The sequence below is a fragment of the Pararge aegeria genome, chromosome 8, assembly GCF_905163445.1.
Source record: "Pararge aegeria chromosome 8, ilParAegt1.1, whole genome shotgun sequence".
NCBI lineage: Eukaryota > Metazoa > Arthropoda > Insecta > Lepidoptera > Nymphalidae > Pararge > Pararge aegeria.
The window spans coordinates 10,298,033-10,442,211 of NC_053187.1; the positions used below are offsets into that span (position 1 = coordinate 10,298,033).

At 34.9% G+C, this 144,179-nt stretch overlaps 8 protein-coding genes across 13 annotated transcripts in view; 7 read left to right on the forward strand and 1 right to left on the reverse strand.

The window, feature by feature from the left end:
• Nucleotides 1–5,099: 5,099 nt before the first annotated feature.
• Nucleotides 5,100–35,254, reverse strand: LOC120625639. 4 transcript variants are annotated; one of them, XM_039892728.1, is made up of 29 exons: nt 35,141–35,254; nt 34,395–34,540; nt 33,324–33,530; nt 33,006–33,104; nt 28,893–29,012; nt 27,561–27,788; nt 26,814–26,996; nt 25,447–25,674; nt 24,267–24,395; nt 20,667–21,418; nt 20,097–20,197; nt 19,527–19,678; nt 18,738–18,860; nt 17,742–17,844; nt 17,098–17,215; nt 16,369–16,473; nt 16,027–16,093; nt 15,414–15,539; nt 14,809–14,899; nt 10,979–11,082; nt 10,705–10,906; nt 10,283–10,520; nt 9,477–9,946; nt 9,231–9,349; nt 8,178–8,287; nt 7,977–8,073; nt 7,777–7,899; nt 7,526–7,697; nt 5,100–5,903 (listed from the first exon to the last, which is right to left on the reverse strand). In XM_039892728.1, the coding sequence occupies exons 2-29, from the start codon at nt 34,524–34,526 to the stop codon at nt 5,383–5,385; spliced, it is 5,220 nt and encodes a 1,739-aa protein (XP_039748662.1). In that variant the 5' UTR covers nt 34,527–34,540; nt 35,141–35,254; the 3' UTR covers nt 5,100–5,382. The 4 variants fall into 4 exon arrangements, with proteins under 4 accessions (XP_039748662.1, XP_039748660.1, XP_039748661.1 ...); XM_039892726.1 differs by having other exon boundaries at nt 24,267–24,398; XM_039892727.1 differs by lacking the exon at nt 35,141–35,254 and adding an exon at nt 34,623–34,640 and having other exon boundaries at nt 24,267–24,398.
• Nucleotides 35,255–37,038: 1,784 nt separating this feature from the next.
• Nucleotides 37,039–51,841, forward strand: LOC120625530 (coiled-coil domain-containing protein 6). 2 transcript variants are annotated; one of them, XM_039892570.1, is made up of 11 exons: nt 37,039–37,335; nt 37,417–37,546; nt 38,359–38,449; nt 38,839–38,988; nt 39,241–39,384; nt 40,012–40,151; nt 40,591–40,668; nt 40,748–40,862; nt 41,333–41,425; nt 43,330–43,452; nt 44,138–51,841. In XM_039892570.1, the coding sequence occupies exons 1-11, from the start codon at nt 37,311–37,313 to the stop codon at nt 44,315–44,317; spliced, it is 1,269 nt and encodes a 422-aa protein (XP_039748504.1). In that variant the 5' UTR covers nt 37,039–37,310; the 3' UTR covers nt 44,318–51,841. The 2 variants fall into 2 exon arrangements, with proteins under 2 accessions (XP_039748504.1, XP_039748505.1); XM_039892571.1 differs by having other exon boundaries at nt 40,600–40,668.
• A 13,783-nt stretch (nt 51,842–65,624) lies between these two features.
• LOC120625777 (T-related protein) lies at nt 65,625–89,237 on the forward strand. The gene is made up of 8 exons (XM_039892978.1): nt 65,625–65,833; nt 80,377–80,545; nt 83,307–83,427; nt 84,271–84,414; nt 85,417–85,693; nt 86,598–86,714; nt 87,352–87,688; nt 88,093–89,237. The coding sequence occupies exons 2-8, from the start codon at nt 80,385–80,387 to the stop codon at nt 88,337–88,339; spliced, it is 1,404 nt and encodes a 467-aa protein (XP_039748912.1). The 5' UTR covers nt 65,625–65,833; nt 80,377–80,384; the 3' UTR covers nt 88,340–89,237.
• A 3,043-nt stretch (nt 89,238–92,280) lies between these two features.
• LOC120625853 (origin recognition complex subunit 3) lies at nt 92,281–107,303 on the forward strand. Of its 2 annotated transcripts, XM_039893095.1 has the most exons (14): nt 92,281–92,392; nt 92,439–92,454; nt 92,542–92,627; nt 93,156–93,302; nt 94,328–94,506; nt 94,733–94,841; nt 95,319–95,536; nt 96,449–96,596; nt 97,486–97,611; nt 100,183–100,497; nt 102,184–102,573; nt 103,945–104,178; nt 105,742–105,926; nt 107,123–107,303. In XM_039893095.1, the coding sequence occupies exons 3-14, from the start codon at nt 92,574–92,576 to the stop codon at nt 107,217–107,219; spliced, it is 2,202 nt and encodes a 733-aa protein (XP_039749029.1). In that variant the 5' UTR covers nt 92,281–92,392; nt 92,439–92,454; nt 92,542–92,573; the 3' UTR covers nt 107,220–107,303. The 2 variants fall into 2 exon arrangements, with proteins under 2 accessions (XP_039749029.1, XP_039749028.1); XM_039893094.1 differs by lacking the exon at nt 92,439–92,454 and having other exon boundaries at nt 92,281–92,438.
• A 9,412-nt stretch (nt 107,304–116,715) lies between these two features.
• On the forward strand, nt 116,716–117,685 carry LOC120625931 (larval cuticle protein 1-like). The gene is made up of 3 exons (XM_039893203.1): nt 116,716–116,760; nt 116,845–116,960; nt 117,469–117,685. Exons 1-3 carry the CDS (start codon nt 116,752–116,754, stop codon nt 117,683–117,685), a joined length of 342 nt encoding a protein of 113 aa, XP_039749137.1. The 5' UTR covers nt 116,716–116,751.
• A 5,911-nt stretch (nt 117,686–123,596) lies between these two features.
• On the forward strand, nt 123,597–124,720 carry LOC120625997 (larval cuticle protein 1-like). Its single transcript, XM_039893278.1, has 3 exons — nt 123,597–123,642; nt 124,075–124,187; nt 124,507–124,720. Exons 1-3 carry the CDS (start codon nt 123,634–123,636, stop codon nt 124,718–124,720), a joined length of 336 nt encoding a protein of 111 aa, XP_039749212.1. The 5' UTR covers nt 123,597–123,633.
• Nucleotides 124,721–129,584: 4,864 nt separating this feature from the next.
• Nucleotides 129,585–130,713, forward strand: LOC120625998 (larval cuticle protein 1-like). The gene is made up of 3 exons (XM_039893279.1): nt 129,585–129,617; nt 130,065–130,180; nt 130,500–130,713. Exons 1-3 carry the CDS (start codon nt 129,609–129,611, stop codon nt 130,711–130,713), a joined length of 339 nt encoding a protein of 112 aa, XP_039749213.1. The 5' UTR covers nt 129,585–129,608.
• Nucleotides 130,714–133,017: 2,304 nt separating this feature from the next.
• Nucleotides 133,018–144,179, forward strand: part of LOC120625999 — a 17,231-nt gene continuing 6,069 nt past the window's right edge. Inside the window, exons 1-6 of the mRNA XM_039893280.1 lie at nt 133,018–133,038; nt 139,236–139,459; nt 139,919–140,009; nt 140,348–140,423; nt 140,659–140,906; nt 142,514–142,525. Coding sequence (XP_039749214.1) covers nt 133,018–133,038; nt 139,236–139,459; nt 139,919–140,009; nt 140,348–140,423; nt 140,659–140,906; nt 142,514–142,525 — 672 coding nt within the window. The remainder of the gene's footprint in view (nt 133,039–139,235; nt 139,460–139,918; nt 140,010–140,347; nt 140,424–140,658; nt 140,907–142,513; nt 142,526–144,179) is intronic.

A 144,179-nucleotide genomic window follows, 5' to 3' on the forward strand; every position in this document is an offset into this window, starting at 1 on the left:
GTAGAAATACAGCACTGCCTGCATACCCATCACTCCTGTCATCCCTCAAACAGGAGAAGCCCGGCACCCGTAATCGTGAACCAGGCCTCAACCATGTCTCCGAGATGGCAAGAATGGTGGGATTATGAAGGTTAATCAGAGAGATTAACTCATGTTTCTTGGGACGTAAACTTTTACAGTTCCACTGTAGCAGGGTTATTGGGCCCATTTTGGAGTAGTTTAAAAAGTTGGCTTAAGTTTTTGGCAACGTTGGGCGGTACCCATAGTTCATAATCAATCGCAATTTTATTTTTAATTCACATGACATTGACATGAATTACAATTTTTTTTTTCATTTACTTTGCCATAAGGAAAAGGCAAAGGTATATCAGCGTACAGCCATGTCTTCAGGTGTATCATGAGTCAATAAGTTTTTTTTTTTTTTTTACGGCCATGGATTTATGTCTTTTAAGGCCTTTCAAAAAAATATTAGTCCATAAGTGTTACAGACATGGTAACAGACTAAAAATAAATAAACATGAAGAATCGAGAATGATTACAGTGATTAAGTGATTTCTCGAATATCGAAAAAAAAAATCGTCAACATTATTAAAACTGAAACAAATTACTTATTAGCAATACCCTAGTAGAACAGTTTCTTCTTCTTACTGGGCCGTTCACCGCACGTAAGCTATCCGCTTGTTATAACTCTTCCCTGCTGAGCTTGCTACTCCAGCCATCCCAACTCGGTCCAGACGCCTAGCAGGCCGCCCAGGTTGCCGAGGACTTCCGGAATTGTGGCTAGGGGTGGGTGGTGGCTCCCACGTTTTGCGTTGGTCTGCCACGCCCGTACACTCCAGCATCACGTGCGTTGGTGTATCATCCGCCTCCATGCATGCGCGGCGCAGGGGGCTGTCGGTGACACCTATGATGTTTGTTTATTAGTTCCACCACTTTTCTTAGTTTACCTTTGTCCAGGCGTACTAGTAATTTGTTAGTCATACGTGGATTTAAGTTAGGAATTGCTAACTTAGTCTTTAGTTTTGGAACTATCAGTGTCAGTCAGACCTCAATTATTGTGTCGCGTGTTTTCTTAATATGTATTTTTAAATAGTCTTGTCGCATTTCCATTTCAGTTGGGGCAGCTTTTTGTACCCTTCCTCTAAAATGTTGATGAGTGGTGTGACGGTGTTTTTCCAAAATCCAGATTTTTTGAGTCTTAAGGCAGCGAGCATGGCCTCCTCTCTTACGTGTAGGTGTAGGGGCGGGTTGCCCAGTATAGTTTCGAGTGCTGATATCGCTGTCATGTCATGTCACCTGTGATGTCATGTCATGGCATGCTTCGCGTTGGAACTTCTACAGTTCTTGCAGACATGTAGCGAGTTCTGTTCTTGGCCACCGAATCATTGCGGCATAGGTAAACGAGTTTGAGTCCCCAGGATTTACCTAGCATGCGTTTACATTAATATAGGATAATTGTTGCTTTCTTAGTTTTGTCTTCCATATACCTTTTATAGTTGAGTTTGCTATCCAGAGTGACTCCTAGATTTTACTTCACTGTATAGGGTAAGGCTAGTCCTAAGCACCTAGTACTACACAACTTTTGTGCGTAAAAGTACCAACTCTGTTATCTTGTGTCTACTGTGAGGTCGTGAGGTTTTGTTTTTCAATGACCCGATTACGGTGGTTTGCTAGTATTTTTCGGATTCGTGCTGCAGCGTCGTTGGATTCTATACTGGTACAGGATTTCTTTTAGGACTTGTTTTTTTTATCTTTGACGCGTTTATTTCATTGGTACTCCCAGTCCCTAAAATTGTCCCAGTCTCAACTTGTCTGGTTTTCCTGGCCCGGTTGAATAGTTGCCTCTGGCGTTTCCTTGGTCTCTCCAAATCATAACTCATCAGCTGTGTTTTGGTACTTGTTTGGTGTGGTTTGATTTTAGTTGGCATGATTGCTCATAGCTTGTAATTATGTGGTACTGTTATGGTTTTGACGCTGATTTCTATAACATTGGTGCATTGCATATCCCCTGGGATTTATTTACCAATGTTGTTCTTTAGGAGTTCTTCGTATTTTAGTCTGTCTCCGATGTTTATGGACGCAGTGCTATATCTATTATAGTTTGGATGTTAGATTGGTTGTTAGTAGGTAGGAGATAAGTTGCTCACCGCTTTTCTTGTTTGTTGAGCTTTCCTATAGATTATGGTGCGCACTATTGTCAACTGAGATGATAAGGTCTCTGTCATGTTCCTTGCACTGTGATATTATTTTTGCTGGGATCTGGTCTTCTATTGGTGTATTCCGTTCTTATTAGAACATCTAAGAACAATAAATAATTATTATTTGTTCTTAGAGAATTAAGCATTGGAATAACAGATCCGAAAGTAAACAATAATAGCGTCCTCATCCCGGCACGAACTCGTTTCAAGAACGTTCATTGGCATGATTACAATCACAAAGAATTGCTAAAATACCTTATGATGAATGTATTATGAAAAAATTCGAATAACATTAAAAATATTATTTACATTCGAAGTGAGATTGGTATTTATTTTCAATAAATAAAACTGCTAAATCTAGCGATCCGCCATGACAGGTGAAACGCCAAAAATATGACGCCATGTCTATGTAAACATAATTTTGTACCGTTACAACTTAGCTATGCGTATATCAGTTCTTTACAATTCCATGTTTTTTTGTTATTTATACCAAAATCAATATTCTTTAGCTATGAAACAAGGATTTCCTAAAGCTCTAATTTGCCTATGACAGCTACAGCAAAACACAAGCTAGAAAATATCTTCTATCTTTATTTAACATACCGACTACACACTGACATTATCACACACTCGACATTTAAGGGACAAGGAATTTTAGAAGGTAGTATATCATACAGATTAAAGGGCAATTTCGCAGGAAAAAAGGATATGTGAGACTGATCCTTCGTCCAGGCCACACTCACACAGAGACTGATCTCGAACTCTTATTTTTGCCAAATGTACTGGGGTACAAGCATGTCCAATCCATAGGCGACTAATAGTTGACGTGACCCAGCGAACAGATTTTTTATGAATAACGAACCAAGGTTTTCGGGGTATATTAGGCTGGATTGAAGCATATTGTTTACCTTACCGATTTTGATTCGACCCACACTGAGTTCAAAGATTTCTCCAAGTCTGATTTTGCGAAGCAACGAAGGTCTTGGGTGGAAGGGTGGTCTTTAAAATAGGTCATAGAACCCGATTCGGTTGCAAGTTTAGCCCAGGCGTCAGCTGTCTCGAACAATATAACCCCAAGGCACTCTAACTTGACACTAGTTCAATCGTTTAGGGCGCAGAGCCAATAAACAGATAATAAATGGGTCCTTTAACTTTGAAGATCGTAATCACTCACGATCTTAGAACCAAGGAGAGCCATATAAGCATTAAAACGACTTTTTTGTACGCGATAGGAGTACGCGCGCCGTAGAATCAATGTCGATCACGATCAGAGTGATAGTTCACAGAGTGGATCGACGGAATGATGCATCTTATCACATAATATCTAAATATTTTGAAGTCAATTATAAATTTAAATCAACAGATCGCGATCGAGATTGATGTTCAATCTCGATCGCGATCTGTTGATGAGATAAAGGCCGATTCACATCAGACGAGCGAATGAGCATTTATTAATTCCCAACTGTATTATATTATTTAAGTGTATAAACAGAAGTAGAGCATTTTACGGAATATTCTAGAAACACTCCCGCGCTTGATGTAAATGGCACTAGAACGTGCGAACAGAATTGACTATGCTTTATTAGGATGATAATTTGGCACGTAAAGTTTTGCATTAATTTCCGGTAAAATAGTAACATATTAAATCTATGTAAAATACCTACAGATAATGTAGTTTTAATTTAAAATATTACCGCCCACTTAGTGAATGAAACTCATAACTAACAACTACAGACTATCAAAATCGTTTTAAACATAAAATAAATCCAATATCAATCACCAAAATTATATTACATATTGTGATATAATTTATTATATCACAATATAATAATGATCCCTTGTAAAAATTAAAGCTGTTTGCAATTAACACTACAGTTTGTCATAGACGTAAGTTATATGAAGTATATGACAACTATTTCAGCTTTAAATTAAGACATTAAATGAATATTGCCAGTCTTGTAGCATCTAAAATTCATAGATAGGACTGGTTTTTTTTTTTTTTTATTAACGATAGGCCAGCGTTTGACGACAATCATGCCCGTTAGAAAGCAATGATGAGGTCTAGGTTGGAGCACGCTTGCCTAGAAAAAGCCTATTCACTCTAGCCTTGAAGGTACTTAAATTATACGTGGCAGGAAACACAGTTACCGGGAGGGCGTTCCACATCTTAGCGGCACGTATCAGAAACGTGGATAAAAAATTATCTATAATAGAGCCTCATTAAAATTATACAATACCTCACCCTTCCTGTGTGCTGCCAAAATTACCATTCTAACATCTTAAATTATTAGACAAAGCATAGAGCGTTTTGCACCCACTAGGCATTTCATAGCTTCGTCATAAGGGCACAGCATCATCATCATCATCACATCAACCGACAGACCACTGCTGGGCATAGGTCTTTTGTAGGGAGTTCCAAGTTCCACGGTTCTGAGCCGCTTGGATCCAGCGGCTACCTGCGACGCGCTTAATGTCGTCTCTCCACCTCGTTGGGGGCCGACCAACGCTGCGCTTACCAGTTCGGGGCTGCCATTCCAGCACCTTGGGACCCCAACGTCCATCCTTTCTCCGAACTATGTGCCCGGCCCATTGCCACTTCAGCTTCGCGACACGTTGAGCTATGTCGGTTACTCTGGTTCTTCTACGAATCTAGGGCTAGGGCACAGAATACACATTACAACTTTTCTATGAGTTCAGCCATCAGCAAGCCAGCCCTGACGCTATAGTAGCTCCATTATTTATTTGTAGTCCTCTTTGGCTAGGCTATATTTTACTCTACTAAGGTGCGACTGGTTGAACCGCCACGAAGTCTTATTGATGGCCTCAGTAACAATCATTAATTAAGAATTTTTATAGTTTATATTAGGATAGGTCAAGCTGAGGGTACCACGTAAAAATAAATTGAATACTTCGATTTAATTTTATTTGTCTAGGATCTTATACCTAAAATAGAAAATGTCTAGTAATAAAACAAGAAAATCACATAGTTATTAACTTACTATCATTTTGTATTTATGGAAGCTATATAGTACATTATTTTTAAAATCTTTACATTATCCTTATAAAACAAGATACAGTATTAAATACATGTAAATAGCATTACCTAATATTTACAATTCCTCAAAACAACTATACAGTTTATTAAGTTATAATAATTTATTGGATAAATGGACAGGCAACAGTTTCAACATTCATTTCTTTTAAACTTTTTATTTGATTCCGTCACCACATCTTCTAGTTTATTTATCCTTCTTCCTTTGAGAAAGGAATTACTGTCATTTTCACTAACATTTTGTCGAACACAGTTCACACTGGATACATTTTGATTATGTACACCATACTTTTTGTCACTTAAAGTTTTACTCTTATTTACTATTAAAGTGTTTTGAATGTCTTTAACCAAATCACTAGGGTGCAGTTTATAAATAATTTGGTTTTCACTGTTCTTTATCATTTCTGGTTTTATTTGCACCAATGACCTATTTTCATTGTCGCTAGAAACTCTTATTGATTTTCTAAGGTGAATAGTATCAGCGGAGTCAACAAAATTTCGTTTCACTAATATTTCACCAGTAGAAGTTTGTTTCACAAATGTAATGGTTGGTCCTTCATTTTTGCCTTCACATTTTTGGACTTTGTTTAAACTTGAAGTGCCCTTGTCACCATCTGAGCCATCATCCTGTTCTTCTGTTTCAATTAAATTACCTGAAATAAAATAGGATAGCATAGTATATCTTATTTTTAATAACTTTTTCTTCTACAGGTTGTTTTCTTTATTAAAGAAAACAACTTATAAAAGAAAGAGTTCTTTTTTAGTAAAATTAAGCAAGATGTAGCAGAAAAGTTTAAGAATTTACATAGAATAATATATATATATATATACTACGACACTACACACATCGCCATCTAGCCCCAAAGTAAGCGTAGCTTGTGTTATAGGTACTAAGATGTCTGATGAATATTTCTATAAATAATATACAGCAATACTTATAATATACAGATAAACACCCAGACACTGCAAAACATTCATGTTCATCACATAAATATTTTCCAGTTGTGGGAATCGAACCCACTGCCTTGCACTCAGAAAGCAGGGTCGCTGCCAACTGCGCCAGTCGGCCGTCTCCAGACGGCAGTCGGTCAATAATAATGATGTCTTGAAGTGCATTGCCACTATGAGTGTGAGGCATGGATGGACGTTTTTCCATTAGCCAGCCCGGCACCAGCACGGCACCGGCAGGGCCGTTCACCGGCACCAGCGCCGGGGTTTCGTTTTTCCACTGCGCCGGTGTCGATGTCGGTTTACGCCTGGTGAGTGGTACAGTACTGACCCGAATAGCGAACCAAAATCTAAATACGAGTCCCTACGCTCCGCGCCGTCCTACCCGCCCCGCGCAGTTACACACTCACACGGCTACAATTCATATAAATATGCAATGCACATGCAATTTTGCCGGTCCGGCACCGGTGGGAAGCTTGCTACCCCGGCGACGGCGACGACGCCGGCAGGACTCAATGCCGAGCCGGCGCCGGCGCCGGTAAGTAAAAAAGCGAGCCATACATTTTTGCTTTCCCGGCAACGGGAAAACGCCCGATCTTTAAGGAATAGACACAAATAAGATTATTGCCAGTAGGGATAACATGCGCGCCATGAGATATTGGTATAACATTTTCTCGTCCTATGTCTATGACGTAAGATGAGAAAATGAGTAGTCTAGTCGACAAGTTGAAAATGGTACAAAATAGAGATACTGCTCTTAAAATTACGTGCGATAGCTCATTGGATCCGGAATGACGTCTAGAAAAATGTGCTAAAAGCGTGTATTACACATAAAAAATTGCAAAAGTTATAAACAATTAAAGATGAAAAAAAATGGCATTTCGTTTTTTGCCAATATTTCATAAACTATTAATATTTAAGAAATACACGCTTTTAGCACATTTTTCTAGACGTCATTCCGGATCCAATGAGCTATCGCACGTAATTTTAAGAGCAGTATCTCTATTTTGTACCATTTTCAACTTGTCGACTAGACTAGAGTAGCCATATAATAAAATCCAACCCACATCAAGGTAGATTTGGGACTTAGAAATAAATATGAAATAACTTTGCATTAGTTATGCAGTGTTTTATCACCCAAATTTGTTTGTTTGTTTAGCCCCAAATGTCTCAAAACTAACTCAATATGGGTTGGATCCTTTTCTATGGTTGGATCCAACAGTAGTAGCAATATCAAAATAAAACTGCTTTAAATGAACGTAGTAAAATTATGTACCTATTTATGCAATAAAGTATTCGAAATAAATAAACAAATTATTATAATTACCATTTAAGGTTGGGAATGTGATGTCAGGCAAAGCTAAATGCGAGTCTGGATTAAATTTGTGCATTAAAGTTTTCAGCAAATTCGATATTTCTTCTCGTTTTCTTGTTACAACTATTTCATCAAACCAATTTGACAATTGCTTTATAGGCAATGAATAATCCATTACTGGGTCCTAAAAATATAATTTCACACAATATTTTATCAATATACAGCTATAACAGTTTTCTAACTAATTATGAAGTAATCAATACCTTAAAAAACTGTTCTACATATTGTAAAAGATATAATCCACAATCAGTGAAATTATTTTGTTGAGGCACTTTTGGGCAGCACCCTTTGATGTTGTCTTTGTTGAATATTTTGCTTTTGGAGATCTGTAAAAAAAAAAATTTAATATAATGAAAAATAAATATGGAAGTTCAATTTAGATAGTTTTGCATGTCTACTTTACCTTCGTCTGATATTCACATGTCAAGTAGTCACGTAATGTTGCCACAACTCTAGATCGGGAAGCACCAGCTAATGAGTCAAATATTAGTATACAAGGTCTGAAACAAGTATAAAAAGGTATCAAATAATTTGCTGATAATACCAGGAATTTCTATTCTTATATAATTTGTGCTGTCTGTAAACACAAAGTTGTTTAACTTACTGTTTAATTGGTTCATTTTTTCTAACAACCGCCACCTCAGGCTTCTTTTCAGGTGGAGGTTTTTCTTGTTCCTCGTCATCCGTGTCACATTGCATATCTAAATCACTTTCCTAAAAACAATATTATCTTAAATTATATAAAAACAGATTGAGATACAGCTACAGCTTGTGAACTGAATTGAAATGTGTAAAGTATGTTCTTTATAAAAGTCAGTATAAATTTGGACCTAGCACTACAGAAATGAATTATTTTAATATTATAAGGGATAGAAGATAGAATATTTTTAGAGAGATAGAAGCGGCAATAGCTTAGTGATAAAGACTTTGGCTTCACTTTTGGGGAGCCGAGCTCAAATCCCATCATGCACCGGTATGCGAGTTTTAAGTAATTAAATATCATTACTAAAACATTGTAAGGAAAAACCTGCATATATGAGATTTATCATAATGTGCTCAAAGGCGCGAGAATTCCACCAAGCCGCACTTAGGTTTGGTGGACTATGGCCTAATCCGTTCTCGAAAGTGGGCTGGTAAGGGATTGGTGATGATTATTAGAGATATACATTCCCCAAGTAGTTTGCACCTGACCTATTTTTCCTAATAACCATAGCTACTTGCCTAAGATATCATGAGGACTGCTATACCAATACATTTTTTTATCAATACTAATATAAAAAGAAGCAAAGTTTGTGAGGTTGTAGGTAGTAATCTCTGGACCTATATTGAAAATTCTTTTACTAATAGAAAGCCACATTACTTGTGAATGTCACAGGCTATGTTGCACTAACCCATAATATGAAAAGTCTTTTTCATGGTAAAACAACTATCACAACAATAACAGTTAATTAGATAAAATAGTACTCAACTAAAGTTAAGTACTAATTACCTACAAAACCTTTCTTATTATATACTTTACTGGGAATGACTTAAGTGCACATTGTTATTGTAGGTACTTAATTTTGTTAAAACTTGTCATATAAAACATAAGTATGTCAGACTGACCAGTCTGACATACTTATGTTGTTATCTTACCAGTTAGATAATAACAATTTACCTCAGCTTCAGCTTCATCCCTTTCACTTAGATTGTCTGAATCACAATTCAATGTCAATTGCTCCTGTTTTGTTAATGGGGTGATTGTTGTGCTGCCTATCTGCATTGACGACCTGCGCTCTGCAAATATGAAGTCAGAGTTAACTTTAAGACACAAAATAATCATTGTCAATCACAAAACAATCATGTATGTCCACGATTGCTAATATGCTGCTTAGAAGAATAACTAAAATAAAAAAAGACTAACCTCTCTTTTTAATTTGTTGTGGGATAACTGTCCTGTTGTCAATCATACTTCTACATCCCTCCAAGCTGGGATAACATATAATTGCTACAAACCAGTGACAATTTTCATTAATAGGAACTACAATAAAGTCTTTCTCAAATATATTAACATTCTTTGTCCAAGTTTTCACTCTTGCATGTCTTTTTTGAGCTGGTGTTAAATTACTATCCCATTCATGAGGATTTGAACTTCTATTCACTTTGCTGGGTTTAGTTGTTAACCTTTTATAAAAAAATGTGCTAAAAATATGAGTCTTTTCTCTCTGACTGTGTGTTAAAATATCGTGAACTAAATGTTTTAAATAAAAATCTATAATAACATCGTTCAAGAACTGGTCTTGAGCTAGGCACATGTAATCTTCTGTATTAATTGGAATCCCGCCCTTTCCTGGGGGATATATTAAAATCTGGCGTATTTCAGCAGGATTAGAACTGAAATAGAAATGAAAATGTTATAAAATTGATATACTATTTTTGATGAATAAGCATTGGCCAGGTTGACAATGATTGGCTATAATGATTACTATCGAATGATAGTTATAATAACTGGGACTGGCTCGGCACGGCTCAGGGTTCAAAAAGTCCAATTTTACTAACTTTTAATAAAAAATGTTGACAGAAATTCAATACCTAACATTTTCCTGTCTAACAGATTCCTAACTTGAACCCAGGTCCTTGTAATCCATAGTTATCACTAGACGAATAACAAACAGATAAATACTCAATACAATACAATTTATATACCAAATATGTGAATAACAAATTTACCTTTTAGCTCCTGAAGCAATGGCAGCTGTCATGGATCTGGTGGTCAATTTTGAGACATTATTGCTCTCCTTAGGACAAGTCCTAACAAGGATTTCATTAGCCTCTCTATTACTCAGTTCATCCATTACTTTCCCAAACAATGCTTTAAAGGCAATTTTAGCTTCATCTGTCATTCCTTCAGGCAACAAAGTTATCCTTTTGTAAGGGTCTTCTTTTGACATAGGATTATAGTAAAAACCTAATAAAAACATTAATAAATTATCTCTAGCAAATAGTGCATCTTTGAAAGAGGTATCACATTTTTAAATATAAGAAAAAAATATTTTTTTATTAAATTTTATTTAGTTTAAGACCACCAAACAGTTATATAGGTGAACAAGATCCTGACAACCAGCTAATTTTACTTGACCAAGTCCTCTTACCTGATTCATCCACCATATCTAACGCTTTCCTTATATGTACACCACATTTATTCATAGTATATAAGAAAACAACTGGTAATCCTTTACCAAAATGCACTAATATTCTAACAATTTCTTTCAATGGTATTTGAAGTGCAACTTCCCTTGATTCATTTTTTAATGATGGTGCCACAATCTTTATGCCCCTTATTGATATGTGTACCTAAAAGATATAACCATATTTAGTGGATAAATAACAAATGACATGTAATCTGACTCATATTTGGTACATTACCTTTTCTTTTGGTGTGTATCTGTATGAACCTATTCTTATTGTTCGACAGTTGAGGAAAGCTTCAATACCTTGTAAATTCTGAGAAATCTCTTCTCTGCTTTCATCTATAATATACCATTAAATTCATTAACAATAATCTATATGCAGCAATTTTATCAGCCGTAACAAAAAATTATACATAAAAGTTTCATCATATACAACATGGGACAGGCGTTATGTCTTAGTATCGATAGTAAAATTGAATATACATATAATTGAATGTATATATGATAACACATATAATGTAAAAATACATCAATTGCAACAGTTCTGCTTTCAGTATTCTGTGTTCTTTTGTCCCGACAGGGAACTGAAACATCTCGGTTTTTCAAACAGACTAGACTAGACTTTAATGTTAATAAGGTACCAATTTTCTTTCCATTGTGGTTGCCAATGAGCACAGTGTTCATCTCAATTAATAAAATATGGAAAAGAAACAAAACTTAGTTAAGTCTAGCATTGAAAGTTATTTTGATAACCAAGACTACCAACAACAAATTATGGGTTATATTTCTACTTGAAACCTAATGTACTGAAAATGGAGATATAGTTTGTTATTATATATTTTAAGGTATAAATCAGCTGGAAAGATTATGGCTACTACTGCGGATTAAAGCTGAGTTGCACACTTAGAAAGTCATGTTGTAATGAATACTTATAAATTTGCACTTCATCTAAAAATTCAAATCAATCAATGGGTGGCGGTGAAAGTTATTGACCGGAATAAATGCTTTACCATTGATAACAACACAATATTACTAACCACTCTGTACTAAGAATCATAAATAAATCAGACTGTTACACAGTAACCTCGTAAATATTGACTATCAAATGATTAGATATTTGCCATGAAATTTAAAAAAAATAGCTAGAATTACTTCATCTTAATGTATATAAGTATAGTTTTTAACAGAGAATTTGGGTAGTGCGCAATTCTATGTTTGCCAACGCGCAACCGGTGTAATTTCATGCAGGTCCTTTAAGTCAATACGAGAAACATTACTGAGTTTTATTTTAACTAATGTGGGTTATTCTATGTATATAACACGTTCATCCAATAATAAAACACAAATGTTAAAAATTGATCGATACCAAGAGAACGTAAACGAATAATTGTCATATATATAGCGTTTATAAATGGTGAGATAAATACCTTTACGTCGTACGTTCATCGACATTTTATTTTCTACAATATCGCATAACAAGAAATAACAATTCACTAAATAACCACCATGAGTCCCGACTCGTCCATGACACTTAGGGATGTGACGATATGGTCATAGAGCAGCCGATTGTTTGTCAAAAAATCGATATCGTGGCGATTATGGAAGACAACACTACGAATACGCGCAATACTGTTTCAACGACCTGGTTGGCTAAGTATACATTTCAACTAGCTTGTGATTGTTTCACATCTACAGTCAATCCCGATGGAATTGATCTATAAAATCGACGTTATTATGTGTTTCACCAATGATGAAACACGTAAAAACATGCACAAATGGCTTATAGTTTATAAACAACTTTAAAAAAATATACAAGTGTACAATCCTTATTCAATTTATCCACGATTAAATTTTGGTGTCGCATTCTTAGCTTTTTATTTAAAAAAAAAATGTGTAAACATTGCTACCACAGACTAAAAATGAAATAAATTAAGTGATCGTCCACATTGATGATTCGTGCAGAACAGAAAAATAATAGTTATTTTAAATTATCAGTTTGTTAGTAGTCACAACGATAGTTATTTATTCTTTAGTTTTTTTTAAATTCAAATTTTGTACCGAATAAGCGTGGTCTCGTGTAGAAAATGCATCGAACACATCATAAAAGACGATAACATGATGCGGCTCGGTGGTAGTGATGCGGCTCATACACCTTTGACCAATAGTTATCAACATATCACCTAAGAGTTGGTGAAACGATTTTGTTATAGATATTGCCTAAATTATAAAGAATTCGATTTAGGCGATTCCTAGATTTAGTGAAAAAGGGCATGGGAGCTCTACCTAAATAATGTTATTTAAATAGCTTTTTCAGGTAGGAGGACATAAAACGAAATTATTATTCTAAGTTACTTCGTTCAATAGTGTATTCCTAATATAGTTCAGCAATAGCGCATCACTAGAGGCAATGTTAAAATCGAGTCACGTGATCAATACTGCCATATTTTAAATTTATGCTCAATAATGAAGCGGGCAGTGGAAGTACCAGGAGCACTCGCTCACATTTGCTCAATTTCACAAAGAATCTTATTAATAATGAATTTAAAGTTCATAGTAATTGCGGTGTGACAACGAACTGTAGGTAGGTGGTAGTGTAACAGAAATAGGCTGAGGCAAGGTGAGTTATCGAACATCACTAACTTGACTTAGATTTTCAGGATTAAGTTCATAAAGTTGTAGGTAAATAAATACCTAAAAACCTTACTAATTGATTCAGGAGAATAGCAATAAATCGAAACCCTTCTGGATCATTCCTTTCGTTTACAATTTCCGTGTAAAGAAGTTTCCAAGCCTCAGATAAATGTTAAAAAAGCGGGTCCAACGGGTCCGGGTCGCGGTTGAGTCAATCTGCTCTGATAGCGAAATGAAGCAACTTTGAAGCGAAACAAGACCTTGGATTCGACGGCGAATTGGCTCAGTGCGCAGCGACCCTGCTTTCTGGGTCCAAGGCCGTGGATTCGATTCCCACAATTGGAAAATGTTTGTGTGATGAACATGAATGTTCTTCAGTGTCTGGGTGTTTGTATATATATTTTATAAGTATTTATGTATATTTTTCATTCAAATATTCATCAGTCGTCTAAGTACCCATAACACAATCAACGCTTACTTTGGCGATGTGTCCATTGTCGTACCTAAAATATATTTTAAAAAGAAAAAGAGGAAAATTCTGGAACATTGGACTGCAGAGCTGAAAGAGTCATTAAGTGTTTTTAGTCCAAAGCCTCGAACGTAAAATTAATGTAACATAATAATTAAACTGACAAACTTTTGTTATTTTTTTAATTTAAATTTAATGATAATAAATAAATAATGCCGAGTGTCTTACGAGGCGACTAAGGGCATATAACGGAGAACGGGCAGCAGCGTCAGTTGTGCTACTACTACCATCTACTGTGATTATAGGAAAACTTCTGTAGAGGGAGGGACGGGACGGTACGGACTTTAGACCAGCAGAGGACTATTATAGGCTATTTATGATCTTAAAATACAATATACGCGGTGTTCGGTGCCTGCCCATGCGGTTGGAAGTTACTGATACATTACGAAAAAACAATGTAGGGATACAATAAATATTAGACTTAATTTTTACTCTGCGAAAAGCAGGAGAATATGTATGATGTAGTTTATAATTTTTTTCAATCTTTAAACTCTACACAAATAGATCTTCGGTAATGTAATCCCTACGCTAGTTTCGCTGTGACACCGACATCCTCACGATATGTTGACTTTACAACAAACAATTGTTAACAAAAGCAAAGTTTGGTGCGGAGTATAAAAATTATAAATTACACCATACAGATTCTCCTGCTTTTCGCAGAGTTTAGCAAATGAAGATTAATATTCCTTGTATACTATAGAACTCTGCAAAGTGACAAAATCAGTAAAAACTACAATGATTGTAATACAAGTAAGTTTTCCAACCTGACCAGTTGAAATAATATAATTGATTGAATTGACGAGGCGAATAATAGCAAGTGGAGCTGTGGCAATTGTTTGTAACTGACAAATGCCACGCTGCAATTTCAGATTGGATTGCTTACTTATTGTACAAGTACCACTTACCGTCCATATGGTCCATTCCGATGCCACTATCCGGGGTCCCACTTTCAATTTCACTGAGTGAAGGTTCCTTTATATTTATTGATTGTTCGTGCTAAAAAAAAATGTTGTAATGTTAGGTGTTCAAAAACGAACTATGAAAAATATTTAAAGTGAAAAAAGGTTATTCATGAAAAATATTTTTGCTTCACCATAGTTATAAATATGTAAGTGAATAAAGTTAAAATAAAACCTGCCTTTCTTATGGTCACCTAAACTACCACTATGCAAATATCATGTGATATGTTTCTCTGCGAAAGCGAGAGTGCAGTCAGTTTTTTTTAATAAACTTAAACTGGTGTAGATTCTATGGAAATCTATTCTTGGACCGGACTTTGACGAATGGAATCCTAAACATAGTCTTCTGAATAAATAAATAAATAGTAAACAATGGAGCATTAAAATTAGGGCTAATTCTTTTCACAGTGATTCCTGTAGAAAAGCTCTTGATTTTAGACCTACCAATTTAGTTTCTTTTCAGAGACTAGTGTACCACAGAATTGCCTTAAACTGCAATAAAAAATAATGGTATCTAAAAAAAATTTCTGTTTATATAAATGTATCCTTACCTGATTACTGACCATAGAACTATTCGAGTCTTCCTCATCTGAACTCAAGGTTAATATAACTGGTTCGGGATCAGGTTGCTTTCCTCTAGGCTTTCTAACTCTAGCAGGTTTTTTTTCTTGCACAACCTTAGCAAAAAAAGCCATAATTTAGCGTCAATTACAAAGTGTAGATGAAAACCGAAATAATACTTCACAGGCTTTAGTGGAACATTATGTACTGTCTCTGAGACTTATATGTGAAACGGAAAACCTAATAGATTTTGAAGAAACCACCGCCATAGTTTTTACTGTAAGAAATCAGATACAGGCCTTTTATCACATGTAAAATTAAAACCATGACTCCTGTCACTTTATTAAGTACGCGTCGCGTAGCGCAGGTACTGTACGTGCGTCGGTCTTTTATCATCAATAGGGTTGCCCAATATCCTACGCTGTATCTATTAAATGTATTCGTACAGTTTCTGTGATTTTATTATAGTAATAAGCTAGTCTATGCGTATTTAATATTTTTCTTATGAAATATACTCATGAATCTTTCAACTTTATTTCTTAATTCGGTTACACATTGTATATATAAATAATAAAACAAATAATTTATAATATTAATACTTACAGCTTTACTGGTTAGTGTTTTCACTGTAGACTTCAATAAATTTAACTTTATACCTTCGCCACAAGTGCTAAAAAATAATATTAATATAAATGGCTTGAAATTCACAAATATGTATAGTTAATTATCTATAACCTTATTACCGTATCTCTGAAACATTGACGTCTGATCTTATATGACTGGAAAACTTTGGTTTGATTTAATTTTTGGATTTTTAAAAGAAGGAATTAGGAAAACGCAACACAACAACAGGAACAGGAACAGCTCAAAAAATCGAAACATCCTTATCCGTTCTTTATATTGTATGAAGTTCATAAATGTTTATAAGAAAAATAATGTACTTACATCTGTTTTTCTAATAATGGTTTTTCTGGTTCTTTTTTCTTTTGTTCTACTTTCTTACTAGCTATTGGTATACTTTTAGGTTCTTCCGTGAATACTCGTTTACATCTTTAACAAACGTATATTAGGTGAGATGATGAACATTGAAAACTAAATTAAAACTAAGGAATGTTACAATATTGCTGATTGGGCAGATATAATATATTTCAGTGAGAACAATATCATAAGTTTGATCAAGATATAACTCTAAATACAGGACTAAAACATTTTCGAATTTGACCATATGTCCCAGTTATGAATTCGTACGATGACAAGTTTTTCGTCTGGTAAATAATTGCAAAATTATTAATATTATTGCCACACTACATCTACACAACCAAGATAATATTATTGCAACATTATAAAAACATTACTACTTTATAGTGTATTGATAGCTGTTCCAGCGCGACGTCTGCTCAATAAATTAATCCCATGCAAATTTTCAACCAATCAAACTTTCATCCAATACCATTATACCCCGACCCCTTCCGCGCTGTTTCCACGCCTGCTAAGAGTCTAAGCATGATATGTTAATAGCCTTTTTACTTCTACAAGAAACCAGGTATCAAACGCAAAAAGGATGCTTCACATCCTACGGGTAATTCCAGAGTTTAAAAATCAAACTCCTCGGTTTTAATATTAATAATACGATCATAATGTTAAACACAATTATTAAACAATAGCGTAACAGACCTTTGACAGCGGCTGAAGTCATAGCCGGTATAGCCACAAGACTTGCAGACTGCCAACATTCCATCAACGTAACGTGGTGGCGGTGATCTTTGTTCTGGAGATTCAGGACTATTATTTACTGCGAAAATAAAATCAACTTATTTATGTTTATAAAATTGTTAATGTTCATATAGTATGCAGGGAGGATGTTTTATAGTCAGTCACAAAATTTTACCATATTTAGCCATTAAAATTCTGTGCTGCATTAATACTAAATAAACAAAAAAGAATATTTCAATAAGTAATATAACAAAAAATTACTATATTCGGTGCATTCAGAAACACCTTACAGCTAGTGTAGACCAACGCTGTGAACTAGCGACATTTATCAGTCTATTAATTATTTATTAAAAATAAAAAATATTGAAATAGATAACAGTATTATTTTATCACATAACTAGTATGTAATTACCTGAGGAAATTTTAAATATTTCCTATAGACATTTTGGATGATTGAGTAAGAATATAAAATAATCAATATATATATATTTACAAGTGTAATGCAAGTCTTTACGCGGTACTTATTGATGAAATAAAACTAAAGAAAAGCACATGAAATAATATATAAGGATATATTTTGAGGATATAAAATAATATATAATCACCATTATCAGGACATGGTCCCTTTTCGGGAGTAGACATTTCACTACTCTGGGGTTGTGATAATACATTAGGGGAGCTTCTACTACTTATATCTCCAACTAACATCTGTAACAAATTGTTTAATTTTATCCGCCGTTATTCGGTATTATTTAAATTATGTTATTTATTCGACGACGGCAATAGTTGGGTGTCGATAAACGAAAAGGATACGACTTACATTTAGGTAGTTTTGAGACAATCGGGGGCCTTAGAAGGCCTTAGAAATTTTGGCATAATTGCGATGTCATGCGAATCTAATTTTTGCAGTGCGCTATGCAGTGTTTTGGCGCACTTCAACTGACAACATCTTTCAATGCCAGAGCGTGAAAACACACTGCATAACTATTGCAACGTTATGCCGAATTTATTTGTAAGGCCCAAATGTCTCAAGACTACCTCAATGTGGGTTGGATTCTTTTCGATTAACTACGTCCAATAGGCATGATGACTAATTTTGAAAAAATGACCTATGTTGTTTGGAATTATCCAAAAAATATTTTGTTTTGCAAATATTAAAGATTTTGTTTATAAAATTATAGATTTTGTAAAAATATTATTCCCCGCGAATACGCTCGCCGAGTGTCACAACAGCACTCGTGATTTTGGTATGGATAGCAAAAAAAAATTAGCAAATGCAGTTTGAAATCACAAAATATTCGACATACTCGATGTTTAAGCGGTCAAAATTATGTTGATATAGAGGTGACGTCATACATTTAAATTCGGTGTTTCATCTGTCATGGCGGATCGCTAGATTTTGCGGTTTTATTTATTGAAAAATCTCACTCCGAATATAAATAAAAGTACCTTTTTTTAAAATACATAAAACATATATAATGAGAATTATACAATATTTTAGCGATTCTTTGTAAATATCATCATGCCTTTTGACGATCCCAATGACTTACTTTACTTAACCTCAACCGAAATATCGAAAACAAAAATGTCGGGATACTTACTGGGTGATTTTCTAGCATCTCTTCTATTCTCGTAGTGGAACCTACTGATACAAAGTAATCTATTTCACTATTACTATTTTGCATACATTGTATGTGAGTATCTTCCGTAAAAGGTACATGACACTGAAACAAAAAATTTACGTTTTGATGTTACTACACACAAAAATAGCTTATATAATATTTTGATTCTTGTGATTTCCCGCTGCAACCGTGCATTCTCCATCCATAAGCCAAAGGTTTGGGAATTAGGGGAAGAAACCTACGTAATTCTAGAGATTCCACTTTCCCCTATTAAATTTACCCAAATACTGTTTTAATTGTGTGAGGCAAGATTAAGCTAATACCCACAATCTGATATGGCAATTATAGTAGCATTAATAGAATGTAAAGGTTCAGAAGAATTTCATTATTTTTATTTAAGCAATCTGGCGATCACCGGATGTTAAGATATTACCGCCGCCCGAGAATATCCACAAAACAAAGAGGCAATTCTAACGTCATTCCGACTTTTCAGGAATTAGTTTATGTGCCCATAATTTATATACTTTACGTATTTCAGCACGTTTTGATTTTTGCTTCCCTACTAATCAATATTTTCATTGCGATTAAAACCAGCAAAGGTTTGACAAAGCAGTCTTGAAAACTGGATGCGGTTTGAAGTAAATACTTAGGTTCCGTCTTACGTAAGACAAAAATTTGCTTGGCGAACTTTTTTATAAGATGGATTAAGAGTTACACTAAGTTGCAGCGGCAACTAGAATACATGTTTAACACACAAAGTAAACTAACCTGTTCAAGAACTTCCTGCAGTGTGCAACTTTCTTTAGGCAGTGTAAAAGTAATAAGTCTCTGCTCTCCATTTTGTAGGAAAATTAACATTTTCGCCGATTGCGGCTCTGATGTTTGTTCAGACGGTCCACTCATTGATTCACTGTTTACAGCTAAAACATTTGGAAATCAATTAAAAATCTTTTTTTATAGTGCATAAAACACATTTCATATTCATAAGAATGTGTAAGTTTGTAAACATAAACTTACGAACTCTGATAAAAACTACTAAACCTTTTTTTTAAAACTCTTCCATCTATTTAACGGTACATGGAGGTATAAAAGTACGTGCAGCACATCTGTTTTAATAGAACACTTCGTTCCAAGGTACAGATACTCGTAAAAGCAGATCATACACAAAAACAAACAAATTATTACTTAATATCATTATTACTTAATATAATTTATTTTATAGGTAAACTCGTATAAGTTTTTTTTGCAGAATATGAGTAGGTAAGTTAGTTACTGTAGGTACTAGTACAGACAAAATAATCTAAAATAAACAAGAAAATTATAAATTTTTTGTCTAACCTGCCAGATGATTCGATTGGGGCTGGGTTTGCATCGGAGGAACTCTTTGCACAGGTCTTTGTTGTTCTTTACTACGCACCAAAGTTTGCCGACCGCTCTCTCTGTAATGCAACATTAAAATTAAAGTTTTATATTATTTTAATAAAATAATCGCTTTAAACAGTTTATTTTAATCACAACAGCCGCCCTGAACAGCCCGTTAATTCCTAGAGCAAAAAACTTTTTACGAACTTTTATGACGAGGTATAACGACGTTAGGCGCCGTCTAAAATTACGAAACCGATTCGGCGGATTGTAAATTTTAGGGGACTCGTAAACTGACACTTGACCGATGACAAAAATATTAATTCGTTATCTTTTAATAATATTAAATCCATACAAACACAAAATACCACTTATGGCAAGAACCATAGACAAGTTAGGTTACATGAATTGCTTAGTGTAAGAATAAATGTGTGCCCAGGAATCTTCTTTTATTAGGCTTTAGGCATTGCCTTGACCGTCGTTAGTGAAAATGGGCACAGATATAACTTTTTTAGTCTAAATTAATATTAAAAATATACTCCTTACCTCACTTGCTGTAGTTGTTGCTGTTGCTGCTGTTGTGTCATACGTGAGTGGTGAATTCGCTTGTATTCCGCAACTGAAATCCGCTGCCCGCTTGCCAGTGATATAAACTGTCTTTCATCTTCTGGATTGTCTGGTTCCATTAATAATTGACTAATCATTGGTTGAGTCTGTTGAAGCTGCTGCTGTTGTGGTTGCTGCTGTATATGTTGTTGTGGTTGTTGCGGCTGGTGTTGAAGTTGTTGATGTTGCTGCTGCTGTTGGTGTTGTTGTTGCACATGTGCATGTTCAAATGTAATCTGTTGCTGTTGGAAGGGTTGAGGGCTGTAGTTTATTTGGTGTTGCTGTGGCGTGTTATGTGGGCCTGGAGTTATTCCTACAGGATGGCTTTGTCTTAGGGGGGTTGTTTGGAATTGCTGAGGTTGTGTTAAGGTTTCATTAACATTAGGAGCGTTTTTCTGCACGATCGCAGCCTTTATACTTTCTTCGAGATCATCCATATCGTTGGCGTTGTTTGGTTGGACAACCACCTTCTTAACTTGTTGCTGAATTTGCTGGAGGTGAGGAGAGGCTCGTTGTGGCGTTGCGTTTAGGACAGGTTGAGGTAGAGGACCGTTGTTTTGGTTTGCTTGTTGTACAGTATGGTGAGAGGATGCAGGGCTCATTGTTTGTGTCACAATGGTTCCTTGTGAGGTTATTATACGTGTGGATAGCTGAGTGTGCGGCTGGTTTTGTTGGTTCAGTAAAATTTGTTGCTGAAAAGGAAAATGGAAACTAATTTAATACAACGGGAAATATGATTAATACTGGTATATTTGAAATGCAAACAAATGATTTGTTTTTTTAATACAAAACGATTGATTTATATAGTTTGTTATTGTTTTTAACTGCAATCATATTTTTTTAATTGGGTCCTTAGAAATTTATAAAGACCAAAGCTTTATCGATTTTGTAGATTATAAATTAAAATAATTAAATCAATAGTTGCCGAATTATGAATGGTAAATTTAGTAACTTTTACTAGTTGCCATTGCCAACTGATGAATGAATTGTTTAAATAAAGGTTATCGTTTGGATAATAACAAAAAACATTTTTTTTTTGACTCTGAGAATATTCTTATTAACACTGCCAAGTCAATCACGGCCAATCTTCATTATTGTTTACCATTGGCCAATGTTTACTTGGACTTTTTCTACTATAAAATGGTCACTACATAAAAACAGTAGTAACATATTAGGTAATAAAAACGTTTGTGTAGCGTTGGTGTTTATTCATAGTTTCGATAACATAGTTAATAAATACGTAAAAGCAAAGCTGAGAAGTAAATTTGAGGTGTGATATTTGTTTGGAAAAAATGAGTTTAAATAAACAGCTTTAAGTCATTAGAGGTTATATTCGCATTTCGCGTAGGAAGGTTTGCAAGAGCTCAAAGATCTCATATTGCACAGGGGACAATTTAAAAAAAAAACTATTCCTTACTGTCGCCCAGCCTTTTTTAACTAAAATACCTACGTAAGTATAATGCTTTTTTATAGTATATAAATAATGTAGTCGGTGAAGTATAATGCTTTTTTATAGTATATAAATAATGTAGTGTGTTCACATACAGTTGAAGTAAAAACAGTTACTGCTCAGGTCGATCCTCAAAGGGTATTTTACGAATATAAAAAAAAATACGTCTTAATCTTCTTTTCATCAAATATCATGCACTTCACACGTGCATAAAAACATTTCTTATCTTAAAGATTATGTAAAACTTATGGGATTTTTTCGTATTGTTTTGTTGCTTGTTTAATGCAAACTCTGATCAAAAGCCAAGTGCAAGCCCTTGGTTGGCAGTGGCGTGCATCTCATAGATGCAAATAAGCAGTGCATACCCTGACCTCAGGGCCTCTCAGACCATAAAGACGACTTAAAATTTAAAGATTGAAAAAAAATTAAACAATTAATAGAAAACTATAAAAGCGCCATCTAGTTAAAACCGGCCGCACTTCTATGTAAATCAATGGACAAGTCCCGTGTCATGGTTTAGAACTAAAATAGACAAACTGCATAATATTTCGACTATATTTTAATTTTGAGTTGTAAACAGTATCCCTAAATAAAAAGTAACGCTTTAAATATAATTTAAATCTCATAAAATTAGCTGGCGTTTTCACGATTAAGTATCCATTGCCGGGCAAATCGTTTATTCGTCGCTCGAATTAATGCGCAGCGCCGCCGCGGTCTCCATAGAAGCACGGCGATTGAATGCATCTGTCGTTACTTGTGTGCACCAGCACACAAGGAAGTTCTGGTGTGTAGTGATATAATCGCGTGCGTGCTTACACAATATTTGGCTCTTTCTATGTGTGCGAGTTTTCCAGGTTTCCAGTATAGGGGTTTCGCTTGTGTGCAAATCTTAAAAGCACTGCTTACGGAAATTTGATGTAAATTTGATGATCCAAATGTATGCTTTGTTTTTTATAAGCACAAGTAATTTGCTTTGTTTGTTATTGTTTTAAACGGCAATAATTCTTTTTTTGTAGTTAAAAAATTTATCAATGAATTTTATTACATTCAAGGTCTTTAGAAATTTATAAGTACCTAATTTGTTCAAAAAGTATATTAAAATAACCAAATTAAAAGTTGCCGAATTATGTTAAATAAATTATTAACGTATACCAGGTGCCATTGGTAACTGATGAAGTAATATTCTTCAAATGACAACTTTTAATAGCATTTGTGTACTAAGAAAATATTACGGACATATTTTGACTATGATATTCTCATTATCGCTGGCGATCGCTCAGCGCCATTATTGTTTACCTTTTACCTTCTGTCATAACAACTTATATTCACCGAATTAGAATTAATTACTGTTTTTTTCGTTTGCTGTACGGTTGTTTGTAAATAGTTACAATTATTATTGTTAACATTAACCTTTGTGACAGTGTACTGTTTGTAAATGATTGTGAGGAATATTCTTAGTGTAAGAAAGTTCTTATATTCGGCGTGTGATCTGATGGTTCAGTGTGCTTGGAAAATGTAGGTAAGTTTAGAGCTAATTCTTAACCAACGTTTAATTGAGATTATTCGTAAAGGAAGGAATGCACCTACAAGGAGCGGCACGTAAAAAGAGCTCTGACTGACTTACAGAAACAGGCGAATAGCAGTGATCAATGTTTTGTTTCATTATTTATTTATAATAATACCTATGTTTGTTTATTGTTCACACTAAAAAACATTATTTAATGTAATTGCCGCAATGGCGGACAATTTTAAAAACTCGCTAGTCGGTCGTCTCAGAGCTTACTATACCTACTGGAAATATGAGATGATGAGAAGATCTACATGGGTATCATAAACAATGTTAGGTTAGGTACCTACTCACAAATAAAATTATATAGTAACATCAAAATAGCATGTTCAGTACCTATTTTTTTTATGCATACCCTGACCGAAAACCCTATGCACGCCACTGTTGGTTGGCCAACCTGAATCTGGCAATATCACAATTTAGTTGATAAAAGCTATATACGTTGAGGCACTAGAAACTTATTTCAGTCCGACCAACTAACGATACCTTGTACTGTACTTAGATATTAGTTTAGAACAGTAACCTGTTGTGTGGCGAGTTTTAGTTGATTGATTTGCTGTCCCTGGTGGTGGTTTAGAACATGCTGCGCGAGTTGATGCTGCTGTTGATGTTGTTGTTGTTGCTGCTGCTGCTGCTGCTGCTGTTGCTGCTGCTGCTGGTGTGGGGATGGAAGAAGATAAATCATTTGAATAAATATTTTTTCACCCAAACGAAAGCCTCTATACTTGATTGTTTGTTGAGCTTACGTCACCCGTGCCAGATATAAGTACTTTGTGGTGATGAAGACATTAAGATTTCGATGACACTTCAATGCGGTCGACAACGCTGGCTGGTTTTGCGTTTTTTTAATCTCCCTAAAAGTTATCCCTGGACTGCATTTAATTCTTAATACGACTTAAATACAGTATGATGGCCAGATATAAGTTTGCTGTGTTGCAACTATGCAACACAGCAAATAAATCGATGTCATTGGTTAAGCAGTAGTGATCTGAGATGGTAACTTGGTTTAGGGGGTTCGTATCTATATGACCTTATCAACTCATCTCTGCTTTGGAAGACACGTTAAGTCGTTGGCCTCGATGATTATCTATTAAGACATAAACGTAAGCTAACCTACACAGCATCGGAGCAGCGTGGTCTATGACCAGGAGTGGGATAATCAATGTGTTGGTTTTAATAATAATGATTTGCTCTTTTGGTTCAACAAAAATGTTTTCTTCTATATCTCTAATTCTTTCGCTATTCTCCACATAAGACAATAGGTAAATGGCTCTTCTTTGAGAGTTTTTAATTCAAATATATCAGTATACAGAGATATATTTCTGTAATATGTATGTCCGTGTGTAGGTACATAACTGAACTACTATAGCTTTACTGTACAGCGAAGAACAAAGACCAAACTCTCAGTGACCGTACATTCCAATGTAATCCATTTTTAGTGCCATTGGACATGGCTTGGCGTACCGGTTTCCAATAAAAGTATCACGTTGATTTCGAAAGTGCAATAATTATTAGTTAGGTTTGGATAGGCTTTAGGTTTGGATAGGCTTTATGTGTAGCTAGTCTTATTTTATCTTATTATTTTACTCATTTCTTTACCGATGCCACAGTGATTTCTACGCGGCGTCGTACGAGAATGCTAAATCGTCTTTCTTTGTTGGTAGGGTGGTAAGGGGGCAGGGAGCCGCAGTGTTATCGGATACCTGGGCGAGTAGCGGTGTGCGTGGTCTCGGGGTGCGGTGCTGCGCATGCGCAGCGTGCGGGTTGAGGACGCGCGGGGACCCGGGTCGCTGCGGACGGATGCCCCGCCCCGCGCTCCCCACCGCCGCAGGCGTCCCCAGCCCTCGCCCGCTGCCCCCGCTGGCTACACTTGCCACTGTGCTGCCTAGCCCGCGGCCGCTGCCCACGTTAACCGCGTTGCTTACAGCAGCCTGGCGGAAACATATATCTATTCAGTAAATCGACACAATTATTGCTATCCTTAATCACGCTTACTAGCTTACGTTTTCACTTCCAATGCTCTTAGAGTCTAGTATTATAGATCATATTCAGGCATACCTAACCTGTGACGATATCTTTTTTTGATGCAAAAAGTATAAAACGTATAAATGAAAACAGAAATAATTCTTCACAGGCTTCAGAGATTATGTACGGTCTCCGGGATTTTTCTGTGAAACTGAAAACCTAATAGATTTTGAAGAAACCACCGCCATAGTTTTTACTGATAGAAATCAGATACCGCCCTGTCATCACATGCAAAATTAAAATTAAAGTCATGTGAATCCTGTCAGTTTATTAAATACGCGTCGCGTAGCGAAGGTACTATGCGTGTCGGTCTTTTATCTTCAATAGGGTTGCCATAAGTAAACAAAAAGTGTTTGACTTTTTGGATGGCATAGTGCATTATAAACTTCCAGACTCCACGGTATTAGGATGCGATTTTTTGTAAGTAATAGAAGATTACTGACAATAGTGAGTACTTTATATACTTTACTAGCTGTTGCCCGCGACTTCGTCTGCGTTTGATTTTGTTTTTAAAGTATTCAGTATCGCTAAGCCTTACATGAGTATAGTTTTAGAATTAATTATAGACAAATAATTTGCAATAAAATAAAATTGCGACTATAATTAAAGATCTAAGCTATCCTATCTCTTAAGTTGGAACAGTCTGCTCACAGTGTGCTTATTTAATTTAAAATCGGTAAGTAGTTTAGGACTCCATCGCGGACAAACATCGTGACAGGAGATTTATATATATTAAGATTATAACTGCCTCTGTTTGTTTGCTGTATGGCGACGGCAAATCAGAATACAGTTGTCCCCACCTCTCGCTCTTCCCGCGGGTTCCACGGGGCGACTAAGGGAATGTAACGGAGAATGGGCAACAGCATTCTCTGTGCTATTACTACCATCTGTGCGTGGTGATTAAGGGCAAACCCTCCCGTTAGGAGAGGCCTTTAGTCCAGCAGTGAACTGTTATAGGCTATCGAGGAGGATGATGATGATGATATAATTAAAAACATGTATGCTTCCTGATCGGAAAGGTTCATTTTGAAGGATTTTGGTATACCTGTTGATGTTGAGGGTTCAGAAGACGTTGTGGCACTAAAGGCGGTGTAGTCATAGGAGATCGCATTGCGGGTCTGCGAGGACGCACTGGCCGCGCGGCCGCACGCACCAAAGCCACTCCTCCTCCGGTGCTGGTTAGTCCCGAGTTAAGCAACCTGGGTGGAGCTTGACGTGTAGGAGTTCCCTAAGTAATGAAAAATTACATTAACAAATTATTGTTATTTAAAAAAAAACACTGTATACATGCTTCAATAAAAAATACCAGAAAGCTCTCGGCCTGTAGTTGTTTACATTAAAAGTAACAACTTTTTTCTAAGACTTTTTTTTAAAACGATAGTTTGCGATGGGGGTCTCCTCTCAGAATTAGAAGGATTTAGGCCACAGTCCCCCACGCGTACTAGACACGCTTTTGAGAACATTATGGAGCACTTTCCGGCATGCAGGTTTCCTCACGAAGTTTTCCTTTACCTTTATATCAAGTGATATTTAATTACTTAAATTAAAACGCACATGTCATCATTTCAGCAGACATTTCCAAAACCATTGGAAAGAAGCATGCGTTGCGAAATGCGAAAAATTCTTCTATTAACTTTGATCTTTTACATCTGCCTGGCGTTATGTGACGGCTATTCTCTCAAAATAATAGTCTATATTTTTTTAATTATAGAAAAAAAACATTAGATCTATATCTTATAATAGTTAGTATGAACTATAAAAATTAAGTAAGAAATCCTACAAAAAAACTTACGGCTTGATTAACGTAAGTAGTGTGCATTACAATTTGTTGCGGCTGTATCTGCTGAGATTGCATGTGCTGCTGATGCTGTTGCTGCTGCTGCTGTTGTTGTAACTGATGTTGGAGTTGCTGTTGTTGCTGCTGTTGTAGTTGCAATTGGATTTGCTGATGATGTTGTTGCAAATGCTGCATGAGTTGAGGTGACGCACGAGACATCTGTTGCTGTTGTTGTTGAGGTGGCTATAAATAAGATTATAACTAAAACATTTCGCGCTTATTATCATATTAACTATTTATATTCTAATAATATAATCAAGGAAGTGGTGCCAATTATGTTTTTCACAAATCTCTGTACGAAGTTGACAGGAAGGATTAATATATTTTTACCATTTTGTTTAGATAAGAAATTTCTGTACAACAGAGTTGGTTGGTTGGACCAGTGTCCGACCTGAACGTCTTTGTACTGCTGAAATAACCTATTACGAACATAACAAAATCTTTCAGTAACTCGATTGGTTTTGTCAGTCCACCTCTTTGGAGGCCCACCAACGCTGCGTTTACCGGTTCTGGATTTCTATTACAGCACTTTTGGACCAAAACGTTCTTTGGTTCGAGCTATATGCCCACTTCTTTATTTATTCTTTTATGGATCTCAGTTCTGATTTATAGAGATAGTCCTAGTATACCTTTCTCCATAGCCTGCCGAGGGACTCTGAGCCTTCTTATGAAGCCCATAACAATGTTTGGACAGTTACAAACATAATAATTACATCAGAAATAATACCAAATCGTTTCAGACGTTGTAAAGTGATATGTAAGTTTGACGGCCGATTGGCGCAGTTTGCAGCGACCCTGCTTTCTGAGCCCAAGGCCGTGGGTTCGATTCCCACTACTGGAAAATGTTTATGTGATGAGCGTAAATATTTTTCAGTATCTGGGTGTTTATATGCATATTCTAAGTATTTATGTATATTACTTATAAAAATATTAATCAGTCATCTTAGTTCCCATAACACAAGCTAAGCTTACTTTGGGGCTAGGTGACGGTGTGTGTATTGTCGTAGTATATTTAATTTAATTTAATTTAATTAATGCATTTACGACGCTTACCAATGATAAGATTTTTTTTTTGTTTATATTTATATTAGCTACTGCCCGCGTTCTTTTTCCGCTTTTATTGTGGTTTTTACAACCGCGCGAGTTTTTCTAGGTTAAATGTATCCTACGTTACTCTTCGTATTATGCCAAAAATCAAGTTGATTGTTTGTCTAGTTAGGACGTTAGGTAAGGACAAACAAACAAACATTCATTTATAATGTTAGTATGGAAGTAAGGTTTACTAACGGTTGCTGGAGGTCCATGTTGAGCGGTCGTTTGTGAGGGTGGAGGTTGCGGCGGCGGTTGTTGCGCAGGATGTATCACAGTGGGCTGTGACAACACATGTGCTGGGGTAACCTGTTGAAGCTTAAAAAAAAAATAGATTAAGTTTGGCATAGAACCTGACTATACTTGGTGGTAGTCCATGATATAGATCAAGCATAATTTAAAACACAGCGACATTTTTTTTTATTCCTTATTATGGCCAAGCGCAAAACCTGTATTAATCGAATGCTGGCATAAATACAAATAAGTATTCATTAATATCAATATAATCTAAGTGACAAGTTTTCATAATAAAACTCAAGTATCAAAGTTTTATAGGTATTGAATAAATTTAAAATTTGTTTAATTTTAAGTTTATCCATAAGATACCTTGAATGAAGAATTGGCTTTGAAATATTTTTCAATTAATACATTTAATTTTATTATTCACTAATAGTACAATTATCATAGCTTATATTGCTTATATTTTATACGGATTGGTTAGTAATCATTATCATTATTATGAACCCATCACCAGTGCCCTGTAGTGGGCCACTAGAGCACGGGTCTCAGAATGAGAAGTGATGATGCTGTAGTCCACGGCGCTGATCAAGTTCAGACTGGTAGACTAAACACGCCTTTGAAAACTGTCACGCATGCAGGTTTCCTTACGATAATATAACCTGGTTTAACGGTTAAGAGAACCCTTAACCATTAAACCAGGTTTGAATTGTTTGAATTCAAAACTAACGTAACTCCGAAAAAAAATAAAGAGGTGATCGAACTCGATCTCCCAAAAAGGGCCGCCGAAACCCTAAACACTGATCTATCGTTTATAGCAATTATTAGTATTGCTGCCAGCTATCGTTTGCTTTAGGTAGTATGCGTTTTTGTGTGGAAAAAATAAATTAAAATGGCAGGCAAGTCAAAATATTCGACCCCCTTTGTATGCTAAGTATATTACGTTATTTCTTTACACGCAACATTACACAGAATCTCTAAAATACGATATAATTGCAAAAAAGAAGATTCCATAGTGAAATCTAGTATTAGAGTAAAGCGTTCTTAATAAGCTTACTATGGAGAATCTGTAAAGAATAATTTACTAAAAGCCACCCAATAATTTAAGTGAACTGTTAAATGTAACTTTTTTTATGCACCAACCACCTTTGTAATTCTAATAATCTAATTTTGTTACGCAAAGCGTTGCTTGGAAGAGAACACTTGCAGTCCTACAAACCCATACATTTTTGTTAGATTATACATTATTATTTTGTTTGTTTACTTTAATGTTTTTTTACTATATGCATTAGTTTATTATATTAAGAATAAAGAAATTATTACATGTGGATAACCCCACAAATTTAATTGGTTGTTATGTACTATAGCAAATTAATTACACTAGTTTTGTGTAAGATTTAATTTACACTAGTATTGTGTTTTAAAATTTGATTTATAAACAAAACAGTTACAATTTCAATTGAAAAAAAAAAAGTTCAACTCAAGAAATTAATTAGTATTTCAACCAGATAATAACTTTGATTGATTACTGACATTATAAAGGTTCATTTCTAACATTAAATGTTATATTGATCTGTTTTGCCTTTTTTATGAACAATGCTAGAGTGAAGGTTAGAATAAGTGACCTTGCTGTATTTTAGTCAAAACACTGATAGAAAGATACTTAAAACTTGTATAAAAACACAAAAAAATTATTAACATGAATTAAATTATCTACAACATTTTTAACTGCAAGTACAGTTACCTCACAAATACTGGTCACTCAGAGTCATCATGAAAACAGCCAGTATTCAATATGATCTAAAAGAAAACGCTTTAATCTTTGCATACTTCCTGTCCTAACTTAGGGATGCCAAACATGGACAAAGACACAGAATAAATCCTTTATAAAATTTAAACTTACCAAATAAGTATTGAACGCAGCATGTTGGGCTTTACTAAAAAGGCTAGGCAGAGATGCAAAATATTTAAAAGCTTAAAGATGCTGTCACCCTGATCAAAAAGTAACAATGAGATGGACAGGCCACATGCTTCGCGAGAAACCCAAGAAATGGATCAAAGCTTTGAATGGATAGGAAGTCAAGGATGGCTCAAAAAGAAAAACGGGTAGACAAAGAAGCAAGTAGCTGGCATACTGTGGTCCAACAAAGCTTTGAATCGGGACATCTGGAAGAGGCGTATTTACCCTAAACTAAGGTGCGAGATATTAATGATTAACATTTAAGCATATTTATGTATCAGCAATAAAAATTTTAACTATTTATTTTAAATCACCTTGCATTGTATATTAAAGAAGAGTAGATATCACACTCTTTATAGCCATTAAAACCAGTTTTTTAGAAAAGGTTTTGGTTGTATAATTTTTGGTTTTAAAAAACAGAGGGCATGTAGTACATTGATATATCAAAACGAAAATATTGATAAAGATATATGAAACTAAACTAATTCAGTAGCAAGACCTAAATATGTAACACATGGTTATATGAAAATAGCTAAATTATTATGCAAATGTTAAGCAATCTAGAATTATTATTTCAATTTTACAGTATGATCAATACTTTTTTCATATTGTTTTATTACTTTCAGGTAATCCTTATAATCCCATAAAAAAGATGTAATTAAACTTAATTCATATAATATATAATACTAGTTATTGCCTGCGACGCTTGTTTTAGGTTTTAAAAAATATTTTGGAATGCTAAATTGTAAAAAAAATATTTTTGGGTGGACCACCTGTCACTTAGGGCTTGATAAATAGATTATTACCAATTCTCATAGCTACCAAATATGCAAATTTTTCCATAAGAGGAATATCAGAGGAATGTTCCCCAAATGCTATGCCAACAGTATTTTAGATTAGATTTATATTAATATTTTAAATATTTTATAATTAAAAAGTATTGATGGGGATGGGGATGTGCCATTAGCTAATTGACTAAATTAGCTCATAATTGCAAAATAGGTATTTTTATAGAGCATATTGTACATTTTTATTAAATCAAAATTTTAGTTTTGTTTTTTCATCACATAACAATATTATATTTGTTTTATGGAAAAAGTAAATCTTTAAATTGTATGAATGATGACTCGGAAAATAGATTTTAATCATTTTTTTCTCTCTACAAATTATTCCCACGGTTTTAAAATTATATAGTAATCATTAAGAAAAAGATCTGTTTGAAAGCAGAAGGTTTCATACTATCAAAATTTTTTTCATTGGCCTCATATTAGCATCAAAATCAGAAAAGTAATATAGGTGGCCTGTCTAGTAAATTCAGACAAAATAGATTGCAAGATCCAATTCATAGAGGATTTTGACAACCATATTTTACTAAAAATGTAATTTTATTAAAGTAATAGATACCTTTGTATATTAATTTATTTGAATATCTCATCCTAATTGTTTAATTGTGAACTCCAGAATAGTAGCCCTCTTGAAAGGTAATAAGCAGAGTGAAAAGGGAAAGAAATTATCGAAGGGGTATAAAATTACTGTTACTCACCAATGACTTATTAGTTTAATGAGTATATGAGGTGTTATTTATATCAGTGCAGTGGACTATCTTTGATCAATATATAGTAGTATATTAGGAGTATCTCCCTTTACATGAATCATAAGACACAACCTTAAAGCATTAAAGAATATAACATGACAGAACAGAAGCTGCTAGGTCTACAAACAATGACATGAGGTGCACTGTGATGTAAACACAATGTTAAGCAGAAATTAAAACAATTTCTTTCTAACAAATAAAAAAAATAAGTGGGTGACAAAGCTTAACTAAAGTGTCTCTTTTTTTTTTTTTTTTAAACTTTATCTAAATGCAAAATTTATTTTTCTCTCTATCTTTCTAGTCTCCAGTCTACAACTTGAAATGCAAAAATACATGAATTGCTTGCTTGAAGTATTAAGATTTGACAATTCTCTGGATTGACAAAGTAAAACAATTGCTAACATTGTAGAACAATATGAGTAGGTAGCACATTTAGAAAGCTAGAAAGATGTTAATGATGCCTCACATGCATATGTTTGATTTATTTACAGTAAGACATTTATCTAATTAGCAGACATACATGTTGGGGACGCTGTGTAGATGACTGTTGCATCAAAGATGCATCAATGATCTGCTGAGCTTGTTGCAACACAACCTGTGCCTCAGATGTGTAGTAAACCTACAAATAAAGTACTTAATAAAAATAATGTATATATTATACTTGCTAGTGATAATGCTACAAACGTGATTTACACTGGTAATGTTGAAATCTATCATATGGCAGAGTTCTGAAAAGGTAAGTTAGCAATAAAATAAATTAATTAAATTTCATATTCATAAAACTCTTAGCTTAAGCAGAAGCCTTCACTTCACACACAAGTTCACTCCGGTCATTTACCTGTTGTCTATGGAGAGCTTGTTGTTGATGTTGCTGTTGCTGCTGTTGTTGTTGAAATTCAGAATGAAGAGGTGGTGGTGGCGCTGGTGGCTCATGGCGGATAATATATTGTTGCTGATATTGCAGTCCATCCCCAACAACTAATTGAGGTTGGACACTGTCATTTACTACTAGGTCGTTGGGCTGTTCTGTGCGTTGAACAACCACCTTTAACAAAAAAAATACAATAGTGGTCAAATATACTATCACAAACTAATAACTTATAACCTGTACAAATAAAACATCATACATAAAAGTTAAGTTACATTTAGCTGCTTGCTTGCTTGTAATATGTTTACACCAGATTTAGATATTTTACTAGTGATCACACTAATAAGACTCCTTGAGATGTTTTTTAGAGTTATCTCCATTTACAATGAGGTTGCCATCACACATTTGGTAAAGATAACATTGTGGCAAACAAAAAGAGGATATAAACAAGCAATTGACTTTTTTTATCGGAATTATCGGAAAAAATATAGAAATCCTTTGAACTCCAAAACTAACTCCTCATACCAATGACAAATCATCACAAACATTAAAAGCCTATAACATTCCACAACTGGACTAAAGCCGCTCTCCTTATACGAGTGTTTGCACATAATATAAACAATTAATTAAAATAAAATTAATACAATTGAGTTTACAAAGAATTCATGAATTCCTTAATTATGAGATAGCTTGGAAGCAGTCAACTCTCCTTTCATCTCACATAATAGAGAATAATTATACAATTCCAGAGATTATCTTCATTACAAACTGCCTGCTGCACCACTAGTAGTCAAACAGACAAGCTGGCTGTTTCTAACATGGTAATGAAATAGGTTTACTTGATTTTTTTTATTTCACTCCAAGTTAGCCCATGACTGCAATCTCATCTGATGGTAAGTGATGATGCAGTCAAAAATGGCAACAGGCTAACCTGTTAGGGGTATGGTGAATAAATGAATTTTGATCTAATTTGATATACATCTCTTAACAGTTAAATAAAATAAAAAAACATCAATTAAAGACTGATAATTGATAACAAACCTGCTGTTGTGTATACTGTTGTTGATCATCTTGATTAACTATAATGCCATCAGAACATATTAAATTATATCTTTGTAGATCCTCGAGAGTCACTGAATGCCCTTGCCCAACTATTTGATAGTATTGAGCCATTGCAAGGAATTAACCTAATAAAAAACAAAATTATGTGTTTTGATAAATTTGTTCCAAATGTAGAATGTTGATTTATAAAATTATGTGATGCTCAACTTTACTAAAGACAAGCCAAATCAAATTCAGCGCCTGTAAAAATGCAAGTACATATTTGAAACAATTTGTCGACAGTTCCTCAGAACAACCAGAACAGTCTTGTAAGTTACGAAATATTAGTACCAATAATTTTAAAGCGAACAAACGCTGTATCACTTAAATACTGTCTATAATATTTAATGGAAATGAAGTTTAAAGTTTTGACGATCAACTGCTCCGTTGACAGCTATATCATACACCCTGAACATTACGTACAACAACAGCAGCAATGACTCCGTGGATCAAGCGATCACTTCAACTATGGCGACCACAATTACCATCACCACGAAACACAACCTTTTTCACAATTTATTAAACTTTATTTAGTCATCTTAACGAGTTGATTCAGTATGAAAATTAGGTCTGAAAACGTTTGGACGAACGAAACGAAATGGCTTCGATTCTTTTGGTCAAACCTAAATCGTTTATATGGCAAGGTTTTATGCTTGATGGCACAAAATTATTGATTTAGTCCTTACCAATATTTATTGAAGACATTTTAAATGCCTTAATTGAAGAAGAAACGTATTTTTAAAGCATCAAAATGCAAAATTTTAACTCAAACGCCAAATCTAGAAGCAATTTACATTATGGCGTGTGTGTCACTTTTTTACAAATGTTTTTTTATACATCTGTATTCTGTGTTGCCATAGTGTTACCACACGGTTTTTTTTTCCCCCTAATAGGGCTTACTGAGCAGTGAGGATATAAACATCACATTATACTTGGTAGTGTTTAATCCAGATTTAAATACTATGGCTTTATGTAACGCAGTACTTTTATCTATAGTGTTTACGATGGTGCAAACGTAATGCTAAAAATCCGCGACAGCAACATATTCAAACAATCTAAGAAAAATAAATAATAAATAGTATAACAAAAATAAAACAAAGTTTACCCTCTCATTACGTCAGTGAATATATTATATTCAATTTATTAAGATAGTTTTACTATAGTCTAGTCTAGTCTAGTCCAAAATAGACTAAAAATTTAAATCTAGTCTTTTAAAATTAAGTATAGTCTAAACTACAAACATCGATAAGTATATTTTATTGTGAATAAAAATAAATTATAATTGTGAATAGAAAGTGAAGCGTTTAGCTAAAATATCTTGGTGCACTGAGGAAATGGCTGCTATTATATATTGATTTTCCGATAATTTTCATTCGCTCATAAGTTAATAGTGCTGTTAAATGTTAGTTTATCGATAATTTGTGTTTGAGGATCAATCATCATAGATAGATAGATAGATGGTAGACTTCAGATGCCTTTGAGGACATTATAGAAAACTCACAGGCATGCAGGTTATGTCAAGGTGTTTACCTACACCCATAAATAAAATGATATTGAATTGCATAGCTTCAATGGTTCGTGCCTTGGTTCAAACTTGGCCCCACCGAAAGTAAGCCGAAGTCCTTATCACGGCTAACACGGTTTTACTTGTAACATAAAAATTACCTATACGCAGATTTTGTTATTATTTCTTTACAGATGAGTTATTCACTACTATCTCAACTCATTAATTAAGTGATGAAGCAGTCTAAGCTGGTATTGGGCTAACCCGTTACGGGCGTGGCAGTTTTAAGCAATTTCCCTTTTTGGTTTATACGCGACATCGTAACGAAACGCTTTGCGTAAACTATTTGTCGACAGGATGATAGCTAGCAACAGCTTAAGGCAAGACCACGCCAGAACACAGTAAAATTCGCCAACTACCCAGGACCTGCCATTTATGCCAGCAATCATTTTTGTTTCACTCACACAATAATGATTTTACTTATAATAATGGAATGACATTTTGCAAAACTTCATTTTATTTTTTCTTATTCTATTTATTATTCATCGTCCTTAGGCATTAAACATTAACGTAATTAACCTCTTCGATTATCGATTTTCATAGACCTTCAAATGGATAATACGAAACATTAAATATCTATTTTTTTTTTTTTATAAAATCACTCCTAAATTTGACACGACATTAATATAGGTATATATCGGTAACAAAAAACCATTTATAATATTGGCCGATTCCTCAAACGTACCACATCGTCAGCGCGTCAACCGTCACCATCGTTTACACGAAACCACGTTTATCAGTGAAATGATAACTAGTTAATTAATCGTTCATGGCTTATAAACAGTCGAAAAAAGTGTTCGTTCATTAAAGACCCACCTCTACTTTCGATCATTTTAGTTTAAGTGCTTTGACTAATACACTACGTTTATATATTCTCGGTGTGCTATATCAAAGAGAATGAACGTTTGCTTTAATTGTTCAGCTGAAGCATGGAGTATAGAGGTACCTCTATACTCCATGAGCTGAAGTAAAACTATTGCAAAACTCAGACTATACATTGGTACTGCAAATTTTTTTGCATTGTCTGCGAGTTCTGTGACATGCTGTGACACCAAGTGATTCAGAAAAAAATCAAAAAACATTTCATTTCAGAATTCCTACTGAAATTTAGTACATGGTCCTATCTGACAATATTTAGAAATTATTTTCGCTGCAGGAAATTTAAACCTTTTATAACTAAGTAATAAGTTTTGAAGTGGTAGAAGAAAGATTTGAAGCTAAGCGCAAAATTTATTTGGTTTATCTTGTTTCATGACATTTTGTCGCTGCCTTCTGGCTTACGAACAGTGCAAATGGATGATACAGTGACTTCTCCAGGTATTTAGTAATAGTTATTTAAACACGTGCTTTAAAAAAAATGTGGTTTCATTTTAGTTACTGTAAGGTTTTTATTTTAAGGCAACAAAATGGGTGATTCCGCATCGGAAAGTGACTCGAGTTCCCTCGATGGCGGTGCAATGCTGCCACCGAGCACTGTCTCTCGTGATCAGTTGCAGAAAAGAATTGAATCATTACAGCAACAAAACAGGTATGATACTGTTCAGCTTTTTTGACGGGCCGACATTTACACATTTTCTTTGAATTATTCTCATCACGAATTCTTATTGGACTGTTAAACTTTAAATCGACTTTTAAGTGGATTGTAATGGAAGTTAAACAAAACTATAAAAAAATAAATTGTGTAATTTGAATATTGCCGAAAGTATATTTGTGCTGTATTCCAGTAGCTCTGGAATTAGGTAATTGTTCCTTTATGTACACAATTAATAGTTAAAAAGTGGAGTTTTAATATACAACTTCAGTAATCTTGATAACAGTCCATGAATGGCTGTAAAGTTCTTTTGATATATTAACAAAATATTTAGTAAGCATTTAACATAAGGCATTTATTTAATAAAAATAAATCACGCAAAATATAAAAATAAATTAATTAAAGTAAATGTAAGGTACTGATTTAATAACCTAAGAAACAATTGAAATATTTCTTGATTGGCTCTTAATGTTACTAAGGCTGCAAACTAACATGCAAAGCAAAAAGAATAGAAATTTAATGCTGCTTCAAAAAAAAAAGTTTGTATTTACCTAAAAGAATCACTTTAATGATCTAATATTCCTAATATTAAGTTGCAACTTCCATACAGTTATCCAACAATAAGAGGCTGTTTAGGTATTGAACTATACCTTTCCTTTGCTTTGCCTTCGATAATGAAGATACATATATCAATTTATTTACCAGTTATGTACCTTTATGAACAAGACCCCCATTTTGATACTCATGTCAATGAATACACAATTGATAAATCTATCTGCAAAATAGTCTTTATAATTATTTTTTTTCAGAGTTTTAAAAGTTGAGCTGGATACTTACAAATTGAGAGTGAAAGCATTACAGGAAGAAAATCGTGCACTGCGACAAGCTTCTGTTTCAATTGTAAGAAATTGCTTGGCAATTATATTTGTTAAGCATCAATTTTGTTTTTAATTTCTTAGCTACCGTTAACCTGTCTTGTGTGTTAATTGGTGTGTGTAAAAGAATTAATAATTGTAATTTAAATAATTTTATTTTTTTAAATGTAATACGAGAAATATGACAAAACACTAATGAGGAGTGTAAAATTAAATTTGTGTTTGAAATAGACTTTCATTTGATGTCACCAGTCTTTATTTTGCCAAATTTTGTGCATGCCCTGTGTGGACAGATATACAGCTTGATGATTTTTATTGTTGTTACTTTCTTTAATCTCATGTGTAATTTTGAAATGTCCAGGTATTACTTTTAATACACAGTTTTATTAAAACAAAATTTCTTTACACTCACAGCAAGCTAAAGCAGAGCAAGAAGAAGAATATATTTCAAATACACTTCTAAAAAAAATTCAAGCTTTGAAGAAAGAAAAAGAGACTCTTGCCCATCATTATGAAAGAGAAGAAGAATGCCTAACCAATGACCTATCCAGGAAATTGAATCAAGTAGGTATTTTTAAATTTCTTAATTTTCAAGTTTAAAATATGTGTTTTTTACATTGATGAGGCTTTTGAAGTTGTTATTTACCCCTTGCTTTACTATAAATAATAATTAATTTGTTTTTGAGCACAATTTTACCTGTTGGTAATATTATTTGTTTAATTTCTTAATAGTTAAATAATAACCGTACACTACCATCATTACTACAAAGTTTACAACTACAGTAAAGTATATGAATAATTTTGATTTTATTTTAGTTACGTCAAGAAAAATGCCGCCTGGAGCAGACACTAGAGCAAGAACAGGAATGTTTGGTGAATAAATTAATGCGCAAGATTGAAAAACTTGAAGCGGAGACTCTTGCAAAGCAAACAAATTTAGAAAGGCTTCGTAGAGAGAAGGTATATAATTAATGAAACCCCTTATTTAGATTTTGATAACCTTTTTTGCACCTATAGCTTTATAAGGTGTCCTAGGTTTGATCTTTGGCTGGTTCAAGTTAGTCATTTAACTCATAAATTTTCATTTAATTCATTCTTACTATCTACAGCCTATTAATTTCCATTACAGAGTAAAGTCCTTCTCTCGTAAGTGTTATAAACTATGGGATTGAGATTTACTTTGTTAGTGATAATAACTTTGACTTTGAGAGGCTCTTAACAGAAAAGTTTTTTGTTCTGCCTCAAATCAATCTTGGGATTTCAAGTCAGAAAGGTTAACCACTAGATCACAAGAGCATAATTAGTAATTTCATAATTGTTCCAGCCACTCATTACCATTGCAATTAAATATAGATATCCTGTTTAGGAATTATAATCCTTATTTTTTAGTATTTCAAGGTAATGTTTACTTTGTTAGCTTTTGAAAAAAGATCTATGATAATTGTTATTTGAAGAACAGTTTCTTTAAACCGACAATTGATGTTCTAATAAAGACTCATTAGACACATTGTCTGGCTAGACAATCTTCGTCTGATAGGTGGCTTACAAGATTAATTCTATGAAATAAAGAGTATTTTTCCTCTACAGGTAGAATTAGAAAACACTTTGGAACAAGAGCAGGAAGCACTAGTGAATAGATTGTGGAAACGTATGGATAAACTAGAAGCTGAAAAGCGTTCACTTCAAATAAGGCTTGATCAACCTGTTTCTGATCCAGCTAGCCCTAGGTGAATTTTTTTAGTCTTCGTAAATAATAAAACCACCATATGTTAGAGAGGCTTAATAATTCCAAATGACGTCATTATTTTCATCAATAGCACAAATAGCCTAGAACATTCCACTGCTGGACTAAAGGCCTTTTTCCAATTGAAGGGTTTGCCCATAATCACCAAGCTGGGCAGATTGATTGGTCGAACCAGTCGATGGCAGTAGTTGACTTGTAACTACACCAGTGGGAAGAGGAGGGTTGGTTACACCTGTATTCTGAACATCCATCAGTGGCACACGTATTACAAACTTATGATGTTACATAAATGTGTTAATAAAATGTTTTTTTTATTATAATTTATAATTTCATTTGAACCAGATTTTTCAAGATCATTTGGAGTCCATTCAATTCACAGTATAGGAGTTTCGATCAATATTAATTATGTTGTACCTTGCCAGGGACATCAGTAATGGTGATACAGCATCTAATTTAAGTAACCACATTCAGACTCTGCGCTCTGAAGTTGTTAAATTAAGGTAACTAGTAAATTTCAGTTCCATAAATAGAATAAATTATTTGTAAAAAAATTCAATGACACACTATTGTCTATTGCAGAAATCAATTAGCAGTTTCTCAAAATGAAAATAAAGAGAAAATGCAAAGATTTGCCTTAGAAGAAAAACATATCAGAGAAGAGAATCTGCGTTTGCACCGGAAATTACAACAAGAGGTATGTTTCAGAACATATCGAGCTTTCATCATAGAATTAGCGTTACCGACAAATAAAAATTAATTCCAAAAGAAGGTTTACTTCAATATGCAAAAAAACCTTCCTTTTAAATTTTTTCATTACTTACGTATACGTTAATTCGGCGGTTAATTCTCGATAGATGCCACAGATTAAACTAAGTTATCCACTGTCTAGTGTAGTGTCATATATTCTTTCTAAGTAATCGTTCTTTTTATTATTGAAACAAAAAGGTTCACTTGTTTTACTGTGACATCATCAACCCAGTGGCCGTCCCACAACTCTTGTTATTACTGAAAAATTAAATTAAAAAATGATAAATTAAATAAATCTATTTTGCATAGGATGTGCCATGTGGTGCTGTGTGGTAAAAAGTTTAACCCAAAGAAAGATGTTCTGTGCGAGGATCTAATGTTTACTACTGTAAGCTAAAGTAACTTGTATTCACACAGGTGGAACGTCGGGAAGCGTTGTGTCGTCATCTCTCTGAAAGTGAGTCATCCTTGGAGATGGAGGAAGAGAGGCAATTCAATGAGGCTTTAAGTGTAAGTATTCATTTGAGGTTCATTTGAGGTTTAATCAGTGAGGTTGGTGTAGCTTAGCTGTGTTTGTGCATATCATTTGTTGTTGACCTGAGTCTAAAAGAATGGGGCAGTAACTTTATACGCATTTATCTGAAAAGTGACTTGAATGTAAAAAAATAAAACAAGAAGGTAGAAAATAATGACACACAATTACACAATGTCACAAGATTAAGATTACTATTACTGCCCTAAGTTTTCTGATGCTATCTATCTATCGAATTTATTTACGCTTTTCGTCCGCAATTCTATATTTTAGGTATGTCACACAATTTAAAAGTTGAAAAGTACAACTGTATTAAATGTGCTTTAATAGATATTAAAATAGTCAGATACATAAGTTATAGTGAGCGATATTTGGCCTAAAATGACCATGCTCCACCTCAGTTTGACATATTATGTCCTATGCCCACAAAAAAGCACAGGTCTCCTCTCAGAATGAGTAGGCCGTAGTACACGCTGTCCAATCAATCAAAAATACTTTATTGGACACAAAACCAAAATAGAAAAAAAAAACTACAAAGGTACCAGTAATTTAAATTTGTTTAACAAAGGCGGCCGGAGATGGCGGCCAGTGCCATCTCTGGTCTTTCGACGCCATACAAATCATAGTTAACTTTTACGCGATCGAATAGTTAAAAAAATTCGCACTCAGCACACAGATCATAATCGTATCAACCATTCTATTGTCTGGCATAGGTTTTGAAGGGATTTTCAAACACTTGCTACTTTTTGTCGTAACAGATGTTTGATGCCTGCTCACCTTGTCCAATGTCCATCCACTTTTCTTAACCATCTGTTGAGGGGGCTGAGCTACGTATTTGGCCCGAAAATACCATGCCCCTCAATTTGAACGATTATTTCCTATGCCCACTACAAAGCACAGGTCTCTTCTCAGAATGAGTAGGGTTAAGGCCGTAGTACACGCTGTCCAATCAATCCAAAATACTTAAAACCAAAATGGAAAAAACTATAAAAGTCATTTAATTTTCTGTAACAAAGGCGGCCTTATCACTTACAGCGTTTTCTTCCAGGCAACAATTTTAGGAAATGGACTTATAAATTGAATTAGCGGCGCGTAAAGTACTCAGAATATACATGCATAAACAAAATCGGTACAAACAACATAAAACACATAAAATAAACTAATACATATTTCACTAATTTAAAATAAACGAATACATCATAAGTGCGTATGGTAGCCTTCACTTTAGGATCATTTTTTTATTGTTATAATTGACTGACCAAGCAGATGGCTCACCTGATGGTAACTGGACAACCATCGCCTATAAACAGCAACACTTAACAGGGCATGATAGGAGCACGTCCTGCTATATACCGTTCTGCGTCCATCAATTTAATCTGTAGGTGTTGAAACTATTGTGACTGCAATTACACCTGCAACCACACAGCATTCCAACCATGCTGCTTACCGGCAGAAATAAACATGGCGATAGTTCTTCCACGGACGAGATCAGTCACAAAAAGCTCTACTAATACTAAAATTATCATCATGGAGAACTCCTAGAGGTATGCAGGTTTCCTCACGAGGTTTTCCTTCACCAATACAGTAAGCAGTGGCGTGTATACACAGGGTATGCAGATGATATAAAATAAAAATAAAAAACTCCAGTATGAGTTATAAATACTTAAGGGTAGACTGTTTATAAAACTCACAATGCCTATCCTTAAGTTTTTTATAACTCTTACTGGAGGTTTTTATTTTATTTTATATCTGCATACATATAATCTGCCCGCTTAGTGCATAACTCGATCGAACTCGTGGATCGAACTCGCTACTCCGGAAAAAGAAGCTACAAGTCTAGTAGAATCGCATGTACGTCTTCAAATTGTAATATGTGTGGCAGGCGCGGTCACGTAGTGTTTCGTCGCCCGGAGGGTCAAGACCGCTGTCACCATACGCATCGCCACTGTTGCCTGCGCCCACCGGCCTGCAGCACTCGAGACCATCGCTACATTTCAACTCTCAGGTAAAGAAATTAACATGTACACCCATATAAGTTATGGATGGATGTGGATGGATGTGGATTGGTAAATAAAATTACGGTGATTCTATCCTAAGAATGATTTAATTAATCAATTATTTCCAAATCTAATGTATAACTAACTGTTCACTGAGTTTTTGGTTTTTTGACGACCTACGTGGAGCAACAGCTGTGGATTCAGGTGGAATGACCCAGGTCCGAAAAGCCCCACAGAGAAAGTTTGAAAATTAATAATTTCTGAATTTTTTTTGGTATGTTCTGGTAGGAGGCTTCTACAGTGGCTAGTTACCACCACCATACAGACAAAGACGTGCCGCGAATGAGCTTCAATCTATTATTTTATTATTCAAGCCTCAAGGGTCAGGCCAATGAAAAAATTATTTGGTTTTTCTATAAAGAAATACTTAATACCAAGCCGATGGAAATTTGCGTTGATTAACCTCCGCACCTCGGAGAGCACGGGGGTTAATCAACCGGGTCGTGGCGGAGTTTCCGTTCCATCGGAATATGAGAGTAAGGGAATAGAGATTGCACCTGTGTTTGCAATTCTTTCTGGAGATTGACGTGGTCGAAACCGGACAGGAACCTGTTGTTATTGATGGGGGACTGTTGGACCCTTTCCAAGTGACCTTGTGTATATTTATTCTCAAGGTTCCTTTGTATTAAACAGGGGAGAAGAACAAACGAACGGTTCGTGAAACCCGCGGTGCCAGGCGCCGGGGGTCTTCCACCACGAGCGCCACTCGACCCGCCCACAGTCCCAGCGCCCGTCGTACCCCTCGCACCACCCGCACCGCCTTCGCCCTCCATGCAGCCCGCCAGCCCCATGGACACCTCCTCCAGAGACTAAACAGACTTGCCTGTAAATCGCGTACCAGGTTCTAGCAAGCCGGCAAGCCAGCTAACGGCTTTCTGCGTCGAAATGATACACATTTAGAAAACTGTCGGTACTGCATAAACACGGTGCCTTTTCATCGTCTTACATCGGCTGGGCCTTTAAACTACCCGGTCTAGAATATCTCCAGGCAATAATCAAAATAAATTGATCAAATAAACCTATTCAAACATTTTTATCGCTTCAATTAATGGCCGGAACAGTCATATAAGCTCACACTTACTTTAAAGTGGTTCTAAATGCACCGAAATAATAGATATTTTATTTATTCAAAATGTTTTGTTGACAAATATACTCGGTAGCCGTTCCAAGAAGATAAGTCACCGTGTTTTATCGTAAAATATAGATGGTTTCAAAATAGAGCGTGCTTGACTATTTTGTTTTGTGGCTTAATCCATAACTGCGTACTGGTTTTATAATAGTAAGGTATATGTCGGCCGGTATTAATGATTAATGAATATATAGATTAGCTATCTGAAGTTTGTATGCCAGTTCCATAAACTCTCTATGTGACAGATGACGAGCACAAAACTCTCAGACTGACAAACTGCTTGCGATTTTATATCATATGCCTTTACTAAGCCACCAGTTTTTGGTAGAGTTTCGTAAAGTGCCAGATGGCGAGTGCATTTCTTACCATTTTCGTGTGAGGAGTTGAACACTCCAAAATCCTCAATCTAAATACGCGAACTCTTTGTATGCTAAATATTAGCAGAACTGCAACAGAGATGCCAGGCGCTCAAAGGACAACCGCAAAAATGTTAACAAGCCAAAAGCCTGTTAATTGTTGCTCAATAAATTTAACGTAATTTTATGAGACTTTTTCTAGAGTTTTGATTTCTGTACAATGCAATTTTTAAAAATAGGAATAGTATTTTTGTTTTTCTAAAAAAAAAAACGTTTTATAGATGATGGCATAAAACGAAACTTATGTTACGATGTTATTCCAGTGTGAATTGTCAGTCAATTGCTAACAGCTTGTTGTCAATTGTCAATGTGCTAACTGACAGTTTAAGAACGATATATAATGTTTTAAAACATGTTGTTTTCTTAATATTTAATGTCTCGCAATCTCTATATTAAGAAAATAAGGTTCCAATAGGTCAAATTTCTTAGCGCCCTTTTGTTTTCAGTACTACCTCTCTATAGAAAGCTGCGGTTGTCCTTTTTCGTCACGTCCCTCTATGCAAGCTAAAAACAAGTGTGTCCCTGTGACTTAAGATATTTCGTTAATAACGCCATAGTAATCTCAGAAGGCATGTTTTAAATATTGCAAATTACGATGATAGATTATCAAGTCAATATATACGTTGATGTATCTTGTATTGTTCCATTGCAATTGCACAGACAGTTGGCAATTCCGATGCATTTATTTTGTCTCTAAAAGAACTGCACATAAGCTGCAAAGTTGCAATCGAAATGCAGTTCAAACGCGGAATGCTGGTATGTATAGGCATTTACTGGGTGTCCTCGCTATGCTTCAGACGATAACATTATCTAAGTTTTATGGAGATTTCTGTTGACAGTTGTTTAATAAATCAATAGTTTAGACATTCTAAAGGACTAAAGTTCCTGTGTACTGTGCACTATTCCTAGTGCAATTTGCGACTAGTCTTCTTCATTTAGAACACATTAGACACACTCGTAATTAGTTTTTTGGAGACAGGTCGTCACTGGTTACAAAATGAAAAAAAAGTTACTAAATAGGGGGCATGTACATCCTTAAAATGAGATTTAAACTTTTTCGATAGTAAAGTCGTTTTGAAAATCGAAACCAAACCAAACCTAAGATTATTTTATACCTCAAATTAGTTAACACGTCTGGCTCGTGATTGAATTAGAATATACATATAGCTATATTCCAATATAATCGCTATTCCAAAGAAAATATTGTGCATAATGCGAGGGCTGCGAGTTGTGTACGGAGTGCACACATTTCATATTAATTGTACCTTTAGTTAAATAACTTAGAACACGCCACGGCACATAAAACAATCACAAGTTTTCGAATGCTTGAGCATTCGAAAAGCTAGTAATTGTCTGCGAGCTAGCTTGCAACTGGACTGAACACAGTTTAAACAGAATTATGTGTAATGATAAACTTATTTGTATACTCATTGAGAATACCGGCACGCAAGTAAAGCCGAGCAGACATACCGCAGGGGTTGCGGGCAAGAGGGGAAGGGCACCACACTCTGGATCGCACCCATTCGCTGCCTTATCGAGCGGCCAAATCACTACACACATATATTAGTATTCAGTGATAAGTGGCGTCTTCTCAATTTAAATATATTTTAATGTTCTCAAAACGATTTCATTATGCTCATTTTCTATGACGCTATAGTGTTTCGGCACTCAATAACGACTTTACGATTGGGAGCGTGCAAATCATATTTTATTAGGTTGGTATGGCATTCTGCCCGACTGTAAAGATTCGCGCATACCGAGGTTAGGCGCGGCTTAACGCATTGAAATGCAATTTCAATGCATTCTACTCCGGTCTGTCCAAAATTCTAATAATTTTAATATTATAAAAATATTTTCGGAATCACGTGATACTAGACCAATAAACCGAGACGAAACTTTATCGGTCTATGTTAAATCGAAAATCCTATGACCATTGCTTTATGACACATTTTATATTGTCACAAATGTAGTAGGTATTTGAGCTCAACGATGTTGAAAAATACACTCCAATTTTTCTCCGAAATGTGAAATATACCAAAAAATAAATTCCAATAGATGAAATGTGAACAAAAAGTAAAGCTAACTAAAAATATATACAAAAGCAAATTTCGCAACGAATTTAGAAATTACGATTATATAAATAAAATAGACATCTGAATGAGGGTAAAATATTACCGGAGGAGTGTAAATTGTTTTCTATTCTTTGTTATTAGTTTCTAGACCAAAAAGAAACTTACATTATTATATGTAAATCTTCCTCTCATTGGTGCCAATGACACACATCTCTTAAATTAATTTTATACGTCTAAAAGTATTGCCGTCCTTTTCATTCTTTGCGGAAAAGGATAGCACTGTTTAGATATGTACAGAGATTTGTCTACAACAGATTGGCACCATTGTCTTTCTAATAACCGAAAGACGGACAACTACGCATAACGCGTAACTTCGCGTTCTAAGGCGTGATAATGGACACTATTACCGAAACGGGACACTAAGTTTCTAATTGCTTACATCGAAAACTTTAAAAGTAAAGAAATTGAATGTAAATAATTTAAGCGAGGGTAAATAAAGAATACCATCTTATAAAAAACAAGAAATTTATTTAAACTTTTCAATACTAAATTTTTGTGTATTGTACGTTTGCACGCCCTAATTTTTCATCAGTTTCAAATAATTGTGTTTTTAAATCTAAACACGGCAGCTACACCATCTTTTGATTTAAAGTGTTGTTTAAAAAACATTAAAAAAGTAAATATTTTTTACACTTTTATTCTTTTTTTATAACGTACTTTGCACTATAAAACGTAATGAAAGTATTGTTAACATAGTGAGACAAGTTAAATTAAAACATCTTTTTGTTTTTTATTTTAAACTTAATTTTGAAAATAAAGTAAGTGTCTGATTGCGTAGCGCCAAAATTTATAGGTATCTTGAGAGACCTGCCCAGTAATCATGTTAATGTTTGACCACCTTATGGAATATGACCAAAACTTGTATTGAGACTTAAGTAATCATTGGATCACATAACTATATTGGATTAAGTCTCATGGCGAGTTCACAATATGTAACACACAAAAACGAGGTGTTGTATCAAATGTATGATAAATCTAAAACATAGCTTCAAGCATTTAATGGCACGGCCTAGAACGAACGTTGATTTTAAAAAATTGGTCGTTGCTTTATTAAGATAATTTGAATTATTTAACAATATTGTTACTATGTCCTCGCTGCTGGCCACTAATTATTTATATTGCCAGTTAAACGGCGAAAAGTTTAGTTATTATTTTATCATATGCGGCGGTAAGGTAGACATCTTTTGGTTGGTGTTAAAATGCAAACGACTTATTTAACAGTAAATATAACAAGTAAAGTCTATTTTTTATTAAATGTCTTTCAATGTAAACAATTTTTACATTATTTTTCAGTACATACATAGGTATGTGAAGAATATATTGTTCTGTTTTAATTTTTTTATTCATTTCTATACAGTTATTTTTTTTAAATATACCTTATACTAAAAAGTGATAAAAAAATTGTTTACAATACAAGTCGGTTGGATAAAATCGAGATAATCTGAACGCGAGGCAAATATAAATCCATCCATGTAGCAAACATATGCAACATGGATGGCACTCCGCAAAGCTATGCGCTCCTAAGCGGAACAGCATCCAGGTTGCGCAACTTCAGATTAAACAGTTTCGGTTGAACTGTACAATACTAGACGGTTAATGTGGCGTGCTTCGCAGAGGATTTAGAAGCGGCGCTGTGATGGTTATTCCCGTAATCCGATCCCTGCAACCAATTAAAGTCTTCTTTATTTATTACGCGCAGAAGACGCCTCGTTAACGCCCTTCACGAAGGTAACTCAGTTTCAGTTAGTACTTATAACCTCTGCGCACGTGCACAAAAAAAGTTTTGCGTTTGTATTTATATAAACCAGATTTGTCTATGTAGACACACTTCCCTGGGAACGCAAATGCCAATGCATTTGACAAAATACATACGTCGAAACCAAACGCGCTCCTTATCGTGTTGTAGGCGCGATTGAGTCGATACAAATCCGACAAGGGTGTGCACTAAGTACGTCGTCTGCGTCGCTTAGTAGAGTACTCGCAAAATAGGTACTGATTTTCGAAGTTGCAATAAAGCGGTATGGATCGCTCACGGTTCTGCCGAGATCATTTATTATACTAGTACATTGCGCAGCCATACGCCTAGTCTTCAGGGTCCTAAGTCTGCTATAACAAATGCTTCTCAGTAGTAAATCAATTACATCATAGTAGGTACTAATAAAAACAATAAAACGGGTTATTAACATTAAGCTTTTAACAATAAATAAAAATTCGTGGGTGACTATTTACCGTAAGTTTTTTTTTTTAACAAATAAGCATGCACTATTGATTGCACACCAACCAATTCTTGTTGCACATAATATTTTTATGTAGATAAAGGTTTTTTAATTAATATATTTTTTAATTAGTACTATTATGTAATGACATCAATGATCAATGGATCATAATGAACTATTGAGACAATAATTTTAATAGCAGATTTGGGGCTTTGATGACTACTAGTTCTGCGATCTCTGTACAAACTCTGTATGGCCTTAAAGGTTATCGTTACTTCCCACACGAGCTCTTACGTTTTTAAAATAAAATGCACATCACTCACTGCCACTTACACGTTAGGTACATGAAAACTGGCCTTTGCAGTGTTGCGCGGCTTAACTTTTAGGCGGCTTATGTGTCAGGATCAGCGTCAAGAACATTACCTCGAGATTTTGGGAGATAGTATATGGATAACTGCACTCATGACTTTAACTAAAAGCAAATTCTAAATCTGGTAACCAAATCAAAGTCATGCTTAAATATAGCCGAGTTGAGAAGCTCAATTTTAGAAGTTTATTCAATTTAAAAATATGGTATTTTTTTAAACTGGACTTCAAAAAAGAAGGAACATTATACTAATCCGATTTCCGTGCTTGATTAGATAATTCGTTGATTTCCGTTTTGCAACCGTAAAAAATATATGATTCATAGTTTGGAGTATAGACTATAGTCTCTTGTTTTGTCATGTATACAATAAATATTAAGTTTTGTATATTTGGTTGCCGGGTAGCGTACGGTTGATACCGGTTTTTGAGCTTCAAGATAGCACGATCACGGGCTTAAAACAAAATTCGTGCAACACTCGCGCAGGTATCGATGTTAAGTTTCTCCTACAAAATATAAGTAATAATATTAATGATAATATTCAACTCGCAATATCTTGAACATGGCTAACGGCGGAATACTGAAAAGTCAATTTATATACATGTTAGGAAAATTTAGATTTTAACTTTATAGTTGCTTTTTGTAATCTCGCGGGATCTGTTTGTTTTGTTGGGCTGAAAGCTATTTCTATGAAAAAGAGTTTTAAATATTTCGGGTAGTAATTACTTTACTCTTTTTTTTAAAGTGGCATAAAAATATATGTATGTGTGAATCAATAACTGGACCAAGCATGATTGTTTGAGAAAATTTACCATAAATTGTCAGATTTTCGCTTTAAAAGCTATCAAAGTTATACTGATGGCGCCATCAGTGAATAATTGAAACTAAATGTATATATTGTTACTCTAAAGTAAAATTATTTGAATTAATGCTAGCTTTTTCTTAATAGAGGTTTTTGCGTGTTCGCTAATAAGGAATCAAATAAAATTGGCGTGCACAAGGTAAGCCAGGTTCCACACCAAAATACTCAAATACTCAAACCCCTTTGACTGTCTTGGAGATGCTATTTGAGAACAGAAAGGTCCTTAGTACACTTGGATGCTATAAAAGCAGGAAATTGCGTCAAGATCGGTTCAGTCGTTGAGCCCTGCCGTATGTTATAAACAAAACATACACTTAAGCTTACGAAATTCGAGTTTAAAGATTCTTTTCGGTATTCGGAGTCAGTCATTTTCCTTGCTTAGATCTATTTATTATTACGTTTGGCGACATCTGGGGTATTACTGCTACATATTAAAACAATATTACAATTCTGTGACAAAATGTCAACTATATTATAATAATACTGCTAAAAAGCAACGGTAGTAAGGCCTCCGTACGCTGTTATCTCCAACTTGTTCTTACTTTAATCAAAACTGACACACTGTCTTTTGTGTAAATGGTAATATTGATAGTAACAAGCCGCGAAATAAAGATGCAAGAATATCTAATAATACCTATACCGCCGCCGATTATGATCCAGAAGCGTTGAAACAATACTGCGTAATTAAAAACTAACTTAAAAATTAATACAATAGATAAAAGTGAACAAAATGGTCCTTCACACAACTATATTATTGATTTTATAGAAAATTAGTTTTTGGATTTTACGCTGTATTGTATTACGACTAAATTACGTTTATGTAATGATATTTTAAGTTAAATGCCGATTTTACTAATCGCTTGGAGTTAATAATACTATAATATTGTAAAGGGCTTCTATGTGTGCGGCAGTGGGTATAATGTTATAGACTGTATAAATTCATATGTGAATAAGGGTTATTAAAGAGTTGTAATCTATTTGATATATATCAAGTTTTGGTTCCAGTGCACTACTCTCTGTGTGTCGATTGTAAAAGAATGTATGTTATGACATGTTAAGGATGCTGTTTTGTGCTGCGCTCTCAGAAGTGAGTTGTTATGTTCAGGAGACTTGGGAGTAGTGCCGCTGAGCTTATTGATTCGATTCAATTATGCAAATTTTCACTTAAACAGTTATTTTTTTCATGTTAATAAAAGAAAATATATGCATTAATATTAATGTTGTGTTTTATTTAGTTTCAACCTGTGTGTTTCCTGTGGTTAAATTACAACGTTCCTTGCATAATTACAATAGGAGACGGTGAAAAATTGGGAATTTTTAATTTCTCTTTTCTGGTCTGGTAGTAGGCTTTAGACGTGGAGGCTGGACCACTCTCCCAAAATAGACGTGCCTCCAAGCGATTTACAGTTTTAGTTGCAGTAAGATGTTGCGTAGAAAACGATTACGGGTGGGTTTAATATAACTGCCATATCTCTAACAGGCGACAGCATCATCACTTACCCTTAGGTGAGAATCAATCAAGGGTTAACTTGCAGAATAATAAAGAATCGCCTAAATAAATCATCATATAAGAGGCAGTAATTTCGAAATTACAGAGAAACACTTGAATTGATTTTTGTATGACCTAGATACAGATGAAACTGCATTATGCGCTCAGGTAAATAATACGATGTGGGAGCGTAATCAATGCAGGCTGGTTCTGCGGACTTATAAATAAATTAAACGCTTTAAAAATAATCGAAACATTAGCTTTTATTTATAACTTTTAAAGTTGAAGTGCGAAATGAACTAGCTCCCCGAGGATCCCTAATAACAAAGAGATTATATTATCACTGTGCGTAACACTATGTTTAGATACTTATTGGTTAGTGGGTTTACGGTAAGCATTATAATTATTTTCATATAAACATAATTTAAGGAATAAAAGCACCCAAACTGTTTCATTACGTTATTTATCTCGTAATTAAATAAATTCGTTAAAATTGCGTCCCTAAGTTGGTCACTGAGAACCTAACTAACTATAGGTTTTGATAATGTGGGACTTGGAGCACAGAATACATACAAAAGTAGTGGTTCCATACCAAAGATGCACTCCTGTGTAATGAAACCTATATTGTTATATTATAACTAATTTAAACTAACTAATTTTTAGCCCTATTCTCCCAGGCATCCCAGTGAAATTATTCCGGTGAAATTTCTTATTAGTTTGGCTGGCGAATTAAAAATAATAAATAATAATAAATAAATATACTACGACAATACACATATCGCCACCTAGCCCCAAAGTAAGCGTAGCTTGTGTTATGGGGGTACTAAGATGACTGATGAATATTTTTATGAATTATATATACATAAATACTTAGAAAATACATATAAACACCCAGACACTGAAAAACACTTAATGCTCATCACACAAACATTTTCCAGTTGTGGGAACCGAACCCACGGCCTTGGACTCAGAAAGCAGGGTCGCTGCCCACTGCGCCAGTCGGCCGTCAAAAGAAATGAAGCCCGTAAGAATTGTCTGTTTATGCGAATTCTACAAGAATTCGCATAAACAGACAATTAATTTAATTAATTCCTACGTAATTCTTCGATGTTTTTACAATGGCCGATTGACAAAAAATTTAAGATTTTTTCATTATGAAATACGGAACCCTAATTAAAGAAAAGTACTGATGGACCCTGTACGAAAAAGTATGGTTTTGGTTGTCCGCGTAACTATTAGCTATCGGCACCTTCAATGGACGCAGAAATAATCATATTTTACACACGCATCATAAACCTAAGCAAACCTGGGACAGACAGGACAAGGTGTATTTGTGTTTGCCGCTGCCAGGGTTACAGGTAAAGTGATTTGCATAATGCCTCCCACGAAGAATTTTTAGCAATATCAGATTTTTATTATGAGTAAACTGCTGAAGATACTGTCGGTCTAAAGGTATCAGTGCCTTTGCCCGACGGTGACCAATACAAATAAAATATTTGTTTTTGGTTGGTACTTAAGAATTACTGACAAAATATTGGAAATGTATCTACCTACTTGTCGTTGCATCCGACATAAGTAGGTAGGTCCTATAGAACTATAATTTAAATAACTATACTTGGTACTCATTGAGGCTCCGCTTATTTTAATACTATGGAAATTGTAATGTGTTCAAAGGTATTCATTAGGTAGGTAATAAGTATTTAAAGTCTATTTTTCCTTACCTTGGTAAAAATATTCACAAGAAATAATAACTGGGTTTTTCTGACGCAAAAGCATTAAGCTACGTGCTTATTCATAGGGCATTTGATATATAGAGTCTCTAAACTCTTTGCCAACTCGGTATTTCCTTAAGTTTGGTCTGCCATCTATAACTGATTAAAGCATCTATTAGTTTCGCTAATATGGAAGTAAGTAAGTTCGTAAATCTTTCTAGGTAGGTCCTTCAAATACATAATAGTTCGATTATCTTCTCCCATACTCATTTTTGGAAGATTCCTTTATGCAATGAAATTCTTAAGATAAATTGAGCTTCAAATAGAACATAAAGCGCAGTCCGACGGGCGACAGTCGTAAAACACTGTTTGCCTACAACGAATAGTTGGCGTTGTATTGATCCTTCCAATAATTATCGAACACGTTTCATGTCACTATGTTTAAGCACATGTTTAAACACAAAAGTGGACGAGTATGGGAGACGATGTAGCGAGCCGTTGTTTACAAGTTTACGCACCGTAGAGGTAGGTAGGCAGTCGGTAGAGCTAACAGAAAACCTGTCGCGGAGAAATCTTCGTTTACTGCAAAAGATAAGGATGTCCATTTGTCGGTATTTTTTTTATTTGTTTGTAAAATGGTAGATATTGAAGTAGGTATCTGCTTAATTTCATTAAAATTCTGCAATTGGTTATGTTGGTACTTTATTTAATCAGAAATTTTAGCTTTGGTTGATTTTATAATTTTAAAGTAATTTTTCAAATTATTTCTTCATACCTAACTAATTTTCATTCCCATCGGGGCCTAGACCTTTTTTAATAGACACACATCTTATTCCCATCATGCTGCTTTAATGTCTTGTGGCGATGTTACCTAACTAACGAACTCCGACTCTCAGGGAAAGATTATTTTTAGGAGATCACAATTATAAGGCCTGGCTAGGCACTGTTGACAGATAAAGACAAAATTTATGCCTCTAAATGCCATAAATGGAATATCCTATGAAACGTACAATACAAAAATGTAATAGACATATTTATTTATATAAAATAATAAATACCCATTACGTAGAAAGCCTCGAAGTTAAATTGTAAGTAGGTAGGTACGTACCTATCTACTTATCTCTAAATATTGAGTATCACGTTGTTTAATTTTTGAATCTAAGTTAGGATAACATACGTTTTATGACAATTTACATAACGTTTGGCTCTTGTGAAGTGAAAATCCGACTAAGTACCTACCTGTTATGACTTATCATCTTTGACGAGTTTCTAAGGTAAATTGAGAGTTAAACTTTAAAATTTAAAGTAATAGTTGTAAATATTAGCTCTTGGACACGTACATTTCGAAACTGTAATCTTTAGCGTACTGTTAATGCTAATGACAATTATTTTTTATGGAGTGAGATATTGGTATTTTACTCATTTTAAAACAAAATGATCCATTGAATTTTTGCAATATTATTTTAAAGTGAACTAGTGTATTAAAATCATACGTAAAGGAATTTTAGCGTAGGTAACAAAAGTAGGTACATAAACAGGAGCCTACTCTGACCAGTCAAACTACTTAGTACCTATTTTTGAAACCAGAAATTTAATTAGGCAATTTAGGACGAAGTACACGAAGGTAGGTACTTATTTGACAAGTTAACACAAGTATGGGATCAGTACCTAAGTAAGCTTTCTTTGCCGCACTCAAATGTAAACGTTATTTTGACGATTTTGGTGCTTTGAAGAGCGCGTTGGTCCTACAAGAGGGAGATTTATGAATTTTGTTATGGTATACTTAACTGGTATAATATAAGGTTTACCCGGTACCGTTAGATTACATAATCACTTTCCACCAGGTGAGATTACAATCAAGGACTTGTAGTGAAAAAAATCCTTTCTTCTTTTCATGCATTCAAACTAAAAGTTTTGTTAGTTACCTTTGCTCGGTGGAATCGCTGCACTGATCTTGATGAGCTACAAAATATAGCTTGCACCTCGGAGATAGTTTCATAATCCACGGTCCTGGGCCGCTTGCCTCAGCGGCTCCCAGCGACTCGCTTATGCCATCTGTCCACCTCGTTGGGGGCCGACCTACGCTGCGTTTACCGGTGCAGGATCGCCATTTCAGTACCTTCAGACCCCAACATCCATCGGTTTTCCGGGCTATGCCTGCCCATTGCCACTTCATTTTCGCGACTCGCTTAGCTACGTTGGTAACTTTAGTTTTTCTACGGATCTCCTCATTTCTGATTGGATCACGTAGACATACTCTTAGCATAGTTCTCTCCATCGCCCGCTGAGTGACTCTAAGCCTTCTTATTAGGCCCGTAGTTAGCGGCCACGTCTCAGATCCGTAAGTTATCACTGGCACTGTTAGAAGATTTCGGACGTGAAGATGTCACGAAGTCGGCGTAGTGTGTTGCAAACTTCTTCTTAGACCAGGCGCGTTTGGAACCCTCGTACCTCGTTCTAACGAATGTAGAACAATAAACAGTGAAGTATGAACGTTTCGTATACTTAGGTAGCTTCATCTGTGGTAAACTTAAAATCTCTGGATTATAAGATTATAAATTTGATACCTTTATCCCGAAAAAGCACCCGGGAAAGTAATCCCGTGGGATAAAAAAATAGCCCTTTATTTGCATGCAACTTGAAACTAAGTATCGGACAAGAGTACCCACCATAATCAGTATAACCTCCCAGTTTGCGTACCATCGGCAACGCGGGCTGGTAGGCTTTAACAATTATTATAACAATATGTTTATGATGAGACCGCGACCTAATACGTAACGTTATCTCCAAAGCACGGGGTCAGACACCGCCAATTTGAAATACTACAATTCGTGGTGGCTCAGGGTGGTTTTTATGCCGAAAACCCCCACAAATTGTCTGCAGGAGTTTAACCTGTTCGGAATACTAAGTCAAGTTATAATCTCGCAAGCTTAACACGGCCATTCAATCTTTCGTCAGATATGGCATGAGATAACGAGACTAAATAGTATTTACGCCAAGGTGTTAATTTCAGGAGGTTAGAGCACCGTGAATTTTATTTATATGAAAAGTTAATTCACGGTCTCCTAGCACGTAGTGTTTAAACGGCGGAGTTAACACTAGGCTCCGAACAAACAGTGTTGAGGAGTGATGGTACGTGAAGGTATCGCGCGTGCGTTGCTTTGCTTTTCTTTGCAGCTGGTGTGAAAGCTAACTAGTAACAACACTTCCTATATTGAAATATTTTTTGGTAAGTTAACGACTATCGTTTAACGCAATGGTGCAAACTCTCGCGACTTAAATGAGATTCCATGTTCGAATTTCGGCACGAAAAATAATCCATATAACTGACCTTTATTATTAACCTTGGACTGTCTGATCGTAACTCCTTTACTAATGACAGTTTCACTGTTGTCCTCTTTTGTAACCCCAAATTTTACATGAGAGTTTATTTGGAACATATATTATTGTTGGTGTTATAAGTAATTAAAATTTTTGTTCCTTGGGCATTCAGCATGACAGCATACATTTTTGTCATCAAATGATGACAAAAACGAGATTATAAGAGATTATAAGATCGTCTCTGAAACTAACATTATTTAGGTAATTCGAACTTAAGCTGCATAAACGACACTTGCGGCCAGTGTACAAGACGTATTATACTTGCGTAAAAGACACTTTCAACCTGTATACGAAACGTACTAAACTTGCATAAAATACACTTGCGAACTGTTATACGAGATGTACCGAACTTGCATACATGAGACTTATTTCCTGTACATGCGAGATGTACTAAACTCGCATTAAAGATACTTGAAGCGGGAGCAGAGTGACCCGTCGCTCGCAGCTTGGTCGCTGGTTGTAAACCAATTTACGCTTCTCTAGGTTGCTCATGAAAACCGGTTTGGCAACGATGAAACCGAGTAAAATTCGGTACCTACTCGGTTTTCGGCGAAACATATATCATCGTTTTGATGGGATTATAATAAAACATAATTTTATTTTTTATTCTACTACAAATTAGCCCTGGACTGAATCTTGCCTGAAGTGATGATTCAGCCTCAGTCAGCAAGCTAACATCTTAGACTGTTAGGGGTAAGGCAGTTTGTTAAATTAATATACCCCTAATCGGATAAATAGGCGGACCGGAACGCTAAATCGCTTCGCGGAAGTCTTTGACGGTGGTTACTAGCCTAATAGTAACCACCGTAAATTATAAATCCTTAAATTGCTCTTACCAAGAATCGAAGCCGGGTCCTCCCATAATACAATATCTCAGCGTTCGACAATTCAATCGTTGATAACTAATATCTCGGAAACCTAAAACTTGAAAGTCTTGACTTATACGTTACGTACGTATTTGTATTGATACCTGAGTTTGATTAATACAGGTTTTATACATGGCGCCTGATTTGAAAAAAATTAAAATGGCGGACAATAGCTTTTATATGAAAAAGTATTTGGACATACGTCTTAATAATAACGATAACCTGATGTACCAAAATAATCAAATTTTGTGTAAAGTTTATACTTTGGCTCTAATATCAAGTACAAATAACAAATTTATTAGAATTTCAGTTCAGTAGTTTCTAGGAAAGGACCGAGTAAACGGTTTGGAATATAGTGGAACATCGCTTAGGTACAGTCAGCATCACATTTATTTACTATCAATAAATCATGTAAGTTCATACTTCTTTAGATAATATTATAAAGCTGGGTTTGTTTTTTTGAATGCGCTTATCTCAGCAACTAGATAGTCCATTTAATTTAACGAAGAAGGCTATAAGTGCGCCTACCAATAAGAGGATTATAAATAAAAAATGTCGCAAAAACGGGGAAAAAAATCCGTATGGGAGCTTCACGGCACACGAGAGGTTGCGCTTCACGTACAGTCTATCTTATGAGGTTGACTAATACGCGGATTACGTCACGGAGGGTAGCTTGTATATTGGAAATTATCCTTTGGATTACGCAGGAAAGTTTAAAGAAGCTCGCTTTCTGGAAATGGCAATAGGCGTCGCATGAAAACTTCTTAATCTCGCGGGCATAAGCTTAATCGGAATGAGTTAGTAGGGCTTATGGTGGTACCCCGTATAGAATTTTAGTTTGCCTTACCTATGTACGCTTTCAGTTTTTCTTACAATTACACAGTTTTCTGATGGTAAGTAGAAATCGCTTATACACAGACCACCAACACTTCGCCGGGCATGCAAGGAATGGAATGAATGGATGGAATAGATATTTCTCCTGCTGGAGGAGATCTTTCTCCTGCAGCAGTGATAGAAACGATGCTTGCGGAGGATAGAGCGTGGAAGGCGGTAGTTTCCTTCTGCGAAACTTTATTCGTCAAGAAGGAGGCTGCCAAGCGAGATCAAGAGCGAGACAATCCCGCTCGGAGAAGACAGCGCCGGAGGGCTGGTGCTGACCGCGCTCATTCACCTGCTCAATAGTCCCAGACGAAGAGACATCAGGGTCTACCTTCGACCCTGGGAAGACAGCCGCTTGCTAAATGCTAAAGTAAAGCAACCTCAACGAGCTACAAACATTGTGCAAGGGAGGCACCGGTGCGTTCCTTGAAGATCCCGGAGCCTCCCAATATGTACTGAGGCTGGCTACCGAGGGGGTTTTTTTTCCGAATTCTCCGAATTCTCGAGTATCGGGTATCTTTTAAGAAGAGAAAAAAACGTGTTACGTACGTGTACGTGTTAAACCTATTTTAAACGTGTTAAACCTTCCTTTCCTTCGGACCTGAACACAGCATTACGACAACGCTGCGGACGGCAGAAATAACCAAGGTGACTTCAAGCTCTATCACGTGGAGCTCTACTACTACAACTACTAAAATGGTTGGTTTTTAATTTAAATATTGCACTTGTAATAAAAATACGTGCGAGATACCTTCTTGTTACCCATATCTCATTTAGAATTCTCTAGAATGACACAGACCACAGTGTTTAACTTATGTTGCGGCTGCTTTTCTAAGCCGTGAAAGTGAGGATGTTAGCTTACCGAGAAACGATTTTACTTAGTTAACTGTATCAGTATACATAAACCACGGCGATCGGCTATAACGGCCGTGTGTTTAAAAATGAAACGTTCTGTAGAGAGCATTGAGCTGGTTCGTTGTTTGAAGTTTCCTTTTTCAATTAGCACTTGGCCGGTAGGCCGTATCTGGGTGAGGCGAGTTCGGTACGTTGGAATGCTGACTAGGCCCTCTTCGTGGAGCATTGGAAGATCATACTTAAACATCACTACCTACTTACTATACTACTTATTGATTACTTAATATTTTGTCAACCAATCAGCAGTGGGCCTACGTGGTGGCCTACGGCCTAAACCGTTCTCATTGTGGAATGACACTGGTGCCCTGTTATAGTGGGCTGTTATCAGTGGCGTGCATAGAGGGTATGGACAGGGTATGCAGATGATATAAAACGAATAAAATCTCCAGTACTAGTTATAAATACATAAGGGTAGGTTTTGTATAACTCTTACAATGTCTATCCTTAAGTTTTTTACAACTCGTACCGGAGATTTTCTTCATTTTATATCATCTGCATACCCTGTGCATACCCTCTATGCACGCCACTGGCTGTTATAGGGATTTTATAATGATTATTTAATATTTTGGTTTAGTATCATCATCAGCCAGTAATATCCCACTGCTGAGAACATCTTCGACATCAATTATAAAGAGTTAATATGAGATGCTATTTTTAACAACTGGCACCGATGGCTTACAGAGCTTTCCGAAGAAACCGAATTTCTAATAAGAGTTGATATTTGCGTTGTCATCATCATATTAATTATCAACAGAAGGACATATTCCTGCTGCGGATAATAGGTTTGTCTCTTAAAGGGGTTACCCCTGTATGCGAGTGAATTTTGAATCTCGACCTCGCCAAACATAAAGTGATTCTGTGGGGTTAATTTTGACACCTTAACATTCAATATTGTCAATTTTGACGGCATAAATGGTGATAACGACTTTGTTAACTCTTAGCGAATTAAGACAGCTTAATAATTTGTTGTGAGATTTACGGTGATGTTGAATATCGTGACTCGGTGAGGTTGCTAAGTAAATCTAAATATTACCTTTCTAACAAATATTTTGGTAAGAGTTATTACGCACGGTATAAACAATTTACCTAATAAAGATTTTGTACATAATTTGCAGTGTTCCAGTATATCTTTAAAACTCCTGATTTTAAGAGATTATATTGCAAAAAGTACTTGCACATTTTAAATTCCTGTTTTGGGGGACTAGAGGTTCTGCAAGGTTTCATTATAATCATATCAACCTATTATCGGCGCACTATAGGGCGTGGGGTCTCCTCCCACGATGAGAAGGGTGTAGGCCGTAGTCTACCACACTGGACCAGTGCGGCGCTCGGTGAACTTCACAAGCCTTCAAGAACTTTATGGTTAACTCTCAGACCTGCATGTTTCCTCACGATGTTTTCCTTTGCCGTTGAAGCAAGTGATATTTTAATTGCTTGGAACGTACATAACTTTTAAGTTAGAAGTACGTGCTGGGATTCGAGCTCAGTCCGCAAAAGTGAAGCCGGATTCCTAACCACTAGGCTATCACCGCTTTTAACCGCCGATTAACTTTTAGTCATAATGAAATGTTAGATACATTAAAACATTCCGAGCGGATCCCCCATCCTATACGTATCTCTATACATTAAAATATCATGATTTTAAGGGCGAAGTGGCTTATTTTAAGATTCAGCGCCCTTAGCCAGTAAGGCAGCCCCACAAATGTATAGAAAAAATGATACCCCACAGTTTATTGATTTGAATGATGATAATTAATGTATGAACTAAATAGGTACAATACAAAGAAATAATCTAAAACGTTTATTCTACTATATATTAGAAGTGCAGGCTGTAACCCCATTTTTACATTTATACATACAAAAGCGTTTATGAGTGCAGAGATTATAGTTATAACAGAATCAATCTTTACTTCTATCCCATAGGAACTGTTCCTTTTTCCGGGATAAAAAGTACATTCACTCCAACATTTGATTCCGCCGCCCCGGGCCATGGGCCTTTTTTCCCTAGGATAAATAATACGCCCGATATTGAAAATCATCTTTTAATGTTTTTATTTTTTGAAACATAAATAAGTGTTTTGTTTGCTTTTTAAAATATATCGGTATTTATTATATTAGTCTAGAAGTATAGCCCCTTATTTGGTCTTTGGCAGATCACTGGTGGCCTAAATTTAATATGGTTTCTAAATTGATTTGCGTCAGTTTTAACAGGGACAATTATTGATTCTGCTTACGTTTTTTAACTGCTTTTTAACAAAATTGTCAGGTAGGTACTCAAATTGTTAATTCGATCCGCTGTATACTTAGACAAAATAGTACATTCTGACATTAACTCCCCTTTCCTGCTGTCTTTGATCGATATTAATTGTAAATATTGTAAAAGAAATCCTAAAACCAGTAAAACTTTTAGTCTACACGTACCTATATAAAAACAACACTTCTTTCTACAATCCAATGGTCAGAATGTGCCGCCTTTATAAGTCGAGTTTGTTTCCTCGTGCAATTTTGACATTCAAAATGTCATGAATCTGTTCCTTTCATAAAATCTCTGCATAGTTGTAGCACAGCTTGACGTTGTATTCTCTTACACTTTATTCTTTTACACTTTATTATTTTATATATATGATTTGAATTTTATTTTATAGAGAATATTTTAGAACGTATGTTCGTCACATCTATTGGCTGCATTTATACACGCATGGGGAGAGTGGCTAATATTATGTTTTTCTCCTTGTTCTTATGATTACATTATGTAATGATCTGTTTTGTGTGTTAATAAAATAAAAAATACAAAACGTACAAGTCAATTTGCTTTCTGCCTATTCTACTACTATACGCTTTTTATCAGACCAGTACATGCCGTACTGGTCTGATAAAAAAGCCCATGAGGATACAGGTATGTAAGGGTGTTTCTTTTGTTCAGACTTTCAAGATTGGTTTTTGCAGTCTCTCTAGAGTTATGTTATAGTAACAGGTAATATTCACAACAGTCAGACAAATATGTCTTTCGAAATCAGTTCGACCTGACTCTAATAAGGGCTGCAAATGCCTAGTATCATAATAACAATGGATTTTTAATTTTTTTCATTCGTACTTTCTGTCTACTGAGACAAAATTTGCAATTGCAGACTTTGACCCAGGTTGAAACGCTGGGATATAGGCCTGATTGGTGAGTGATATTTTTTTAAAATATCTCTTAAATCTTATTATTATTTATTTTATTTATTCTATTTGTATTGTGTGTTTATATATTTATATACGTTATAATGTTTACGTTTGTTTATATGTATATCATATGTCTGTATAAATGGATATATTAAATATATTAATATAGTACCCATAACCCACCTGTCAAGTGTCACTCATTAGGTATGTCCTCTGCATGTTGGTTGCCTGACAGAGATCGTTTTTTAGCGATAAGGCCGCCAATTGTTTTATGTGTCGTTTTCCTGTAGTTGTTATAGGTATATGTTTCTTTGTGTGCAACAAAGTGTAAGTACTTATTTTTCTCGTTATAAGAGGTCAGAGGTATTTGCAATCATTCGGTTGGCCCATTCATTTGGTGCCTCCAGGTCTCATAGTTATCTAACAATGTGGAACCGTTTCAACTGTTCCTACAATACGTGGAAAATATTAGTGCTAAACGGTGCAGGTTTTCGAACGTAATGTACTTAGGTATTCCAACTTTATAATACTCATAAGTGGCATATCTTTCATTTTTAATCACATACCTATGTATAAAGTCGCGAAGTGGGTATATGAACATAGCCCGGAGAACCGATGGACGTTGGGGTTACAAGGTGCTAGAATGGCGACCCCGCACCTGTAAACGCGGCGTTGGTAGTCCTCTGACGACATAAAATAATTCGCAGGGAGCCGAGAGAAACAAGCAGATCAGGATCGTGAATTTTGGAACTTCCTACAAAAGACCTATGTCTTGCAGTGGACGTCAATCGGTCGAAGTGATGTTTTTTTTGTTTTTTATTCCACTACAAGTTAGCCATTGACTGCAATCTCACCTGCCTGAAAGTGATGTGTTGGTAGATAGGTTAGAATTCATAATTTTCTTTTTTTAAACCGGTTCTTGTTGGGTTATACTTAATTACCAAAAGATGATCTGACTCTTTTATTTAATAGTGCATGTTGCCGTGGGAATCACTAAATCTTTATCAATGTTATGTAGAACAATTGTTAAAATAGTGGGTAGTTATATATTAATATTATTATATTCTCTCAAATAGGCAGACTGACCTTTCCTTTCAATTCTATTTTAGTTCTACCTCGTTAGGGTTTCGATAAGAAAGGGTCAAATAGATAAAGGAGCCTTTATTCAATTTGCGTTCCCAGATAGATATGATTTTTACATATTGGGAACATTCAAAAGTCCACGAAATGATAAGATTTTAGGTTAAAATATAATTTGTAAAAATTTGTAGTATGGCATGATTGCAACGATGTTCTTGACCTACAGTTAGCATATTTGATTAAGGATCACGATTAGTTCAATTTCCGGGCCGGACATTAAATTATTAGTTATTGTTTTGTCTAAGCAAAATTCTCTATACCAAACCGGAGTTAGTAAGTGGGTGTTGTCTCTAAGGAGACAAGTTGTACGCTTAAAATTTGTAGGTAAATACATAGGTTATAGTGTTCCACCTAAATAATTTCTTATGGTTGATAGCTTAGTGGAAAAGAGACACTGGTAGTTAGCACTTGGCGTCCCTTTCAGGACGAAGTTCGATACCCAGTACACACATCTAACCATTCGGATTAATATGCGTTTTGAGCAATTAAATTCTGCTTGTTGTATGGGTAAAAGAACATATCCTAAGGAAGCTTTGAGCAAAGACGTGTGAAAACTACCGCTCTGCACATTGACCAGCATGGAAGACTCGGCCTAAAACCTTCTCCTTTTAAGAGACGACACATATCCTGTAATGGAACCGTAATGGATTGATATTAATGATGCTAATTTAGTTATATTGGTTGATTAAACTGATATATTGGTTAGTCATTCAATACAATTATATAAATACATAAAAGTATCCAATTACCAAGTACGATGTAAAACAATATTACATACTGGCAAAGGCTCCCTTATTAAGTTTAAGGAAGCAGCTGTACCTATTAGCTGATATTGCCAACTTATCATGTAGAGTCACCGTTTGTAAATACTGAGAATGCAAGTTTCTTAATTATAATATGATAGACACAAGTTTACAACTTCACACTATAGGTAGGTATGTAAATGCAACCTAAACATTCATTTATTATAAATTTAATCTCTTTCACGGCAGATTATAAATACTTATAATAGAGTCGAAAAATTAAAATGTAAATCAAACACATTTTCTGCTACGGTAAATAAAGTTCATTTGGAGCCGAACTTTATTGAATTATTGAGTGTCTATATAATTGACTAACCGCATTGATGTTGCGCAGGATTGTCAAAGAAACGGTTAGATATTACCACCAATCGCCATGTGTGTCAATAACGCTGGGGGCGGAGTCACAACGACTTTTCATTGCAACCAGCGATAACGGGAAACTAAACCCTGTGTCTGTATCAAAAGGTTCAATACCGCGCGCCGCATTCCCAGAAAAACCTTCATATAGGTAAAGCAACTTCTGATTTATGTTCAACGTATAGAGACTAATGTTGAGTGATGCGTACATTAAGGTAGTGGTTATATTATTTTGTAAACATGCTAATGAGGTGTAGTGCGGTCGAGTTTGTGGTAGTTGGTCATGCAGTTGGCACGTCAGCACTGATTTGTGTTATGTGACAAATAGACAGCTTTTTTAAAAATCGGTTGTGATCTTCTAATATTTGAGTTGCAATTGAGTTGAATGACTTTAAAAGTATTTTTCTTAATTTCACGGGAGTGCCCCGTACTGTGAAGTGAACTGAAATGTTTCAAATTTTTTATAATATTTGAGTGAAAGGACTAAGGATATTGTAAAAACGGTAAGCATTTTATTTTATTGTACGTATTAGATATACAATCATTCGTGAGGTATTATGTAACATGGTTTTAATGCGTAACGAAATTTTCATGAAGGGTTACCGGCAGTTTTGCTTAGGTATATAAATATTATTATAACATTTATTTTGGCTAAAAATAACTATTTTTAATAAATATTTTTACCTAATACTGATTTTTTTTGACGAGCTCCACGTAGCTGGTAGTTATCTTTTTGTAAATTCTCTACTTACTTGAACATGCTTAGTTAGGTTATTTAATAATGTTACTGTGTTGCGTTTGTCATTTAATATATATCTAAAATACACTCACATACACTTAGGTATTACCGTTTACATTAAATATACCTACCTCGTTAACGGGTCCATTCCAGCAATATATTTTCTGCAGTTATTCCACACTGTTACGAATTTGTTAAGTTAAAGGAAAAGAAAAACTAAGTACCTAGGTATGATTTATCCGCCCGGAAGCCCCAATCCATTGGCTTGTAAACGTAATTCTCCAATACAGATAGGTAGGTCCGGATTAAATAGCGTTGAACAGGTAACATATAAGTACATATATTTTTCTTTATAGATTGTGTGTATTTTACGACATAATGGATTTGTCATGACGTCAAACAAACACGTAAAAAGTAAGCCAAAGAAAACAGATAAAGTCTGTGATTTCCACACTAGGATTCCCCGTGTCGTGGAAATCACATGGGAAATTAAGATGAAGAAAAGTACACTGCAACCATATTGCAATTTTATAAATAAGTTAAGCTAGTTTAGGGATTTTATGGTGGAACAGTTGAAAGTACAAAGAAACATACAACAGACATTGGTAGGTATGTCACGTTGGTACAGGCACAGATCGATTTATAATCAATAGTATTAGATCGATATTAGATTTTAAAAACCAAAAAAGACGTCTCATCCTCTTTCATGACGAATTTCCGTTTCTAGTATTTTCTCGGGAACAAGATTATTTAAGCAGCTTACCAGACAGTCCGGCACATTTTCAAATGTAAGTTCTCATTTCATCAAGGAAAACATTAATTCTTTTTTAGCTCTTTTAGAATTAAAGTTGTAATTCTTAAATGTAATACTGCAGTAGGTAGGTTGAAGCGCCCCTATTATGGAGTTTTGAAAAACTGGCAGCTATGAAATATAACAAAAAAAAAAAGTATGAATATCCGAATATCCGGAGATTTTATTTTAGTCCTAGGGTTAGTGGGTAGTGGAAAAATCAAATAACAAAATGGATCAAGGGGAAGACTTAGTCAACTAAGGTCAAGAACTGCAAGAAGTGGAAACGGATCCTTATCAATCTTCTGCAGAATGAGAATGTTCCGATGTGTTTGCGCAGATGTGTCTGTCTATATTATGAGCTAACACAGCGGCACACTATTTGACACATTTACGCTAAATAGGTAAAATAAAATATAAAAAAAAACAAAAAAATGTGTGCCACATGAATGAGGGAAAGAATAAACACATTTCCATATGTACCTTGCGTAGATTAATCGGCACTTACTAACCAAACCTGCACCTACCAAATTGTATCCAACAATGTCTTAAACGACTATTTATATTTTCTTGGCTTTAAAAGGTTTATTATTGAGCTTAATTTTACCATTTCAAAAGGCATGTTGATGAAATCTAGCTGGTTTCTTCAAACTGTTATTATAATAAAAAAGAACTTAACCAAGGTCAATATAAGCAAAACCAGTAGAAAAACAGTCTTGACTTGTAAAATTTCAATGCAAGTCTTGACCATTATTGGTGCACAACAACAACAAGCATAAACTCATACTGCGGAAGAATCCATGGTTAACGCTTATAAGAGTTATATTTCAATATTTTACGTCATTCTTTATATTCCTAGAAAGTATGGTTACCTGTAACAGTCTAAACAGTCTGAACAATAAAATTGTGAAGTAGAGGAATTTAACGTCTTTTAATACAGACTTTGTAAAGTACCGTACCAAATATATCGCCTATTATTTTAATTATATATTAGGTAAATATTTATTTTCCTACTAGAATTAATGTTGTTATTTTAGGTATATGGGCAATTTCAAATATTATGAAATGGTTGCCTTCTTTGGCAGCGTTAATTACGGTTTTTCAAATCCCGCGGGAAGTAACTAAGTTAATTACCGTCATTTCAACTAAGAAATTCTATGTCAAAAACCAAGTGGGTCGGTTGCTTAATTAGGGCGTAAAGTAAGGACAAATAAACAAACAACAAATAATTGAACAAACACACCTTCGCATTTATAATATTATTAAGTATAGATTTTAAGCATGGGTTTTGCCAAATTAGGATTGGCAAGATCTCGTGGCCCTAAATATTTTGCCTTCGCTAAACAAAGTTTTAGTCTAACTTAGAAATCCCTAAATGATCAGTCAGTGTATGGTTGGTTGGTTGGTTATTCAGGCCTGGTCCAGGCAACACCCTACCAGCCAGGATTTCAACATACGTTGAATGAAGCCTAGAAATTTGAGCACACCTTATCAACGTTCTACGTTTCCGACAGCATTACTTTAAGCAAAGCGCGAAGCCGGAAGCACGTAAAGAAGGTCCTGTTCTAAGGTCGACTATGAAGACAAATGTCAGTTTTATAAAATTGACCTTTGACTATTTAATTAAGGCACTCCTTGGATTGACTAAAATTGATAGCCAAACGCCGATGGTATGGCTTTTGACTAAGACTTTTGAAAATAAAATATAGACTAATTGAGTGCCTCTTTAATTTGATTTAAATATTATACCTATTTCACTGATTGTAAAGTACCTCGTGGTTTGTATGTTCGACTAAAAATAACGTAGTCCTGGTTTCGTATCTTGCGCATTGGGGGTTTATCTTCAATAAATTCCAACCTAATGTAAGATAAAATGAAGCGTAGAGGCCTACCTCAGTTTAGTCGCAGTCTTGTTATTTAGTATTATTGTTTATTAGTACTTAGCTTAAACGCCTTAGTTTGGCTTTCAATTTAGAAACTGGCTTTCGAACCCGCTTCCGCGGTGGCATTACATAGCGCATTTGCATCCTGCGATCGACCGATTGCAAGGTACACCAGTATGAGGAAGTCTTGTGACGCCACGTAGTTCAGATCCCTTAGTGTGGTTTTCTGAGAAATGCAAGACCACACAACGCCCTTTTTTATTCCGCTACAAGTTAGCCCTTGACTGTAATCTCACTTGGCGGTACAGATGATGCAGTCTAAGATGGTAGCGGGCTAACCTGTTAGAGAGTATGACAGCTATATTGAAACCATACCCCGAATCGGTTTCGCTCGCTCAGAGGTTAACTAGCCAATGCGGACTGCTGCCACAACCACAGCGCTTGCCTCTGCGCCAGTGAGGTCGGCCCTAGCGTATTTCAAGATTGTCCAGCGTGCGACGAAGGTTGGACAACGCGATGTGGCCTTTGCTTAAGGCTTCCCATCCCCGCCTACATCCTGCAGCATACGGACGGCATGACAGCAGATACGGTAGCATGCGAAACGATCAAGACTAAAGACGCATCGGTTTGGTTTGTCTTGTTGTTAGTCATATGCAGCACGCAAATTGAACAACTGAACCGTCTCACAGGAGACCAAATAAGGCGCGTACTTGAAAGATCCAACGCTTTTTAAAACAATAATTAATTTATCGCCTTATTAACCTTTTAGCAAATACTTGTTAAGTATTTCCGAAATAAATCCATTAATTAAAGTTTTGCAAATTATTACAATCATTATTAAGGGATTATGAGCTAACAGTTATAGTAACGTAAAATTTAAACTGATAGTAATCGATAATAGTTTCATTTTGGTGTAAGTATAGAATTAAACTTTAGATTTAAATTAGCCTTTTTCCTCATTTCTACGTCATACATGAAGATCATCTTAGTCCTTTATTACAAAAGGATTTGTTCCATAAAAGTTAATCCTTGACTGCAATCTCACCTGGTAGTAAGATATGATGCAGTAAGATGGAAGCAAGCTAATTTGTTAGCGTTATGGCAGATCATATATATATTTGTTAGGTATTAAAGGCTGGTAAATCCCCTTCTGGCGGAAGGAACCCTTACCTATATTCCCTATGAGAGGATAGGCCGGTCTTCGACATTGGTGCTGATTCTGTTGCACACAAATAACTTAACTGTATTAATAGGTGTGAAAGTACTGCGGTCAGTTTAGTGTTGTCATACTGTATGCATTGTTTTTACACATCTCAACTTATATTACTTTATATTTTATGTAAATATAACAGAATTGGGATAATTAACTGGCATAGGATAGGGAATTCCGAATTAAATACGAGTGTGTCTCAGTAAAATGCGTATATCACGAAGGCACAGCAGCTTTCATTAGATAGTAGTAAAAACAAAATAGATAAACGCGCACGGACCGCGCGCTGTACCCCTAGTATTAAATTGTTACGCTTGTAGTCTCTTTCGAGCATGGAACAATAGTTTCAGAGTAAACTTTCGTGTATAAAAGTTACGAATACTGTTTTTCTGATTTTTATTTTGAAAAAAATCCACCAATAACGCTGGCTATAGAAGTGGCGGGCGTGGTTTAACAACTACATTTCCTATGGACCTACGTTTCAAGTTGATGGACACTTGGCACTTTGTAAGACGTGTTTCTTGTATACTCGCTTATTTGTCTAATTAGGTAAATAATGTTTTGATTCGTTTTTATTGTAAAATGTGTCTGAAAAATAGACATAAGCAATCGTGTTAAAATAAATAAAAACAAATTAAATAAAAGGGGATATTCTCTCTTAATGTGTAATATATTCATTTTTAAATATTTTAACACAAATTTTATATTGAAAAGGTTGTTTTCAATATAAGACAAGTATAATAAAAATTGAGTTTATAACCTGCAAAGTATTCATCTGTTTATAGGCGACGGTTTTCCACTTAGCATAGACCATCCGTATCCATAGTCGGTCTTAAATCAAAATCTTCTTTCTTCTTTCTTATCAATGGAATGGAGTAAAAATATAGCTGGTATTTATGCATCTTGGAATCTTCGATTAGCGCGAGCTTATCGGAGCTAGTTCTCTCTTCATATTATGAAAATTAAGCTTAGTTTGCTATAATCCGCGAACAGCAGGAAAATCTGTATGGTGTTATTTATAATTTCTTCAATCCGTTTACTCCACATCAAACAGATCCTCGGAAATATACCCTCTACGCTCGTTTCGCTCTGAAACCGGAGCATCCTCAACAGATGTTGACTTTACAATGAATAATTGTTAAATAAATATTGAAATAAATTGAATTTTTAAATAAATCTCCTGCTGTTCGCGGAGTATAGCAAATAAAGCTTAATTTTCATAATATATTATGGATTTCCGCAAAGTAACGCCTGCTTCTATCCAATCTCTCTTCATATTTTATTTTAAACTCCCGTTAACCACCCTTTTAAATGTAAATAGCATTAGTACAGTACATAGAATAGCAGCTTAAGGTTGATATATTTTTAGATTGCGAAACAAAGATTACGCGTGGATATTCGTGGTTAAATTAGTAAGCAAAATCTCTCAATAAATCTCATCCTAAGGGCAGAGTATGCAGCGGCTGCAGGATCAGCACAAAGGCGCGCGGTGCGGCGAGTTCCGTCATCGGGTACGAAGGCCTATCGGCGCGTCCGCTTCACCACAAAGCCCTCAATAAACTTTTACAGCACACATAAAACCCTGACTTTTTAACCCGAGTTATTTGAATTAATATCAATTCGGAGTTCCTCAATGGTCTTTACTCGTCAAACTCTAAAGTTTTATGACAACCTCACAGAATTGAGGAATAAAATTTAATTGAAATGTATCCCCGAAAAAAAGTTTGATTGCGGTTATCGGCTTCCGAATTTGAATATTTACATTAAATATTTTTAGGGTATATAAAGTAGCCTACGTCTAAATAGCAGGCCTGGGGTGTTTTTGTTTAATACATTTGTAAATGTTTTTAATGAATGGTGTAGAGTGGCTCTATTGCGTAAAAAAAATTAACCAGCTTTTAAGGTAGTTTGGAAAACACAGGTGGGAAGTAAACAATATTATATTACCTGTGTATAAGTGTATTTATACATGAAATATTTTTTAAGTTTCCATAACTTTTAATTTTGGATTTATAATTGGATTACAACTCAACTATAGACAATATTATTACCTATAGACAATAGGATGCAGATATCCTGTCCTTATAAGTCCTCATGTTGACCGCACAATACAGGAAGAGCTTTAAGTCGTTATATGAGATCATTCCAGACAATGTTCTCACAAATAATTTTGTAACTTATTGTCTCTTATATGAATTCCTGTCTACTGTCCTTGGCCATATATGTTCATCGAATGTCAATCGCATAAAATAAACTCTTACAAAAGACATCAACGTGTGCAGCAACGTTGATAAATCTGCAACTCTTAAATTCCAGGTTGGATTGATAGCCAAAGTATACATTCAGTAGCGGCTTATATTAATTAAGAGGTTTTTTATTATTTATTTTTTCGTTGCGAAAGATACAGATTAGGAATTTTTATCATTCGCCGTTTTAACATTCGGTTAGGGCAAGTTTATAACTATTATGGCGTAGCAATTACAATTTTGTGTCAACAATAGAGAATTTAATTTATTTGTTGAGACAAACCTTATTGATCATGTATTGCGTTATTTGATTTTAGCCTATTGTTTGATTAACATATCAAGGCTGACGGTTGTATACATGCCAAGTGATAATAAAAATTCAAGTTTCAAACGTCGATGACGCAAGACCATTAAAAATACTTACTTGAGTTTTCGGCATCATTCCATTTGCATAGCCTCCACGGCCTTCATTACGCAGCCGTTCTGCAAACTTTGAAATTGGAAAAGACAACACGAGCTATATTGTTTCAATAGTTTCAATTTCGGTTCGTTCGGTCTTGCATTTGATAATTAGCACCTCTCGCCTCACATCGCGGCACGTACCTACGCCTTGCTCGCGGACAATTGCGCCTCGACACCACTAACCTTACACTTATCGGAGCGGCAGTCATAAACCTTCAATCACGGGTCCAGAGTTCTCTCAACATTCAGAGCCACTCGTTGTTATCTTTAATATTTTATAGGGATCAGTAAAACGACGGCACTGCAAAGCGATTAAGCGACATTCCACTTGTGGCGATCGAGGCACGTTTATATTGGGGTTGGAGCTAGGGCCGCGCCGGCATCGATAACGTATCGATGTAATTACGTGTAATTAAAAAGCGAGAAATATTTATGCGGTACCTATGGTGCACTACCTATGTCTATTTTGTCGTGGTCATCGTGCAGAGGTGAACCTTGTCGGGACCATTTACTCGAACACCACATCTAAACTTACCATTAAAAAGAAAATGTTCGCAATTCATGTATACGACTCAACTTTAATATTTATACCTCATGGAGTCGTAAAATGATGAATAATGACGCTAGAGTTGAGTTCGCCAGTGCTGTAATTACTCTGCCTTTATATATAAGTGCCGCATGCTGGCTCTCTTGTTGTGTAAATCTTAAATGTTGTAGGATTACGTTATGAACCTTCGTAAATTCCTTAATATTACTGCAAAACACGACAAACTAATAGAAACAAAGTAAGAGACACTGAATTTATTATTATACAGTACTTTAGGAAAAAGGTACCGTATGATAGTCTACTAATATCTGAAATAAGTAGGATTAGGTTAAAACCAATACGTTTTGTTTTTAGTTTAATGAAATTGCCAACCAATAAAGGGCTGTAAAACTGACCGCACTCATCTCGCACTATCTTACCATATGTGTTTGTATTGAGAAAACCAATTAGAAGTAGGTACAAAAATAGTGAAATAAATGGAATTGAAAGTTTAAACGCACAATTTCTTGTTGAACTAATAAATATCTTGGCAGTTACTCCTACTATTATGTATTTCATCTTTTATTGATACTGCTTTATTAAGAGATTTAAAGCAATTACCTACCTAAAATCTGCAATACATTGATCCAATCGGAATCATACAAACCTAGTATCTAAATTATTTAAATTTAGAAAGGCCTAATTCAAACAAATAAAGAGTTTAGGTGTTCGATATATTTTTAATCAAAAAAATTGGGGTCTAAATTCGTATGAGTTATTTATTTTTGAGATTCGCAGAAATAAATAAACCTGTGAACACTAATATGCATTATCCAACAAACTTTACGTCGAACGTTTTGAGCCTGGCCATTAAAAAAAAAATTATTTAAAGTAGTTTTTGTAAGCCTTTTTACATATTCCTATGAGCACATGAGCGAAGAGAGGAACTGTTTAGAGACCTACACGCTGCTCCTACTATATCGTACTTATAATATAATATCTGATATCCACGCCACAAACCGATCGGTATTGATTGATTTTCAAATACAATATAAAATATTTTACCCCTTTCAACAAACCCAATAATGAAGTTAAGCTTTGATTGTTTAACAGATACATATCTGTAATATCTGTGAAACAGAAGAAAAAATTATTTAGACTTATTTAAAACTGCAGATTTTAATGCCCAAACTTCTAAAATAGCACATTAAGTCAATATTTCACTCCCCGTTTCAACCTTTTAGGGGTAGATTTAAGAGATACTTTTCCTGGTCGGCCATACCAATCAATCATCATAAAAGGAAGATATAGTATATATATTGTAAAGTCTCTATCTTTAGTTATCATTGAAGTCCTACAGAGTTTTCACCACTTCAAGGATAGATTTATGATATTTAAAGAGCCTATGTATTAATCTATTGAGTAAAACCTATCTATCTGCCTGTTAAAGTCTCTTCGTAGTCCTATATATATATAACAAATAAAATATATAGCAAATTAACGTACGATAAATACGTTAAATACGATACGATACGATACGGTACGATAAATTAACGTACGTACGTACGTTGATACGTATAGCAAATTAAGCTTAATTTTGATAATAATCTTCGTAGTCCGTTAAGCCAGAAATAAAGACAGGCAAATAAAACTTAAAAACTGAAATTATTGTTTTTAATACCATATCATAATCTTATCATGGTTTGATATAATGATGAGGGCCCACAACAAGGCACGGTTCTCCCACATTGAGAATGGTTAGGTCCGTAGTCCACCCAACTGGCCCAGTGCGGATTTGTGGACTTCACACGCCTCTGAGAAAATTATGGAGAAGTTTTAGGCAAGCAGGTTACCATTAAAGCAATGTTACCATTAAAGCAAATGATATTTAATTACTTAAAACGCAAGTAACTTAGAAAGATCTCTAACTTTTCTAAGGCCGGGCGTGCCGTGGTTCAAACTCGGTTCCCTCGAAATTTAAGCCGAAGTCCTAATAACTAGGCTCCCGCTTTTTTTTTACTCCCATATAAATTAAGTAAAAAGATGTTATTTAGACATTAGAAATAGATATGTAATCAAAATGTATTAATTTGCATAGATATTAAAAAAATTGCTGCCACAAATTTTATTTTCATAGTTTAAAAAAATAACGATCAATACTGAATACAGTTACAGGTACAGTTATTATCAAAACAAAAGGTCAACTTTAAGTTATAGTCAGTCTGCTGCGAAAATGGTCTCTACAATTATGTAGAGACCATTTCATAGTTGCAGATGTCAGTTTTGTTTGTTCCGTTGGTTTTATAGTTCAGTAAAGTATAGTTATACAGCTAGCTGTCGGTAGTAAACAGGACTAGGAATAACTTTAAATAACAGACGTTCTGGCATTTTCCGATAATTATACTGACCTAGACGTTTTGATGAAGTTAACCGTTTACGATAAACGACAATTTGATAGATAGGTAGGTACATACCATTTTGATTATACAACAAAAGAATAAATACATGGTGGATAATGGTACTACCGAGGGAAAGGGAAAAATTCAGAACAGGATATCACTAATTGTACGCAGATTCAGTTGCGACTTGCGGGCATCCGAATGCCTTTACACAATATAAAACAAAGTCGCCTCCGCTGTTTGTACGCTTAGATCCTTTATTAAAATTAAAATTAAAATTTATTTATTAAAGACAACATAAATTTCATTTGGGCTAGTAACAATGAAAGCTTATCACTATGTTAGTACTTATCTGGGTTACAGTGGCGTGCACAGGGTTTTCGACCAGGGTATGCATAAAGCAGGTAAATGGCATAAAATGGAAATTTTCCCCTAGTAAGTTATTAAAGGTACTAACTTATCTCTATGTTAGTACTTTATAACTAACATGGATTGAGTCCTCTGATTAATATACTCATATTAATCAAAGGACTTTCCATTTTGCCGGCAATCATGCGCAGGATGCCGTTGCTGCTCCCTCGGACCCTGCTTAGAAGCGAGGCGGTTTTTTTATGCCAGATGGCGTCAAAGCTATCTGTTCTTGCCTCCGCAAGCATGGCTGCACTACAGAACCGAGGCAGCCACAAAAGCACCCTGAACGCGTTATTGTATTGCACCTGCAGAGCGTTGTAAGCCTTTTGCGTATAACGGAACCACAGGCTCGCCGTGTACCTTGGTGATTGGTGATTGCAGCAAAGGCCTTACTTTTAGTGGAATAAAACAATGCTCTTCTCGACTTGAACTATTTTCTTGTTGTAATCTGGTACAATTTTAAAAAAGACTAGCAATGCCGAATAAAGGACTGAACTAATTCGCCACGGCAACTTAACAACGCATTATATCCTTAAATATCCGCCCGCGCGTATCTATGGCTCAGTCCTATACACCTGGGAACTGAAAAATTAAGTTACCAGTAAAACCTTATTATTAAATGATTGATATTATATACACTAATTTTGTAGTGAACGATACTGGCCAGATTAGTAAGCAATAAAGTCTACGCGACGTTGACTATATCCATTACAAACATAACGTCCAACCATTGCTCCGTGAAAGTCTAAAAGACAAAAAATCAAACAAATTTTCATATTCATAAAATAAGTGAAGATAGGTGGTATTTTTTTTTTTACTTTAGTATGTGCAAATAGTGATTTTTTCAGACAACAAATGAGAGCTATCTAAATCTATTTCTTGGTAGGTTTATTGAACCACGTCTGTGCTAGTCCATGATAATAAGTACAAGACATATGACAGAAGTTCGTGAGCCAAACCCACAATAATATGGGCAGCGTATGCATATCTATACTAATAATATAAAGAGGAAAGTTTTTTTGTTTATGCTCTGAAACTTTAGGACGGATTTTAACAATTTCTTTAACAATAAAAAATTACATTATCAGGTAGGTATAGTCTTTATTTTCTAAAAATATGATCCTTAATAAATATACAAAAAACCGAAATAGCAACATTTTGCCATTTTCATTATCTGGCGAGAGCTGAGAAAAACTAATTACATAAAAATTATGATAGATTAAAGTATTTCTCATTTTTAGCTAAAAAAATCTGCTAGGAAATATATGTAAGTAAATATCATAGTTAGCCACAATACCAGCTTTAAGAGGTGGCCAATGTAACATAACTGGAACGGCGTTTAGTTCACGCGTGAAACCGCGGGGACCAGCTAGTATGCTATAAAGACTTATTGATGCTTCCAGTTTATTGAAACAGGGAAGTTAAAACGAAATATGTATGATAAATTACCAGTATTACTGATTGATTAAGCGTCGCTATATTAGATATATTTAGTTCTTCTATGTTATTTATATTTCGGGATTGTTTTGTATAGAATATAATAACTTAATCGGTAAGTTGTAAATTGAGCATTTTTATTGTCTGACCACTATAGAAACGGTGAAACAAAGCAAAGGTTCCTATTTACTCTGTAAGATATTGGTATATATATTATCTACAAGGTCTTGAAAGTAGGTAGGTATCTATGTACTTATGTATTCATGATTTGGTATATATGTATGATAAAAGAGAAATAATAAATGGCAATATAACTTCCAAAGCATAAATACATTATAGTTAGTTTATTTGAACCTTTGACCATTTGTGAAAGCTTAGTAATGTATTTTTGTGTTACAAGTTAGATATTTTTACACAAATTTGAATTTGTAAGTAACTACGATTATAAATACCAGTTTATGCAAGTTTAGAAAAACATTTAACACTGTAAGTGACACATAACTTAGAAAGTTTATCAGCGCTGACCGGAAGTTTTACGTCTTTTAATGCACATAATTCAAAAGTTAAACCCTTTCTTCAATTATAACTATATAATTCGAAATTTTTTTAAATTATTTTTTTTAAAAGAAAATTAATTTTAATTTTTTACTAAATAACTTTATTCTGCAACCTAGAACCTAAATCTTGAGTCTGGAGATACTGAGAAAATAGTTTATGAACACACTAGAGGGGTTAAAAATACAAAAGGATTTTTTAAAATTCTATTAAGATGCCCTGGTTAAACTTGTCTGAAAGTCTGTTATATTAATCTCAGTCGCTTATCAAGTTATATCTATGAAACTGGTTATTTGAGCTATTTCTTTAATAAATAAGAACCTCCCATTGCACAGTTTTTGATATAAAAGGTACTCCGAAACGGGTAGAAAAAGGCAATGCAAATTTGAATAAAATCCTTAATTTATTTATGCAGGAAAATTGGTATTATGGTATAAAAATCAAAAAGTAGTTTGTGCTTCCGGCGATGGTTCACGAAGTTAATGGCAGCTTACTTCATAGCTCCGTTAAATTTGAACTTTAATAATTCTTTTTTTATTTTAAAGTGTATACTATAAAACATGTAGTGTCTAATTTTAATGAAGATCTGATAAATATTGTCGGAGATGAAGGACATAACTTTTCACAAATAACAGCAATTAGTAAGGCATATGGGACAGCGATCAAATGCATGCGTACCATCCTACTAATATTATAAATGCGAAAGTTTGTGAGGGTGGATGTATGGATGTATGTATGTATCAACTAAAGTAATGTACAACTTACTAACTCAGTATACCACGTAAAATAATAGAGGGTACATAGCTAGCCACGATGATTATGATGTTAGCATCACAACTATTCTAGCTTCTCGATTGACTCATACGCGGGCGAAGTCGCGAGGGTCCGCTAGTATTTTTTTAAGTTTGCTCTCCCGCACGCATCTCGATCTATTTGGAATCATGTTTATTAAAATATCACTTCTTTTAATGGCGAAGGAAAACATGGAGAGGAAACGTTGTGGCTTGTGAGTTCTCCATAATGTTTTCAAAGGATTGTGAAGTCCACCAATCCGCACTTGTCTAGCGTGGTGGATAACGGCCTGAACTTTCCTTATTCTTTAATAGGGATATTTTATTTTAATAGGGAGATTTCTATCTTTGACTTTGACATTAGTATCTAGCTTGAGACGAGTACACAAGTAAGCTATGTACATTTAAATGTAGTGCATTAATCTTAATAAGTTAAAATAAAAAAAAAATATATACTACGACAATACACACATCGTCACCTAGCCCCAAAGTAGGTAAGCGTAGCTTGTGTTATGGGTACTAAGATGACTGATGAATATTTTGATGAATAATGTACATAAATACTTACAGATAAACCCTCAAACACATTTATGTTCATCACACAAACATTTTCCAGTTGTGGGAATCGAACCCACGGTATTAGACTCAGAAAGCAGGGTGGCCATTCGCCCGTCGGCCGTCAGTTGTAATAGCAACTTGACATACCGCTTATAATACGAGTATGTGTCATTGCTTCTGGATGTGCTTAAGAATTATTTGATCTATTTCTCCCGTTCTCTGTTCTATCGAACCGCGAGGCATCGTTACAATTTTATTTGCACCGTTGCGTTGTTAAAATCCAATAGTCAATAGGAAATGTACGCAGCACGTTGTGGTTCCTCGTTTCTAAAATGCAATGCATATGTCTGAAGTGCTTTACATTTGTGAAAATATAAAGTTGTATTAACAGTAAATATAAAGCTCAATTTGCTAATTTCTACGAAAAGCAGAAAAAAATGTACGGTGAAATTAATCTTCAATCTTTACTAAAAAGAAATTATTTATTTTAAAGTAAACATTCCTAAGGATACTTCGATGACGGAGCAAAACCTGCGTAGAGAGCCCCTTTTGGAATATGTCTGTCTAGAAGACTGAAAAAATTATGAATTCACACCGCTGCTTTGTAAAAAATAAAAGGAAATTAAGCTTAATTTCACTGCATATCATGAAATTCCGGAAGGTAACGCCTGCTTCTATCCAATAGTTGTATTTGCGTTATTTTTAACTTAAAACTTGTGTACAGTAAAATGTATTTATTCATCTCTTCACGAGTACCTTGATATCAAGAGTAAATAGGCATCTTCTATATAATCAAACGTGATTGCAGCCCCGAGCTAGACTATTAAAACGAAAATAATATTTTGGATGTAATAGAGTAAGCAACCAATTTGCATTGAAGTAGGTTATGGGTCTGTGCTCTAAAACTGTATCTCCTATGAAAAATGAAGCCTGTGCCCAGTAATCGGAAGAAAAAATAGGCTGCGGTAGATGATGATCAGAGTAAGCAAGCCAAGGTTTAAAATATTGCTGTATTTTTTAGACTGATTATTTTTTGCAGGTGTAAAAATGGCAGCATCGCACATTCTAAGCGCAGTCGAGCCTACAGTGGGCGGCGGAGGGTCGCGCGGCGGACGTGAAAGGGAAGTCAATATTGCCCTTGATGACCGCGAACTTTGGGTCCGCTTTCAGACGCTCACCAACGAAATGATTGTCACTAAGAATGGAAGGTTAGTTATCTAAATACTACGAAGCTTCATCTTCCCCAACAACCCTTTAGCAACTCACTACGGGGCACGGGGTTTTTTCTCAGAAGAAGGAAGGGTTTAGGCAGTAGCGATCAAGTTACGTTGAACGCTGGCCACGTAAGGATCGGTAGACTTCACAAGCCTTGAAAAGCATTGTAAAGGACTTTTAGGCATGCATGCTTTGTAGGATGCAATTTTAGGCAAATGAGGCTTAACACCTTCACCTTAGGATAAAGGATACGATGATTTCCTTTACCGTTGAAGCAAGTGATATTAAATTTATTAATAACTCCATGAGTCCTACCTACCCCTTATTCCGATAATAGTTCCTCTATCATTATTCATTATAAAGAACTTAAGATGGATATGTAGTCCTTAAGCCTAGTCGTAAGATATTAATAGCCTGTAACTTTGGTTTATTTAGCTGGAAACAATTTACCTTGAGGTACGGACGTATGATTCATTTAGATTGTGTTGAGAGAACTTGTGCTTTAAAAACAACTTACAACATTGAAGCAAATGAGCAAGAAATAAAATCGAACAATATGCCTTACAATATAGTTTATAGCCAGAGTATGATTACTGTATATTTAAGTGAGGCATTAAGCTCTTCTAAATGTGTAGGGACTAATTAACTTGCTCCGTTTTACGATGAATTAAACTCAAAAGGGACACTTATACGTAGATATGTGCATGTCTTTAAAATATTTTATAATGAGCACTATTTATAGATAATGAATGATAACAAAATAAACAAAGTCTTCACATTTTTCTATTGGCTGTATAATATTAAACGATTCAGAATATTATAAATGAGGTTTTTAAGTATTGCGTATGAGCAAGTTTTGTTCATTATCAGGAATCATTAAAGGGATCATGGCTCGGTTATTCATACTATTGTTAAAGTTATCAGTTATACCCTCCAAACCAAATTGGAACCTAGTGGAGAGTCAAGCTCACAATCCATGTAGACTCCTCCTTCTCTCTTAAGACTGTAAGATAGTTCTATGCTTTGTTAGGGGTAAAGTCCGGACATCGACAACACCTTAGTTGAACATTCTAAAGACTTCACCACGAAGCAGTTACTCCGTGATTATTCATTATGATACTACAACGCATCGTAGCGTACTGTAGTGTACCGCTAATGCTTCCGTATTTATATAAAAATAAGCACCCCCACAATATGTCACAAGGTGATTAATTTCTACTATTTCTTGTAAATTATTTAATGAAATAAGAATTATAAGTTTATGATATATACGATAATGATTAAGATACCTGGAGGTTTCTTTGCATCGTTCAGAGTATTATACTAGACTGAAGTGTATTGAAAATGCAGTCGTATTTATATTACAATACCCACCGAGTCAATGTCAAGAACATTGGTTGTGAATCAAATAGAATTTTTATTGTTTCTTGAAAAATATTTATTAATTGAATAAGAAATAGTGCATTTGTTAAAATCCTAATTAATTTAATAAAATATCTAGAACATATAAATATACAGTTATCAAAATTTCTGTAACAAATACTTATAAAAATGCTAATCAATTTAATAAAATATCCGTCGTAGTCAGAAGATAGCGTTATAAGCTTTATAAAATAACAATTATTTTTTTTTATTGTTAACCCACTTAAAAATACTGTTAAATTAGGTAATTTAGCTCGTTACGCACATATATCCCACAGACTAAATTATACTCAGTCTGCAACTTTACAATGTGCATTTTATGAATGTTTATGTTTTCTTGTATAGTACGTGATCAGTAACATTCGCGAGTGCTAACAGGGTGCTGAGGGGCGGCCAGTTTTCAGCTATTAACACTGTAGGTCTTGCTCATTAACGTAGGGCGTCTAAACGATACTGCCCGAGCCACGCTCTACCCTTGGCGAACTTGCCTGTTCTTAAACTGATATAAACGTTATAGTTGTATTTATATGTAACATTCTTTTAAAAAAAAACTATAGCATGTCTATAACTTCGTCTGCTTAGAATTTCTGATATTCCGTAAGATTAAAAGTAAACTAGCAAAGCCAAGCTAAGTAAGTGTTTTGAAAACCGCATCGTAGATATGACTAGAAAAATCTCTTGAAAAATAGGCTTGAAAGGCTATAGGTATACATCATATAAGATTTTATCCTGATACTTATCTTTTAAACTATAAAATGAATGTTTTCTTGTTTTTAGCCGGAAACCCGAATATGTACTATTTTTTTGGATACACCTACTCGTAACTTGAAAAATGACATACCTACTTCCTTCTCCCGTTGAACCCCCTGATTTTAAATTACTACGTTAAAACATTCTGCCTGTAGGTTGTCTGCCAGTCTTCCATAGTTATAGACTTATAGTAAGCACGAATTAGGTAAGAAACCTTATTATAATTTGAATGTTAGAAGGAACATTTTATTAATAAAAAAAAGTCGTATCAACTTACAAGTTAAACGAACAAGAAATCAATGAAAACGGATTTTTTTTTCTCACAACAAACATAACGAATGCGGAAAGGTAAATTAAGAAATGCTTTATGAAACACAATGCTATTAGATATAATAAGAAAAACAAAATTATGAGAGCTCACGTCGCTGGAACTAATATAAGCTTAGTTTCGGAAAACAAAGGTACGGCATGTTTATTTTTAGCGTAGATCGTCAACTACTGTGGAAATGAAATTAAGTACTATTCAAATACAGGTAAATATGATGTAATATGAGCATTCACTATAGGTATCTTTTGTTTCAGACGGATGTTCCCAGTTGTAAAAGTAACTGCCAGTGGGTTGGACCCGACGGCAATGTACACTGTTCTTCTTGAATTTGTGCAAGTCGACACTCACCGCTGGAAATACGTTAACGGCGAGTGGGTGAGTAAAGCTTATTTTACAACATCGAATCAATTTTTATGACCAGTCTTTTGTTCATTCTGTTGTACCTATAGCTTACAACAGAATCCAGTTTTCATAATAGACAAAGCACACATTTCATATAAAATGCCAAACTGATTTGTAAATAGGTATGAACTTGGTATTTTTATGATCAATATTCCTTGATATCGCAAAATTTTGGTAAAGATCTATGATCGAACTGTTGATCCATCAATAAGTATATCGGTATGCTCAAGATATACCTACTTAATATTATGCTAGATCTAAATTATTGCAAATCTATCTAAAACCGTGTTATCATCATCATATTGACCCACTACAGGGCACGGGTCTCCTCCCAAAATGAGAAGCGGTTAAGGCCGTAGTCCACCACGTAGCCCACTGCGGATCGGTGGATTCCACATAACTTTGAGAACATTTTGTAGAATTCTCAGGCATGCAGGTTTCCTCATGGTGTTTTCCTTCAATGACGGGGAAGTAAAACATCTGGTATTTTCAAGCAAGTGATGATTTTAATTACTTAAAACAACATAACTTAGAAATTAGAGTTATAGATTACAGCTTCGATTAAAACCATGATATATTGTATAATTATAAACGGGAAAGTATTTATGTAGGATTGCCCCCCGATCATAAGATTGACGTAGCTTTTTTGCCTACACGTAGTTAAAGTGTCCACGAAAAATGTACTGTAATTTTTACTGAAATGGCTAAATGGATTATGGTGATTTTTTTTAATAATAATAGATTGATTACTATGATATAGAAGAGACTTTTTAACCCGAAATCAATATACATTATGTAAAATAAATAATTGTGTAGGTTCCCGGAGGAAAAGCAGAAGTACCGCCGTCAAATGCTATCTACATACATCCGGAAAGCCCTAATTTTGGGGCGCATTGGATGAAAGAACCGATATCTTTTGCCAAGGTGAAACTAACAAACAAAACCAATGGAAATGGACAGGTAGGTACTACGTTCTTAATATATTGATACCTAGATATTCATAAAAGGTATACCTACCTCTTCCAGATTAGTGAAGTTCCATAAGATCGCAGAGTATAGCACTCAAACGCTAATTGATCAGAATAAAAATATAAGGTTCACCAATTTAAATAGATAACAATGTCAATATTAAGTCGTGTCTTATTTGATTTCAAGTAGTACTTTTCATATATTATGCGTATTAACATGTCAGCTCAACTCCGGTCGATAAACACGCACTCAGTTAACGATTATTCATCTACCGATGCTTCTTTATTTGCTTAGACATTTCTGTTTAAGTTCATCTCATCAGTCAAAACCGAGCATAATTAACAGTACCCAGAACTGACAGAATACTAATTTTTGATAATAGAAAGCCTGTTTATACCGAGGTGTTACACTGCTACAGTTTCGTGGCTACAGCTACTCCATAGCAGCCATTTCTCACGCTCGAATGTGGTGCGAATGAATATGAAAGCAAACATCTGATACATCCAGATCCATATGTTGACGGCTCGGTGTGAAATCTGTAGCTTTACCAACTATTTAGCGGGTGTCCGTACGCACTATCATTTGTAGTAATTATTGTCTCATTGCTATGTTTACGAAACTCCTTTATGTTAAACTCTACTTTTATTAATATTATAAAGACACTAATGATCCATCACAATACATGCATATTTGTTTACATTTATACAAAAGATTAACAATTTCGCGTTAACTGCCTTCAGTGTTGTTAATGTGTGATTTTAGGCTCTGCATAGGAGTACCTAGGATATCGAAGTTAATACAGGCAAGGTTGCTATAAACGATGTTTATAAGGTGTTTAAATATGGATTTATGTCAAAACTTGCTGAAATTTGCAAACCGTAAAGTAAAGTCATATAAACAGTAGGTTCTCCTAGAAATACTTATGTCTGTAATTAAGAAGTATTTAATAAGAACTAGTAATTGTTGTGTATTAATTTTATTTATTTTTTGTAGATAATGTTGAATTCCCTTCACAAGTATGAGCCTAGAGTTCACTTAGTAAAAGTAGGCACTGATCTCCGTCGTATTATGACCTATCCGTTTCCCGAGACACAGTTTATAGCAGTAACCGCATACCAAAACGAGGAAGTTACTTCACTGAAAATCAAGTATAATCCTTTCGCAAAGGCCTTTCTGGATGCGAAAGAGAGGCCCGAGGGATATTATCAGAGAGATTTCGTTGGGACGCATTATCCGCAGCAAAGTTCATCACCACATCAATATCCACAGTGTAAGTTTGAAGCCAGTATTTCTCATTTGTATTTACTAAGTAGTTTATGAGACTCGCGTAGACTGCTTGAGGTTGAGGTAATTAAACTAGAAGAGCTTTTTGTAACAGAGCTCGTCACACTCGCTACACCACAGGGAGCCAACTGTCTAGTCCTTGCATGCCCTGCGAAGTGTTGCTGTCATTATAGGCGATGGTTTTCCACAGTAAAAAATAAAAAAACTACGCTAGAAGAGCACTGCATCTACATTTTTATATCCAAATTTAAAATACATTTATTTTAAGGTCTACTTAATGTTATAATAACTTGTGAAAAGTTTAACAGCCACTGCGTTTCAAAAGTGAGCTGAGCTTCGGTCTTATAAGTGGACGGCCGGAGTTCAATTGGTGATGTTTGGGATGTCAGAGGAAATTTGGGAATTTATAATTTAAGAATTTTCTCTTGTCTGGGAATTATCTCTGGATGCTTCGGCCGTGGTTAGTTGCCACACTACAAACAAAGACCTGCTGCCACGCGATTAGGTATACCTATGCGATGATGATAATGAGAATGAAGATGATGATGGTAGGTTTCTGTTGAACCGATATGGTGGGTACTGGACTGTGGAGTAACTGTGGAGATGGAAATTGGCGGGGATTTATTCCCGTTGCGAGAGCAAGATTAGCTATAGGTACTTCGCCTGATCTCTTTCATGATGTTAGATCTGACGCCCTATTTTTCACACACAGTTGTGCACTATAATATCTCCCGCGTAATGGGAAAACCGCTCTGGAGATTGACCACCGTGACCGAATTCGGTCAGGGAAACTGTACTGGTTTCCATGTTTGTTTGCAGTGCTGTTATTTTTGCTGATAGCTGCTATTACAAAGACAAGGTATTAAGTGATTGTTAAATTTACTTTATAGTTGGTGGTTGGTTTGTTACGTCTCAGTCACTTTATGGAAGCAGCAATTCTTCCTCAAGAAGGCCAGCGCCCTACCCACCGCGACCGCCATCAAGACCCCGAACCTTGTCACCACCATGTAAGAATAACTTCTTCTAACTTGTTTGTGCAACAACGTGATTTTTAGCTTGGGATTCTGCTTAAATATGGATGTGTTAACGTTTACACATCAGTATTTTTTAGAGACTTCAGCAATGCTTATAGCATTTAGCTTGAGAAGCTATCACAGCAAATTTTGGGCTTAGCAAAGTTAAAATAAAATTTGGCTAGCAATAACAAAGCAATAACAAAATTAATCTTAAAATAAGGTCAAATTTTAATTCATTGCAAAAGTTCACCTGCAAAATGTATATTGTAATTTAAGTGTTTTGACTTATACTTACTTGAACTAAATGTCAATATAAATAGATAATTAATAAAACTTAAAGATCTAAATTATTCAGTAATGTCTACTAATATACTTGTACTACTTTCTATTTCAAATTTTATTTAACAGCTTAATAAAACGTACTTCAAATTCAGTTGAGATAGTTTCGTACTTTTTTTTCTATCTAAAATAGTCAGAAATATGTAAATATTAAAAAGATTATTAATAGATTAAATTCTTTCAACACCTCAACGTCGAACTGCGTTTGATCTGTTTATTTTGTGCACTTGCCTAGAAAACGCCTATAAAGATAATTATTTAATTCAAAACACCTTCCTGTGTTTTACAGCGACGTATAGCAATGTGGAGCGGTCATCAGCAGCGGCAGCAAATGGAAGCGGTAGCTACACATGGGCGGCCAGCAGTGGATACTGGAGCGCAGCTCAAGGAAGCAGTTCCCCACAACCAAACGCTTCGCCGGCTCCATACCGCACGCCGCCGCACGCGTACCCTGCCCCCATCGAGTACGCGCCTTCCACTCCCACGAGCACCTCAGCACCAGCACCTGCGCCGCTGTACCCCTTACAATACGAAGCCCCGGCCCAACACCATTCACCGTACTACCAACATGCGTACGCGCCCTACGCTCATCACGCGATTGAAGATATCTCGTACTGGCCAAATGGGTAAATACTTCACTTTTCACGTATCTAAACTGCATCATAGATAAAACTGGATCGTATTAATTATGTCTTTGGTTATATTAACTATGGATCTTTCAATTTTACCTATGCAAAAATTGAGGTATGCACTTTGAAAGGCGTTTTGCACTCCTCAGTGTGAACGAAACAGAAAGATGCTTACAATGTGTACGAATGTTAGATAAGTTTTCTTGGTTGGTTAATTCTGTTTATCCTAGGGCTTGAGATATTTCTCATTTCAGTCAGATTAAGTAATCCTGTATTTTTAAAAATAAAATTTGGACCAAGTAACGGGAATAATAAGAATTGTAAAGCTTTTGATTCTTATTATAAGTGAGTAGCTAAATGTTGGGAATTATAATTATTTACTTAAAATTTATTTTCCTCAGGTTAAATAGTTACGGTTATCAGCCATCGGAGTACGTGGGTACTGGCGATGTGTCATACAGCGCTGAGAGCATACCATTCGGCTCAAACGGACCTCCATTAGAAGGTGCTTCGGCTAATCAAGATGACCGAACTACTCCATCAGGTTCTGAACACCAATCTGGCGATAGAGAGTACAAGTTTAGTGCCGAAGAAGAACGCCACTCTCCCTGCGAAGAGACACTTTCACAGCGTTCACCAACTCAGTGACTACTATAAATGTATTTAGACAAAATTGCTAGACCATATACAAGAGTATAGAAAGAAAAATAAATTTATATATGTATTACGTATGGCGCTAAATAAATAGGTAATAAAGATTAGATAATTAATTCCCGACAATTTCTAAAAACCGTGTTGAAATTTGACATAATAGGTCATGTTATGTAATTGTAATTTAGAATTCTATAGTATTTTTTAAATATTGTAAAATATGTTTTAATAATTCGTTGTAAGAGCCACGTGAGCGTTGAAGTCTTTTCGAACAATAATGGTTTTCTAGAAGAACCAAACACAAACTATCTATTTGCTTTATTTAAACAAAACTTTATTAGCGTGTGGAGGAATCTGAACTTGTGAAAGAGTTTGCGTTGAAAATGCCTGTTAGCTAACACTTGTCTTGAAGGTACCGTATTTATACGTGGCAAGAAACACATATGTAGTGTAGTGAGCTCCACAAGTACGCATAAAAAGTAATAAAAAAAACTGTAAATTAAAAAAACGTATACAGATGTGCAGTGGACAAAAATGGTCCGAACAGTCCCAATTTCCTTATTCAAGTTAGTACTGAGAACTTCTTGACAGAAAAACATTTAAAGGATCACGATAACAAGAAAACTATTCAGATCGCACGATTTCAGTTTGCAGGCTGGAACATGTTTTTCCACACAAGGCCTTTTCGGAGATGTTTGCTAATGTACAAATGTATACTATACATAAAAAAAACTAGCCTTAGTCCCGCACCAAGTGTTCAGAATAAAGTTTGTATATTGCTGAGCTATAAAAGATATGCTCAAGAGAGTCTATTTTATTTTCTCGGTAAAGTTTACATAAATTAGTATAAATTCTTATTACTAGCCCATGGTTGTCACGATGAATCTAAAAATATCATGCGTAAAATAGATTTAATTCAGAATGTGCAAGGAGGTAAAGATACCCATTATCTTTACCTCCTTGCACATTCTGAATAGCCTGGATATTCGGCCTAGTTATCTCACTTCAAGGTTTAATTCTCAGATTAAGTAATCTAAACTAATGAAATAATCTGCAGTGACAGACAAACGGACGGAAAAAGTAGCACTAAAGGGGATTAATTTTTACTTTTTTAGTTTGGTATCCTAAAACCGATATCATATTCTGTTCAGCCACTAGTGACTTGCTTTTGGTACGGCCAACTTAAATGTCGCGTACTTACGTATTGTTAATCAGGGACTGATTTCTAAACAAGCCAGTGAACTCATAAACATTGTTTTTATGAAGTCTTTATCGCCTCCAGGGGGCAGACAATTTGATTACGTTACACGGTCACGTATTTAATGAAAGATCATACCTTTATTAACTTCCACGAGTGCCAGTTAATACGCATACCTAAATCATTTCTTGAGATAGATATGTATCTGAATAAAGTAGGTAACAAAAAATACTTATTTATATTAAAGTGAAACTTTTTACTATTTGCAAAAATCTATGTTTTTATACAGACAATAATGATTGTAATACTGTTGCGGCCAACATTTAAATTCCTCAAACAAATATTTGATTTCAATTTGGTTGGTAATTTTTTTTTTTACAAATTGATTTTTGCAATAAAGTACCTACGTAATTTATAGGATACAGTTTCCTCAAATACATTTTCACATTCAAATTACATTTAAAATGGTCCCCACCCAAAGGCAACAGGGCACTGGTTTCTCACATTGAAAAGGGTTTAGGCCATAGTACACCACCTGGCCGAGTTCGGATTGGTAGACTTATCACGCTCTTGAGAACATTATGGAATGCAGATTTCCTCACGATATTTTCCTTCACCGTTTTAGCAATTGATATTAAATTCTTAAATCGCACACAACTTAAAAGAAATATAGGTTCGTTATGGGTTTCTTTATGGGTTTAAAATCGGCCCCGGAAAGTAAAGCCGAGGTCCCAGCCAATGGTCTATCACCGCTATATACTTTAATTTCCTTATTAAAATATGATTTCGATCTATTGAAAAGCTCCCCCATTCTTGAAGTCGCTTAAAATAAACGAAAGCGAATACTGAAGTGGCCAGTTGCGGAACTACGTGGAACTATGACATAAAACCGCCCAAGTGGCCAAGATGTAATTAAGGGTGCCCTAATTTGACTAAATAGTATATGAAAACTTAAAATAATTGCTAGGTATGGATTTCCCGTAAACATTCTCAATACAGCACGAAATTACGAAATTGGCGTATATTATTGGGCAGGGGCCAAAAAGTTAAAAGCCGAAAAACTATAGGATGTTTGATGAAATGAAACTTTTCCGTGGCGTCGTTCATGAGGCTAAGGGCTCCTTGAACTTAGGGTCCCGGGGCAATGCCTTGCCTAGCCCTAGGGTAGTTTAGCCACTAGCTGTGACGTGCATTTTGCTCGCTTCGGTTTTTCTTGGTCTTCTCGTATGGCATTGTAAATAAATTATTATTATTAGTCTGTGTAAGAGTTTTGCTGTAATTATTAGGATTCTTCATTTACTTAAGAGAATATAATAAAATAATGTTTTTGTTACTAAATTAGCTTTTGATTTACCTACTCACAAAAAAAAAAATCTCTGTTCCGTAATATCGGGATCCGTCCAAGATACAGAGTGATGCTGGTGGGATTTAAAGCCGTTATATAAATCTTTGCTAAAGTGGTAATGAACGGGGTGTTTAGCTCGAAGGACGAATGGATGTCAGGAGTGATAGCGTGGTGACAAGCCGAAAAACAGCGCTGGTAGACCCCATTACGCAGCACTGCGGCTGTGGGCAGACAACATCGAGCAATCCATAAGGTGCAAAAGATCGCTGGTTATACAATTTTACAAGATTTTTTTATATCTGTGTAATATGGAAGCAAAAAAACACCACTTTAGTAGTGTTTCTCGAACAGGCGGTTAGCCGCGGCAGTCCATTTAGCAGCTGACAGTAATTATTTTACCTCTAATTATTGAAACGTTTACCATAAAATGAGGAAAATTGGAAAAGTTTGGGAGCTAGCAGAATTACGGGGTATGAAGAATACTGATACAATGATAGCTGGATGAGGGATTTGTATCATCTGTATGTTCTTAATTCTGTGTCTGTCTGTGGTATTCAATATTTTTATAGTATCACTATAGTGTGAGTAAAACAAAAATTACTGATAGTTTCTATTAATATAAAACGTGCAGTAAATGCAAATTCCTAAGCATGATGACTAATTTTGAAAAACTGCCCAATGATATTAGAAAGTATCTACTACTATATTCAAAAAAGGTTTTCTTGAAATAAATTGCAAATTATTTAAAAATTAAAAATTCCCGCGTTTTTTTAATTTTTCTTGTACTATAAGTAAGGATTATTGATTTTGGTATTGATAAAGAACACAAAACTGATCAACTGATACTTAAATATGCAAATAACAAGTGCAGCGATTTCCGAAGTTCAAGCAGTACAAAATTTAGTTTTTATAGACGGGCGTTTTATCTGCAATGGCGGGTCCCTGAATTCGTTTTCAAGAAATAAGACAACGAATTTTATAAAACTTGCATTCAGCAATATACATAATACAAGTTAAATTAAAGTAAGGAAATGTAAAATAAATTACGCAGAAAATTAACTTTATCAAATTGGCGAACGACAGAACAATGCTCTACCCATGTCACACGTGTCAATTTAAGTTAAACTGACAATATTTATTGTACAGTATTTTTATGATTGATTAACCATGCAAACCACTACATTTAATCAATGCTTTCAATTTTATTTCCTTGTTTATTCTTCTAAATATAACCTAAAATAAACTATTTAAAACTAAATAAAATGTAATACGTCCTCGAAACCACCGCATGCCATGCATTACCATGCTCCTCATTTTAGAGCTCATAATCGTAGCGTGCACATGTAGGTATAAGCGTATTATCTGTGAGTATGACAAGTTCTGTGTCTCTGTGGTCGACCATCATGTGTAAAAATATGTCAAAAGATATTTTAAAATTTGAAAAAAAAACTAAGTTTTGTCCGGTCGGTCTTTCTTCGGTAATTTTTTATGCATCTTGATTATAATGATATAATTATAAATTAACGCCACCTTCGTACTTGGAATACATAAAGGTGCATACTCCAATAGGTACATAAACCCAACGATTTTAATAAGTTATTTATTTACTATTGAGCTATCGTTAGTTCACTGAGCCTATACCCCTTGATCTTTCAGTTAATTAAGCCCTTTGTAATAACACAAATCACATGAAATCGAAATATCAAGATAATAATATGGAATCCACAGTCTCAGTTTCTAAGGTAATTATGATTTCTCCGAAATACACCGGGTATTTACATTTTCCACGAGCCTTATAAAACCGCGGACCTGAAAAGCGCGCTTTCCAAGGTCCGCAGAGATTTGTTTACAGGTTAGGTATATCGAAATCTATTGTAAACAATGCTAATTTGGTTGTACACAACCATTTAAAATACATAAATATATATAGAAAATAGGTATTAGTAACAATGAGAGTTGATGATAGCATAAAGAACACCCAGCTAAGTTTGTTCTGGGCTGTATGTGATTGGAACCCCTTGGAGCTTCATTTTTAAGTTTGCGAATGTAGCTATCAACATTATCAAACCAGTGCACATTAAAAGTTCTTTGTAGTCCTATTTGTTTAAAGAATATTTGACTTTGACAAGCACTAGTGTATAAACCAGATTGCATGGAATATTGCAGCAATTAACTGAATTCTGTGAAAAATTCTGCCCCAGAATACTACTAATACTTCTGTAGTGTGTATTATTTCCTTAAGTCTTTCAAAATTATTTTATGTGTTACAGGGTGTCTTTTTGTTCTCAAATGGCTTTAAGAGAGCAAAACATTTGAAAAAGAAATCAAAGCAACCACTTTTTGATTCATTATTTAATAAGGAACCATGGTATGTTACATATAAATACAACTGGAATGCAATTGAAATACAATTAAAGGTAACAAAATAAACATTTTTATAAAACATTGTTTCTTCCATTTTTCCAGTAATTTTAATCCTTTTGCCTTTTCTTATCAATAAAATAGAAGCAGTTGTATAGCTTCTATTTTATCACAATCTTTTCTGGATAAAATCTGTTGCACTGTAAAACATATTGATCTGCTATTTTAGTAAGTTTATTCATTGAATTTTTTCAAGCTAAGCTGTGTTTGTTGTTCAATTTGTGGTCAGATATGGGTGTATTAGGATATCTCTCAGCTTTGTGATAGATTTTGAAATTTACTATGTGCCTGTTGCTTTATCATACCACTGAACAGACTACATAATTTAGTAAGGAGATAGATTACACCCTTCTTAGCCTTGGAAAACAGACAATTCCAGTGGAATTTATAACCTTTCATCAAAAACAGAAAAAGTGAAGGAAAAAATCTAGTAATTTATAACAGAATGACCATCTCCTCGTAAAAATTGGCCAAAACTTATTTAAATTAATATTTACACAAACATTGGTATGCTAAAGACTTATAGCTAAAGCATTCTCTTATTTAAATATGTACGAATATCATATTTTCTGTCTTCTTTGACCACCCACATCAGTTGATATATTTAAAAATAAAAAACTTTTATTTCTGGACTGCAGTATAAGTGATGACAAGTTTATTTCACTCCTTTACTGTGTGCTGTAACACAGCAATGTGTTGTGTAAATACCTTGTTGATCAAGTGGTTAGCATATCTTAAAAATGTGGATTTGACTGCCAGACCTTGCCTGTTCATTTGTGATGTTTTTGTTTTGGACTAGATAATGCAATGTATAATAGTAGATATAAGATGGAAGATATTTATATAATAGATCTTTAAAAAATAAGAATGTAGAGGTACCTCTACATTCTTATTTTTTAAAGAATCGCATATCACTTAATTGAATTGTTTCTGACTGGAACCAATGTAGAAAATGTGAACTCCCAAAATTTTCTGTAACATCTATTTTATAATTACTCATCATATGAAACATCTATTGCAGGAGCTTCACGAGAAAACATACAGTGTTCTATTAAATGACATAGTAAGTTATGTCAAGTCATTTGATCAAGATCATCAGTATGATTCAATAGAAGGGATCATACCAAGCGCAACACTATTAACCGGAGTCAATCAGCCTGATCATGCAAATCAATTTCTTGCTTTAATACATAAAATCAGGTAGGTCTATGATACAGTGAATTATCTTCACCAGGCCACAACTCTGAAAAGAATGATTATCATCATGATAGTAAAATAAGTGATAAACTTCTTAGCATTCCATGGATTCTTATGTTCAGCAGTGCTTGTCCTTTGGTTGACATGTTGACGATAATGATCATGCCTCCTTATTCCATGTTATTGATAATTGCTAATCTTATTTTGAATTATTCATTATACTTTTTAGAGAGGATGTTACACCACATGTGGCTATGATAAGTTCACAAGATGCTTCAACAGTTAAACATCTTGTGGAAAGTGCTGTCTCACAGTTGATACATGGTCAGGATTATTTGGTAAGTATAAATACCTTATTAGAACTTATAGTGTTTGGCTTTAGTAAATTTTGCATCGGATTGTTAAATATGTAATATCTCATTTTTCTTAACTGTCTTGTATTGCAAATTATTTTATTGTGCATGTAATTGTCTACAGAAATAAAATGAAAAGACATATTTGTTATGTATATTCTTATGTTTTGTTTAATTTGTTTATATTCTTAAACATACTTTACCCTAAAAAGGTTGTTTAGATTATAAGAGGGGTAAGAAAATAACTGACCACTTATAGGCAATGAAATCTGTTAATGAGAAGGAAGAGGAGGCAGTATTGCTATTTCTGTTGCTGTTTCCACTGTTTTTAGACCTGCTAATTAAGTTTACTTAGTGATTATTGTATAAGATTGTCCCCTTGGGGTCACTACTACATACATACTATACCAATTTTTCCTAATTTTAAAGAAATTATAAAAGAATAAAATGTTTTCTGTCCAGGACGATTCAGCTGATGATAGTATGACAGAACAAACAATCAGATTAAAGAAAAGTCAATGCACCATGAGAGCCCTACATAATTGGTATCAGTCTAAATATGTCAGTACATCACCAAAGAAGTTGAAGCATGCAGCACCAAAGAAAACATTAGTAGTAATAATGCCAGACTTTGAGAGTTTTAGTTGTAATATATTACAAGACTTTGTAATGATTGTAAGGTAAACATTATAGTTATTCATTTTTCATTCAATTCACAAATGCCTAAAAAAATTGGTATTGGGTTATGAAATTGGTGTTAATTGTTCCCGCATGAAATAACTTTTTAGTCATAGATCATGCGTTTTTACTATGTCACATTTCATAATAATAACTAGCTGTCACTTAATCTAAAAGCATATTTTTCAGTTCTATAAAAATCCTGTGGGAACCATAAGTTTTCCTGACATAGTAATCCTATATTATCTCAAGGATGTAAGCTATGACTTATCAAAATTGGGAAGCCTTCCATACATAATAAGGTGATGATAGTAAATCCCTTTGGAAGGATACCCCGTTGCTTTACTGGGATAAAAAATATCTTGTCATCTCCAGGATGCGTGCTATAGTATAGGTGCAAGGTAAAATAGTTCAAGAAATTACTTATTCTATATTATAGAGCAATTACGGAAACCCACAAAATATGGCTGCTAATGCTTTTAAATATCGCCGCGCCGCCGTCTCCAAAAAATAGCATGGTAATTTACTATTACCATAATTTGCCTTTTATTACATAATTGTATTACAACTCGTGATTTCCTTTGCAATACGATTATTAGTATTTTTGGAATTATTCTAAATTTACTTTCTAATTAATTTACTTTCTAAAGATATTTTTTTATTAAAAGAAAGCTAACTTTTCTCAGCAAAAAAACTCAGTTTATAGGTTTTTTTCTGTAAAATGAACTTTTCAAGAACACCTTATAGCAGTGCCAATCTGCACACTGATTATCTACTTCTGTTACTCTTTAACGTATGAACAGTTCTTAAGGAAATTTGGGTATTCCATATAACTTACCTTTGGAGATGGGAAATGGGCATAGGGAATGGGAAATCTGATTGTTTTTATAAGTTTTTCATTTAATTTGTTGCAGTTCCTATATCACTTCCCTACCGATAGTACTAATATTTGGAGTTGCAACATCAGTGTCGGCGCTACACAAGTCCTTCCCGTACCATGTCTCGTCGAAACTGCTGATCAAAGTGTTTCACTCACATCCGTCACACGTGTATATGAACCAAGTGAGTAAATTTTATCGAATCAAATTGAGATTTTTTAAGTGAAAACTTCTTAAGCCGCGTTCCGCTGAACCGGTAGTAGAGTCACTACAAACACATACTTGACGTAAGTTCTTATAAAGTAGGCCTGCTGGGATTTTGTTTTTTTTTTTATTTTGGTAGTTTTAAAATTGTTAGTTTTTGACACATAAAAAATCACAAAAATGCCATTTTCTTTAGATACCACACATAAAAAGTACTTATAATGAAAATATTAACCAGACATAAAAAGGACTTATAGTAACTATAAAGTATAATATAAAAAAAATTAATTAAAGAGTTAATATAAAAAGTACTTGGTGTGATACTCGTATTTATATGGAATATAAAGACTCAACCATCTAGTCAACAATACTGGAAAATACAGTATTGTCACTAGGTGGCATTCTTTTGACTCCACACAAAGCGTATTTAACATCCATGTGATCGAATAGATACTCAGCATGGCTAGCATGGCAGGAGATAATTATCTTTTTAAAAATTATAAAGGATTAACATTATCTTCTCCCACAGCTTTATCAACTCTCAAAGTGCTGATACAAAAGTGGAAAAAATATCCAAACAATATAAGTGTAATTATTAACGGGGGTAAATTTCTCCTATTCTAGGTTCGCGTGCTCTAGCAGGTGGACACGTTAATTATATCCCTTTTCAGGGGATATAATCGGGGGATATAATTTTTGTCTCCTGCCTCTGCTTGCCCTGCTGGTATAGAAATCTATCTCGATAGCCAATTACGGAACAATAAGAAAGCGCACGCCTATTTTCTATAAACTATTTACAGTTCTATATTTCTGTAACAATGCTTTATATACTTATGTTTTTTTTATTTTGCTGTTTTATTCATTTGCAGGTATTAGAGAATATATTTCTTACTCATACAAGCCCATTCCATTTGTGCGGCAGAGCTTTTGAACTGTTAACGGATGTGTTTCTATTCTACGATTTCTCTGTTACAGGTCTTGTTCAGAGTATCAAGGTAACAATTTAATGTACATACTTTACAAGTTAAAACATCCTCATACAGTGTGTGTTTTTGTGATGGGCATATCTAGCAACAAAAGATGTGTCCATACAACCTTTTCTTCTTATTTTTTTTTGTAAAAACTTATAGACTAGCGCTTGACTTGTATTTTAATAAAAGAAGGTGCGAAACGGAATTATAATAATATTATGAAAATTAAGTATGTAACCTCACCAATGTTCGTTACGGTACATTGCCAAGGATCTGTTTGGTGTGGAGTATAAAGATTGGAGAATTTTGAAATGAAACCATACAGATTCTCCTTCTTTTCGAGGAGTATAGCAAATAAAGCTTAATTTTCATTATATATCATCGAGTTCCACAAAGTAACGCCTGCTTCTATCCAATATGCAAAAACGGAAGCCTAAACAGCACACGGCACACCGTCGCTAGGAGCAATATTAGTGTCATCCATAACAATCTAAATATAAAGATTATAATTCTAAAACAAAACAGCATAAAATATTAAAATAATATTGCTTTAAGCGACGGCAGTAAGGCCCCAGATCTTTGTAGCGCCTACGAGAAACTAAGAGATAATAATAATAATAATAAAATATTTATTAACCACAATTAATAAATTACAACATACAACAAGAGAACAGAGAAAAATAAAAAAAAATACGATAAATTAGGAGTATATTGCTTCGTTGTGGTCAACGGGTCACCTACTGAGCTCTGTGCCGCAACACCATGGCAGTAACTGCCAAGGAATACTGCAACGCTGATTTTTAGTAGGGACCAAAGGTCACGGGCTTTCGCGGTCAGGCGGCGACATGGTCTGACGTAGTGTTTGTATACTCTATGGGTAAGTTATTGATAAATAACAAATATAATACAAACACTACGTCCTTATAACTTAACAATAATTACATAAATAGTTTTGAATGTGTTCATCGATTATCATCAACATAAAGGGCAGAACCTTACGGTCCGTCCGGTTCAATATTCTAGCGAGGGAATGTTTTGACGACCTCCCTGGCACAGCAGTGAGTGCTGTGGTTTTAAGAAGGATTCGATCCTCAGCAGCACGGCTAGCAGGGGCAGGAGGCAATTATATCCCAGGGAAAGGATAGAAATGTATCTTCTCCCACAGCTTTATCAAATCTTAGAGCACCGGTGCACCAGTCGAAATAACATCCAAATAATATATGTGTAATAATAAACGAAGGTAAACCTTTACTATTCCATGTTCCCGGGCGGTGGGGCACGTTAATTATATCCCTTGTTATGGGGTATAATCGGGGAATATTAATTTATCTCCTGCCCGTGCTAGCCCTGCAGGAGCTAGTTGGGAATTTGTAATTTCTTCATTTTCCATGGTCTGGTCTGCCGTGGCTACTTACCACGCTACGGACAATGACGTGCCGCTAAATGATTATCTTTCCGGTACGTTGTCGCGTAGAAACTGGTTAGGGATATGGGTATAATATATACCCCAAACAAGTCAGTCCGTAGCCATTTTAAACTGCATCATCACTTACCAGCAGCAGGGCTAGCACGGGCGGGAGATAAAATTATATCCCCCGATTATATCCCCTGACAAGGGATATTATTAACGTGCCCACCTGCTAAATCACCGGAACATGGAGGAGAGAAGTTCACCCCCGTTTATAAATACACAGTCAATCAGACGGCCGAGGATGTGTGTCTGGGTGTTTATATGTATATTAAAAGTATTTATGTATGTTATTCATTAAAATATTCATCAGTCACCTTAGTACCCATAACACAAGCTACGCTTACTTTGGGGCTAGATGGCGATGTGTGTATTGTTGTAGTATATATTTTACATATATATTATTTGGACATTAATATAATAAAGCTGTGGGAGATGATAGATTATATCCTTTCCCCGGGGATATAATTGTCTCCTGCACATGCTAGCTGTGCAGATAAGGTTTTCTTTGGAATAAACAAAAAAACTTCATCCAAAAGATCTTGGGGTTTTTATAATATCGATTGCTTGGTACTTGCATTTACTATTGCTCGGTAGCCGATCAACCGTTTTCTAAGTATCACACTGAAGTGTCAATTTAAAATGCAATTGCAGATGACAGATAAGACAAAACGAATCGAGAGCAAATTTAACTAATTTTTGTCGTGTAAAATACTTTTAAAATCCTTTTGCGAAGCCGAAAAAAAAGTGGAAAGTGGGTGGTGCATAAAGGATGTTACATAAAATAAAATAAACTTACATGAACATGCATACTACATTTACATATTAACTACAGAAATACCGATTTAAATTTATATATACTATAATAGATGTTTATGATATATATTTATGCTATTATAAACTTACATAATACTCAATTATATAGATAAGTAATATTTTTTTTTGCGTCTATTATATTCATATTCGTCAGCTATCTTAGTACCCATAACACAAGCTACGCTTACTTTGGGGCTAGATTGCTATGATTTTATTAAGTTTCCACACAATACCCGTCAAGAAAAGTCTACCTGATTTTTTATCCTACTTACATTCTTCGAATTTTCATTCATGTGTTTTCGTTGTTTCAGTATTGTATGATGGAACACTATTACGGTGACAATATTAAAGCACTGTGCTGTAGTCCGGACAAAATTGAGGAGACCATATCTAAACTAACGTCAGTTGACTTAGAACATATAAGGCAACTGTTATCGTTTAGGCCATTTTTAGAGATACAAGAATGCGAAACGAAAATCGGTCTGTTCGAAGACGATAACTTTTTCAGAGAAGTTTTGTGCAAGGAAATGCATAAACTACACGACTATTTGTATAGCTTCTATTTATGCGTACGATTGCTTTCGGCACTTGTTAAGGATTTACCCAAAAATCTACTCGGTAAAACTGTAAGTATATTATAACTGTATCATCATCATCTGCAGAGAATAACATGCCACTTCTGGGCACACGCTTCGTCTATTACAGGACTGACGGTTTTAGAGCACAGACCCACCAAGCTACTGCAATGTGGGATGGTGGGCATTATTGGTTATTATATATATGTAGGTATATTTTGGATGTAAAGTAATAGTTATTATAAATTATGTTAGGTATAAATTATGTACATACTACATATATATAAGACGATGTGCCCTGTGGTGATGTCACACGGCACATGGTCTTATCCAGACACGGCAGATCAGAATACAGATTTGTTACCATCGGTCCTTTTCCTGCGGGTGTCTTACTAGGCGATTAAGGGAATGCCACGGAGAACGAGCAGAAGCGTGCTCTGTGCTACTACTACCATCTACCAGCGTTTGATTATGGGCAAACCCTCCCGTTGCATGAGACTTATTAGTGCTCCAGTGGTCTGTTAAAAGCTGTTGATGATAAAATTATGTAAAAAGAATTCGAATAGATCATCATGATATATTGGTATATACAGAGGTATATAGAGGGTATACACAGGTTATGCAATGAAGAAAATCACCAGTACGAGTTATAAATACTTAAGGGTAGGTTTTTTTTTAACTCTTACAACGCCTATACTTAAGTTTTTAATAATTCGTATTGGAGATTTTCTTCATTTTATATCATCTGCATACCCGGTGCATAACCTTTTATGCACGCCACTGGCACAGGTATGCAGATGATATAAAATGAAGATAATCTTCAGTAAGAGTTTTAAAAAATCCTAAAGATAGGCATTGTAAGAGGTTTAAAAAGCCTACCCTTAAGTATTTATAATTCGTACTGGACATTTTCTTAATTTTTTATCATCTGCATACCCTCGCACTATGCACGCCACTGGGTATATATACGACGTGAAATGAAAACCGAAATAATGCTTCAGAGGCTATAGGTACCGTCTCTGTCAGAGACTTATCTGTGAACCGAATAAATAATAAAATCTTCAGATTACAGAGGGAATTTGGCAATGCTATTCTTTTGCAACTCTTTCTTTGCCTTCTAACTTCTTATTCGATTAATTTCGGGTGTAAAGTGGTAGCGGGTAACCCTGTTGTGGGAAATTGCTGCTATATTTAATCTCAAAGTCCTAATCTATGCGTCAAGCGATTAAGCCTTAAGCCGTCGTGCCTTCAGGCTTGGCGACGCAACTTTGTCGGTAAGGCCCTGGTCTAAGAAGAAGCCCACAACAAACTTAGCCGGTTGTTATTTTTTTTTGTTATTACCATCTCACATTGTCATTTAAAAACTATTAAAGAGGCCTGGTTAGAGCAATAATTTACACCCAAGATTTTTTTATCGTTGACGTAGTCCTTAATACTATAATAGGACTTTTCTATAAGCTTACGTTTAATACAAACTTTGAACTTTTTCGGAGACTGTAAAATTGTATACAATTTCTTTTAAATGAATTACCTATTTTATGTATATTGTCTAGTATATTGCACTGTAGGACATGTTGCCATACACATACAATTCAACAGCGGGGATTCCCCGCAAACAGTGCATCGATTGAGTTATCGACCAAAGATAATGAATGGGCTTTATCTCTTTCCGTCGTTGTAAGGAAACATCCTTACTTTCAAACTAACCTACTATATATATTTTTTTATGGGTTTTAGGTAAGAGAAATATATGCCAAATGCTCGATAGAACACGTAACAAATACTCAACCATTTAAGGAATGCATGCAGTTATTAAACTTTCAATCGCAAGTCAAAATGGCGGACAGTATAAAGAATGCTCTAAAAGAAATAAACTCGGTACTACAAATAGTATCGCCAGTGAAGCCTTTACGTTCTACACCATCAAAAACTAATATGAACAGTATAGCTGTAAACAATGATCTCGGCCAAGATTTCGCCAAATCAATCAGCATACATTTTCTAACTTTCTTGAGGCAGATAGAAAACGCCCATAACGAAGCTCCTGTATTAGCTTATGCAAATCATGAGCGTGAAAATGATTTAGAAACTGATATTATACCTGGCAATAGGTATAAACTGAAGGAGGTAAATCAGAAAGGAGATTAAATTATTTATTTATTTACTAGAACTACTTAAATTTAGGTTTACAGTTTTTACAGTGTTGCACGCCTCATAAGCGAAGCGTTGAGGTTGTGCTCTACTCTCGACATTTCAAAAAAAGCAGTTTTCTCGAAACTGAAATTGATTTTTTGTTATTTATATTGCACTTACAGGTTAATTTGAGTACACTAATATCAAGTCAAATAATTTGTCAGGCACATAAAATACATTTCAATAACAATTTTTTTGTTTAACATAGTAAATAATAACATTAAACATAATCTTTTCTGGACGTCCGTGTATGGACGGGTGTATGTGGCATAAATAATTGGTCGAAAAAATGATCGTATCGGAATAATTTTTTTTTAATTATCTAAAGTAACACACGACATAATTTCTTAGTTAATATGAGCGTTCAATTCACTGTCGTTAAATTTCCATGTAATTATTCTAGCTAATATTAATTGTAACTTTCAATGTGCAATCATTATGACATTCCCGTGTCTTGTTTACAAAAAATGAATAATAATTAATATGAAAAAAAAAATTTGTAATAAGCATCAAAAGTTTCAGTAAAAAAAATTTCAATTTTATTGTGAAAAAAATGAGATTATGAGGCGTGCACTTTTGTATTTTCCAAATTTTCTGTTTTTACCTACGTTTGGAGGAAATGTAATTTTTTTTTAAATACATATAATAATTTAGGAAAATTTTATATTTTCATACATGTTCATAAATTCCCCCTGCCGGGAATCGAACCCGAGACCTCCCACTTAAAACCTCGCTCACCTCTGCGCCAGGGAGGTTGTTAGAGTCAGAAAATGAATATTGGCAGATGAGAATACAGTTTTTATTACCACCCCTCTTTCCGCGGGCATCATACGAGGTGACCAAGGAAATGAAACGGAAAACGCGCAGCAATGTCCTCTGTGCTACTACTACTTTCTACTGCGATCACCAATAAGTCAGAGACGTTAGGAGAGATCTTTAGTTCAGCAATGAACTGTTTTAAGCGGTTGATGAAATCTTGATTGCCGATTGGCGCAGTGGGCAGCCACCCTGCTTTCTGAGTCCAAGGCCGTGGGTTCGATTCCCACAACTGGAAAATGTTTGTGTGATGAACTTGAATGTTTTTCAGTGTCTGGGTGTTTATATGTTAGGTAAATATAAACACCCAGTCACTTTATGTATGTTATTCATAAAAATATTCATTCATATCTTAGTACCCATATCACAAGCTAAGCTTACTTTGGGGCTACATGGCGATGTATGTATTGTCGTAGTATATTTATTTATTATTTATTTATTTTATCATGGACGTCCATAAAGTAACGCCTCCTACGTCCAACATTCCAGAAATTACTAAAGGCGACGAGGGTAGAAAAAATCCAATCGGAATTTGAGATGGTGCGATCCAGATTTGTGAGTTACCTGGAGGAGATGTTCGCCAAGGGTCTGCGGCCGCCTCGCACGCAGACCTTCCACGAGATCCTGTTCTTTAGCGACTTGTCCAGCGTCAAGAAGCAAATTGTTGGCTCCCCGCGCGGCGCTTTGCACCTGGCTTTGAATAACCCTGTGCACTATTTACAGGTATTTATTGGTACCGTGGACGATGTGCAGAATAATCATCATCAACTATCAATAATAATGCATCATCAGCAGGATTAGGGCATTATCCTGACGAGTAGCACAACAAAAAATAGGCCCCTAGTTCCCGGCGGCCCCACTTCTTCAGACTCTGGTAGCGGTCGAGGGGATGGTGGGGCAGGGGGTGCTAAGAGGAAAGCCCAAAATAGGAAAAGTTGGAGCTGCTTGAAAGAGGCCTATGGCCAGCAGTGGACGCACAAGGGCTGTTGATGAGGAGATTAGAATACAGTTGTTTTTTTAATTCCTCTACAAGTTAGTAATTGACAGCAAAACCACCTGTTGGTTAGCGATGATGATGTTAAGATGGTAGTGGGCTAACCTCTCAGGAATAAATCCATACACCGATCCATAGATTAAGCGATAAGGCCGCCTTTTGTATTCCACTTCTTTCTATATGTTCCTGTTTTTATTATATTTTGTATATTTTAATGTTGTGGTATAAAACTAAGAGTTTAATAATAATAATAAAATAATACACCTGGTCAGTTTCTAGGCGACAACGTACCGGAACGCTAAATCGCTTAGCGGCACTACGGTTTAGTAGGTAGTTCCTCCTTATACGGGTATCGTACGAAACGGCTCCTATCTATATATAACTGAAAATGGGCGGCAGCGTGCGAAGTGCTACTACCATGTACATCTACAAAGTATATATGTATATTATTCTTAAAAAGAAAAAAACTTAATTTATCTTAGTACCTATAACACAGGCTACGCTTACTTTGGGGCTAATTGGCGATGTGTGTATTGTTGTAATATATTATATTTTGACGGCCGATTGGGGCAATTTGCATCGATCCTGCTTTCTGAGCCCAAGGCCGTGGGTTCGATTCCCCACTACTGGAAAATGTTTGTGTGATGAGCATGAATGTTTTTTAGTGTCTGGGTGTTTATATTTATAGTATTTATGTATATAATTCATAAAAATATTCATCAGGCATCTTAGTACCCATAACACGCTTACTTTGGGGCTAGATGGCGATGTGTGTATTGTCGTAGTATATTTATTTATTATTAATTATTAATTATTTATTACCTACTGTCTACTGCGAGCGGCAACCTGTCTGTCCAGCTTTGTAGTCCAGCAGTGGCAAGTTATAGGCTGTTGGTTGATTGATTTCTACTTGATGTCTAAGGTAAAGGTAAGGTAAACAGATTGTGGTTCTTGTATACTACCTACTTGTCGCCAAACATAGACCGATATCATCTCAAAAATGATTTTTCTTCTTTTTAAGAATAATATACATAAAAACTTTGTGATATACAGATAAACAACCAGAAACTGAAAAAAAATCATGTTCGCACAAACATTTTCCAGTTGTCCGAATCAAACCCACACGGCCTCGGACTCAGAAAGCAGGGTCACTGCTCAACGCGACAATCGGCCTTCAAAATATTTAGCGGGAGTACTTCTCGTGACGTGCTCTCTTACAGAAAGCTCTACTACTGCTAACTCCTGAACTGCTAAAAAGTCCGCCTGTCCATTAATTATCATCGCATTGCCAGTGCTCGTGCTGCCATCTACCGTCGCCGGAGAGCATATCGGAGTGGTTGCCCGACGTGAGCATCGCGTACAAGTTGCACCGCGAGTGCGGGAAGCACATCAACCTATACGACTGGCTGCAGGCCTTCGCCGCAGTCTTGCGCCCTGATGAAGAGGACGACGAACGTTACCAAGATGCCGGCATTCAGTGAGTGTATTTTTCATCGTCTCTTCAAGATAGTCAAGTCAGTCAAGTCAAATACTCTTTATTCATGTAGGCCTATCACAGGCACCTATGAGTCATTCATACTTATACAACGTGTAACCGAATTATGAAATAATATTGAAGGATGCATAGTTATATTTCATATGGAATCACCTTGTAAAAATATTAAATCAAAAGAATCATATATTTTTTCCATACAAACGAATTCAAAACCATTCTAGTGTTTATTTATGGCAACCCTGTTGAAGATAAAAGACCGACACGCGCATAGTACCTACGCTTCGCAACGCGCACCTAATCAGTGACAGGAGTCACATGATTTTAATTTTGCATGTGACATAAGGGCTGTATCTGATTTCTTTCAGTAAAAACTATGGCAGTGGTTTACTCAAAAAGTATTAGTTTTTCGGTTTCACAGATAAGTATCAGAGATAGTACACAATGTTCGTCAAGCTAAAGCCTGTGAAGTGTTATTTCGGTGGATACTGTGTAAGGTTGGGTGTTTATAGAAACAAGACGACATTACTTCTCGATAGTTTCGTTTATTCTGTCTAAAGAGCAATACTTACAAAATATTAAATGTATCTTACATCTCTACTGATTTTAACATAATTTAAAATATATATGCAAAATTGGAAGCAGTGCTAGCCCTGTGGTTAGGATTTTGGCTTCACTTTCGGGGGCCGAGTACGAATCCCAGCTTTTCTCAGTTATGTGCGTTTTAAATTAATTAAAATAGGTATCACTTGCTACAACGGTGAAGGAAAACATTGTGAGGAAACAAACCTGCATGCCTGAGAGTTCCCCATAATGTTTTCGAAGGCATGTGTAGTCCACCAATCCGCACTGGGAGAAGGATTTAGAAAAGAAGGAGAAGGGCCGTAGTCCTACACGCTGGTGTAGGACTACCGCCTAAATCCTTCTCCTCCCACAATGCGAGCAGACCCGTGCACTGTTTAAAAAAACGGTTTTTTACAAATCCCGTGAGAACTGTTTGTTTTCCTGGCGGTTATAGATGGACGGTTGGAGATGTAAATATTTATAAAGTTATGGTATTTTAAGCTTTTTCTAGCATTAGTTATTATATCCGGTACTTATTTCTCGCATAATTTAAACATGTAAAGATAGATTTAGTTTTATAAATAAATATGGAAAATAATAAAATCTGGTTTTAACAGGGTACGATTCACACGGGCGGTGGCAGAGCTTCAGTTCCTAGGTTTTATCAAATCGTCGAAAAGGAAGACTGATCATGTAATGCGTCTTACATGGTGATAATTTTGGTAATCTATCACGTTGTCTGGTTTTTTAATGTCTAAGGAAATAAGTATTGTAATAAAGTGTTTTATTTATAACTTCGACTTTTGTTTCGAATATCGTCGTATTACCCCTCCTCTTTCCACGGGTGTCCTGTGCCATATTCTGTGGTCACCAAAATGTCTACCCAGCGAGGGCTAACCATCCCGTTCTCCTCTCGCCTTTGATCTGTTAGCAGTGAACTGTTATAGGGTTTTGATGATTGATTATATACCTACTCATTTTTATAGTGTCAATAATGACGTGGTTCTTGTACACAAACCATATTTGCCGCCAACCGTCGGTAGAGATCATCATCCTATTAAGGTTCCGATGTTGGGAAATAGACGAAATTACAGCGTGGCCCCACACGCTGAACTCATGTGGTTTGGCGGGCCTATTAGATTGACAAATTGGATAATAATTTTAAAAGTGGATAAAATTTTTTTTTTTGCTTTAAGACATTAAATAGATGATAGGTAGGTAAATCTGGCCTATCAATTATCCATACATTTAAGACCGTGTAGTCTTTTTAGAATCTCATGAATTATTCAAAATATCGTTAGTAATTTCTTTCTAAATAGTTGCTTCCAAATCAAGTAGAAACATGTAACTGGCCTTGACCTTGGCGATGTCGCGTACATTAAAAAATATTTAAAATGTGATTTCTACTATAGTCCGAGATGCCGTAGGCAATTTTGAAGAGGGGCTTGCTAAGAGATGAAAGTTTCATAGTTTATTTATCTATTTATTACCAAAGAAAAGAATTGAAAGTGTTCTTATGCAAGGAAATAATAGGTGTTGAGCGGGTAACAGTTATCTTTATACTACCAGAGACCCCCAGGCATTGGGAGTGTTAAAGAGGATGATAGGAACTACAAAAAGAAAATGAGATTTGTGTAAATGTCATCAAAAAGTACATATGTACATATTAATGTATATTATATAGAACTGTGGCGGATGATAAAAAAATAACAACGATAGGTATGTATTATACAATTCATATTTAAAATAAATACTTTTAAAAGGAAAATATAAAGTAAGAAGAGTAAAGGCCGCAATGCGAATGTTGAGATAGATCTGTTCATTAGACAGACATTAATTAATAAGACAAGAAGAAATGGATGGAGTGTGCGAAAGAGGGTAATATGCGTGCAAAATAAGTGGACAGTGAGATGTCGGCTAATAAAAGTGAGTGGAAGGAGAAAACGTGTTATGGCGATCCCACTTAGCGTTGGATAAGGGCAAGAAGGAGAAACATACTATATATAAAAAAAAACTATTATGACAAGGAGGCGAGATAGTGGAACTTTAGTCTAAATTTATAGACAGGAATTATTTTTAAAAATGCGGTCAGAAAACTACTCACACCGGCATATTTAGCGGAACACAAAAAAAAGGGTTGATATAAGTATCATATAAGGTTGCTGGCTGATTTATACGTCATTTAATTTCAAAAGAAAAAATTTCAAATTAAGAAAACAACTAAACTTCACATTTTATGCAATTGTTTTAATTTTATTCAAATACACCTTATCTGGAGCGAACTTCGAGTTTTTCTTCCTTCTGAGTTTGATTTAAAATTTCATTGAAATACTATTTTATGTTAGTTTTTTTTAATATGCCTTACTTAGCCCCAAGGGAGATTGCCAGGGCACTCGAAATGCGAAGAAATGGTCAAACCTACAGTGATATCCAGAGATCTTCGTCGACCAGTTTTAACGATCCATTGCAGTATCCAACGGTTCAGGGAGACCGGTACTTATGTGAGAAGTGCAGGACAAGGCAGAAAAAGACGCACTTCGAGTAGGGATGATCGTTTCATTCGGCTTCGTGTACGTAGGTACCCCCGTTTGTCGGCCGTCCAAGCCCGACATGAGTTAGAAGCAGTGCGGGGTGTAACCGTAAGTGAGCGTACGGTACGAAGAAGGTTCGAAGAAGCTGGTTTGGGTTTATTTGTGCCCGCCAAGGCTCCAAGGCTCGAGGTAAATCATCGTAGAAACAGGTTAACTTTTGCTCAGGAACATCGACTTTGGAATGCGGACCAATGGAGTAAGGTATTGTGTGGTATTTTAGTGATGAATGCAGAATTTTCTTAAATCAAATTGACGACAGGCAAAGAATATACAGGCGCAAAGGAGAACAATACATTCTGACAAATTTTCAAAATTACAGTATCATACGGTTGTGGGTCAATAATGGTTTGGGCGGGCATTTGTTTGGGAGCTCGCACAGACTTGGTAGTGATTGACAGAGGGAGTCTGACTGCAGACCGCTATATCAGAGAAGTTTTAGAAGAAAATCTCGTACCGTTTGCCCTATCGGTGACGATTTTGTTTTTATGCAGGATAATGCTCGGCCGCATACCGCTCGGGTAACTCAAGCTTATCTTGATATGAATACCACTGTTATGGAGTGGCCGGCGAGATCACTGGATATGAACCCAATAGAGCACGTATGGGACTTGCTGAAAAGAAAAGTTAAGTCCAGAATTCCAGCTCCGGCCAACGTGGGTGAACTGTGAATCGCCGTAGTTGAGGAATGGCGGAGACTATCCCAGGAGACCAACGATAACATCATTCTCAGTATGGCTAGACTGGTAGAAACTTTAATAAGAGCACGTGGAGGAAATACGCGATATTAATCACCATTTTCTAATTTAATTAATTGTTATTTTACTATTAATTTTCACTTTTTCGGTTACATGAAAAGTTCCCTAATATACCATTTTTCACAAATAGCCTTTACTCGCAAAATCTGTTCTTAATGTGATCTCATTTGAAGTAAAACAAATGAAACTTTAAATAACAAAAGAAGTGTTGTAAGTAGATTTTAAAATAAAACCATATTTTTTAATTGTGGACCTTTTTTTTCAAAGTTCCAAAGGCATCCTGCATGAACTGTAAAACATTTTTTGCGAGTGACAAATTTTACGCACGTAGGTTTTTTACGTAGGTAAATGTGCCATTGCTACGATTATCATATATTAAAGAATCATGGCCTTAGTCTGTTCAAAGTGACGGCTGAAATATTAGAAAAACAACCTTATAAACTTAGTTTTTATCAAGCACCTAATAAAAAATTCCCCTCGTGCTCTTTGAACATAATGCAAGGACTTTAACCCCAAGTAATGTTTCAGAATAATATATTCAAATGTTATTAAATGTCAAATCCTTTTTTAGCAATAATAATTTTGTTCCATAAAGTGGCGAATAGCATCTTAATTAGTTATGTTCTCTTATTACCTACTTAAAGCAAAAATCTCTTACTACCTACTTAAGCAAAATATTTTTTTAAGGTATGTCTATTGCGTTGATAGCCTAGTAATAAGGCTTGGACTTCATTTCTAGGGGACCGAGTTCGATTCCCGACATGCGGCACTAATTTTTCGGAGTTATGTGCGTTTTTAAATTAAGCAATTAAATTATTGCTTGCTTTAACGGTGAATGAAAACATCGGAAGAAAACCTGCAAGGCTTAGAGTTCGCCATAACATTCTCAAGGCGTCTAAAGTTTACCGATTCGCACTTTGCGTCTTTTCACGTTGGACTAAGGCCTAAACTTCATAATCTTGTTAGCCTATACAGTAAATAAAGACCCGTTCCCTTTAGTGGCCCGATAAGTGGTTGATAATGATAATGAAACCTACGTTATTTACTTAATATTAGATACTTCAAGGTCAATATAAAAACGATTACAGTTACTGTTTTTTAATATTATATTATATATTAAGATTAAAAGAGCGTGACATGATCGGATTGAATTACAGAAAGTTGTGAACTAAAAAGCGATCTAAAGTGATACGTTGGCAAATTTCAAAGCTGCCTAAATGAATTAAAAGATAACAATAATATTCAGTAATTACTATATAGTATTTATTTTTCAAGACTTTAATAAATAACAAGGGGAATATTTAGAGGTAACTGGTTAATTTTTCCGTGCAGAAGATTCTACTTCATCGATTACAGCGGATAACCATTTCTTCAGATATATGGTCAAATATAATATTATAACATATTAAAATATTTTTGCACGGTGAAGAACTAAATAGATTTAATCGTATATGTTGCTTTGTGTGCTATACACGCAGTATAACGTATCTTAGTGTAAGTTGATGTTCTAGAAAGCACCTTAAAACAAAAGAGTTTTGATCCCTCAAAACCTAGTTCCTGAGGTTAGAGTGTTCAACCAAACTAACTCTTCCGCTTAATAATATATTTATAGATGCCCCTAACGATTATAAACATTTTTTTTCCTACAGATACAATTTCCGCTGGTACCGAGGCTTTAAGGGTGAGTTTACTTTTCACACCGACACCGTAAGTTAAATCCCATTATTGTAATAAAAGCATGAACCGCTGATAGTAAACTACCATCTTTAAAGATTTGCTACACATAGGCAGGAACTTTAAAAGTAAACGTTTTTTTATTTTATTTATTTTTCATTAGTAAATACTATGATGATATTGATCTACATTGCCATCTAGCCCCAAAGTAAGCGTAGCTTGTGCTATGGTACTAAGATGACTGATAAATACTTTTATGAACTACTATTCATTTACATAAATACTTATATAAACACCCAGACACTGAAAAACATACACGTTCATCGCACAAACATTTTCCAGTTGTGGAATCGAACCCTTGGGCTTAGAAGTAGGGTCGCTGCCCACTGCGCCAATCGGCCTTCAATAATCGTAATATTCGTAGCAGACTTGGGGCCCAGAGCCAGTTTAGCAATAATTATAGAATGCCAAAATTGCTCCCTGCCGGAGATCTAGCCAGATGCGCCAGAGATCGTTAAAGTGCAAACCTGATTTTTGTTTATCGTTTCCATTCTTTTAATTTTAATGCATCATTTATGAAGGTATTAAAAATGTATATTATCATAGTATTTTGGCGCGACTTTAGAAATACATTTAAATATTCATTATGTCCCCACTTAGATACCTATTGTGTGAGTTAATAAAACCGGAATTTCATATCATTAATAATTTTATCCACACTCTTTATAAGTAACCTACAATCCCACGGTTCGAGGTCCCTTCTTTTTTCGATATAGGTTACACTTACCTATTCTAGTCCTCATTTTGACATGATTGGGGGCTAGTCACCACCCCTTACAAAAAATACGATTAATTCATAGATAAAAAAAAAAGGTAAAAATATGTAGAAATAAATTATAAAAGCAAAAGTAGGGCAGTACCCGCAGAGTTAGTGGGTAGTGCGGCATGCCAGGAGTTCCTAACACTTATTATTTTGTCGCGGTTTTCGAAAGAGTAGGTACTTTGCGTAAACGCATTTCCCCACGGAATAATAATAAAAAAAACTAACAAAGTGTTTAGGTACCGTCAAGCGATTTAGCCTTCCGGTACGATGCCGCGTAGAAGCAATAGGGGTTGGGTCTAATATAAATGCCATATCCCTAACAGATAACTTACTCTATAAGTTTCCCTTATAGGGCGGTACGTTGCAGGACGCGTTCGTTCCTTGCATACCCTGTGAAGTGTTGCCCAACCATCAGGCGGTTCATCTGCTAGTCCGACAGTTATTTCTATTTATACTTATAATAAAACTGTAACTGGAAGATTTCTGTACATGTGTATATTTTGAAAATGTTGACCGGGGGATATATAATATAATCGATACTGAGTCCAAAACAGATTTTTATTTAATATTTGTCTGTCTGTCTGTCTGGGCATCACGTGAAAACTACTGAACGGATTTAAATACAATTTGGTATAGTGGTATCTGATATTCCGGGTCAACTAATAGGATACAAAATGGGTGATTAAAGCTCCAAGAGCAAGAACAGATATAATATTCATCCTCACCTCAGTCGTATGTTTAAATATGTTGAAATACTATGTAGGTATGTTTAATGTAGTTAATTAATATAACTAATATATTTGGAAATATCAGAACGGTTGAAAAACTTTAGATTTGGTACCTGATTTATTGAGTAGGTATTTATTTATATTATTTTTATCATCCTATTTACACCTAGGTGTAAACTATCAAGCAGTAGGTACGATGCGTTCCGTAATTTACGCAGGCGAAGCAGCAGGGCACATCTAATTAATAATCATAAAGTAATGGAGAAAATAAATTACCTAAACATGTTTTAGAAAGAATCCGACTAGGAGGGTCGGGGAATATTGTATAGTGAGTTTTTGATAAGTTAAACTACGAAGTCGGTTAAAACTTTTTGTAACCGACCTCGTCCGGGATAGTGCCTACTACTTGCCGCCTCTGTTTGTTTCGTCCAATTTAACGATTAAAAATAGTCTAAAATAGCCTATTAATAATAAAAGTACTTATAGAAGTAGTACGCGCAAGAAGTTGATACATAAATAAAGTGACCCTAATATTAAATTAAAATTAATTCTTAAATGAGCTGGGCATGGGCCAACTTTTTATATAAGAAACTGTAAATTTATGCAATTAACTGTACCACGCATCTCTATGACTGATATTAATATATATATTAATTCGAAATTAATATATTAATTCATAATTCGATTAAAGGAAATTGCATACAATTCTACAATAAACTACCAATTGACATCTTGGAGATGTCTCTTAAAAAGTTCAAAGTTTGTAATAAACGTAATCTTATAGAAAAGTCCTATTAAAGTATAAAGGACTACGTAATCGATAAAAAAGCTTGGGTGTAAATTATTGCTTTAACCAGGTTGCTCTTCTAATAATTTAAAATGACATTGTGAGATGGTGATAACAAAAAAAACACCCGGCTAAGTTTGTTGTGGGCTTCTTCTTAGACCAGGACGCGTTTGGAACCCTCGTAGCTTTTATTTTAAGTTTACGAATGTGGTTATTGCCATCATCTCACTACCGTGTAATTCTTATGTACGCATCAAAAGTGCCACCTATGGGCCCACTTGAATAAAGATATTTTTGACTTTGACTTTGACTTTGACTTAATAGTACGAGAAATAAGGGATGAATGTTTATACAAATACTATTTTCAAAATAAAATGTTATATAAAAAATATTAATCAATCCATTTCGAGTTGTGCGAAAAGCAACGTAAGGAAGCCAGATTTTTACTTTTAAGTAACTTCTAAACGAAATTATAATTAAAAGCGAAAGTTACATGAATGGAATCTTTTGAAGAAATTGTTTTGTTGGTGGATTAATATATTAATAAGAATGTCATAAATCCTTAGGTTTTCCTTAGGCAACTTCTCGTGTTTTCATTGACCGATTAGAACTTAAAGCGGTTATTGTGACATAACTATATAATATGATATTTAGGTCACAATAATAGGTTTTGTCGACATCCCTTGCACAATGGTGAGTGTTTGGTCTTATAAGTAGGAGGTCCCGAGTTTCATCTCCACCGGAGGCTATTTAGGAATTTAACATTTCTTTTAATTCTCTTTTGTTTGGTCTGGTGGGAGGCGGCCCTACCTAGTTACCACCCAACCAATAAAGATGTGTGACCAAGCGATTTAGAGTTCCGGCACGATTCCGCGGACAACTCATTAGGAGTACCTACTGTGTTTATTTATTTGTCATAGTGTCAAGTTAGCCCTTTACCATCTTAGATTGCATTATGATATATCATTAGATGGGATTGCAGTCAAGCGCTTACTTGTAAAGGAAAAAAGATAGTGCGCTTTATAAGTTTGTTTTAGTCGTGGGTGATTAATTTGAACCACATAAACCTTTACGTCGAAAAATGGAAAGTCACACATAAATACAAAAATATTGGTCTTTAGTCGATATAAAAAGACCTTTTAGCCAGTTTTCACAGAAAAGCTACAATAACTAATTTTATGTTGAAAAAAATAAAAAAAGGTGTTTTAAAATCACTATGGGATACAATTAAAATTGTATGCTTTACAAAAAATAGTCATTTGAATATCAAGATATTATGTCGATAAACTTTGCCCTTTAAATTAGACAAATAGTTTAAGAGACAACGTACAATTAAAATATCTCTAGATGAGTTTACTACGCGGCATTTCGTAACGACTGAATGCTAACGCGGCTAAAGCCGCGTGGAACAGCTGTAATAAAAAAAAAATACAAAATTATTAGTTATCTTGTTTTACTATAAAGTTAAAAACTTAATACTTACACACGTCGGTAAAAAAAAACATGTCGGCCTTGAATTATAATTTCACGAAACAAAGTTCAGGTCCGACCTCTGGAAAGGTTAAGAGCACATCACTTTTATTTGCGTCTTGCATAGCGACGATGGATGGCGGGACAAGTTTTTCTAACGTATCAAATTCTTATTATGCATGGAGGTTCGTAGGTATACCTTTGTTATTAATGGTAATTATATCTTACATGGTTTAAGCTATTTTTTTGGCTGTTTGACCTTTACTACTCTTGTTCAATTAACGAATTCTTTATGTATCCTACGTACCTACTTACCTACTCGTATTTCTGAGCATCCAAATCATTTTAGAATTACTATTTAGATGCTTAATAGGAATGATAAAAAGTCAGTGTGGATAACATTTTATGTGAATGTTATGCTAATGTAAAAACGTCAATTTAAATGGTCACATATAATAAATGTTATAATAGAAATGTAGTAAAAAATTTATTAAACAAAAAATTAATATCTACCCAAAGATTCATCTCCATCATCATCATAGATAGCCTATAACAGTCCACTGCTGTCCACTAAAGACCTCTCCCAATGGTAGGGCTAGTCCATAATTACTACCTTGTGCAGACGGGTTGCTCGTAGTAGACCGTAATAGTAGCACAGAAGACGTTGCAGCCCGTTTTCCCTTATATTCCCGCAGTCTCCTCGTATGCTACTCGCGGGAACACACATACAAGAAAAATGCCCGGACGTTATAACTGAGTATGCCTGAACATCTGCAGCACCAGATAAGCCCCAAAACGGGATGGCAGGCTTTAAACGGTCAATCTCACACGCTGCTGATAATAGTGCCTACTTACCAATAAAAAACAATTTCAGGCCTGACCCTGGAATCGAATCAAGGACTTCATGATACGCAGTCGTACATAATGAACGCTAGATCAGCACATCACCATTTTCTAAGATTTACTTCACTTTTAGATTGCCTAGCTCAGTTAGGAAACGGCGCGGCGCTTATTCAAACATTGAACAAGGTTGTTTAAAAATCTCTGATTAAACTTTATTTTGAAATTGAAGTTTAAACAAAAAAAGTTACACGGCAGTGACGTACCTTGGCCTAATACTTATGCATCTGTTGAAGTAGGTAGGCATTTCATATTTAGTGACAAATTATTATGTCAACAACCGTGAATGAATCCTTCAAATGGGTAGATGCGTGAGTGCGTGATGTAGGTACATATTGCTACATAGCAAACGTCACCATACTCCCACATTCTCGACTATGTCTCGCGAGCCGGAAAGTCGTAGCTACCTCTTGGCAGTCGTTTGAGGATCGGAGAAATGTATAAAAGATTATGTTCACAGAACTGGGAGCATCAGTCGCTCATTTGTGATCCACGATATTATACCTAATTCATTAACAATGAAATCGGTACGTTGCTTGGGATATTTAGTAAATATTAATCGTTTAATAATATAGTTTAATATTAATTTATTTTTTTCTGTGTTTCATCAGATCATTCTTGCTCTTGCCCTTGTGGCCATCGCTGCTGCCGTGCCAGTTGAAAAGGAGCCAATTAAGATCGTTCGTTCGGAACTCAACCAAAATCCAGATGGTTCATATTCTCTTAAGTAAGTAGCTTTTACTTGGAACCTGATATAAACAATTCTCTTATATAATTGTCCATTTAACACGAAACGGACAATTACACTTACAAAAAATAGTAGTGATTAGTTTAAAACTTAAAATCAACGAACGTTGTATTCTAATTTTAAAAGATTGGTTAATGGATATTAATTAAGATAATCAACGTACATAATAGCATTGTTTATACTTTATAATAAAAGGTAGAGCCAATTATTGGCATAAAATCGTCAGTTTTCTTTTTATAAGAATCAAAATACAGCTACTTAATGTTATCTAAAAAGTATAATAATAAATGGCCTTTAAATAATTAATTTATACGTGAATAATAATAATAAATAGTTCAGGGTTTTAAATAAAGATAATAATATGATTCCAGTGACCCACGTAACATGTATGACTTGTATTATGTCGTACATAATATATACCTTTAATGTTCAATTTGTCCAATAATAGTTTCGATAATATTTTTATAATAATGTAATGTTTTTGTAGTGTAGAAACTGCGGACGGAACCACCCGTTACGAGGTTGGTGAGCTGAAGGAAGTTTTGGACGAAGATAACAAGCCCCGCTTGGTGCTCGTCGTCAAGGGATCCTACTCTTACAAAAACGATGTCGACAAAATTGAAACTATTAACTATATTGCTGATGAGACCGGATTCCACGCGGAAGGTGACTCTATCCCCAGAGTACCTGCCGTCAGGCGATAGGAACCAATTGACTGAGCTAGCGTCAATGAGCAACTGACTACATAAATAGAAATATTTTTGTAGATTACTCATTGATATATTAAATGGTAGAGACGTTATTGGGATAAGTCAATATTAACTGTGATTAGATTGTGACGCAGCATCCATCCTAAAATGTCGGCGATACAATCTGTCATTCACTGCCATATTTTCGTACATTATTTTTATTTTTTGTTATTGATGTGATCCTTAGTTCAAATAAAGTTCATTGACTGGATTTTGTATTTACTTTCCCTTTCAATTTATTTATAAAGCCATTTCTTTATAGTTGCATTTTAAAACATTTGATTTGATTTGATTGAAAAAAGTCAGCGACAGTATATATATTACTTTTATATATATATTTAAGTAATAAAAAGTTTCTTATATTAAAAAAAAATATTAAATCTTTATATCAACAAACATTTTTTTGATACTATTATAACTATTTTTTGTTATAATATTAAAAATTATATGTAAATAATTTATTGTCTCAAGTGTTTAAAACAAAAGGCTTTCCCTTTTACTGCATATAATTTTGACGTTATGCCAAAACGTCGTTTGTAGTGAGTATGACGTAATTGGTCCTCTTTAAAAGTTCTAAAAAACAATCCGCGACAACAATAGACTACCCGGAAAAAGCCGCGAGGGACTTTTGTTTATTTGTATAACTATTGCCTAACTTTAATAAAAGTAATTAATAAGCATTATTTTTTTTTAATTCGTCATAGACATCTATACTTATAATAAAACTGTAACTAGAAGATTTCTGTACATTTAATATATTTAGAAAATTTTGACCGGGGATGCTCTATAATCGATACTGAGTCCAAAACAGTCTGCCTGTCTGTCTGTCCGGGCATCACGTGAAAACTACTGAACGGATTCAAATAAAATTTGGTATAGTGGTAGCTGATATTTCTGGTCAACATATAGGTTACTTTTTATCCCGATAAACAATAAGCTTCTCCCGGGAAATGAGGTGAAATTTTTTATCAATTTTACTTCATATCTCCGTTAAATTTGAACCGATTTTAATAATTCTTTTTTTATTTGAAAGTGTATACTGTCAAGCATGTATTGTGTAATTTCAATGAAGTTCGGATAAATATTGTCGGAGATGAAGGACATAACTATTCACAGATAACAGCGAGTCGCAAAGCATATGGGACAGCGATCGAATGCATGCGTACCATCCTACTTATATTATAAATGCGATAGTTTGTGAGTAAGGATGTATGGATGGATGGATGTATGTATGTATGGATGGATGGATTGATATGCTTAAAGTAATTATTATTACCTACAAAAAGTCTGGGATGCTAAATGCCTAATTGTTAGGACACAATAACAGATTTTTGTTATAATTTGTCAATAAAAACACGGGTACAATCTTAAGATAGTTCCTATCAGATCCAAATAAATAATAATTTCTCTTTAAATTATTCAAACTGGACCTATCGTTTAGACATTACTACGGGTATAGAAATGCTAAAAGATATTAAATCCGATAATAACCGATTTGATGCAGACGAAGTTGCGCGGGTCAGCTAGTTAAATAATATTATTATATGACCGACCGTACGTGATACTGTTTTTAATGTTTTTCTAGGCCTTATCAAACTTCTTATTCCTGTTTGTCCCCCTAAGAAAAGAGCAGGGGGACAGGCCCTGCTAAAAAAGCAGGAGAATAGTTTGTTCTGTCCCCTCGCAGGAGGACAAATCGCACTTTTTTGCCTATTTGTCCCCCTGAGGGGACAGCGCAGGGGAACACATAGGCGTAATTCTTGTCAACTGCCTGTGTGTTAACAGAACGATAAAATTCTAGTTTTCAACAAAAATACCATCGGCTTCAGCGACGTATGTTATTTATTCGTACTTAGAAAAAGGCGTTTATTACGACAGCTTAAATTTAAAATTAGATTTTTTAGTAGGTACATTACTAACTGATGCCTGCGACTTCGTCTGCGCTTATTATTATTTTGGGTTTTTAAAAATATTTTGGGATGCAAAATCATTTAAAAATACTTTTTGGACAAAATTAGGAATATATAAAATTCCTTAAGGAACCCTAGGTGTACAAAAATAGCTTAAAACCTATTCTCATACTTATTTGCAATATATATATAATAATAAAAAAAATCGGTGGAGCCGTTTCGTAGAAGTTGTACATCAAACACTGTGACACGAGATTCTTGTATATTATATAGATTAGATACAGATTTTCTGAGACACATTTTAATTATACTAAACTAAACTGTGCTAAGTCATCGTGATCTATTTATGTTTAATTAAAAGTTAAGTTAGGTATATTCGTTAAAAGGAAAATCGTAATCGCGTAGTTAGTTGTTTCGTATTTGAATATACGAATAATACAAAAAAATATTTGTTGTGGCAACACTTAATGTAATAAATAGTATCGTTAAACCAGTTGGGTTTACTGCTGTCTGCTGAGGAGATCTATCCTCTATCTCCAATCATATTCATCAGATCTACAATAAATTAGGCAAAACTGAACTGATAGTATAACCTATCCAGTGTGCTAAGTCATCGTGATCTATTTATGTTTAATTAAAAGTTAAGTTAGGTATATTCGTTAAAAGGAAAATCGTAATCGCGTAGTTAGTTGTTTCGTATTTGAATATACGAATAATACAAAAAATTCTTTGTTGTGGCAACACTTAATGTAATAAATAGTATCGTGAAACCAGTTGGGTTTACTGCTGTCTGCTGAGGAGATCTATCCTCTATCTCCAATCATATTCATCAGATCTACAATAAATTAGGCAAAACTGAACTGATAGTATAACCTATCCAGTACAAAAATAATTATTTAAATCGGTTAACATTTGACGGAGTTATGGTGTAAGATCGTCAAAACCTTTCATCCCCTCTTCCAAAGGAACTAAGCTGAATTTTGGTATCAAATCGTGTAGTTTCATTTGAAGTGGGATATTAGGCTCAGGATGTACCTTATTCTGAATTTACCCTTTAATGTTATCAAAAGAGAATGTTACTACTTAAAAATACAAAGACGCAAGTTATGATTCAAGAGTGTTAAATTAATTTTAAATTTAAAACAGTGCCTGATTCGAAATATTTGAACAGGTTGCGAGACGGCTCGAGAAATAACCCTCATGCTATGAGCGTGACCTTTTCGCTTTAAGCTTTTTTCCTACAAGCCTTCTGTTCGAAAATAAATAATTAATAATTATTCTCATCACAGCTAGTCGGCTAAATATAACGCTTATGTTATGTACATATTTTACCGAATACTGTATAGATAAATAAACCAGAGCCGTTCTTTGTTTGAGGATTACCAATTGGCCTTCTGTCGTAACTCGTAATGCTTAGGGCACTTATTCACGCTATTTTGGTACATGACACAGTTATTTGCAATAGTCCAGGTAGAAAAAAAAATACTCGGTATTGTAAAAGCAATGGTCAAAAAATGTTTATAGAAACAAAACCCCGTTCCGTTTGAAATTTATGTAATCCTTAGCAATGTTATAAATGCGAAGTGTTCGTTTGTTTGTCCTTCCTTAATGCCCTAAATGAGCAAACACTTAACTTGATTACAGTTGAAGGACGACGAATAAAGGCTACCCGGGACTAAACCCGGGACTTCCCAATTAAATCCTCAGGGCTAACCGCTGCGCCAGGGAGGTCGTCAAACGTTGATATAAAATAAAGGATAAGTAGAATTAATAACGTAGCACGTAGCAATAGTAGCAAATGCTACAAGCAAGCCAAGTAGCAGTGAAATCCAACACCTTTTTTTTTTAGTTTAATTTTTTTCGTCAACACAGACAAACAATCACATTTTATTTATTTTAATAGAATATATAGAATTTGAAAGGATTCCATAATTTAAAGTTAACTTAAATTAAAAAAAAGATAACTTTTGTACATAAATATAATATTTATGAACTGACATAATTTTTTTACATTTTCAAATGGGTGGAGACTTTGCAATACAAAAACACACGCGGCTAAACCTAGAAATTTTAAAATTATGAGTAAATATTTTTAGAGCATTCTAGAGATGTACTAAAAAAGGTTTCTTTAAATTTAGGTTTCTTTAGGTTTCTTATAAATAGGTTAAAGTCTGTATGAAAGTTCCTTATTTTTAGGATTACAAAGTTAGTTAGTTACAAAGTTAGCCTAAATACCAATTTCAGTGGATATCCTTCGAAATTGGTATTTAGGCTTTCGCTTTTAAATGAAGACATTGTTAATCTAACAGTTCTGAAAATTCTATCCCTCCAGGGGCATAAAAAGAACGCCGTACCACAAAAATATATACCATAAAAAATACCGACATGCAGGCCGTCACCGCAAAATCAAAATAAATTGACACAACAAGAGGAGACTTAAATAGTGGGAATGTGTTGCTTGTGTTGTGTTATGTCCACGAAACTTGATATTTTGACCTAGAGTTACCAATAAAAAAACAACTGAATAGAAAACCTCTTCCTATTTCGTAAGTCTGTTAAACAAGATGTGTTTCGCAGGTTTTGAAAATTCCACCCAAAAAGGTGTTAAGTATGGGATGTGAGTTTGAAGAAATGTTGTTAATTTTCAAGTCATATTGATTAAAATTGGTACGGACAATTACAGCCGTTAAAATAAATACATATCTCAGACCTTATAAAAATTTCAATCCTAAAAATGTTATAGGAAATGAAGGTTTATTTGTTAAAACCCTGTAACTCCCAGTCTGATTTAAATTTTTCTTAGGATTTTGTTAGCCTACAGGCTATTTTACATATGTCCCTTAGGCAAATTGTGGGGCAACTAGCGAACGATGGAACGCGGCGGGTCGTACAAAGAAAGTTTGTGTTGGACAAACTTGAGTATGCGTACTAAGTCACGGGGGACTGCTTGTAACTTAAGCTTGTAATTAAGCTTAATTTCTGCTTCTATGCAATATTTAGTATTTCTAAGACAAAATATCAGTCATTGTTAACAATTGACTTTCTAGTAAAGGACATAAAAATTTGTGATATCTGAATATCGTATTGAAACTAGAATCCTATCCTAGACCTATATGGTCTAGGTTAGGATGGCATTCTAGTTGAAATACTCTCGCTACGATCAGGAGTTCCACAAAAGTCCGTCTCGAGTCCTCCCGCTTGGGAACTATCCCGTCGTCCGTAACGTAAGACATTACGTTATGCATATGCGTTATGGTATTGCAATAGGATATAGTTAATAGAATAAAACAGATTTAAAGTTGAGTAATTTTTTACTAAAGTCGATCAAAGCACACCGCTACTGTGTTAATAAGACAATGAATATATTTCATTCCTCTTTCTTTATTATCGTTGCCCGCATTCTTAGTCCGTGTTTGTCACGGTTTTTTACAAATCATTTATTGAACTGTTTGTTTTCGCTCCGCGCTTTCAAGTAACTCTATGCCAAAAATAAAGTAGTGCTAAGTAAAGTAAGGAAAAATAAACAGCACACTCTCACATTTATAATATTACTATGGAGTATGGATGTTGTGTACCTAACTATATTTTTCATTGTCATAAACTTCAGCGGGTGCGTTGATTAAAAAAAAAAAACAATTAGAATTTGTACCTATGTTGTAAGATGCTTCAAAATAGTAAATTAATTATATTATAAGCAGCATAATAATGTAGTTGATGTAATTAATATTTCTTTTTTTAATTAAACGACCAACTTTTTGTTTGGCAAATCAGTTTCCTACTATGCAAATATGTGCTACGTGTAAGAACACATCAATAAAAGTGTACGTCATTTGCGAGCCGGAATATCGACATCTCGCCCAAATCATGTGGCATTTGACATTAGGCACGTTAGACCGTTGAAGAGCCCGGAGAAATGTATAAAAGACTTTGCATCCAGCACTAAGGTACCAGTCGCTCATTCGCTAGCAACGAAATCAAACCTCCTAACCAACCATGAAAGTGGTACGTGCTAAGGGTAGTTTAATTGCTTTTCTATGTATTGAAATCTGAAATTAATTTGTGCCATCACATCACAATCATCCTTTTATGACAATTTCACATTTTCGTACAAGGGTTGCCAATTTGTAGTAACATGTTACTACAATACGACACCGCAACGATTGATAATAATCAGGCCACAGTGTTTATTTACCTTCGTATATAAAACATACCAATTAGTTGCACAAAATATATCAATGCAAAATGGTGTTTCAAGCTATATTACATTGATGTATTTGGTAGCTTAGTGTGTGGGTCGTAACAGCGAACTGATAACGTATTTTTTGTGAAAAAGTAGTAAAGTGCCTTGTAGAAGTGTCTCTGCTCCGAAAATGAAGAGCTACGTTATCGTGTCGTTTGATATTAATAGTCATATGCTTGTTGTTTTTATTGTAGATCATTGTCGCTCTTGCCTTTGTGGCCGTCGCTGCTGCCGCTGCCGTGGATTACGTGCCACAGATTCTGCGATCCGAATCTGATCAGTCCCCCGACGGAAGTTACCAATATGCGTATGTAAAAGAAAAAATCTTACTATAAATAGGTTGCCTCACTGGCGAAGTACGTTTCTCGTTAGGGGAATTTATAATTTCTGAATTTTCTCTGGTCTCGTCTGGTGGGACGCTCCGGCCATGGCTTTTACCACCCTACCAAAAAAGACGTGCCGCGAAGCTTTGCGTTATAATGTAAAATTAACTCCTGCGGACCTACCAACGAAGGTCCAACTAACGTAGAGCATTCTAAGAACGCTTACCAATAAAAAACGTTTTACATTTTTTATTGGTAAGCGCAATAGATTCTTTAGATTTTAATTGTTTTTTATTATTACAGCTTTGAATCTGATGATGGTACTAAGCGCGAAGAAGTCGGCCAGGCCACAGAGATTCTTAATGAGGAAGGCAAGCCCCAAAAAGTAGTTTTTGTCAGAGGCTCTTTCTCGTACAAAGACTCAGAAGGTAATCTTCAAGAAATTGTCTACACCGCCGATGACAAAGGCTTCCACCCCGAAGGGCCTTCCATCCCCAAATCTGTCTCCAGGAGATAAGCAGTCAACACCCGCATAGGATAACGTCTACAATGATTGAGAAAAATAATTTTATTTAATCTAACATTTCGGCAAATTACAACTAGCTATCTCAACCTCACTGCCACATTCTTGTACATTTTGTTACGTTTTTGTAATTCGTAAAGCAAATAAAATTTTGTAAACAGTTATTGGTATTTCATTATTTATTCATGTTATATTTAACCTGCAATCAGTGGCGTGCACTCCATACATGCACAAAAGCACTGCCTAGCCTATAATTTATACATATAGCTCGTATAGGAGGAGGATTTTCGCCATTTTATGCAATTTTGCTGCTGTATGCATACCCTGGTAACAGTGGCGTGCACTGGGTTTCTTACCAGGGTATGCATACAGCAGGAAAATTGCATAAAACAGCAAAAATCCTCCTTTATACGAGTTATATATTAATTTTAGGGTATGCAGTGCTTTTGTGCATCTATGAAGTGCACGCCACTGCCTGGTAAGAAAGCCAGTTCACGCCACTGCCTGCAATACTATAAATAACTTCAAGGAAGAAGGAAGGACCTTGGGTGTGGTCCCTTCCACCTTTCGGGGTGGACTCCGAAGGACTTTCCATCTCAAAAGTCGTCTCCAGGAGCTAAGCAGTGAATACCCACATAGGATACCTTCTACAACTAAGAAATGAAAAAGAAAATTTTTTCATTTCTTAGTAGTAGAAGTTATCCTATGTATATGTTTTATCGATTATTACATCGTACCTTATTTCAGCAAATCAATGTTTGCCGTGATGAAAGACAAACGCTGATGATCATATATTGCTTGTTGCAATATCACCCGCGCTGCCATATTTTTGCACATTGTGCTACGTTTTTGTATTCACAAATAATTTTTTTATTGGTTTTAAATTTCATATTCAAAATTCATTTATTCATATAAGCACTTTTGAAACGTCAAGGAGGAAACGGTTCGGAAGGCAGATTCTAACGTGAAGAAGCCGGCAACAATTAAGATTTTACATTTTAACATTATTTTTTCTATCTTGTGAGAGATGAAAGCGTAAGCTGGATGCTTCCAAGCAACCTTTTTACCAGGAAATTTATCAACTGTATAGAAACCTCGCTTTAATACATGTGTTTCTTATGCATTTGTAGGTTCAAAATTACCGAAGGAATCATACTTATTATAAAAACGCTTTTATAATACGAGCGTACGCACGCTCAATCCCATAAATGACTTCTGTACCTTTTGCAGACCATATCCAGATGTCACTAATTTATGACTATTTCTTGTAAGTCGATTGTTTATGTCCACTTTTTGCTTATAAAGGCTAATATTTTGCCTTATGTATGTATACTTTATTAATATAAATATATTCTGAAGCTACAGTAAGTAAGTATACCCATTTTTTTTAATTACTCACGGAGGGATTCGCGCGAGTTAAGTTTATATATTGATCGTACAGTTCTTTGCGGCATGTTCTTCTTTATATTTGAGATGTTTAAGATGTTATTACTGTATAATGTGTAAATACTTATAATTAGGCAACAAAACAGGCTCAATTTAGACGTTATTCCGTATAATATTAGTGGGGATTGTGGTATGGAATGTATTCTGTTAATTATTCCAAGATTTGTCAAATCTTAGCACGAAATTTTATAAAAGAACATTTTGTCAGTGGCAGGTAGACCCTGTGGTAGCAATCTACCGATAGATCGACATTGTTTTGATGACATTATATTTGTTTTGCTCTATGGATACGCGCTCTGATTGAGTCGTTGTACACGATCGGAGCTCCCGCTTTGTCTCGCTCTCACTCATTGGCTTATATTTTATTTTACTGCTTTCAGTCATAGCAATTTTACTGTATTTAGCAGAGACAATCTAGATTATTTAATATTTTGTATTGACATTCAATGCAAGATTGCGAGTTTAAATTCGTACAGATCACCATTGAGCGAATTTAAACAACTTCACGCGTGTTACGATATGCATTAAAACTAGTTACTTAGCTAAATTATCTGCCTATTGTTTCTACATTATCACTGAACAGGCTGTACCGATTTTAAAGAGACCTTTACCAGCATGTAGAACACACCTGATGTAACATAATCTATTTTTTAATTTCCAAAATCAGATATTAACGGTGGGGAATGTGTGTGTGGTTTGAACTTAAGGATATAAAAATTTTGGAGATAGGTTCCTAAGAGAAAGTTCCTCTGAAATCTACTTACGTTAGTGCCAAAAGGGATTAAATCTGGGTCAGCAAACTCCTCTATATATAAATATATATACTAACATATATATATACGTACCTATAGTTAGAGTAAATTATTGTTTTTTGTAAGTTCGATAAGAAAAAGTGCCTTTCCTGAAGTTTGTTTTCTATAAATTAAAGTAAATATTGTTTAATATGAGCTCAAATTAAATAAATATTCTACGACACTACACACATCGCCATCTAGCCCCAAAGTAAGCTTAGCTTGTAGTATGGGACTAAGATACCTGATAAATATTTTTTAGGAATAATATACATAAATACTTATAATATAGATATAAACAGACACTGAAAAACATCCATGCTCATCTCACAAACATTTTCCAGATGTGGGAATCGTACCCACGGCTTTAGACCCAGAAAGCAGGGTCGCTGCCCATTGCGCCAATCAGCCGTCAAATTGTATGCAAATTGTTTCTTTAGCGAACTTTGTTCTACTAGATGTTCGTTCGTAGCTACGTAGTTATCCTGTTGAACAGTGGATCTCCGCAGCTACTCGCGGCTTATTTCAGTCCACCCACCTTATATAGTGTGTACTGTACAACCAACTTTAACTTTGTAGCCGGCTTACATACCAGAGCAAAATTCTGAAATTATAAATTTCCAATAATTGCCCCTGCCGGAAATCGAACCTCGTGACCTCCTGCTTAAATTAGTAGCGCTCACCGTTTCTTCTTACATAGGAAAAATTCTTTAATAACTTGCATTAGATACTTTGAAGTGTGAAACATTTTTAACCGATTTAAAAAAGGTTGTTCTCAATTCTACTATAAATGTTTTTTGTAGTAGATTTGATAGGCGATTATTTGGCTAGTTATATTTTTTTTGGATGGTTACGGATGATTATGTTTTTGTTTGGTATGTCATTCCTCAAAGGTGGCCCCATTTTGGTTTGGTGTAGATCGATTGAAGGGATCCCAGAGAAATTACTTGGCACCGACTTAAAATTGTTGCAGAAAATATTAAGTTCTTGCTTTTTAGTGGTTTAACTAATTTTGTATCGATGCTTCCAACCCACGTCATTTGCAGCGTCAGGAAATTATAATATTGATGTATCATGTATGTAATAATGTATGTATTGAGTTGTTATACATATTATCTGAAAAATATGCTTATAATCATTTTGTTTGGAATTATAGTTTTAATTGCAGTTCATCCACCTTTTTGTTTTCCAAGTAAGCCCAATATAGTGCAAATTTAGAAGGAACATAAAAACACCAAATATTACATGACCTTAATATTTATTTTAAAAACTTATTTTTAAAATGTAATTTTCCATTGAAATAATGAATATAATTTATCGTCATAAAATATCGATAAACCATCTTAAAAGTTAAGTATTAATTATTTTGGTAGGAGTTTCAAAAAAACATCATAAAAAAGAGTTTATGGTAAGTAACGCATTCCTTTAGATAGATGATTCTAAGCGTTTAGGTAAATTCACCGTACAGTACCAATAATAGCTTCCCTCTACTGATAAAATTGTACGCCAGGTTATTTAGCGTTCCGGTATACGATGCCATGAAGGTACCGATTTGGGTATGGATTTAATTTAATAAAACTCACTCATATAAAAGCATCTCTTCTTTATAGTTAAGCCCGTCATCTTAGACTGCATCATTCATTAGAAAAACTCGGTACAATAAATCTTTGGAACCCTGACCCCTAAACTAATTATTATTTAATTATTAAAACCCGGGATCGCCTACGCCTTCCTTACTTTTGTGACTAAAACAGAGCACTACGATAGGTACTAACTTCCAAACCCTTGACAATTTTGAAATAAATAATTTCTGAATTCTTTATAGACTGGCCTGGTGGAAGGCCTCGGCTGTGGCTAATTACTACCCTACCAACAAAGATGTGCCGCCAAGGGATTAATTAGTGGTGGCAGCCCCAGTGCCCCGGAGAGCACGTTAGGCCGTCTGTCCCGGTTGTTATAACTACTTGTCTACCGTTAAATTACACCAATCCGCATTGAAGCAGCATGGTGGGTATATAAATATAATATCTAATATTATTAATTTAATACCTACTTACTGAAGTTTTCCTAAAATTAAGTACATAACACTGCCATTGAATGGACAGATACAACGCGAATATACTTTGTGCGTCTTCGTTTATTTATTTTTTTTAAATAACGTACCTAATTTTTTGGTATCCCTAATGAATAAATTTTGTTATAAACATCATTATAATGTAATGAATGAATGAATATACTTATATTGCACATCACAAAAAGTACATAAAAAAAGAAAAGTAAACACCACAAAACAAAACAACGTATACAATTTGGCTGCCTTATCGTAATCAATTAATCGTAATGTTACTATATATTTAAAAAAAAGAAAATAAACGTACATAATCACTTTATTTTAAATTACGAACTTATTGGTTTGGCAATTCAATTTCCTATTATGCGAGTATGTGCAACGTGCGAGAGCTCAGCAATCAGAGTGTACGTCATTTGCGAGCCGGAATATCGACTACTCATCCAAAATATGTGGCATTTGACATTAGGAACGTTAGACCGTTGAAGCCTGGAGAAATGTATAAAATGATTTGCATCCAGCACTAAGGTACCAGTCGTTCATTTGCTAGCAACGAAATTAATCCTCCTAACCAACCATGAAAGTGGTACGTGCTTAGGGTAGTTCAATTGGTTCTTCAAGTATGGGAATCTGAAAATCATTTGTATCATCACATAACAATTATTTTTGTATGGAAATGACAAATTTTCATGCACCGATATGACTACCATTAATAATAATCAGAGTACAGTTTAATGTATATGCCTTCCGAACCGGTGGTAGTCTCTGCAAACAGAGACTTGACGTTTCGAAAGTGCTTATATTAGGCCTACTTGAAAGAAATGGAATTTGAATTTATTTCATTATTATTATATTAATGTATTTGGTAGCTTATAGCGTGGGTCGTTACAGCGGACTTTCAAAGTAATTTATGTGAAAAATCCGCAAAATAGAAATACCTCTGTAACGAAAATGAGGGGATATGTTATCGCGTCGTTTGATTTAAATAGTGATTTGCTTGATTAAGTATTTCTAATTACCTTTTTTACTGTAGATCATTGTCGCCCTCGCATTTGTGGCTGTCGCTGCTGCCGCTGCCGTAGATTACGTGCAACCACAGGTTATTCGATCCGAATCCGACCAGTCACCTGACGGAAGTTACAGTTATAGGTATGTAAAGGAAAGATTCTTACAATAAATGAGTCGATAGGAGGTTCCTGGCGCAGCGGTGAGCGCTGTGGTTTTAAGTGGGAGATCCAGCCTTGGACGGGTTCGATTCCCAGCAGGAGAAATTTGGAAAATTAAAATTTCTGTATTTTCGCTGGTCTGGTCTGGTGGGAAGCTCCGATCGTGGCTGTTACCACCCTACCGAAAAAGACGCGAGCTATTTAGCTTTCTTTTGCAGAAGGTCCTACCAACGAAGGTCTGAGTAGTAAAGTAGAGCACTCTAAAATAAATGTTATTAATTTCCGGATTTTTTTTATTATAGCTTTGAAAGTGATGATGGTACTAAGCGCCAAGAAACCGCCGAGGTCAAACAGGCTCTTGATGAGGAAGGCAAGCCCCAAAACGTACTTTTTGTCAGAGGCTTTTACTCTTACATAGACAATGAAGGCAATGTTCAAGAAATAAGATACGTCGCCGATGACCAAGGTTTCCACCCCGAAGGTCCTTCTATCCCAAAACCCGTGTCCAGGAGATAAAAAGTCAATACCCACATAGGATAACTTCTACAATTATTGATTTGAAAATAAATTTTATTTAATCTAACATTTCGGCAAATGACAACTAGCTGATACTCACATATTTATTGTAGCAATCTCACCATATTCTTGTACATTTTATTACGTTTTTGTAATTCGTATAGCAAATAAAATATTGTAAACAGTTATTGATATTTCCTTGTTTATTAATTTTATATTTACCCTGCAATACTATAATTTACTTCAAGTTCAGAAATGCTTGTATATAGTTGTCAGTAAGCAGTGGTTGTCCTAAGGTTTTGAATTTGAGCCACCCCAGTTATTTATAGCAGTAATTTGTCTCATTCTCATTACATCTGAAAGGCAGTGCCAAATGACGAAACAATTTCAACCAATTTCTGAAAAAAGCACTACGATTATGGTCAACACGCGAATTATTTATGGAACAATTATTTGGGTGAATAAAGAATTTCAATGCGCAATTTGAATTGAAAAAAAATAACGGCACTGAAGTATTTTTGTGAATTCTGGGATAAGTTTTTAAAACAATGTAAGCAGCCTTGTTCCCACATTTAATTCATTATAAAAAAATATGCAATGCCAACAATACAATTTATTAAACAGGGAGCATCCAACAACGAGCTGTGTGTACCTACAAATTTATTAAATTGCCTTTTACGGTTTTTTCTAGTTTGAAAAGTACGCAAGCCTGGCTTTAGGTTCGGCTCATTAGCATTAATTGTTTAAATATACCATGAAAGAAGGAAACACCAACAAACTTAGGCATTTATTAAATAAGTTAGATAAGATATTATTGAGTTATTTATTATTGAGTTTCATCATCATCACTGGCTCTAGGTATAACAATCTTTGAACTACAAATTTCCTGGTCATTAGAACTTTGATATTAATAAATATTCATGATATACTATGTTTAAGCTGTAGGAGAGCTTTTTGTGATAGCTCGTCTGGGGAAGTCCTACCGCCATACTTATTTCTTCCGCTAAATATTGTTGTGTTCCGGTCTGAAGGGCGTGTTGCTGGTGTATTGCAGGCATATGAGGCTGGTGTATTGCTGGCTTATAGGCGATGGTGTTACACACCTGTCCTGTCCTGTTCTGATGTCCCACCTAATGATATGATATGTGGAACAAAAAAAAAATATAAGAAAGTTGTGTATAAATCTGATAATTATTAACACGCGGACCGACATCAGGGTCGCTGACCGTCAGTATTTTGCGCGATAATGCAATCACAATCTATTATTTGTTCTGGGCAAGGTAAGATACGACGCACTGAGGGTAAGGAGAGAGCTTACACTCGTAGAGTTATGTTTTTAGAGTAATGAGCATAACTTTCTTTAACAATCTATTTTTAAATTATTCTTTTATAGGGTACAAGTTGTTATTTTGTGTATAACATTGATACAAGATAATAGGTTAAGAAGAAGTGTATTATTCTTATCTTTAAATAGACAGCATTGATCCTTAGACTAAACTTGCTTTCTAAAAGTACGTACTTACTAAGCTACCAATCTTTTTGATTTTTGGCATAGAGTTAATTGTATAGATGGAGTGACCCTACTTTTGGTCCTGGAAAAACATCATATTCCTAAGGGTTTTCAATAACATTCGTATTTTTACACAAAATTTCTTCGCATCCTAACACGGCAAATAAACAGCAGTACGCAGCTTATTTTCTATAAATGTTTGGCGAAGGCACCGGCCGTCGCTGCTGGCGGTGCTGAACGGGCGCATCAAGCTCAGTGGCGTGCACTTCATACGTGCACAAAAGCACTGCCTACCCTAAAATATATATATAACTCTTATAGGAGGACGATTTTTCTGTTTTATGCAGTTTTCCAGTTACGCTGTATGCATACCCCGGTAAGAAACCCAATGCACGCCACTGATCAAGCTATTGAAAGAGGCGCCACTGATGGGCGCACTCCCACTGGCGTGCATAGAGGGTATGCACAGAGTTTGCAGATTATATAAAATGAAGAAAATATCCAGTACTAGTTATAAAAAACTTAAGGATAGGCATTGTGAGAGTTATAAAAAGCCTATCCTTAAGTATTTATAGATTTTCTTCACTTTATATCCTCTGCATACCCTGTGTACCCATACACTCTATGCACGCCACTGCAGGCACTCCGTACCCTCAATTTGATAGCCGATAAGACGGATTTATTTTTTTGCACTTTGTGTAAACTCAAAAATATAGCGATTTGTATTTTATCATTATGGTACATTGTATTATTAAAATATACATAAAATGCTGCATTTTCGCATTAGAATAATTATGTCTTGTAATGACGAGAATGTAAGATGGGAAATAAATAAACAAAAATTGTTACCATTACCCCGGGAATGATTTCAAAGGTTGATTGGCCGAACCTCATTCCTATTTTATGTAATGGTGTTTCAATCCTTTTTTGTGCCACGGTAAAATATCTAAGCATACATCTAGATCAGGAATTTAAGTAAAGGAACTTAAGTTAAGTTTTTTTTCATTATGCAACACTCCCAGTCGGTTTTCCTTGTTTTCGTAATGCTAAAGTTGCCTGGTAGAGATTGCTACTAAGCGATAAGGTTTTGTGTCACCTTTTGTTTTCTGCTTCTGTTTTTATGTTTCTATTTTTGGTTTAGTTTCTTAAATATATTAACACATGGCTGGTTGATTGTATAAAAATGCGCAAAATTTGACCTCGACCCTGAATGGTCTATAAATGTAAATTAATAATAATCAGTAATTCCAAGCAGTTCTGTATATTTGTCAAATAGATGTTAGTATTCAAGACACGAAGTGCCAGAATTAAATGTCAAATGATGATAATTCCGAAATCAGTTGATTGGAAATACTAAAGTGGCGATAAAATAATGATAAGTAACTAGTAAGTCCTCAAGACGTTCTACCCTGGAAATAAATGAAATTATGGAATCTTATCGACCACCTTATGAGTTCAATTATGAATATAACGCATAGGGGGACTCTCTCAAACACATAAAACATTTGATCAAAATTGATTTAGCAAACATGTATGTTCTATAATAATCATCATGTATAGACTATTCTAATGAGAGAATAGTCACGCTGGTGTAAATGTATATATAAAAATGTATATGTATATATAAAAATGTTATGTTGGTTTGTGTACGCTTCAAAAACTCAAAAAGTTCTGCACCGATCGAGCTAAAATTTTAGCATGATATATAATCAAGGATTGTTTTTTTCTATTTTTCTCAACCATTCTATCACAATGTGTCACAGCGAAGCCTGGCAAGGTACCACTAGTACACTAATATAAATACTACACATACACTAATAGTAATACTACACATAGTATAAATACTATATGGTAGTAGCGCAAAGGTGTCTATCAACCCTGTTTAGATCAATTCTCTATCGAAACCACTACACATCGGACCCATTTTAGCTCGCAAGTTAAAGGGCCGGTGCTTTCTATTTAAATACCTAGATGACATACGTAAATGGATTGTTGCGTGCACCTCGCAGATTAAATTAATTATCTTACCATGCTTCTACGTGTTTGACCCATGCATCAACGCAAGCTTTATAAATCCTTGTTGTATTAGTTACTCAAGACTGGGTTCAAAGATTATGGCTCTGTAACAGAGAGGGAAGTGGAGAGAGCTAGAATTTGAGTGCAACTGTTTATCAAGTAGGTACATTCAGAAGGTAGTTGAATACGAACTATTTGTTTTCTGTAAGATCTTTGTTATTTAATCCGGGCTTAAAACTTTTTATCGGTGCTTATTTGTTTTTAGCCTAATTATTTCCCTGTATTACATTTGTAAAAAAAATCAATTTCCCTGTAGTCATGCCGGAAGGTTTACGTCAATATTTTTAAAGATAAAATTTATTAAATATTAAGGAATTTATAAAATTTAAATTTAAAAGCACTTTTATCAGCAAAAATATTGAAAAAAATACTTAAAAAACTAGAATTCGTTTTTTGTCGGTTTTACTAATCAAAGCAGTTCATACTTATAGTTACAGTTCGATGAAGAAGACTTAAGATGAAAGCGCACAAGTATGCACACACAAAAAAAAAGAACATATCACACCTTTATACGTTAACATATATTTTTTTCATTCTACGTTGTATGTAGAATGAAAATAAGAAGAGGCATTTATTTTGTTGCACTTTGAGTGAACTCACAAAGATAGCGGTTTAAATTTTATCATATAACTTATAGTTTTATATATTATTAAAATTTACATAACATGCTGGATTCTCACATTAGGACAACTTTTTCCTGTAATGACAAAAATGTGAGTTGGGAAATAAATAAATCAATGAATGTACTATGTTTGTTAACTTAAAACTGAAAAACTTAGGTTCCAAATGCATCCTGCTCTAAGTGAAGCCGTTTCAGTAGAGTTCGATAACAAACACTGTGTCACGAGATTTATATATATAAATAAAAAAATAAAAATAAATATACTACGACAATACACACATCGCCATCTAGCCCCAAAGTAAGCGTAGCTTGTGTTATGGGTACTGAGATAGCTGATGAATATTTTTTTATGAATATAATACACATAAATACTTATAATATACAGATAAACACCCAGACACTGAAAAACATTCATGTTCATCACACAAACTTTTTCCAGTTGTGGGAATCGAACCCACGGCCTTGGACTCAGAAAGCAGGGTCGCTGCCCACTGCGCCACTCGGCCGTCGAGTATATATATATATATATCTGGTCCGATTGTTCCAACCGCATACTTTGCAAGTCGCATTATACTGCTACATAGTCATTCAGCCAACTTCGATAAATTGGTTAACTATCGAATAGAGTTTTTCAGTCGTAAAAATTTTGAAAAGATATATTATAAAAATGTATTAAAATCATATAGATTTGATTAAAATCACCAATTTCAATATTAGTTCTCAATGTGGTTTGAGGCAAGTTTTCGACTGTTCTTTCTGTTTCGACTCTAAGCATAAAGTACGCTGCCCTGCAAGACGCTTTTAACAACTGTTTTATGTAGATTATATTATAGTCGAACACACGTTGGGATAGCGGGCAGCAATAGCCGGTGGTTAGGACTTTGGCTTTACTTTCGGGGGGCCCGGTTTTAATCCCAGCACGCACCTCTAACTTGTCTTAGTGATGTGCATTTTTTTAAGTTAATTACTTATTACTTTTCTTTAACCGTGACGGAAAATATCGATGGGTGCTGTACTACGCCCCTCTCACTGTGGGATGATATTATGTTAGGATAGATCAGTTTCTTTTGTCATAGTTAAGATAATTTTATTTTCCTTACCCCCGCTACTTAATCTAGATTACAAACTGACCAGTGTCAAAAGTTTCAATGGCGTGCGTGATTCACCATTGGAAAACCATCATGACGCCATTGTATTAGTAGACAGCCAAACTTGTCAAAACTGACCATTAAGATGTAGCTGATCGGACACTGAGACACAATTTTAATAGCAGACTCCCTGAGCATTAGCCATCAATACACTAATAAATTTAAGCAATCTTAAAAAAAAAACGTTACAAAACTAGAAATACGTTTGTTAAAAATGTAAATGAGGTAAGTACATGTAATTAAGAGCAACAAGATGTTAGATCAGAATTTAATTGACAATAAGATTGTTATCGTTATTGTTATGCCGAATTTAATGAATTATTTTGGCCTTCTTAAAGAATAATGGAATGGTTTATCTTCCTCTATATTTGTGAAACAGATTATTTGATTGTAGGTGATGCCTATAGGGTAACATTTAGAAGTAACAAAAGTAAAATTCCTGCTCTCAGGAATTTTATGAACGACGTGAGAGGAGAAGACAGACTCTGGCCTTGGTCAGTCGTGGTTCGCCATCTTGAAGTTTTTGATTACTGAACCGATCACTTTCAAAATCGATATTTGGGCGCCCGTTTCGACCCCAACAATTAATCTGTTATCAGAATTTAAAAAATAGTGGACGCCATCTTGAAATTTTTGGATATCGATTCGTGTCGATTGCTTTCAAAACCGATATCGACCTGTTGTCGAAGTCAAAGCGGACGCTATGAGTACGAGACACTTGACAAATTTTAACCATTTCTTAACCTAAAGGAAGTAGCATAGGTTATACCTATACCTCCTTTTGGTGAAGATATGGTTAAAATTTGTCAAGTACTTTCGGAGCCTATTTGGTACAAACTACAAAACTATTATTTTTATATTATAAGTATAGATATAGCTAAAGAAGTATAAATAGAGTTGGCATCATCACCTACCTACGAGTATTTATGTCATAAAATGAATATATTGTGGACATCATGACTATGCACCTAATAGGGGTATTTTTAGTAACATTGGTGTTGTCCTCCGCCGATAACGATAAGCGAACGGAAACGGGGAGAACGATGTATTATCGCTAATAGTCGTTTAAGTCCGCTAACGCGAATGTGGGCAGCGTGGTGGGTCTGTACTCTTATTCCCTTAGTTCATATGATAGAGCAGGCCTGTGCAGTTAGAAGGAAATAAGTTAATGATGATGATGACAACTTGTATTAGTAAAGAGGTCTGTGAGCCTCGACCCACAAGCTTATTAGTGGATACCTGATTTTAATGACGCCAATCGCGGTTACTTCTGAGCGTCAAAATTCAGAGCGATCACTGTTTGATCTAGCATCGATTGATACATACTTAAATAATTATGTTTTCTATCGTATTTTTTATTAATAAATTGGTTTAAAATTCATATTGCACTTCTTTGTATCCTCTGGTTGCACCCCAACGTAATTCATCCAGGTACGCTGCGGTGTTATCCTTTTTTTTCTGTGTACTACAAAGAATTAGTTTTTTTCTTTGTTTTTAATATTAAGTATGTAACTTTCTTTTGGTAACCCTAAGTTCTCCCACAGATGCCATTTTGATTGCCACATGTTGTCATTATCTGTGGTACATAGTTTTGCCGGCATTCGAGATGACTTAATGGAAAATCGATGTGCTTATGGATTACTTATTTGTGCGCATTATTACAGTTTTTAGTCTTAATATTTTGAATACATCCATGTCCGAGTTAATATGGAGTTTCACTAAGTAGCCGTTCATACAGGCTCCTCAATATTTTATTACATACAATATGACATCGCAACGAGCTTATATAGGTAGCGGCATCTGAATCGCTAATCTGAAGTTACGGTTAGTAGTATTGGTGACATGCAAGAAACATGAGAGTGGGTGACTGGTCAGATCTTTTAAATTAATCAATAAAAAAATAAGTGACATAGAATATTACGCGCACATCATTGATTTCATACACGGTAACTATCTGGCGCACATCGATGAAAGAAGATACAAGAAGATATTTTTTTTTTAACGTCTTGCCTTAGATTACCTTAGATTGAGCGCATAGAGAAGTGCAGCGGGGAACACAAATAAATCTAATTTTATCAGTGCCTATAATTTTTTTCATACTTACTCTGTATAAATTTGTATGAAAATCATTTATTAAATATCAAGTTGAAGCAAGCTTTACTTTGTGGAATTCCATGATATACAAAGAACATTAAGCTTAATTTGCTATACTCCGTGAAAAGCAGAAGAATCTGTACGGTGCAATTTACAATTTATTCAAACTTTATACTCACCAAACAGATCTTCATCAGTGTACCGCACTCCTAGGTACGTTTCGCTCCAACACCGGAACATCTTCAGGAGATGTTGTCTTTACAATAAACAATTGCTATTATAAAACTCGCGTCGGGTAATAAACTTGCAAAGATCGTTCATTAACCGTCGCAATCTCGTTATTTTTTTTTATATAGTAGTTACATATCTTCAATTAACACGCAGTCCTTGAAACTGTAATCAAGTTACATATTGAAGAACTAGTGCCGAGCCATCCTAATACTTCTGAAACACTCACTATAATTTGGGCGGGTTATATGTGTTTAAGGTTTTTACAACGAGTTTGGGTTAATTTTAGTTTTTAATCTCTTCATGCGAGATAATCTTTGAGAACTAAAGTATAAACTGGTAAATGATAATAGGTACGTGTGTGAATTTCACGTCTGAGTGATGGCATAACAAAAAGTATCTGTACCTACTAAGCAACCCCGCTGCATATAAATGGTTACTACAGTTCCCACAATATCAGTAACAAAGCGATTACAACTTGTACAGTTGGATCAAACAACAACTTTAAGGTATTTAAAATCTATAAGTATAAAACTTTAATTTTGTATTTTAAAATAAGATTTTGGTATCCTTTTTTAAAGAATTAGTTCTTAAAATAAAAGGATATCTTATTTAAAAAAATACTCTATCATCGTCTACCTACCACTGTCTTTTGTAATACAAACCAAAGCTGAAATCTGGAAAGCATTTTCGGGTTCGTTTTAATATGCTATTTATAATGTGTTCCTTCTTTATGTTGCTTCAAAAAGCACGCTCTATTGCATCAACACTTACTGTGCTTGCAACAAAGCAGTGGTCTATAACTTAAAAATAAACTCCTTTTTCAATATTTTTTTTCTTATAGATGAGCCTCTTGGTTAAGTATTTGGCGATATGTTGTTGCGTCGGCACTACTCTAGCGGAAACGCCAATTGCTCCTCCTGGGTTAACATCTCCACTGAACCCATATTACGCGGGCCGTAATCCTCTTGCACCTGGTTACAATCCTTATTACAACTCGGCAAGAGCAGCTGTTCCCATCTTAAGCTACTCTGATAACCACGGAATCGATGGAAGTTACTCATATAGGTACGTTATTTTATTTGATTATGATTGTGTAGTTAATTACAAGTTAACTGGCAATTTTTTTGTGTCAAACTCTACTTAAAGGAAATTTTGGTTACAGGGTTGGACAACAGATTATTTTAATTTTCGTCTGTATTATATATAATTAATAAAGGTTTTCTTTCTTAGTCAGATATCAGAAATAATAGTAGCAATTAAAAATTATTTATAAAAATTATGTTCTACATAATAATATAGTAATCAAAATTACGAACAAAAAAGTCCAGGAGGCTATCTATATGTTTAAACATTATGCTATATGTTTAAATCAAAAAGCGGATACCATCGAAAAATGGTAACTTGAAGTGAAAAAAAAAAACAAACTGCAGAATTCAATTCAATAAGCTGTAGAAAGGTCGAAATAAGCCACTTGATATTTGCTATTTTTGACTAATAGCTAGTTTAAACGCGTGTCTTTTTCAGTTTCGCAACGGGTGACGGCAAGCAAGCTCAAGAAACTGGATTTTTAAAAGATGCTTACATAGATAAGACTGGGGAACCTCAAGGAACTCAGGTTATTAATTTAATCCTAAACTGAAATCTAACAGCAAATATTTTATCCTTAGTGCCATAAAAAAATTAAGACTAAATCATATAGGTCGATAAATATATAACCTCTCCTCTAACTTGTGCAGTCAGATGAAGGGTCTTGTATGTTTTTTTGTATTCTTGAATATTTTTTTTCAAAGTTTAGTTGTTGAATGTCACAAGCGAAGTATAGCAAATCGCCCTCGTATTGACACGAGATAAAAGAACTATTTTATCGAGATAAATTATATAACAAAGTGTTTTGCTTTAGCTCGATATAGTTTCATGACTCTTGACATTTGTTAATTGAATTTAATAATGCAGGTTAAAGAAGGCAGTTATGGCTACACATCTCCTGAAGGTATACCAATCCAAGTGAACTACGTCGCTGATGAAAATGGTATGTATTTTCCAATTTTTTTTTGCCATGGTTACAGATATTTTATCCGCGTAAAATACGCTTAGTTGGATCAGAGCAAGAGGATAGATTTTGAATGAGATTAAAATGAAATACATAGAATCTTAAGATATATAATTTTATAGTAATGAATTTCGAAACCTCTCCTTTTGTCAAATTGGCTACACTACTCATATGAAAATTGCAGGTTGTTATAATTAAGATAATTTATTTTCAGGGTTTAGACACTCTGGTGTCCATTTTCCTGCTGGTGGTAAAGGTGTAGTTCCATCACCAGTATTTAATGGTTTAAATCGACCATACGATCCCCGGTACAATATTAATAACCCATATAACAACTACGGGAATCGCTTCGGTCAGTTTGGCCAGTATAACCCAGGATCACCTTTTGATGCTAGGTATCCTATCAACCCGGGGTACAACAGCCCATGGGCAGCCCCTACGGTATTGGGTAAAGTGAAAAGTGTTTGAATGTGTTTAAAATTGAGGCTTTTTGTTTAATGATTTTGAATATACGATATTTATTTGGAATTTTCTTCTTGTTTAATTTCCTTACCAGCAGTTATTTAAATAAGTATTATACAGATTGCGCGATCTTAGTTGGCCTGCCTGAAGTTGGTACTTGGAAAGGTTCGTGAATGTACTCGTAGGTAGCATCTGCCGTTTGTAGAAATCGAACAGGATATATGCGCAGCTACTCGTGGCATTTCGTCCATCCAACTTAAATAACGCTTACTATATCTTTTCAACCAATATTAGCGTAGGACCTAATGAAATTTACTTTATAATAAGTTCAAATTTAAATTCAATATCATTTATTTCAAGTAGGCCAACTTTGTAAGCACTTTTGAAACGTCCAGTATGTATGATTGTAGTGACTCTACCACCGGTTCGGAAAGCAGATTCTACCGAGAAGAGCCGGCAAGAATCTCAGTAGTTGCTCTTTTCCAACATCAACATTTAATAAATAATGTATTTATTTCATATGGGATACTGAGTACAGTTAGAAACTCCTTATGGACTTTAAGCACATGCTTAAACACTTGCACTAATGTAACTTGTGTTACTATAATTCTTGTTTAATAATCCTCGCGATACATAAAAAGATGAAACAAAAAATTATATAAAATAAGTTTAACAAAACCCTTTTTTTGGGTTTAATGGGTACTTTCATAACTTGCATACAAATAGCTTGCTATCCGTAGCATGAAAGCAAATTAAGGAATTCTCTTATTACGTGGTGTGTACTCTCTTGAAAAGAAAACCTATCAAGTACCTACGAATTTTGCATCTTATTTAGGAATCAATTCCAAAACTCCAATACTAACCACTAGACTAATGATGTCGATGCTACGTATTATACGGTTTTAGACAAAAAAGATAAGTTAACGATGATTATTAAAATGTTAATTTATATATATTTACATATATTTTTTGAAATACCAAGGACTTATAGCAAACAAGCATTGAGGCTGTATTTACTTAATGTGAAGTGCATAGCAAATCACTTTCAATGCAACTGACAAATTTAAAAAAATATACCAGAAATCGAGATGTCCATAATGTAGCAAAATATTGAAGCTGACAAAATGTATACAAAAGTTAAAGGGCAATATTTTGATATTGTGTATGACAGGCTGATGAGGCAACGTCAATAAATTTGTTGTTTTAAAAAACCTTGTTGAAGTGTGTCACACATTCTTTTAACTGGTTTCAAAAATATGCTTAAACAGATGTACCTACGATTAAAATTATATTTTTCGAGCCAGTCTCTAAGTATTATTTTCGTGGGTTCAAAAAAATGTTCCTACTACTGTTTAATAATAAAATTTTTGAATGATTTGGATAGTAGTATCTTCTTATGACGTAATGAAAATTATCAAGGTTTTTAAATATAATTCATCCCCAAGGAGGTTGAACCGGACATGTATGTTTATATGAAATTCATTATTTCACATAAATGAACAATAAATAGTGAATACCGCTGATATTATCAATAAAAAACACGTTAACTGTCTTTATTATATGGTTAGAGAAGGTGAATAGGTATTAAGGTATACCAGCTGTGCTAGCAAGTTAAATATGTTAAATATATTAATATATGTACAAGCGATATACCACTTATATATATACTCACTTACTTTCTCAGTGTGTGATAGCAATAATACAATTAAAAACTTTCTAGATAATCTTACTGAATTTACAAACACATAATAAATTATGTTTAACTCAACAGTGTGCGCTTATACCACACAAATATGAAGTGGCGCAGATGACACCATAAGGCTGATTTACACCTACTTTATAGGTACTGAATCTGTAGTGACTTAATTTTTAGTTAGCTTTTACACGTGTTATTTAGTCAAGCTCTATTACTAGCCCAAGATTGTACTGTCTTGATGGTGTTCTAGTTCGTATATTATGTTCGAGTACAGATCACGAGATCCTCGTATTGATTTCCAGATCGGGTCAAAAAATTCCAAGACAATATTTTTGACAAGGAACCAAACGGTTCCTTGTCAAAAATATTTAAGTAGGTATTAGCTAATGCACGCGTCTTCGTCCGCTTGTTTATGTTCTTAAGAAAAACGCGAAGGAACAGTTTATCTACCCTATGCAATGTCTATCTCCAGGATGATAATCTATATCTATGTAAAAATTTCTACAGATCGGTTTTGCTGCTATTTCGCTTTAATTTAACTAAATCTTTTTTTTACTATGCACCCCCTGTATGTACTATATACCCCTGTGCATTTTCGGGATCCAAAGTATCCTATGTCTTTATCCTATTTTTGTGCCAAATTCCATCAAGATCGGTGAAGGTTGAGCCGAACATAAAAAATAAAAAATCAGAGAGACAAACTTTCGCAATCAACATTACCTATGCTTTCATCTTACCTGTTATGTTTCATTCCTTATCACAACTTACTGCTAATTATTGAGAGATGTGTGACTGAAGCGAAGATAACCCAGTGGTTAAGACTTCCGCTTTGCTTTCGCAAAGCTTTCCGTAAGCAAAGCTCGGAACTCCAACACGCACCTCAACTTTTCTAAGTTGTGAGATTTAAGCAATTGAATATAACTTGCTGCAATGTTGATGGAAAACGTCGTGAGGAAACCTGCATGCCTGAGAGTTCTCCATGAGTTCTCAAAGGAATGTTGAGTCAGCCACGGATTGGCGGACTCCACATGCCTTTTCACCGCCGCTTGCCGCTTCACTGGGCCAGCGTGTTAGACTAGGTCCTAAACCCTTCTCATTGTGGGAGGCGACCCGTGCCCTATAGCGGTTCGCACATGGGTTGATGATGATGATGTGTGACTTGTAAACAGCACAGAAAAATTGTCGATTGCGTTGGTAAAGCAACATTTACTTAAGTCAGTAAATGGATGAGTGACCAGATCTGGAGGTTTGGAGGAGAATTTGCGTACTTCGCGACGGTTTCAGCTTCTATCATTAACGACAAATAAAAATTGTTAAATTAAAAGTCTTAATCGTAGTCTTAGTTGACTTGAATGCAGAAGAGAAACTTCTTAAAATATTTTATGTTAGAATTTATGCCCTCATATAGTATGTTGAATAATAATAATAATAGTTTTTATTTGCTTAAAAGTATAGTGTTTTTTCTATTATTACCCTGGACCCCCAAAGCTAGGATATCCCGTGTCTTGGCGGTCAGTGTCTTCCCATATGTGCATCGAGCTTAGAGAATAAACAGAGAGAATACATATTTAGAAGTT

Coding starts and splice junctions, on each gene's coding strand:
- LOC120625639 (XM_039892726.1), bottom strand. CDS start 34,526: ATGGCTCAATACTATCAAATAGTTGGGCAAGGGCATTCAGTGACTCTC. Junction 17,216..17,741: donor GGGACCATGTCCTGATAATG/GTGATTATATAT, acceptor TTATTTTCGCAG/TAAATAATAGTCCTGAATCT. Junction 16,094..16,368: donor CCATTATTAGAAAAACAGAT/GTAAGTACATTA, acceptor ATTATTTTTTAG/CACTTGTGGCGAAGGTATAA.
- LOC120625530 (XM_039892570.1), top strand. CDS start 37,311: ATGGATGATACAGTGACTTCTCCAG. Junction 39,385..40,011: donor AAAGGCTTCGTAGAGAGAAG/GTATATAATTAA, acceptor TTTCCTCTACAG/GTAGAATTAGAAAACACTTT. Junction 40,863..41,332: donor ACCGGAAATTACAACAAGAG/GTATGTTTCAGA, acceptor GTATTCACACAG/GTGGAACGTCGGGAAGCGTT.
- LOC120625777 (XM_039892978.1), top strand. CDS start 80,385: ATGGCAGCATCGCACATTCTAAGCGCAGTCGAGCCTACAGTGGGCGGC. Junction 86,715..87,351: donor CCGAACCTTGTCACCACCAT/GTAAGAATAACT, acceptor TGTGTTTTACAG/CGACGTATAGCAATGTGGAG. Junction 87,689..88,092: donor ATCTCGTACTGGCCAAATGG/GTAAATACTTCA, acceptor TATTTTCCTCAG/GTTAAATAGTTACGGTTATC.
- LOC120625853 (XM_039893094.1), top strand. CDS start 92,574: ATGAAATCGAAATATCAAGATAATAATATGGAATCCACAGTCTCAGTT. Junction 100,498..102,183: donor AAAATCTACTCGGTAAAACT/GTAAGTATATTA, acceptor TATGGGTTTTAG/GTAAGAGAAATATATGCCAA. Junction 102,574..103,944: donor ATAGGTATAAACTGAAGGAG/GTAAATCAGAAA, acceptor CCAACATTCCAG/AAATTACTAAAGGCGACGAG.
- LOC120625931 (XM_039893203.1), top strand. Junction 116,961..117,468: donor GATGGTTCATATTCTCTTAA/GTAAGTAGCTTT, acceptor ATGTTTTTGTAG/TGTAGAAACTGCGGACGGAA.
- LOC120625997 (XM_039893278.1), top strand. Junction 124,188..124,506: donor GACGGAAGTTACCAATATGC/GTATGTAAAAGA, acceptor TTATTATTACAG/CTTTGAATCTGATGATGGTA.
- LOC120625998 (XM_039893279.1), top strand. Junction 130,181..130,499: donor GACGGAAGTTACAGTTATAG/GTATGTAAAGGA, acceptor TTTTTATTATAG/CTTTGAAAGTGATGATGGTA.